Below are 144179 nucleotides of genomic sequence, written 5' to 3'. Positions count from 1 at the left end.
TCTATCTATCTATCTGTCTATTTTTGGTTTTAGATAGATAGATAGATAGATAGATAGATAGATAGATAGATAGATAGATAGATAGATAGATTTACTTTATTGATCACAAGCTGGGAAATTGTTTTGTTGCAGCAGCAAGTTATCAGACATGCGAAAATAAAAAGACTGTACAACATAAAATAGAATAAAAAATCCCAAGAACAAGCCGACTATACAATATACAGATAAAAATGTAATGATAAAATATGTGCTTTGTACATATGAATGTGCATTAATAGTGAATAGTACTAAAACAAGAATTGTGATAAATGAAGATAACTATGCAAAAGTGGCAGTATTGAACGGAAGATAGATAGATAGATAGATAGATAGATAGATAGATAGATAGATAGATAGATAGATAATAAACTCTAACCGTGCAAAGTGACTAATGACAGTAAACAAATAAGCTCTGGTGATGCAAAGCTCTGGTGATGCATAATAACTAGTTTAGCCCACACAGATAAACAAGAACATAATTACTCATTAGGTGAAGCTCGGTTTATATGATAACTAGTAGGATTGCAGAAACTTCACATCCAATTAAATTTGCTGATACAGTCCTAATTGGTTTGTATCTTTTACTACACATCTTTAATATATTTCTACAATTTTAAACTTTGACCAGTAGATGAAGAACGAGTGTTCTGTGCCGAGTTTACCAGAAGCATCGCAGCACAAAAATCATCGTTAAATGGTAGAGTGAGTAGCCCAATGAACGCTCTCTTTCCAAGTTAAAGCAGATCCATGGCCTCACTTTCGTTTATAAATGCCTTGAGCCCTCAAGAATGGCACAGGAATAGTTTTAAGCGTTAACAATAAATCTAATATAGTAATTTTTACGATTAAAGTGATTTATATAGGTAGCGGTCTGAGTGAATGACCTCGACGTCCGTAACGTCACAGCAGTAAGTCTATCGGTCTCATTGCCACTTCCGCTATACTAAAACACAGAGTTGACTGCAACTCCGATCCTCCATTTTTAGCTAATTTATCGCCATGCCACGTAGATGTGTTTTTGGCCGGTGCAGCAATACGACAGAAGGTGGATTTACGTTGCGTTCATGGTCCAAGAATGTTCAAACTGCAAAGATTTGGACGCGTTTTGGAAGAAGTTCACGGGCACATTGGGTGCCTACGAAGTGGTCTCTCCTCTGCTCTGCACATTTTACTGAAGACTCGTACAAGACCTCTGATCTGTTGAGGATCATTGGCTATAAGCCCGTATTGATAGAGGGTGCAGTACCAACAATTAAAGAAAAATAAAACTACAAGAAAAGGACATTTATTTATTTATGTAAAAAAGAAAGTGGGTTCAGTTACACCAGTCCTCCCGGAGTGAGCCGAGGGTTGTTGTTAAAACCTGGAACGGAACAGGACGGGACATATCGCTCGGGCAGTGACCTCCCCGCAGTTGTTGCTAAAACCGGTGACATCCCACTCCTTTCCGGGTTTTAGTAATTGCCTGAGCCTAGCAGTAATGGCGGCTTACACAGTATGAAGAAAAGTGAATGAGTGGAGCAGCACTGGATATTGCTGCCATCTCTCCCTTACATGGAAGAAGTGAATGAACAGAGAACTGAGCAAACAACTGAAAGTCAGATTGTTTCAAAAACAATCGGCTTTCAAGAAGCGAGAGCACAGACGGGTAAGCTCCAACTCTCATTTGGATAAAAAAAAAAACACGTTGTTTACCTGTACAAGATTATTTAATTTGCTTCAGAATGTGATTGTCTCAGTTAATTTGATTATTTAATTAGCCTTTTATGTTTTATCAGTGAAAATGCATGCATGTACATGTATGTTGCATAAGTTATAACACCTACAGTGCTCAGCGTAAATGAGTACACCCCCTTTGAAAAGTAACATTTTAAACAATATCTCAATGAACACAAACAATTTCCAAAATGTTGACAAGACAAAGTTTAATATAACATCTCTTTAACTTATAACGTGAAAGTAAGGTTAATAATATAATCTTAGATGACACATTTTTCAGTCAAATTAGGGTGGTGTAAAAATGAGTACACCCCACAACAAAAACTACTACATCTAGCACTTTGTATGGCCTCCGTGATTTTTAATGACAGCACCAAGTCTTCTAGGCATGGAATGAACAAGTTGGCGACATTTTGCAACATCAATCTTTTTCCATTCTTCAACAATGATCTCTTTTAGTGGCTGGATGGAGAGTGATGCTCAACTTGTCTCTTCAGAATTCCCCAAAGAAAATAATTTCTTTACACCACAAAGTTGAAGGCTACAAGAAGATCAGCAAAGCTTTACTTATCAGTCAGAATACTGTAGCAAAAGTGGTACAAAAATTTAAGAAAGATGGAACTGCAACCATCTCACAGAGACATCCAGGTTGTCCATGGAAGTTAACACCTCGACAGGAGCGTCTTCTGATGAGAAGGGTTGAAGAAAATCGGCATGCAAGTTCACTGCGGTTATCTAAAGAAGTAGAAAGCCAGACTGGAGTGACTATTTCCCGTGACACAATACGGCGTACACTGCAGAAGAATGGCATACATGGATGCCATCCACGAAAGAAGCCTCTCCTAAAACCAAGATAAATGTTTTTGGAACTGATTGCTTCAAAACTGTATGGTGTCGCAAAGGTGAGGAATACAAAGAAAAATGCATGGTGCTTACAGTGAAACGTGGTGGTGGCAGTGTATTTATGTGGGGCTGCATGAGTGCTGCTGGTGTCTGGGAGTTGCATTTCATTGATGGCATCATGAATTCACAGATGTATTGCTCTATACTGAAAGAAAAGATGCTACCATCACTCTGTGCCCTTGGTCGTCGTGCACTTTTCCAACATGACTAAACACACATCTAAGGCCACTGTTGAATTTCTGAAGAACAACAGGGTGAAAGTGATTCAGTGGCCAAGTATGTCACCGATCTGAACCCAGTCGAACACCTATGGGGAATTCTGAAGAGACAAGTTGAACATCACTCTCCATCCAGCATCCAGTCACTAAAAGAGGTCATTGTTGAAGAATGGAAAAAGATTGATGTTGCAAAATGTTGCCAACTTGTTCATTCCATCCCTAGAAGACTTGGTGCTGTCATTAAAAATCATGGAGGCCATACAAAGTACTAGATGTATTAGTTTTTGTTGTGGGATGTACTTATTTTTGCACCACCCTAATTTGAGTAAAACTGAAAAAATGAGTAATCTAAGTTATATTATTAACCTTACTTTCCCGTTATAAGTTAAACAGATGTTATATTAAACTTTGCCTTGTCAACATTTTGGAAATTGTTTGTGTTCATTGAGATATTGTTTAAAATGTTACTTTTCAAAGGGGGTGTACTCATTTTGCTGAGCACTGTATCCTGTTTTAATGAGATCAATGAAGTCAAATCAGTCTTAGTTGAGCAAGTCAGTAATGGTATTTCTTATTTTCACTGTAAATTTTTATTTATATGACTTTGGTCTATAGCTGTAAAAGGCCTCGGCCTTAAAGTGCATATCACGGGTAAATTCAGGAGCAAGATCAATGTAATTCTCCTATTTTATATTAAACTTTGGTCAAATATCTGTCACATTTTGCATTTTGTGCAATTTTTTTTACCTTGCGCAATACCAGAAAAATTCAGTTGAAATCAAGCCATTTGAGGCTTGAAGACTCTCGTCTCTGCGAGCCTACCACACAGATTTAATACTTGTCATTTTTAGGGCATACCTAACAACCTGTGTTTTCTTTCTCTCTCTCTCCCCCCCCCCAATCTGTCCCTCTGAGTTACATGTTGATCCTGGGATTGAGATGCTGGCCTCTTCTGCCCCTCGGACCTGCTTGATCCATCCTGGTGCCCTGTGTCTGGTCGGAGTTTTATCGCACCGCTCCTGTGAAGGACGGCCCTATGAGGACAGTTGAGGGTTATACCTGTTAAAACTGTTAATATTATAGTCAGGCTGTCTGTTGTTGCCCAAATGAGGATGGGTTCCCTTTTGAGTCTGGTTCCTCTCGAGGTTTCTTCCTCATGTCGTCTGAGGGAGTTTTTCCTTGCCACCGTCGCCACAGGCTTGCTCATTGGGGATAGATTAGGGATAAAATTAGCTCATGTTTTAAGTCGTTCAAATTCTGTGAAGCTGCTTTGCGACAATGTTTATTGTTAAAAGCGCTATACAAATAAACTTGATTTGATTTGATTTGAGGCGAAGTCGTCCGCCTCTGAAAAAATTTGGCATTTGGATTTCCCAGCAAACATTGATTTTTGTGATGTCGCATGCGGGACGCCTCCTTCTGAATCCTAGGTCAGTGCTGGTTTGTTTATGAGAAAACGACCTGGTGGTTTTCTGCAAATTTCTTCAACGTTATCACGTAATTATTAAAATGGTTAACAGAAAACGCAACTCAAGAATGACAAGGCTGCTACGAAGGCCGAGATAGCCACGCTCAAAGGTACTGTGGGGGATATCGAGGTGTCTCTTTCCGGCTGCATGGATGATGTTGTTGAGATCAACAGCAAACTTGAGAATTTAGCAGCTCAGGTTTCCAAACTGGAAAGTAAATGTGAAGAATTTGAATCTAGGTCTCGTAGGAATAATATAAGGATCGTTGGCATTGCTGAAGAGATGGTTGTTAACACCACTGTAGTTGCCGCGCTGCTTAAGGAGGCATTTAAGATGGAAAAAGAACCACTACTTGACTGTGCGCACCGAACCACCCAGCCCAAACCGCGACCAGGAGAGAGGCTGCGTCCCATCATCGCCAGTTTCCATTACTACAGCGATTGTGCGGATGTACTGCGGTGCGCCAGAGAGGCTCAACGGATTTCTGTTGGCGACACGAGGCTCTCCGTGTTCCCCGACCATAATGTTAAGGTGGCCAGGGCTTGTGCAGCGTTCAGTGAAGTCCGAAAGCTACTGCGCGGTATGGAGGGGGTCCGTTCTGGGTTGGTCTTTCCAGCTCGACTTCGGATCAGCCATAACAGGGTGGTTAAGGACTTCGTTTCAGCAGAGGATGCTATGACCTACGCCAAGAAGCTGAACACTGCCTGACATTTTTACTCTACACAGTATAGTACAGTCACGCTGGGCCGCAGGCCTTCAGGCCGTTTGTTTACCTGTGAATAGTATTGGCCTGGCGTTATGTGTGTGTGTTATTAATAGGTTTTCTTCTTTGTACAGTATTTATAAATATTTTGTTTACTTAATATTTTGCACTGATAATATCTACAACATACCATAATCTATAATATACACGGAGAGCCTCGTGTCGCCAACAGAAATCCGTTGAGCCTCTCTGGCGCGCCGCAGTACAGCCGCACAATCGCTGTAGTAATGGAACCTGGCGATGATGGGACGCGGCCTCTCTTCTGGTCGCGGTTTGGGCTGGGTGGTTCGGTGCGCACGGTCAAGTAGTGGTTCTTTTTCCATCTTAAATGCCTCCTTAAGCAGCGCGGCAACTACAGTGGTGTTAACAACCATCTCTTCAGCAACGCCAACGATCCTTATATTATTCCTACGAGACCTAGATTCAAATTTTTCACATTTACTATATTAGTATATTATCGTACCGGCGGTGGTGATGATGACTATGCCTCTAACCTTAAAAAGTCAGGACTTACTAAGCTGCAATGTTCTGAATGTTTCTACTGCGTATCATATGCTACCTCATATGGTATACTGGTATGTTCACTTATTGAAATATGGTACTTTAGTATTTGGTGAGTGTTGGCCACTGTTATTTTTATTTGGGCCAGCCTTAAAATTATTCTTGTTGGCAATAACGTGGCCGGGTGGGCTGAAACTTCCCTAAAAAATGTCCGGGTGGATGATTTGGTTGTAAAAAAATAAAAATATAGTGGCCGGGTGGGAAAAAAAATATACAAAAAAAAAAATCACCGGCGGTGATGATGATGACATTAATTATCAACATTCAGCCGGACCATCACGTGCTGATTCTCATGCCAGTTCTATGACAGCAAAAATGCGTTCGAAACTTTGATGATGACATCAAAACAAATATCCACAAACAATAGAAGTGTGAAACAACAAAGACAAATTGCATAACATATTTCTGGAGGATTGGGCACAAGTGATGAAATTTCCAGGTCATATGCAGAATGGTGACATTCAGTACAATGTGCGTTTGCTAACAAATTGTTTGTGGTACCTCGATGGTAGAAGGGCTCTGATACATGAAAAGTGCAAAAGAACAAGTGTAGTTAAACAAGATGTACCTTCGGTGTTTGGTAAGTACGAGGGATTTCAAAAGTGGAAGAAGTGGAAAGCCAAACCTCGACTGGAAAAGTCTGTTCTGGACAGTCATGCCAAAAATTTGGTGGTACTCCTCAGTCAGCCATGGTCAAGATTCTGGGACAAACAACTTCTCAGCGGCATTGAAAATCTGGTTGTTGTGCTTGAACAGGTGGTACAGTATTTACAGGAGCATAATGCAGATCAGCAAGAATGACAGTCTTCACTAAAACCAGCTCGCCAGGTAAAAATACTTGTTGATTTATACAATACAAAAGAGAAACTGATGCGACCATTTTTGGATTACATTTTTTGGATATATATATATATATATATATATATATATATATATATATATATATATATATATATATATATATATATATATATTTTTTTATCTATGAAAAGGTCAGATGTATTGGACTAGAAAAATATTTTTTATATTGCAGATTTCAACAAACGCTTTCACTCAGCACCATCCACCTGCTCCACTTGCTGTTGCTCCAACATACAGGAAGTTGGACAGTGCTTTGAAGACGAGAGAACAGTACAAGCCACTGATGTTTGATGAGCCTGAACATTGTGACAGCAGCCTCACAGCCATGCAAAAGTTGCACTTCTTGGAGAACATTGCATTGTCAGTTCCTGTTGATTCAGTAAGGTATAAAAATTTGTACATTATATTTCGACTGTGATTTTTCAACATGTTCAACTGTGTCCAGTCTGCCAACATATATTGCAGTGTGGGTGTGGGCTCATTCTATGCTGAATTATGCACAAATGCAATCAATAACAAAATATTTTAAAGCAATACTGCCATAATTCTTTTGTTCTTTTCTACATTTCTTTTCCATGTGTTGCATATAATTTTTGCCTGTCTAGCAGTGCACTCATAAATCTTGCTTCATGCTGCTTGTTTCTGATTTCAATCTCTCTTCTCTAATTTCTTCTCGAAGGTATGATCCTGGTGGTGGTAGTCATAGTGTAGTGTTTCTGTGGCACGTTCCAGAGAAACTTTCAGTCAATGAGAATATGATGATGGCTTCAAGAATTCTTGAGGAATTATGACCACAGCTTCCGGAGTATCATACACGGGCCACACGCAATGAATTCAAGCGGGAGATGTCAAGTTTGTGTCATACCAATATACCTGCACACATTCTCTGAGGTGTATATACACACGACTGACCCTGGATGCATCAGCAGACCAGCACCCTGCGTTAGATGAGAGGATAAGAATTGCGTTTGCAACTGAGGATCCACACATGTTGCTGGATCTTCGCCATCTGAACAAAGGCAGACCAGCTGACACTTTCGACTTATTCTTCAGGAAGCTCAACACGATGATTGAAGAGAGGACAGCGGCAGATGGCAGACGTCATTGAAATGCCCTCATGTCACAGTTGCTCTCGGTTCCAGACTTGATAGCACAAGTATCCAAAGACTTGCCAGAAGGTACTGCCATCCCGTTAGAGAGTACTGTCTACTTGTCATTTGCTCCACCCAACATGTGTTCTAAAGCTGCCACAAATTACACTGCAAGAAATGATCTGAAACACAAAGTCCAGTCTCACCAGTTACGTCAGCAGCACCCGGGTTCCCACTATGCTGCAGCACAGTGGAAGTACATGAGGGGAATGGCAGTTCAATATGGTGCTGAGAATTGCCTACTACTTGGCGCAGATGACAAAGCGAAGGTACCAGTGGGAGAGCCTGGCCTTGCAATCTCAACTGGAGTTCGTGGCAAGAAGTGTATTGCACCAGGAAGCATCACATTAGGGGCAGCACGGTAGTGTAGTGGTTAGCGTTGTCGCCTCACAGCAAGAAGGTCCTGGGTTTGAGGGCCGGCGAGGGAGTTTGTGGAGTTTGCATGTTCTCCCCGTGTCTGCGTGGGTTTCCTCCGGGTGCTCCGGTTTCCCCCACAGTCCAAAGACATGCAGGTTAGGTTAACTGGTGACTCTAAATTGACCGTAGGTGTGAGTGTGAATGGGTGTCTGTGTCAGCCCTGTGATGACCTGGCGACTTGTCCAGGGTGTACCCCGCCTTTCGCCCGTAGTCAGCTGGGATAGGCTCCAGCTTGCCTGCGACCCTGTAGAAGGATAAAGCGGCTAGAGATAATGAGATGAGATGAGATGAGCATCACATTAGCAGCCTTGGATCATGATGTTCTACAGAAAGGCAGTATAACACCAAGTGTGTTACTTGACATTGCTATTCCTGAAACAATGGATGAATCATTCTACAGAGGACAAATATATGCAACACTGAAGGATTCAGTATTTGAACCCAGCTCACCAAACCGATTTGCAGCAGAAATCTGCAAATACTGGAACAGCCTTCCTGTTGAGAGAACATCTTCCGTTTCTGCATTGTTGCTCTTCACCGATGGCGGTCCTGAACACTGGACAACATACGAGTCTGCAAAGCTTTCGTTAATCCATGTATTTCGTCACACGAAAGTTGAGCTTCTGGTTGCAGCACGCACAGCTCCAGGTCAGAGTTTTATTAATCCGGTTGAAAGAGTAATGTCCATAATAAACATTGCTCTGTAAAGTGTGGCAGTGGAGAGGTCCAGCTGTTCTGATGAAGTAGAGGCAGCACTCAAGGGATGTGGAACTGTAGACCGTATACGCAAAAAGGAGGCTCTGGTCAAGCAGGAGTGGACCCAGTCTATTGCAACTGTCGCGAGGTTGATTTCGGAGAGGATCGAGCGATGTACACTGAAGGATACACCGTTCCGTGTCCTTCCTGCTGCAACCACTGAAGACATTGACCATGTCTGGACTGCAGCACTTACTATCGACGCTACACTTGAAAGGGATAAGTTGCAACAACAGTTTGTAAAGAAAAAAAACAAGTACCTGGAATTCAGAGTTCAACACTGTAGGGAGAGGCACTACTGCTTCCAGGTTTGAACTAGTAAATGTCATCTCATCTCATTATCTCTAGCCGCTTTATCCTTCTACAGGGTCGCAGGCAAGCTGGAGCCTATCCCAGCTGACTATGGGCGAAAGGCGGGGTACACCCTGGACAAGTCGCCAGGTCATCACAGGGCTGACACATAGACACAGACAACCATTCACACTCACATTCACACCTACGGTCAATTTAGAGTCACCAGTTAACCTAACCTGCATGTCTTTGGACTGTGGGGGAAACCGGAGCACCCGGAGGAAACCCACGCGGACACGGGGAGAACATGCAAACTCCACACAGAAAGGCCCTCGCCGGCCACGGGGCTCGAACCCAGGACCTTCTTGCTGTGAGGCGACAGCGCTAACCACTACACCACCGTGCCGCCCAACTAGTAAATGTATTTGTCAGAATTATTTGTATTTACAAGGCTGCATAAAATGGGATCAAACAATTTGGCATGATTCTTCAAATTTATTAATATCTATAAATTGTCTTATACATTTACTGCATGTCATATCTGTCATTGACTTTGTGTATATTTCAAAACAATAGCAAAAATTACAAACTGCAGGCAATAATATATTTTGACAGATACGCAAGTGTGAGGATCCAGAGTGTTGTGATGGTGGGCCTGAAAGATCATGGCTTCCAGATCCAGTGATAGATGATTCTGGTCACTACAAGAATTTCACAGATGTACTTGGTACAACCACCACTGATCAGAACAGGCTATCAGTTCGCTTTGTCACAGCCACTGTTGTTGCTGAAGAACAAGTGAGTATATATACAAACATATATATATATATATATATATATATATATATATATATATATATATATATATATATATATATATATATATAAATAAATTAAATATCAAGCATTGAAATGTCAGTATTATGTGGAATAAAGTATATCTGGGTCATTTTGTTTCAGGGGTGTCCAGCATCTACACTGACAGGACAGAATGTCAGACACATCACTTCTTGTGCAGAATGCCAGAAACCTCGCTGCATATATGCCACAAAAGAGCTTTCATCAAGACAGACAACAAGCCTGAAGAAACTCCTGAGTTTCCATGAGTACAGTGGTGCTTGAAAGTTTGTGAACCCTTTTGAATTTTCTATATTTCTGCAAAAATATGACCGAAAACATCATCAGATTTTCACACAAGTCCTAAAAGTAGATAAAGAGAACCCACTTAAACAAATGAGACAAAAATATTATACTTGGTAATTTATTTATTGAGGAAAATGATCCAATATTACATATCTGTGAGTGGCGAAAGTATGTGAACCCCTAGGATTAGCAGTTAATTTGAAGGTGAAATTAGAGTCAGGTGTTTTCAGTCAGTGGGATGACAATCAGGTGTGAGTGGGCACCCTGTTTTATTTAAAGAACAGGGATCTATCAACATCTGATCTTCACAACACATGTTTGTGGAAGTGTATCATGCCACGAACAAAGGAGATTTCTGAGGACCTCAGAAAAAGCGTTGTTGATGCTCATCAGGCTGGAAAAAGTTACAAAACCATCTCTAAAGAGTTTGGACTCCACCCATCCACAGTCAGACACATTGTGAACAAATGGAGGAAATTCAAGACCATTGTTACCCTCCCCAGGAGTGGTCGACCAACAAAGATCACTCCAAGAGCAAGGCGTGTAATAGTCGGCGAGGTCACAAAGGACCCCAGGGTAACTTCTATGCAACTGAAGGCCTCTCTCACATTGGCTAATGTTAATGTTCATGAGTCCACCATCAGGAGAACACTGAACAACAATGGTGTGCATGGCAGGGTTGCAAGGAGAAAGTCACTGCTCTCCAAAAAGAACATTGCTGCTCGTCTGTAGTTTGCTAAAGATCACATGGACAAGCCAGAAGGCTATTGAAAATGTTTTGTGGACAGATGAGACCAAAATAGAACTTTTTGGTTTAAATGAGAAGCGTTATGTTTGGAGAAAGGAGAAACACTGCATTCCAGCATAAGAACCTTATCCCATCTGTGAAACATGGTGGTGGTAGTATCATGGTTTGGGCCTGTTTTGCTGCATCTGGGCCAGGACGGCTTGCCATCATTGATGGAACAATGAATTCTGAATTATAGCAGCAAATTCTGAAGGAAAATGTCAGGACATCTGTCCATCTCAAGAGAAGGTGGGTCATGCAGCAAGACAACGACCCTAAGCACACAAGTCGTTCTACCAAAGAATGGTTAAAGAAGAATAAAGTTAATGTTTTGGAATGGCCAAGTCAAAGTCCTGACCTTAATCCAATCAAAATATTGTGGAAGGACCTGAAGCGAGCAGTTCATGTGAGGAAACCCACCAACATCCCAGAGTTGAAGCTGTTCTGTATGGAGGAACGGGCTAAAATTCCTCCAAGCCGGTGTGCAGGACTGATCAACAATTACCGCAAACGTTTAGTTGCAATTATTGCTGCACAAGGGGGTCACACCAGATCCTGAAAGCAAAGGTTCACATACTTTTGCCACTCACAGATATGTAATATTGATCATTTTCCTCAATAAATAAATGACCAAGTATAATATTTTTGTCTCATTTGTTTAAGTGGGTTCTCTTTATCTACTTTTAGGACTTGTGTGAAAATCTGATGATGTTTTTGGTCATATTTATGCAGAAATATAGAAAATTCTAAAGGGTTCACAAACTTTCAAGCACCACTGTACATTTGTGGGAGCATCATAACACCGGAAGGTAAATTTTCACTCTGGTTATTTGTTGATATTGGTTCGGAAAATATACATTATTTTAGTGAAATAAATTAACTGCATTTCATTTCAACACAGTTCTTATTTTATCAGCAGAACATGTGCTTCACAAGGTTGTCTTCTCTCGACTGGGGATTTCTTGTTCAAGCCCAGTGGAGTGGGCTTTTTATGCATCCAAGTTTGGCAGCCCAAGCACTTGTGCATTCTGTTCTTCCAGTACAGGAAATATTCACCAGACACTAAAGAAGCAATTCAAAACTGTTCTTCCTGTATGCCTGGACTGTTTGGCGAAGGGACACAAAGCTCTGACGCGTGGTCCTCTGGCTGGAGCAAAAAGGAAGAAATGAACATTCATTGCAAGAAATGTCTGAAATTCAGTGTATTTTTCATGCTGAAGTTAATAAAATTATTGTTGGTTGCAATGTATGTTTTTATCTTGGCTTTATACAGTAATTCGCAAGTGATTTGCAAATATTGAGGGCCTGAGATGGAAAAAAAAAATCCCCGCAAATCCCTGGTGGCTCTGGGAGGCTAAAAAAAAAATTGCTGCCTGCCTGGTGAATTTTATTTGGTCATGTTACCCCCAACAGGGCGGCACGGTGGTGGAGTGGTTAGCGCTGTCGCCTCACAGCAAGAAGGTCCGGGTTCGAGCCCCGTGGCCGGCGAGGGCCTTTCTGTGTGGAGTTTGCATGTTCTCCCCGTGTCCGCGTGGGTTTCCTCCGGGTTCCCCGTGTCCGTGTGGGTTTCCTCTGGGTCCTTCTGTAGTGCCAGTTAGGGCTGAACGATTTTAAGAAAAAATTGAATTGCGATTTTTCTGGCAGATATTTCGATTTCAACCACGATTTTTTTTCTTTAAATCAAGTTTCAGTGCAAATTAATTAATACAATGAATTCCATAAAGCTAATGCAAGAATGAAAACTGAGGTCAACAGATTTCAAATGTAGGCCTGTTTATTAACATTGAGTGCCTGAGGAACAAGTTATAATAATTCAAAATAAAAATAAAAAGAGAGCCATCTTTCTTAAGTAAACTTTTGCTTCTTTTACTTTTCCCATCTACAACATATCAGACATAAAAAAAAAGGTTGATCAATGGCTCAGCAGCATCAAAATATTGCACTTTTGTAAAAGAATGTACATGAGCATTATAAATTATAACTAGAGCCAACAATTCCCCTGTGGGAAATAAGAGTGATGCAGTGCGCGTAGCAGTCGCTATTGTAGGGCCCCTCCCTCCTGTGTGTGTGTGTGTGTGTGTGTGTGTGTGAGAGAAAGAGAGAGCAGCCCCTCCCCCACCCGCGCGCTCAGAGACAGAGAAAGCGCACTTTTTCCTCACAGCGCTCCCTCCAAACAACGGGGATTTACACGAAAACGGAAGGAGATATTCACAAAATTCTTTCACACTGAGTGCCACAAGGCTTTCCTGAATGTAATTTTTTTTGTCTGTAGTGTAAAAAATGAGGACAATTTATTGACGAAACAAAACATGGGTCAGTTTAGGAGCACTGAGAAAAACCGCGGCTTTGACGATCCCAAAATCGTGTTGTCTGAGATCGCGATTTTCGGTCGAAAACGATAGATCGTTCAGCCCTAGTGCCAGTGTATGGCTTCTCTCTTTCACGTGTGGAATCCACCACCAGAGCGGCAGAATTTCGGTTCCGCCGCTGGTTTAAAGCAGTCGTGACGTATTTGGTATCCTCTGTATCCAATACCGTTACAGGGAGTCAAAAGAATGGGCGGAGATGGAACATGGCGTCGAGTACAGAGATTGGCAGACTGAGGGTAAAAGAAATTTTCATCATTCCAATGCAATATTATGAACATGTATAATACCAGTTACTTTTACCAGTTAGATGTCTCCATCAACTTTAACAGAAGAAAAAATACTTCTAGAAATGTACAAATTGTAGTAGAGAGGTAATATACATTTTGCTTGGACTGATGTGCAGTGCCAGTCATAAATAAAATACCTAAACTGTGGTGGCATGGTGGTGTAGTGGTTAGCGCTGTTGCCTCACAGCAAGAGGGTCCGGGTTCGAGCCCCGTGGCCGGCAAGGGCCTTTCTGTGTGGAGTTTGCATGTTCTCCCCGTGTCCGCGTGGGTTTCCTCCGGGTGCTCCGGTTTCCCCCACAGTCCAAAGACATGCAGGTTAGGTTAACTGGTGATTCTAAATTGACCGTAGGTGTGAATGTGAGTGTGAATGGTTGTCTGTGTCTGTCAGCCCTGTGATGACCTGGCGACTTGTCCAGGGTGTACCCCGCCTTTCGCCCGTAGTCAGCTGGGATAGGCTCCAGCTTGCCTGCGACCCTGTAGAACAGGATAAAGCGGCTAGAGATAATGAGATGAGATGTTACCCCCAACAAAGATTTTTTTTAAGGCTGGCCTTGGCTTTTCATTTTTATTATTAGTTTGCGGGAGGAGGCGGCACGGTGGTGTAGTGGTTAGCGCTGTCGCCTCACAGCAAGAAGGTCCTGGGTTCGAGCCCCAGGGCCGGCGAGGGCCTTTCTGTGTGGAGTTTGCATGTTCTCCCCGTGTCCGCGTGGGTTTCCTCCGGGTGCTCCGGTTTCCCACACAGTCCAAAGACATGCAGGTTAGGTTAACTGGTGACTCTAAATTGACCGTAGGTGTGAATGTGAGTGTGAATGGTTGTCTGTGTCTATGTGTCAGCCCTGTGATGACCTGGCGACTTGTCCAGGGTGTACCCCGCCTTTCGCCCATAGTCAGCTGGGATAGGCTCCAGCTTGCCTGCGACCCTGTAGAACAGGATAAAGCGGCTAGAGATAATGAGATGAGATAATGAGATGAGATGAGTTTGCGGGAGGCCGTTTGAGGTTTAGCTCAGGTTTTCTCCGAGTTGTTGTCATGGTTCTGTGGCAACAATGGTCTTTTCACCTTTTTCACTGTGTTCTCCCTTTTGGGGAGACAATTTTTCATTGTTGTGTGTTTGTGTATATGTGGGGGTGGGATGGGAGTTTAGTTCACTCTGATTCTTTTAAATTGTTTCTGGGGATCCCTTATTTCTTTACACACGTGTTCAGCTAGCTTGAACTCCAGCACTTCTAGCATGGGTAAGCCAATTCGTTTTCTTACTTGGAACGTACATGGTTTGGGCAGTTCTACTAAAAGGTCTATGGTCTTTAGTCAACTTAAATGGCTTAATTTTGACAATTTTTTTGCAGGAGACCCATCTTGGACATAAAGATCATTACAGGCTCCGGTCTCCCTAGATAGGGCAGATATACCACTCTGACTTCAACTCTAAAGCTAGAGGGGTTGCTATTATGTTCAATAAACGTCGTCAGTTTCAGTCTACAGACATTATTGCTGATAAGGATGGCAGATATATTATAGTTGCAGGTACACTAATGCAAAGAAAAGTGGTGATGGTTAATGTTTACGCACCAAATTTTGTTAATTTCTCTAATAGATTACTTAGCAATATACCCCATTTGAACACCCACATGTTGATTCTTGGAGGTGACCTGAATTGCGTGTTTGACCCTGTACTGGATCGTTCTAGTCCCCACTCTATACCCCTTTCGGCCATGGCTAGGTCTTTTTCTGATTTTATGACTCAAAGTGGCTTGGTTGACCCTTGAAGATTCCGCAATCCCCTAGCAAAGACATTTTCTTTCTTTTCCCGAGTACATCAGTTGTATTCGAGAATAGACCACTTTTTTGTAGATAATAGACTTAATTCAAGTGTTTCCTCTGATTACTCAAGTATTCTAATATCTGATCATGCACCTTTGTATGTAGACATCCAGTTCTCCATGCTTAAATCTACTCCTCCCCTCTGGAGGTTTAAAACTCCTATTACTTGCAGATAATTCATTTTGTGAGTTTATTTCCAAATCTATTGATTACTTCCTGTCCTTTTATCAAAATGAATCCACATCTTATTCATTACTTTGGGAGTCTCTAAAAGCCTTTCTTAGGGGGCAGATTACAACCCCGATTCCAAAAAAGTTGGGACAAAGTACAAATTGTAAATAAAAACGGAATGCAATAATTTACAAATCTCAAAAACTGATATTGTATTCACGATAGAACATAGACAACATATCAAATGTCGAAAGTGAGACATTTTGAAATTTCATGCCAAATATTGGCTTATTTGAAATTTCATGACAGCAACACATCTCAGAAAAGTTGGGACAGGGGCAATAAGAGGCTGGAAAAGTTAAAGGTACCAAAAAGGAACAGCTGGAGGACCAAATTGCAACTCATTAGGTCAATTGGCAATAGGTCATTAACATGACTGGGTATAAAAAGAGCATCTTGGAGTGGCAGCAGCTCTCAGAAGTAAAGATGGGAAGAGGATCACCAATCCCCCCAATTCTGCGCCGACAAATAGTGGAGCAATATCAGAAAGGAGTTCGACAGTGTAAAATTGCAAAGAGTTTGAACATATCATCATCTACAGTGCATAAGATTCAGAGAATCTGGAAGAATCTCTGTGCGTAAGGGTCAAGGCTGGAAAACCGTACTGGGTGCCCATGAGCTTCGGGCCCTTAGACGGCACTGCATCACATACAGGCATGCTATTGGAAATCACAAAATGGGCTCAGGAATATTTCCAGGGTATATTATCTGTGAACACAATTCACCGTGCCATCCGCCGTTGCCAGCTAAAACTCTATAGTTCAAAGAAGAAGCCGTATCTAAACATGATCCAGAAGCACAGACGTCTTCTCTGGGCCAAGGCTCATTTAAAATGGACTGTGGCAAAGTGGAAAACTGTTCTGTGGTCAGACGAATCAAAATGTGAAGTTCTTTATGGAAATCAGGGACGCCGTGTCATTCGGACTAAAGAGGAGAAGGACGACCCAAGTTGTTATCAGTGCTCAGTTCAGAAGCCTGCATCTCTGATGGTATGGGGTTGCATTAGTGTGTGTGGCATGGGCAGCTTACACATCTGGAAAGACACCATCAGTGCTGAAAGGTATATCCAGGTTCTAGAGCAACATATGCTCCCATCCAGATGACGTCTCTTTCAGGGAAGACCTTGTATTTTCCAACATGACAATGCCAAACCACATACTACATCAATTACAGCATGATGGCTGCGTAGAAGAAGGGTCCGGGTACTGAACTGGCCAGCCTGCAGTCCAGATCTTTCACCCATAGAAAACATTTGGCGCATCATAAAATGGAAGATACGACAAAAAAGACCTAAGACAGTTGAGCAACTAGAATCCTGCATTAGACAAGAATGGGTTAACATTCCTATCCCTAAACTTGAGCAACTTGTCTCCTCCGTCCCCAGACGTTTACAGACTGTTGTAAGGAGAAAAGGGGACGTCTCACAGTGGTAAACATGGCCTTGTCCCAACTTTTTTGAGATGTGTTGTTGTCATGAAATTTAAAATCACCTAATTTTTCTCTTTAAATGATACATTTTCTCAGTTTAAACATTTGATATGTCATCTATGTTCTATTCTGAATAAAATATGGAATTTTGAAACTTCCACATCATTGCATTCCGTTTTTATTTACAATTTGTACTTTGTCCCAGGGCGGCACGGTGGTGTAGTGGTTAGCGCTGTCGCCTCACAGCAAGAAGGTCCGGGTTTGAGCCCCGTGGCCGGCGAGGGCCTTTCTGTGCGGAGTTTGCATGTTCTCCCCGTGTCCGCGTGGGTTTCCTCCGGGTGCTCCGGTTTCCCCCACAGTCCAAAGACATGCAGGTTAGGGTAACTGATGACTCTAAATTGACCGTAGGTGTGAATGTGAGTGTGAATGGTTGTCTGTGTCTATGTGTCAGCCCTGTGATGACCTGGCGACTTGTCCAGGGTGTACCCTGCCTTTCGCCCGTAGTCAGCTGGGATAGGATCCAGCTCGCCTGCGACCCTGTAGAACAGGATAAAGCGGCTACAGATAATGAGATGAGATGAGACTTTGTCCCAACTTTTTTGGAATCAGGGTTGTAACAACAAAAGCAGCCAAGGAATAATTCAATATAATTGGTGATACAATATATACAAATAAGAATCAGTAGTGTGTATGATAATTAAGGCACTAGTGGTGATCAGAAGTAATAAGCTATAGCCAGTGTTACAGTGCAGGGGCGAGTGGATGTTAAAATGTGATAGGGAAACCACGTGTTTGTGAGAGAGTGTGTGTGGAATGCAAATGGAGTGCAGCCGCGTCCAAAAGGGGGATGGTCAGCACAGTGCCTGAAAATGAACAAAGGGATGTGTGGTTTAAACTAGTCTCGGCTAGGCCTTAAACCCAAACTCCTGCTCAAATCCCAGCGTTAAGGAGTGTAGTACAATGGAGGGAGTTAAAAAGAGAGAGTGCATGCATGATCTAACTAAATACAGATAGTAAACAAAGTAAATGAACAACACATGGTCTAAGACCGACCTTCATGTGAAATCATAAATGAATTCAAATAAACAACACTCTTCACATTAACTAGCTACAAGTAAAACTAACGATTGCCCAGATGCTAGCCTTACTGAGATCGCTCTTGTTAGCAATTGAAAGTGTGCCTTCTGATCCGAAGATAGCACGGAATGCAGATCCAGGAAGAAGACAGTTTTGTTCCTTACAGCTCGTCAGCTGAAGATCCTTGGTGTCCCGTTGGTCGTCTGATGATCTGGAAGGAATCTTATTTATGGTTCATCGACGTTGAGAAAGGGAAAAGGGATTCGGTCGCCTTTTCTCTTTGAAACACTGCGTGGGCTGCAGTCACAAACCGGTTCAGTTATTATTACAACTCTGCGAAGGTCAAGTACATTGAACTTTGGCTAAAGTCCGGTATCAATAGCTCGTTCTTTGTTCTCTGTCCTTCTGTAGTGCCAGTGCATAGCTTCTCTCTTTCACGTGTGGAATCCACCACCAGAGAGGCAGAATTTCAGTTCCGCCGCTGGTTTAAAGCAGTCGTGACGTCACTGTATTTGGTATCCGGTATCCTCTGTATCCAAAACCGTTACAGGGAGTCAGAAGAATGGGCGGAGATAGAACATGGCGTCGAGTACAGAGATTGGCAGACTGAGGGTAAAAGAAATTTTCATCATTCCAATGCAATATTATGAACATGTATAATGCCAGTTACTTTTACCAGTTAGATGTCTCCGTCAACTTTAACAGAAGAAAAAACACTTCTAGAAATGTACAAATTGTAGTAGAGAGGTAATATACATTTTGCTTGGATTGATGTGCAGTGCCAGTCATAAATAAAATACCTAAACTGTGGTGGCATGGCGGTGTAGTGGTTAGCGCTGTCGCCTCACAGCAAGAGGGTGAGAACAAAACAAAATGAGAGAGTCCATCCACCTTGGACAAAAGAATTCTGCCAAACATGCTTTAATCTCTTTGCAACCAAGAATTAAGAATGTTTTTAGTTTTAGCCATTTTCCTGTCAAGTTTAAGTGCTGTCTATCTTGGTTATCTGTCTTCTTCCGCTTATCCGGGACCGGGTCGCGGAGGCAGCAGTCTAAGCATGGAAGCCCAAACTTCCCTTTCCCCAGACACCTCGGCCAGCTCCTCGGGAAGAACACCGAGGCGTTCCCAGGCCAGCCGAGAGACATAGTCCCTCCAGCGTGTCCTGGGTCTTCCCCGGGGCCTCCTCCTGGGGGGACATGCCTGGAACACCTCCCCAGGGAGGCGTCCAGGAGGCATCCGACAAAGATGCCCGAGCCACCTCAGCTGATTCCTCTCGATGTGGAGGAGCAGCGGCTCTACTCCGAGCTCCTCCCAAGTGACTGTGCTTCTCACCCTATCTCTAAGGGAGCGCCCAGCCACCCTGCGAAGGAAACTCATTTCAGCCGCTTGTATCCGCGATCTTGTTCTTTCTGTCATTACCCAAAGCTCATGACCATAGGTGAGAGTCGGAACATAGATCGACCGGTAAATTGAGAGCTTCGCCTTTTGGCTCAGCTCCTTCTTCACCACGACGGACCGGTAAAGCGACCGCATCACTGCGGAGGCTGCACCGATCCGCCTGTCGATCTCACGCTCCATCCTTCCCTCACTCGTGAACAAGATCCCGAGATACTTAAACTCCTCCACTTGAGGCAGGACTTCTCCACCAACCTGGAGAGGGCAAGCCACCCTTTTCCGGTCGAGAACCATGGCCTCGGACTTAGAGGTGCTGATTCTTATCCCAGCCGCTTCACACTCGACTGCAAACCGCCCCAGTGCATGCTGAAGGTCCTGGTTTGAAGAAGCCAACAGGACAACATCATCCGCAAAAAGCAGAGATGAAATCCTGTGGTTCCCAAACAGGATTCCTTCCGGCTCCTGGCTGCGCCTAGAAATTCTGTCCATAAAAATTATGAACAGAACCGGTGACAAAGGGCATCCCTGCCGGAGTCCAACATGCACTGGGAACAGGTCTGACTTACTGCCGGCAATGTGAACCAGACTCCTGCTCCGTTCGTACAGGGACCGGACAGCCCTTAGCAAAGAGCCCCGAACCCTATACTCCCGAAGCACCCCCCACAGAATACCACGGGGGACACGGTCGAATGCCTTCTCCAGATCCACAAAGCACATGTGGACTGGTTGGGCAAACTCCCATGAACCCTCGAGCACCCTATGAAGGGTATAGAGCTGGTCCAGTGTTCCGCGACCAGGACGAAAACCGCATTGTTCCTCCTGGATCCGAGGTTCGACTATTGGTCGAATTCTCCTCTCCAGTACCCTGGAGTAAACTTTCCCTGGGAGGCTGAGAAGTGTGATTCCCCTATAATTGGAGCACACTCTCCGGTTCATAATTTTAGTTCATAATTTTAGTCTTTCTTTTTAAGAAAGGGGACCGGATCTTGGTTATCTGAATTCTTAAATATTTAACTGTGTGTTTTATAGGAATATTGCTTATACTAGTATCATCACACTTGTGTAAGGATAATATCTCACACTTGAAAACGTTGTAATTCAGTTTTGACCAGTAACATTCAAACTAATTTTGCCATTCATTTGTATGGGGTTTCTCATTATACTGTAGATATCTACAGTTCACTTGTGGATATCTGAATTCTTATTGCGGATATCTGGAACTGAATTGTGAACATCTCTAATTCCAGTTTCAGATATCTGCAATTTAATTCTGACTAGTCCTAATACAAGTTCAAGATATCTTTAATTCCACTCAGTTGAAGATATCTACATTGTCCTTTTTGGATAGCTTAAATTAAGTTTCAGATAGTCAGAATGAAGTTGTAGATATCTTTAACTTGAATTAGGACTAGTCAGAATGGCATTGTAGATATCTCAAACTGGAATTATAAACATCTATAATTACATTATGACTATATATTATCAAGTTATTGATATCTTGAAATCAATTTAGATTAGAGATATCTGAAACTGCAGATATCTTTCACACTTAGTCAAAATATAATTAGAGATATCTTGAATTAGAGTTTTGACTAGGCAAAATGACGCCACGGATATCTGTACTTATGTCAGAATCAACGCTACGGCAAGTGGGAGGTGGGAAAACCATACTACCATGTCAGAGCAGGCAGAATCTTGGGTGTTTGACAGGGTTTTTAACGCTGCAGCCCGTGCATGTGATAAGCTCTTTCTATTTCATGGCATTTTCTAACTATTTTCTGGGACTGCGACTGCCATGGCCTCTGCTAAGTCTTCAAATTTGATTCAAAAAAATTGCTTTGCTGGGCCAATATCCAATGGGAAGCTTTGCATGAGCAATGTCATAATGATGTTTGAGATATCTGCAACTATTATTTGGACTAGTCAAAACTGAATTACAGATATCTGCAATTGTTATTTTGGATGTGTGATGAGTTGAGTATCGTTTTGAGGGATGTCACTGCTGATATCTGTAATCTGTAATTGACTGTGACTAGTCAAAACTGAATTACAGATATCTGCAACTGTAGTTTTAACGAGACAGAATGACATTATAGATATCTTCAATTAAAATTCGTACTAGTCATAATGAAATTACAACTAGTCAAAATGACATTTTTGATATCTGTAATGGTAATTCCGGATAGTTAAACTTAGCTATTAAATGTTAAAAGGGTTTGCCATAAACCCCATACACATGAATGGCAAAATTAGTTTGAATCTTATTGGTCAAGACTGAATTACAGATATCTTAAATTAGAGTTTTGACGAGTCAAAATCTAATTACAGATATCCTGAATTAGAGCTTTGACTCAGCAAAATGATGTAGATATCAGTAATGAATATCCAGTCTAACTATTAAATGTTTAAATGGCTTGCCATAGGAAGAACTAAATTACGGATATATATCCAGTCTAGGTATTAAATGTTAAAACGGCTTGCCATAAACTCAGCATTACCACTACGAATGACGTCATTCTGACCTACGTATTACCACTAAATTCCGATTCGCATGTTATCTCAAGGCGGCACGGTGGTGTAGTGGTTAACCTCACAGCAAGAAGGTTCAGGGTTTGAGCTCAGTGACCCCATGGGGGCCTTTCTATGTGGAGTTTTACATGTTCTCCGCGTGTCTGCATGGGTTTCCTCCGGGTGCTAAAGACATGCAGGTTTAGCTAATTGGTGGCTCTCAATTGACCGTGAGTGTCACGCATAACGCACACGCATAATATTATGTAGGCTATGTTAGGCTACGATGCATATCTAACATCTGCATTGCTGAGGTTATTTATTTTTTTATTTGTCTTTTATTTATTTATCTTTTTATTTATCCTGTTTTGTTTTATTAATTTTATAGGCCTAGTTATTCTGATTAATTTATTTTTGTCTACATCCATGTATTTTCTTCATCTGTTATCCTGATTTTTGTAGATTTGTTAGATTGTACCTGTTTTATATACTTCAATTAAAAAAAAGTTAGGCTACGATGCATGGTTGAATGTAACATGAGAAGAGAAAATGGAGAATGGATTGCGTCATTCTTATTTATGAGTTCAGTTTCTGCACTACATTACACACATTCATACTCATGACTCTGATTGGGGCGGCACGGTGGTGTAGTGGTTAGTGCTGTTGCCTCACAGCAAGAAGGTCCGGGTTCGAGCACTGTGGCCGGCGAGGGCCTTTCTGTGCGGAGTTTGCATGTTCTCCCCGTGTCCGCGTGGGTTTCCTCCGGGTGCTCCTGTTTCCCCCACAGTCCAAAGACATGCAGGTTAGGTTAACTGGTGACTCTAAATTGACCGTAGGTGAGAATGTGAGTGTGAATGGTTGTCTGTGTCTCTGTGTCAGCCCTGTGATGACCTGGCGACTTGTCCAGGGTGTACCCCGCCTTTCGCCCGTAGTCAGCTGGGATAGGCTCCAGCTTGCCTGCGACCCTGTAGAACAGGATAAAGCGGCTAGAGATAATGAGATGAGATGAGACTCTGATTGGGTCACAGAAGTGTTTAATATGGATTGGATTGGATGTAGACTAGTAGACGTAGATAGTACATAGAATGTGCTGCATCAAAGTCCTTCTAAGGCTATATAAGTGTCTCTGGCTGCATTCTCACACAGAACGTTGGTGCGAAATATTTCTAAACATCTGATAAAAACCCGCCGAACTAACGTCAAACCCGCCCAATTTTCGTCAACCAGCCCAAGCCATTTTTTGCCCGCAAAGTAGAATTCAAAACCGCCCACAATCTGGCAACACTGTATCTCGAAATGTCAGAAAATGTCGTCATCGGTTCGAGTCGTAAAGCCTTTAAAATGTGGGCGCGGCTAAAATCTGGTAGAAGACGTGAATTGGGTGAGTGTGAATGAAATGATTTCGCACACTATGTAGGGACGAAAGTCGTTTGGTGTTCGGCCATTTTCAAGTGCACTGGAGTAAAATGGCGTCCTCCGTAGGAACTGTCACACGATTTCGCTCGTTTTTTTTCTTCATGTCAACAGTGAAACAATATGTGTGTAATACACCAGGACGGATTTTCAGCTCGTATTCTAACCGTGCCCAGAGCAGGAGTAGCCTTTTCGAGCACATTAAGCAGGGATACAGTGATAAACCTGAGGTGGACATGCGGCGAATCTGTGAACACACCGACCAAGTTATTACTGAGCTGGAGAACAGGAAAGGAGATTTAAGGGCAGTCGATGTCCGAAATATTGTAAGGAAGGATCAGTTTAATATCATGTGCTAAACCTTTACACTGCATAATAACCTCTGATAATTATTCGTTTGATCTCATAACGTTAAATCAATCAAGCTATCAGTTTTTCTCTTGTCTGCTAGATATCAGCATGGAAGCAACTACAAGAGGTAGAGAAAGAGATACACGAGCTGGAGGAACGTAAGAAAATGATCAGTGACCAAGTCCGGACTCTTGTGGTCAGTGTGTACCTTTTGTGGCGTTCTGTAGTTTATTTGAAACCATCATGATTCGAACATGGTGTGACCTTTCAGTGTTTGTGCACCTCATCGGATCATGTTAAGTTGTGCTTTTACTGAAATGGACATGCCAGTGCAGAGAAACACAACAATCAAAGAAGGAACACTTTGAATCAACATGACTTGTATTATACAGGCAATTGTTGTTAAAATTAAGTTGAGAGCATTGAGCTTAATGGGTGCTTACACAAAACCAACCACTGCTAACATTTTGTAGTCTGCTTATTGACAAATAAACGTAGACCTTTTTTTTTTTTTTTTTGGCGGTTGGCAAACCAACTTAAAGGTGCACCGCCACCAACTGGGCTGGAGTGTGGAACAGGAGCGCGGGGGGATTATATTCTTTTAGCTATTTCGGTTTCTTTTAATTACTTCATAAAGTGATATATCTGACTTGATGCTTTAACTAGCAAACCAGGGAATGTAAAATTATGACGATTTACCATTCTTAATGATTTGAAAAAACTGATTTCTCTCATAGGAACATAGACCTACACATGATGGTTACTTAAAAAACAAATAGTTGACTAGCTGTCATAATACAAGTCAAAGTAGTAGGCACAAAAGTTTCCAATTTACTTTGTGTGCCTATAATGGTGCACAGTGTTGAGCACTGAGCACATGTCTAGTTGAATTGGCCATTATGAAATTTTTAAAGACCTAACAACGTCTGGCCAATATTTTTCACCTTTCTGTTTATTAAAAGTCACTTGCACTTCTCTGGTTCTAAACCAGGGGTGTCCAAACTGATCCATAAAGGGCCGTGTGGCTGCAGGTTTTCATTCCAGCCATGCAGCAGCACACCTGACTTGGCTCATTCAATCAACTGAACTGTCTTCACACAGTCAAATACTTGCAGCCACACCCACCCTTGATTTAAAGGGTGGGTGTGTCAGTTGACTGAATATGCCAAATTAGGTGTGCTGCTGCATGGCTGGAATGAAAACCTGCAGCCACACGGCCCTTTATGGATCAGTTTGGACACCCCTGTCTAAACCTTCAATAAAGAAGTCAAATCAAGCCATGCACACCAATTCTAGGTTCACAGTCTACATGCAGAATTTGATGCAAATCTTTTCTTTGTTACAGGAGCAGCATGATGAAAAAATCCTGCCTGGTGTAAGTTCAGTCTTCTACACCATATGCATCGTTAATTGTAATGTGATATCTCACCTCTCAGAGACTGTTTTTTTTTTTTTTTTTAAATTATAACTTGAACTAATGTGTAGTGTATTTGCTAATATAAAAGCAACCTGACCCTGTAGGAATTGCATAGTAAATCTGCCGGGTCATTGTTGAACAGCCCTGTGCAGTTGCTGTCTCATCTCATATCTCATCTCTTTATCTCTAGCCGCTTTATCCTGTTCTACAGGGTCGCAGGCAAGCTGGAGCCTATCCCAGCTGACTACGGGCGAAAGGCGGGGTACACCCTGGACAAGTCGCCAGGTCATCACAGGGCTGACACAGACAACCATTCACACTCACATTCACACCTACGGTCAATTTAGAGTCACCAGTTAACCTAACCTGCATGTCTTTGGACTGTGGGGGAAACCGGAGCACCCGGAGGAAACCCACGCGGACACGGGGAGAACATGCAAACTCCGCACAGAAAGGCCCTCGCCGGCCACGGTGCTCGAACCCGGACCTTCTTGCTGTGAGGCGACAGCGCTAACCACTACACCACCGTGCCGCCCCAATCAGAGTCATGAGTATGAATGTGTGTATGTATATATACATATATACACACATAGAGTGTGTGTGTGTGTATGTGTATATATATATGTATATATATATATATATATATATATATATATATATATATATATATATATATATATTGTGTGTGTATATAATATATATAAACCCACGCGGAGCAGTTGCTGTCTACAAACATAATTTTGGAGTTGAGTTTTAAAAGTAGTGGGAATTTCATTTGTAATTAGTATTGTTAAATTAGTTTGGCTTTTAATTTAAACATAATTTTGGGTTTGGATAGGAGAGTATTATATTTGGGTCTGTTAGTGGTATTAATGTTTAAGGAGAGAGGAAGAGAGTTTGATTTACTAATTCTCTCTGTCTTCTTCCTCCTAGCTTTTGGCATACAAGTCTTTGAGAGAAGAAGGCCGGAAGATCAGAATAAAGTTGATTCAGCTGTACTCAAGACGGAGTGACTTGGAAGAGGAATATTATTGTCAAGCTCTGAGGCTTCCCAACAGAACACATCCAGATGTGGTAGGGATTCAGTCTACTCTAGGTCACTAAAAGAGTTGAAATCATTTGGGGAAAAATGAATCCACAGTATCTGCTTACATATTCACCTTAGATGACATTATAGCTCCATACCAGTATAAATATTGCAATAACATTGGCAGGGAAACTGCTCAAATGTTTTTTTGTTTTGTTTTTTTTAAAGAATCTTGTTCTTGGATTTTAGGAATGTCTCACATTCCTAATGGCTACCCACTGCTCTGGGTATGTGTGCTCACTGCTTCAGATGGGTTAAATGCAGAGAGGAATTTCACAAGTGTACATGTGATAGAAGAAGCACAACAACTTAACACTCAAAATATTTGGGAACTGATAAACTAGTTGTACTTCAGTCAGGACCACTTTTGTCAAAGAATTTTATTTACATTGCAACAAATTAATTTGGTGGTCTGGCTCTGTTCTGGGACCTTCCTGCCCTTCCATGTGCCTACATGGAAAGGCTTAAGGCAGGGAGAGCAGCAGCAAAGACCCTGCCTGGGGTACAGAATGAGCAGACATCAGTGAAAACAGAAATGACATTCAGGTCAGAACAGTAAAAGGAGGCGCTGGGTTGGAGGTGGGTTGCAAAAATGGCTTGCAGAGGAAGCAGGCAGGTTAAAGCAGCTTAAATAAGGCACCTTATGAGAGGAATGCCATATATATATATATATATATATATATATATATATATATATATATATATATATACAAACACACACACAGTGTGTATATTTTTATATATATATATATATATACACACACACACACACACACTGTGTGTATATATATATATATATATATATATACACACTTTATTTACACTGTGTGTGTATGTATGTGTGTGTATATATATATATATATATATATATATATATATACACACATACATACACACACAGTGTGTGTATATTTTTATATATATATATATACTTTATTTACACTGTGTGTATGTATGTATTATATATATATATATATATATATATATATATATATATATATATATAATACATAGATACACACACAGTGTAAATAAAATGTGTATATATTTATATATATATATATATATATATATATATATATATATATATATATATATATATATATATATATATAAATATACACACACTGTGTGTGTGTGTGTGTGTGTGTATATATATATATATATATACACACACACACACACAGTGGATCAGCTGGATAGTACAGTGGTAATGCTCACTGACTACGACGCAGGAGATCGGGGTTCGAATCCCGGTCAGGGCAAAACATCATCCAGTAAGGGTCCTTAGGCAAAACCCCTCATGATATATCAGCCTACCTCAGGAATGAGTGAAAACATAACTGATAGAGTCATACCGGCTCAGACACGGGTCAACAAGGTCTGCGTCAGTTGCTAGGGAACCAGGGCAAACTGATGAGAAATTGGCTACTGGAACAAGACATCGATGGACGAGGACAGAAAATACGGATTTGCTGGAATGCTACTATACAAGCAATCCCAGAGAGAGGGGATACATGCGGAGAATGTGGGACCATTGGATACTTCGAAACCCACAATCAAGGCTAACAAAGAAACAGCTATTAGCCCAGTGTTCCAACATCCATAATCGAAATCTGCTATCACAACTAGAGATTAATGAAATACAACAACGATGCTACGGCAAGGGGGAGCCAGGAAGACAGGTCAGCGGGGAGATGTCATCATCCCCACAACCAGAGATTGGGTACCAAGCCCCAACAGCTAACAGCCTCAACACAAGAGCTGCTGACCTGAGAAGGAAGATCGTGACCCAACTGGAAACCTGGAGCCCCCGACGAATACCGAAGCTGAGTTGCCAAGTACCTTCAGAAGATCTACTAGTAGATGTGAATGCTGCTCTGAAGACAATCTCCACAAGAACCATCACTGAGACCAACAAGCTGATACACAGTACAGCAACAGTAATCATGGAGATGCTTGGACACCAGGTGGGCTCGGGACATAACAAACAGTATCCACCATGGAAGAGACGATTAGAGGCCAAGATAAAGGCAGCAAGGAGAGAAGTTAGCCAGCTAGCTGAACTACAGAAAGGGAACATGGTGAATAAAGGGGCGCCCAGGAAGTACAACTCACTCTCCATACCAGAGGCACTCGAAACTGCCAAACAGCGACAAACAGCTCTGGCCACCCGGTTGAGGAGATACACCAAGGAAGGAGAGGCCAGGAGAATAAACAAGCTGTTCTCCACTGAACCAGCCAAGGTGTACTCTCAATGGCAGGGGAACAACAACCGGTCAGACCCACCAAGAGCTGAGGTGGAAAAATACCATACGTACTGGCTGAAGAAGCTAACTGCACTCCATGAACGCCTAGCAGCACAGATGAACCAGCTGCTGAGGGATGGAACCCACCCAGAATGGCTAACCCAAGGCAGGACAGTCCTAATCATGAAGGACCCCCAGAAGGGACCCATCCCATCCAACTACCGGCCAATTACCTGTCTCTGCACAACATGGAAGGCCCTGTCAGGCATCATTGCGGCAAAAATGAGTAAGCATGTGGCTCAATACATGAGCGAGGCACAGAAAGGAATTGGCAGTAACACCAGAGGAGCCAAGCACCAGCTACTGGCCGATAGAACAGTCGCCCGAGACTGTAAGAAGAGACAGACCAACCTGTGCACTGCCTGGATTGACTACAAGAAAGCCTACGACTCAATGCCACACACATGGATACTGGAATGTCTGGAACTGTATAAGATCAACAGGAACCTAAGGACCTTCATACAGAACTCAATTGAAATGTGGAAGACAACCCTAGAGGCCAACTCAAAACCCATTGCCCAAGTCAACATCAAGTGCGGCATATACCAAGGAGATGCGCTATCACCACTGCTGTTCTGCATAGGCCTGAACCCCCTCAGTCAGATCATCACGAAGAGCGGCTACGGGTACCGATTCCGTAGTGGGGCAACAATCAGCCACCTGCTCTACATGGATGACATCAAGCTGTATGCCAGGAATGAGCGAGAAATAGACTCGCTGATCCACACCACCCGGATCTACAGCGATGACATAGGGATGTCATTCGGATTGGACAAGTGTGGCCGGATGGTCTCAAAGAGAGGCAAGATGATCCGGACTGAAGGGATTGACCTACCAGAGGGCAACATAGGTGATATCCAAGACAACTACAAGTACCTTGGCATCCCACAGGCTAATGGAAACCATGAAGAGGCCACAAGGAAGTCAACCACAGCCAAATACCTCCAGAGAGTAAGGCAGGTCCTGAAAAGTCAGCTGAATGGTAAAAACAAGGTCCGAGCCATCAACATGTACGCACTACCAGTCATCAGATACCCCGCTGGTATCATAAACTGGCCAAAGGAGGAGATAGAAGCCACAGATATCAAGACTAGAAAGCTCCTCACCATGCATGGAGGGTTCCACCCCAAGTCCAGCACCCTGAGACTATACACTAAGCGGAAAGAGGGAGGCCGAGGGCTAGTGAGCGTCAAGACCACGGTCCAGGATGAAACATCGAAAATCCGAGAATACATCAGAAAGATGGCCCCAAAGGATGAACTGCTAAGTGAATGTCTCAGGCAGCAGAACCCTGATGAGAGTGCAGAGGAGGAGGAGGAACAGACAACCTGGAGAGACAAACCCCTACATGGCATGTACCACCGTCAGATAGAGGAAGTGGCTGATATCAAGAAATCCTACCAGTGGCTGGATAATGCAGGACTGACAGACAGCACAGAGGCACTAATCATGGCAGCACAAGAACAGGCCATAAGCACAAGAGCCATAGAGGCCAGGATCTACCAGAGTAGATCAGACCCAAGATGCAGACTGTGCAAAGAAGCCCCTGAAACAGTCCAGCACATAGTAGCAGGGTGTAAGATGCTAGCTGGATCAGCGTACATGGAGAGGCACAATCAAGTGGCTGGGATAGTATACAGGAACATCTGCAACCAGTATGGAATAGAAATGCCCAAGTCCCAATGGGCCATACCACAGAAGGTGGCTGAGAACAACAGGGCCAAGGTTCTGTGGGACTTCAGCTTCCAGACTGACAAACAGATCCTGGCTAACCAACCGGACATAGTGGTGGTGGACAAAGAGCAGAAGAGGGTGGTGGTGATAGATGTGGCGATCCCAGCTGACGCCAACATCAGGAAGAAGGAACATGAGAAACTTGAGAAGTATCAAAGGTTGAAAGAGCAGCTGGAACGGATGTGGAAGGTCAAGGGTTGCGTGGTCCCCGTGGTAGTGGGGGCACTTGGGGCAGTAACCCCCAAACTGGGAGAGTGGCTCCAGCAAATCCCAGGAACAACATCTGAAGCCTCAGTCCAGAAGAGCGCAGTCCTAGGAACATCGAAGATACTGCGCAGAACCCTCAAACTCCCAGGCCTCTGGTAGAGGACCCGAGCTTGAGGATGACATGGATACCACCCCCCCGCCGGGGGTGAGAAGGAGATTTTTATATATATATATATATATATATATATATATATATATATATATATATATATACACAGTGTATAAAATACACAGTGTATTTTTTTTATATATATATATAAAATGTCCAACATCTTAAGAATGTCAATAAAAACAAAACAATTGAACTTTTGAACTTTGTGTGTTTATTAAGACATAAGTTAAATTGTAAGCAAAAAATGGACTTTAGAAAAATATACAATTGTGCAAAATAAGTTGTCTCACAAAACGGTGGTCTGCGCAGGACAGTTTGTAGCCATACGGTCTGTTAGAGCAAGCCTAACAGCTTGAGCACGGAACTTGTGAACATGGAACTGCCAGTGTTGCCAGATTGGGCGGTTTTAAGTGCATTTTGGCGGATTTGAACATGTTTTGGGCTGGAAAACGTCAGCAGTATCTGGCAACACTGCTCATAACTTTGATTATACTCTTGAATAGCTCTTCATGACGACAACTGGAAGTGTACCAACACGATGGGGCGTGTAGCGCCACCTGTGGCTCGGGTGCACAATGTACCTCACACAATAGGTCGATTGCCTTGTGTCCATGTAGGATTGCATTTCTCTGGCACCCCTGCTGGGACTCTTTGCTTGATCACCGACAGCAGCTCGATTTGGATGTGCATGTAAATGTACTGAGTGTTTCCTTTCAGTCAGGGAGGTGCAACAGCTCGTTAAGGTCTGCAAGCACCCTCTTTTTACTGCAGACTAATTTGCAAATGTAGACTTGTTCATGTATTTGTTTTAGAAATGAAGAAACAAATTACAAGGTGATTCCATAATTTTTTTTTTTTCCTCATCATCGAGTGATTTCCATAATTTTTCGTCTAGTTGATCAGGAAAAAAATGCCATTAGTTAAAATAATTTAAATTTACTTGAGGTATGTTTTACAAAGCTGGAATGTTCAGCTGTTAAAATAGTTTTGTCATATGTGTGACTTTTGCCACAAAGTTTAAAAAAAAAAAGTGAACAAATATCCTCCAAGTGTAGTGATTCCATATTTTTGCCTGGGGTTGTCTATCATTCAGTATTAATGGTGCCTTCCCAGATGTATAAGCTGCCCATTTGCACTTGTGCACCCTCATACCATCACAGATGAACAGCTTTTGAATTGTGCACTGATGATAAACTGGTTGGTCCCTCTCCTCTTTAGCCCAGAGGATGCGGCATCCATGGTTTCCAAAAAAGAATTTTGAATTGTGAGACCACAGGATTTCTACTTTACCTCAGTTCATTGTAAATGAGCTCAGGTCCAGAGAAGACAGCAGTGTTTTTGGATATTGTTTATGTATGGTTTTAACTTGCATTTGTGGCTGCAGCGATGAACTGTGTTCCCAGACAGTGGTTTTTGGAAGGGTTCCTGAGCCCATACAGCAATTTCCACTTGAGAATCGTGTCTGCTTTTAATGCATTGTCGCCTGAGGGCCTGAAGATATTGGTTTTCGGCCTTGTCCCTTGCATAGAGATTTCTCCGGATTCTCTGAATCTTTTAATGATATTACGCACCGTAGGTTATTGTCTCCAAATTCTTTGCATTTTTATGTTGAGGAATGTTATTTTTAAATTGTTGCATTGTTTGCCCACACAGTCTTTCACAGAGTGGTGAACCCCTCCCATTTTTATTTTTGAGACACTGCCTCTCTCGGATGCTCTTTTTATATTCAACCATTTTACTGACCTGTTGTCAGTGAACCTGTAATATAACCCCAATTCCAAAAAGTTGGGATGCTGTCTAAAATGTAAATAAAAACAAAATGCAATGATTTGCAAATCTCAAACCCATATTTTTTTTCGCAATAGAACATAGACAACATATCAATTTTAAACTGAGATTTTACCATTTAAAGAAAAATATTAGCTCATTTTGAATGTGATGGCAATAACACGTCTCAAAGTTGGGACAGGGGCAACAGCAGGCTGGAAAAGCAAGTGGTCCAAGAAAGAGCTAAAAGAACATTTTGTAACTAATTAGTTTAATTGACAACAGCTCAGTAGCATGACTGGGTATAAAAAAGAGCATCTTGGAGAGACAGAGTCTCTCAGAAGTAAAAATGGGCAGAGATTCACCAATCTGCAAAAAAGTGCATCTACAAATTGTGGAACAATTTCAGAATAATCAGGCCTAGAAATTCATATTTTTTTTTTCACCAGCCAGCCGGACTAGTTACCTTCCAAAGTAACTACCCAAACAGAAAATCAACTAGCCAAAATTTGTTCATGTATGAATTTTACTTCTGTCAAAAATAACACAAAAGAGAGTAGTTACCATTGTTCATGACTAATGTGCATTTATTTCAAGACCTGAGTATTTTGATACTGTTGTTAAATACATAAATGAGAACAACACAGAGCACCATAATATATCAACAAATAATAATATACAGTATTGGAAAACTTGGCAACTTGGTGTATGAGTATTGAAAACAAATATACTTTATCATGGCTATAGCACCCAAAATATGTCCGACATGCTTTCTGTATTTAACCATTTATGAGAGAGAAAGCATTAGGAGCTTCATATTGACTAGGAATCAACTTGAAAAAAATTAATTATTCCGTAAAAATCGTATCGCAGCCAAGGCCTACCCTGCTCCCACGTTTGCTTACAAGTCCTTTGTCGTTTCTCCTTCTCGTACGCTTTATCGGCGGCCTTTTTCCTCCTCTTCAGACCGAGGTCGCTTTGTCCCCGTCTCTGGCAGTTTCTGTACACCTTTCAGAAAATTCCACATCGCAACGTAGCTTTGGCAGATGTAGATGTAAACAACAAAAACACGTGTTTAAATGGGCGATAATGTGGCCACATCTATTGAATTTGATAACATGACTATCGCGATATTCAACGAGATGCGTTATATGCATGTGCAGTAGTGAAAAAACCGACAGCCTGACTCGTACACGATATGATTCGGAATTCTTCGGTATTTTCCGTCCTGCCGACAAACACATCGATTAACACAGACACAGCACACGCTTAACATGTGGCGGCTTTAGTTAACGGTGTGTCTGAATCTTCGCTATATATATATATATATATATATATATATATATATATATATATATATATATATATATAAATAAATAAAATATTATTTTTTCCCAAATAGCCAGCCATGCTGGCTAGTGACAGGAATTACCTGCCAAATGACAAATTAAGTCGCCTCGGGCGACCGGACCACCACGAATTTCGAGCCGTGATGTTCCTCAGCATAAAATTGTGAAGACTTTTTGAATATCTCATCTAGAGGACATAATCAAAAGATTCTGAGAATCTGGAGAAATCTGTGTGCAAGGGACAAGGCTGAAAATCAATATTGGATGTCTGTGATCTTTGGGCCCTTGGGTGGCACTGCATTAAAGGCAGGCATGATTCTGTAATGGAAATCAGTGCATAGTCTCAGGAACACTTCCAGGAGTCATTGTCTGTGAACACAGTTTGCTGTGCCATGTACAAATGCAGGTTCAAGCCCTATCATGCAAAGAAGCCATATGTGATCATGATCTAGAAATGCCACCATCTTCTCTGGGCCAAAGCTCATTTAAAATGTACTGAGGTGAAGTGGAAAAGTGTTCTGTGATCAGACAAATCAAAATTTGAAATTATTTTTGGAAACCATAGATGCTGCATCCCCTGGACTAAAAAAAGAGGGAGACCATCCGCCTTATCAGCACTCGATTCAAAAGCCTGCATCTCTGTGTGATGCAGAGTACATTACATCTACATTAGTGCCTATGGCATGGGTTAGCTTGCACATCTGGAAAGGCTCCATCAATGCTGAAAGGTATATACAGGTTTTAGAGCAACAGTGTGCCCCCATCCAGATGATATCTTTTTCCAGGAAGGCTTTTCATATTTCAGCAAGACAGCATAACTTCGTAGTAGAAGAGTACGGGTGCTGAACTGGTTTGCCTGCAGTTCAGACCTTTCACCAATTGAAAACATTTGGCACATTATGAAACAAAAAATATGACAAAGACGACCCAGAACTGCTGAGCAGCTAGAATCTTGTACTGTATCAGGGAAGAATGGGACAACATTCCTCTCCCAAAACTCCAGCAACTGGTCTCCTCAGTTTCCAGACATTTGCAGACCCTTGTTAAAAGAAGGGGGAGGCTACACAGTGGTAAACATGGCCCTGCCCCAACTCTTTGGGATGTGTTGCTGACATCAAATTCAAAATTAGTTTTTTTTTTTTTTTTTTTTTCTTACAGTGCTAAATTTTCTCGGTTTAAATATTTGATATGTTGTCTGTGTTCTATTGTCAGAAATATATGGGTTTAGAGATTTGCAATCTAAATTGCATTCTATTTTTATTTACATTTTACAGAGCATCCCAACTTTTGTGGAATTATTATTATTATTATTATTATTATTATTATTATTATTATTATTATTAAGCATTACACAACTTTTTCCAATCTTTTGTTGCTCCTGTCCCGACTTTTTTTTGAAATGTTGCTGCCATTAAATTCAAAATGGGCATAATTTTTTCCCAAAAAACAAGATGTCTCCATCTCAACATTTTATATGTTGTCTTTGCACTATTTTCAATGAAATATATAGGGTGATCCCATGATTTTGCAGATAACATTATTTTTTTTAATTTACAGTTTAGTGTCCCAACTTTTTTTGGAAACGATTGTACAAATGAAACCTTACTATAAAATTGTCATTGATGATTCATTTCTTTAGGAAAAACCCTAAATCGTTATTTTTGAAAGAGAAATGCATTTTTAGCTTGTTAATAAAGAATTATGTATCACTTGCACACTTTAATCATTCATTTGTGAGTTCATGGCCCTGAGTTTATTGCTCAATTTTGTCCCCACAGTGGAATAACATGTATCTCTTTAACAACAAAAAAAAATCTTTCAATAAGTATGGTCCACAGGACAAATGTAATTTAGAATGCAGGTTAGAAATTCATTTGTTGGACCAGATAAGGACATTTATTGGGCCAGACTTGGCCTGCCTGGTGTATTTTATTTAACTTGTATCTCACCAGGTTAGTCTCTTGTCTTTTGCAAGAGAGACTGAGCTAAGAAAGCAGCTGAAATACTCGTTACAGACAATGACTTGCACATATTTGAAACCCCTGGTTTAATTGTACATTATAAATTTAAGGAAATTTAAAATATAACATTTATAGCATCTTGGTACGTTGTCGAGCCTCTTTCATCTTAAAACTAAAGAGCATCATAATTCTAATTGTGACAGATCTCACATTACAAGCTAAGTTTTTACCTTTATTTTAATGAACTTGTTTAATTTGAGAGGCTCACAAATGACCCCAAATGGACATAAATTTCCCCATATCTCAAATGAATAATTTAGGATAGTTGTACCATTTGAACATTATCATATATCAATAAGTGACAATTTGCAATTCCATCAGTACTTCTTGCAGTGACTTACTAGTTTAGTGGGAAGGGTGAGCCTGCATTTCTTGATTTCAGTTCAAATGAAGAGATGTGTTGAAAGGGTACTTCTCATTTCAGTGTTGTTGAACTAGCAGAGGTGAACGAACAGAGAAATTTGTCCGTTTTTATTGCTGAATTGCTATGTATGTCAGGATAAAAAAATAAATAAAATGGCATGTACAGTCCAACATTTTTAAAAGTAATAGCACCAGTAACATTTCAAAATAACAGCGCACAAAACTCATCATTTTAGCTAGATCAATATTTGTAGAATTAATTTGTAAATTAAACAAAATAAAAACATGTGAATCCTAATTGCAACTCCTAATTTGGGAAGCCAAAATGTTACCAACTATTGGAGGATACCAACTATTTATGATTTTTTTTTGTAAAGCTGTCTGATGTACCTTTTTTTTTAATAATGTTTAAGCAGTGAATAATAGAATACTTGCATTACTGCTGAAGTGGTGGATAACTTTTATTTTTCTCCCCCCCCCCCCCCAGCCCATTGGAGATGAGAGCCAGGCGAAAGTGGTTGAAATGGTCGGACATAAAGCTGGTACATGCATTACACCATATATAACAGCAATAGGATCTTGCTTCTTATTTTACCTATTCTTCAAATAGTTCATTTAAGCAGGAATATCACTAAATTTCATGGCACATTTGAGTGTACTTGCCTAATAATAAGAGTAAAATAAGTGTTTTATTGACAGCCTTCCTTGCTTTTAAAGCCTTTCTTGTGGATTTTGTTTTATATCACAGGTGATTTTTGTATCATTTTATTTATGCATTTATTTATTAATCCTTTGCTTGCATATACACTGTTATAAATTGATCTGATATGGCACTGTATCTACCACAGAGTTTGAATTCAAACCCAAAGGCCACCTTGAAATTGGAGAAAATCTTGAGATCATAAGACAACGGTAACGTACTTTGTTTTGTTGTCTTGTGTTCACACTGGAGAATGATGAATCACTTGTGTTGCTTGAGTCAATTGTAGTTTGTCTCTGATGGGTGAACACTAGTGAAGTGTAGTGAACACTAATGGTGTTGCTTGTGAGCATATACTGATTTTATGCAGTATACATAAGTGTGCGCGCGCGCGCAAGTTATTCCACGAAATTGAGTTGTACATGAGCTGATGGCTGACGAGGTGCAGAGCACTGAGTAGGCTATAAGCCATGTACGATGAGATTGAGTGAGTGAAATAACTGTTATATCCACATTTACTGGATTTTAGGAAATGGAGCATTTTTATTTTTTGCAAATTTGATAACTTTTTTTTTTTTACAAAATGTCTGACAATCATTTCCGCTTAGAACGTAAAGAAACCGGTGAAATGACAGTAGCAATTTGTGAAAAATGCTATAATTGTTTTTGAGTAGTTTTATTTCGTCCTTGGTTGGTTCAGCAACACGCTGTGCCATTTTGTTTTTCTCTACTCACGGTGTATGAACTGATAGCCTAGTTGTAGAGTAGCCAATCAGAACCCATGATTGCTCATATCCAGTGAATGTGGCTAGAATAAATTTCTATACGTACGTGTCACCATGAATAAATCAGTGAATTGTTTTGATAAATTTGGGTACTTTTTTGTGACTGTATCTATAATAAAAAGAACATCACGTCTTGAAGATGTGAAATTTATCTTATGTTGAAAAACTTGCATTTTTCATACAAAATTCATTGCAGATCTGAGTGAAATATTTAAATAATATTGACTGGCTTTGAGTGGTAGATCAGATGTATTCCATTCAGCTAGTATGATATTGAACGAGTCGAAGATGAGTAACTGAATGCAATATATCTGATATACCATGAAAAAAGCCAGCCAATATTATTATTATTATTCATATTCGATGGAACAATTATAGATTTTACAAAAAGTTAAGAACAGGGGGGTAACTTACCAATATTGAATGCTGATTCTGATCGAAAGTAATTCAGTGTTCTGTCAATCCAATGTACAAAGTCAAAGTTCTAACAATAAAAATGGTCTCATCTCATTATCTCTAGCCGCTTTATCCTGTTCTACAGGGTTGCAGGCAAGCTGGAGTTTATCCCAGCTGACTACGGGTGAAAGGCAGGGTACACCCTGGACAAGTTGCCAGGTCATCACAGGGCTGACACATAGACACGGACAACCATTCACACTCGCATTCAAACCTATGGTCAATTTAGAGTCACCAGTTAACCTAACCTACAGGTCTTCGGACTGTGGGGGGAAACTGGAGCACCCAGAGGAAACCCATGCGGACACAGGGAGAACATGCAAACTCCGCACAGAAAGGCCCTCGCTGGCCACGGGGCTCGAACCCAGACCTTCTTGCTGTGAGGCGACAGCGCTAACCACTACACCACCGTGCCGCCCTAATAAAAATGGTACAAGTCCAAAAAGCCTGAACAACAACTTGTATACAAGCTATATCCAGGTAGACAGTTCAAGTTCAAAGTTATTTTTGGTAGCAATTAATTGTTACATTGCAGTTGTTCAAAAGAAAAGGGAGGCTGAGTGAAGTCCTCTTGTAAAAGTCTCTGTCACTTTTCCTCACCCCCAAATAGAACTTTATGCTATTGCTCTCTTTTCCAGTTTTTTGATGTCTGATGGAATGTTTTTCTCTTGTAAATGTGTGAAGAATATCCAGTGACGTTTTGGTAGCCTTTCAGGTGTTCAGCATATCTTTCTCTTTCAAAGTATATCTTCCGCTTTTAATGAAGCAAACCCTGCGGCCATGCTTGTGTACAAACTGTCAGTCACTTGCTAGTGTGGAAGTTTTACACCTCTGACGTGTCTCTTTTCCATATTTAATGCGGAAGATTATATGCGTGAAGAATATCCAGTGAAGTTTTGGTAGCCTTTCAGCTGTTCAGCGCGTCTTTTTCAGTTTATTTATTTAGTGCTTAAAGGAACAGTCCACCGTACTTCCATAATGAAATATGCTCTTATCTGAATTGAGACGAGCTGCTCCGTACCTCTCCGAGCTTTGCGCGACCTCCCAGTCAGTCAGACGCAGTCAGACGCGCTGTCACTCCTGTTAGCAATGTAGCTAGGCTCAGTATGGCCAATGGTATTTTTTGGGGCTGTAGTTAGATGCGACCAAACTCTTCCGCGTTTTTTCTGTTTACATAGGTTTATATGACCAGTGATATGAAACAAGTTCAGTTACACAAATTGAAACGTAGCGATTTTCTATGCTATGGAAAGTCTGCACTATAATGACAGGCGTACTAACACCTTCTGCGCGCTTCGGCAGCGCATTGATATCTGAGCTCCGTATCAATGCGCTGCCGAAGCGCGCAGAAGGTGTTAGTACGCCTGTCATTATAGTGCGGACTTTCCATAGCATAGAAAATCGCTACGTTTCAATTTGTGTAACTGAACTTGTTTCATATCACTGGTCATATAAACCTATGTAAACAGGAAAAATGCGGAAGAGTTTGGTCGCATCTAACTACAGCCCCAAAAAATACCATTGGCCATACTGAGCCTAGCTACATTGCTAACAGGAGTGACAGCGCGTCTGACTGCGTCTGACTGACTGGGAGGTCGCGCAAAGCTCGGAGAGGTACGGAGCAGCTCGTCTCAATTCAGATAAGAGCATATTTCATTATGGAAGTACGGTGGACTGTTCCTTTAAACTGAGCACTGAATTAACCCCATCTTCTCTCTCTACCGCCCGAGAAAGAAATGATAGTGCGCATGCGCAGCAGAAAAGTTTTGTCATTGGATCTTTGCATGAGCTCTGATGTGTGACGTCACGTTGTCTTGACAATATGCAATATTAACAATATTGCACGCTCATTTTCCATCGGGGAGAGTGATGTAATACTGTAGAGCTCTCTGAAGTGTGGGTGGAGCACAGAGGACGGCAGGACAAAGCTTCTGGTACTAATAGGCTTTTTATTGTCAGACTTTCCAGTGTAACAGCCTACTTTTATGCTTTAGAGAAAAACACACACACGCGCTGTTCTAGTCCCGGGATGAGCTCTCTCCTCTGCTCTCCCTCTGCCTCCTTAAATAGGGCGCGGTTACTGGGAAGACACACAAACACAGGTTAATTACCGTCAGGTGTAGTGATTCTGCCACTCACCTTCCCTGGCTCCGCCCTCCTGTCACAGACCGGTGCTTGACCACGCCCCCGCTGCCACATACCCCCACCGCCCAACTCAGGTTGGAGTGCCAGATACCAACGGGTGATCCGCGCGTTGGCATCTTTCATGCGGTGGAGCCACTGGAGGGGCGCGTGGTCCGAACAGAGGGTGAAAGGGTGCCCCAGCAGGTAGTAACGGAGGGCGAGGACCACCCACTTGATCGCCAGGCATTCCTTCTCAATAGTGCTGTAGTGCCCCTCACGCACCGACAGCTTCCTACTAATGTAGAGGATGGGGCGGTCCTCCCCCTCCACCTCCTGGGACAACACCGCCCCCAGCCCTCTGTCCGACGCGTCGGTCTGCAACACAAAAGGGAGAGAGAAGTCAGGGGAGTGTAATAGTGGCCCCCCACACAGTGCAGCCTTTACCTCAGAGAAAGCCCGCTGGCACTGCTCCGTCCACTGGACCAGATCTGGCGCCCCCTTTTTAGTGAGGTCAGTCAGCGGGCTGGTGACGTCCGAATAATTAGATATAAACCTACGATAGTAGCCAGCCAGCCCCAGGAACTGTCTCACCCCCTTTTTGGTCTTGGGCCTCGGGCAGGCCGCAATCACTGCTGTCTTATTAATTTGGGGACGCACCTGCCCGTTGCCCAAGTGGAAGCCCAGATACCGTACTTCCACCCGCCCAATTGCACACTTCTTCGGGTTGGCAGTGAGACCCGCCCGCCTCGGCGACCTAAGGACGGCCCTCAGGTGTTGCAGGTGCCGCTGCCAGTCGTTACTATAAATGTCAAGATATGCGGCCGCATAGGTGGTGTGGGGCCGGAGGACCCTGTCCATCAGTACGGTACGGGTACGGTAGGGCGCATGCGTACGCAGCGACCGGCGGCAGTGGGAAGCATTGTTTGTTTGTTTGTTTGTTTGTCAAAGTTTCTTTTAACAAGGCCATTTTCGATAGTTTTTGTTTGAATGTGTATGTAAATCTGCTTATGTGAATCTGTTTAGAATCGGGCCGGCGTCATGGATCTGATTCCGATTCTTTTACTGACGGCGTTTGTGATTGTATTGCAACTGGGGCTGTTGGCAGCATCTAAACCCAGTAGGATTCAATACTCAAGAGACTATTTGCTCAAATTTGAAAAATCTGTGATCAGTGGACCTCCTGCAGACCTGGTCTTACCAGTCCTGAAGGAAATTGGAGATTATGAGAAAAGGGATCACTTCAGATCTCCAAAAAGGAAATTGAGGAAGCGAGGCAGGAGAGGCGGGGTTCGAGAGCGCATGAGACGGCAACACCTGTCCCGCATACCGCTGCCCTCAATTATCCTGTCCAACGCTCGTTCTCTTTGTAATAAAACAGAGGAACTCCAGGCTCTCGTTCGCCACCAACATTCATTCAGAGACGCCTGCATCCTAGCTTTCTCTGAGACTTGGCTCGGAGAAAGGGACGCTGACGTGGAGTTGGCTATAGATGGGTTCGGAGTTCCGTTTCGCTCCGACAGGTTGTTTGTGACCACTGGGAAATCATGCGGTGGCGGGGTATGTGCGTACATAAATGACCGCTGGTGCAAAAATGTTCTAGTGAGAGAGAGACTCTGCACGAAGGATGTGGAGTTGCTCTCTTTGTCTATGCGCCCAATGTACCTGCCTCGAGAATTCCCTCAGATCTTTGTTACGGTCGCCTATGTTCACCCAAAGGCTAACGAAAAAAATGCCTTAGAGCTCATCTCACAGTGCGTGCATAATTTGCAGTCAATATCTCCTGATGCCCTGAACTTTGTGCTCGGAGATTTTAATCATTGCTTATTGGACAAATCCTTAAGGAATTTTTATCAGTATGTTTCTTGCCCCACCAGAAAGGACAAGATTTTGGCTAAGTGTTATGGTTCCATTAAAAACGCATATAAATCAATTCCATTACCCCCCCTTGGTTTAGCGGACCACAACTGTGTGTATCTGGTGCCATCATATAAGACATGTTTGCAGAGGGGCAAGGTGACAACCAGAAACATCAAAGTGTGGTCGGAAGAGGCCACGTTGACTCTCCAGAGCTGTCTAGATAGCACAGTCTGAGAGGAGTTCATTGAATCCTCTTCCGACATCAACGAACTCACTGATGTAGTCGGTTCATGGTTAACTTATTGTGAGGATATTATTATTCCTGTAAAGACTGTTAAATCATACTCAAACAGTAAACCCTGGGTAAATAGTCATCTTAAAGTTCTGATAAACAAAAAGAAGCAGGCTTTTAAACAGGGTAATTCTATGGAGCTTGTGTCTGTTCAAAGGGAAATCAAACGGGAAATAAGGAAAGCTAAATTATCCTATAAGCGAAAACTAGAAAATAAGTTTAGCAATAACAATATGGGTTCAGCATGGGACTGTATTAGGACTATGGTTGGCCTAAATGATAATGCCAAGAAAAGTATCTCATTAGATAGGTTCACCTCTGATACTGTTCTGGCAGAAGAGTTAAACAAATTTTATTCTAGATTCGATGTACATGATTTTAGGAATGATATATTGGAGTTAAGAGATAGAATACAATATTCTATACACACCCCTTTTTTCTTTGATGTTCAGTCTGTTGTTAACACCTTTAAATATTGCAAAAGGAGAACAAGTCCCGGCCCAGATAATATTAGCAGTCAATTATTGTCTAGTTGTGCTGCACAGTTAGGCCCTATTTTTTATTATATTTTTAATTTATCTCTGTCTCAACAGAAGGTGCCTGATGTGTGGAAAATGTCCACAATAGTTCCAGCTGCTAAATCCAAACATCCCAAATGTCTAAATGATTTTAGGCCTATAGCATTGACTTCATTAGTCATGAAGTCATTTGAAAAATTGATTAAAGCTGAATTGTTGAAACGTACAGAACACCTTGATCCACTGCAGTTTGCATATAGGACCAAGAGGGGGGTTGAGGACGCTACCATAACTCTGTTGAATTATATCTATAGACACCTTGAGACTCCTAACAACCATGTTAGATTGTTGTTTGTTGATTTTTCATCTGCCTTCAACACTATTCAGCCTCATTTATTGATACAGCGATTGATGAATAACTTTGGTCTACAAGGCAGTATTGTGGGTTGGATCTTGGATTTTCTAACATGTAGAACTCAGAGTCAGAGTGAATGGTAAATTGTCTGAAATATCTGTAACATCTACGGGATCACCCCAAGGGTGCGTTCTTTCTCCTTTGTTATATATATTATACACAAATGATTATCGTAGTAACTTCGAAAATCGTCATATATTGAAGTTTGCAGACGACACAGTCATAGTTAGCCTGTTAAATAGTACTGAATCCTTGCACGGTCCTGTGGTTGATTATTTTCTAAACTGGTGTAAGGATTCATTTTTAGTTTTGAATGTTCTAAAGTCAAAGGATATGTGTATAGATTTTAGGCGTGTGCAGCCCACTCCAGATGCTATAGTGATGGAAGGTCAGGAAGTTGGTCTTGTTGAATCTTATAAATACTTAGGCATGTGTCTTGATAATAAGCTGACTTTTCAGAATAATACTGACTTAATCTATAAGAAGAGTCAACAGCGTCTGTATTGTCTTAGAAAATTAGCTAAATTTCAAGTGGATCCTGCACTGTTGAGTATGTTTTATCGTTCTTTTATAGAGTCTGTGATTACGTTTTCTTTTATTTGCTGGTTCCAATCCTTGAAGGTGAAAGAGAGAAGCCTATTGAATAAGGTTGTCAGTATTAGTAGTAAAGTAATTGAGTCTGCACAAGAAACCTTACAAGATCTTTACAACAAACAGCTTCTTAGGAAAGCAAATGCTATCTTGTCTGACTACTCACACCCTCTACATGAACAGTTTCAATTTCTACCATCTGGTACATTACTTAGATTTCCCTTGGTCAAAACAAACAGATTTAAACACACTTTTGTTCCTGCTGCCATTTCTCTTCATAATTCTAAGAGGAACAGATAGCTCTCTTTCATTATTCATGATATGGCCTATTTATGTATTTATTTGTTATGTGTCTTTTGTGTTTTTATAGTATGTTTGGTGCTCCCCACTGTTGTGAAACGAATTGTCCCACTGGGGGACAAATAAAGGTTGATTGATCAGCCGCTGAAATGTAGCGGGCGCCCCAAACAGCCCAAAAGGAAGTGTGACAAATTGGTGTAAGCCGAACAGTGTGGAAAAGGCCGTTTTTTCCCGGGATAATGGAGTCAAGGGGATCTGCCAGTATCCCTTCGTCAAATCCAATGTCGAGTAAAAGCGAGCCGTGCCTAGTCGATCGAGCAGCTCGTCAATACGAGGCATTGGGTACGCGTCGAATTTAGACACCGCGTTGACTTCTCTATAGTCCACACAGAACCGGACCGACCCGTCGGCCTTGGGTACCAAGACCACCGGGCTGCTCCAGTCACTGTGGGACTCCTCGACGATGCCCATTTCGAGCATGGCCTGAAGTTCTTCCCGAACCACCTTCTTTTTGTGTTCGGGTAGCCTGTAAGGGCGGCTACGCACTACCACCCCCGGGGGCGTCTCTATGTGGTGTTCTATGAGGTTAGTGCGACCGGGCAGGGGTGAGAACACATCTGAAAACTCGGTCTGCAACTGGGCGACCTCCGTGAGTTGGGTCGGGGAGAGGTGGTCTCCACAGGGGACCGGAGAGGTACGTGATGCCAATGTTCCTTTTTGAACCTCCGGCCCCAGCTCCGCCTTCTCCGGAACTACCAACGCCACGGGGACCTCCTCGTTCCAGAGTTTAAGCAGATTGAGGTGGTAGATCTGTAGCGCCCCCTCCCTGTCCTTACCTCATAGTCAACGTCCCCGACTCGCCGTGTGACCTCAAAGGGTCCTTGCCACTTGGCGATTAATTTGGAGCTCGACGTGGGCAACAGTACGAGTACCTTCTCTCCTGGAGTGAACTCTCTAAGGCGCGTGCCCTTGTTGTACAGGCAGGCTTGCCGTTCCTGGGCCTGCCGCAAATTCTCCTGAGTTAGGTGTGTGAGCGTGTGGAGTTTTGCGCGCAGGTCCATAACGTACTGAATCTCGTTTTTACTTTGTGAAGGTCCCTCCCAATTTTCACGCAGCACATCTAAAATGCCACGTGGCTTACGCCCGTATAACAATTCAAACGGGGAGAACCCCGTGGAGGCTTGGGGGACCTCTCGCACTGCAAATAACAAGGGTTCGAGCCATTTATCCCAGTTACGTGCGTCCTCACTTACGAATTTTTTAATTATATTCTTGAGGGTGCGATTGAACCGTTCGACTAAACCGTCCGTTTGTGGGTGATAAACGCTGGTGCGGATTGGCTTAATACCTAATAGCCCATACAGTTCGCTCAGTGTTCGTGACATAAACGAGGTGCCTTGGTCAGTCAGAATCTCTTTCGGGATTCCAACCCGGGAGATGACGTGGAAGAGGGCCTCCGCAATACTGCGTGCTGAGATATTGCGAAGAGGCACTGCTTCCGGGTATCGCGTTGCATAGTCCACCAGAACCAATATAAAGCGGTACCCTTGTGTTGACCGATCTAATGGCCCGACGAGATCCATCCCAATTCTTTTGAACGGGGTCTTGATTAATGGTAGGGGGCGCAAAGGCGCTTTTGGAATGGCCGCTGGATTTACTAACTGGCATTCGCGGCACGCCGTACACCACTTACGGACATCGCCGCGAATCCCCGGCCAATAGAATCGGGCCATTATCCGGGCTAGTGTCTTATCCTGCCCTAGGTGTCCAGCCATGGGATTAAAGTGAGCCGCCTGAAATACCAATTCCCGGCGGCTCTTTGGAATTAACAGCTGTGCGATGTACTCTTTCGTCTGAGTGTCCTGCGTCACTCGGTATAATCTATCCTTCATAATAGAAAAATAGGGGAAGGATGGGGTGGCGTTCGGCTGGAGCGTTTAACCATCGATTACTCACTTGGTCAAACGCATGTCGCAGAGTCTCGTCTCGTGATTGTTCTAATGGGAAATCCGCGAGGGATTCCCCAACAGAAAGAGGAGGAGCCGGCGGCTCCTCACTCTGTCGCGGAGATGACGTAGACGGCTCTGCGACAGCAGCTCCAGCCAAAGCGACACCGGGACCTCCCCCTGTCAACTGGCAGGACCCACTCTTTACTAGGCGCGTCATTAAACCCCGAAATCCCGGCCAATCAGTCCCCAAAATTAAAGAGTGGGTAAGGCGAGGATTAACCGCCACCTTCACTATAGATTTTTTCCCCTCTGAAATATACTATGTGGACCGACACCAAAGGGTAGCTGTGAACATCCCCGTGCACACACAACACCTTCACCCCCTGTGCTCCCCCCAATGCCTCGTCTTGCACCAGGCTTTGGCGGATCGAGGTCTGATTGCAACCAGAATCCACCAACGCCTGATATGTAGCCCCTTGGACACTCCGGCCCGATACGCTCCGGCCCGATCGAGGGCAGCTTCTGGCGCGTCGGGGATCCGTACCACCGCACCCACCTCCACTGCTGCGCACTGTTGTTGCAGGTGGCCCGGCTCCCCGCAGCGCCAGCAAACCGGCCCGTGCTTTCCCTCTGCACCTGTGCTCTGGGGCTCACTCACCTGAGGGGGGGGGAGAGACAGACACAGAAGGGAGAAACGGGAGGGCACCACTGGTGCGGCGGGCCGGCTGGGGTGGAGCCGGCCCCCGCCTCCGTGGTGGGGGAATGGGGTGAGGACGGGACACAGAAGGGAGGGGAGAAAGAGAGAGAGAAGAGGAGAGAAGAGAAGACGCCGTCAGTTGTCCTGCCGCCGGAACAGCTGCCAAATGATCCTCCGCCAGTCCTACTGCCTGATTCAGCGACGCCGGGCGGTGGCGCTGGACCCACTCTGCGGTTCCGGCTGGTAAGCGCGCGATGAACTGCTCCAGCACCACCTGATCGATGATTGATTGATTGATTGATTGATTCCCTAGGCGTTGCGATCGTCGGCCCTCAGCCACCGCCAGCAGGCGTCCCGGAGCTGCTGGCCGAACGCGAACGGCCAGCCGACTTCCTCCAACTGCAGCGTGCGGAAGTGCTGGCGCTCTTCTTCTGGTGTGCGCCCCACGCGCTGGAGGACGGCCCGGCGAAGGTCCGCGTAGGCCAGCCGGCGGTCGGCGGGGAGCTGTAGTGCGGCCAGCTGCGCCTCTCCTGTCAGGAGGGGGAGGAGGCGTGCCACGCGCTGCTCCATCGGCCACCCCGAGGCTTCGGCGACCTGTTCGAACAAAGTGAGGAACGCCTCGGGGTCATCCTGTGGGCCCATCTTGGTCACGGTGAGGGGAGACGGGCCCGCGGCCGGGGCGCTGGTGGGCCCCGCCGACGCGAGGAGATGCCGGAACGCCTTGCGATCTTCCCGCTGGGCCAGCACCAGGGCTTCGAAGCGCCACTCTTGCTCCTTTTGGAGCGTGAGGAGTGCCTGGTGCTGGCTTTGCTGAGCCGTGGCGAGGGCGTGGACCAGGTCCGCGAACGGGGAGGATTCCATGGGGCTGCGAGGTTGGTGCTCCACCTTTTCCCGGGTTTCGGCACCACTGTAGAGCTCTCGGAAGTGTGGGTGTAGCACAGAGGATGGCAGGACAAAGCTTCTGGTACTAATAGGCTTTTTATTGTCAGACTTTCCAGTGTAACAGCCTACTTTTATGCTTTAGAGAAAAAAAACCACACACACACACACACACACACACACACACACTGTGTTCTAGTCCCGGGATGAGCTCTCTCCTCTGCTCTTCCTCTGCCTCCTTAAATAGGGCGCGGTTACTGGGAAGACACGCAAACACAGGTTAATTACCGTCAGGTGTAGTGATTCTGCCACTCACCTTCCCTGGCTCCGCCCTCCTGTCACAGACCTCCTGGTCACAGCTTGACCACGCCCCCGCTGCCACAAATACATTTAGGATAAGCGATATGATATGGCATACAGTCAATAAACCCACTTGAGGGGAATAGAACATGTTTTTATTCCATGGTAAAAGTGGCCCGTATGTATCATAATTTCCGATATTTCACTGTGATGTCACTCCCAGTGTTTTCCCGCTGACTAGATGCACTGTCAAAATGGCACACTGGTTCAAACTTAAAAATCTTTTGATTAATTTGCATTTTTTTTTTTGTGGATGTGTCTATATAATATAATAACATTACATGATGGCGCAAAGATATGAAGTTTATCTTCATGTATTGAAAAATTGCTTCATTCACTCGTGAATATGTTCAACACTTGAAGATAAACTTTATCTTAAAATATATTTACAACTTCATATTAGTATCTCTTATTGCCCATTCATATGTATTTACATATTGTATATTTTGCGTTTAGAACTCTCACTATGAGTGCTTTATAAGTATTTTTGGTGTGTGTGTGTGTTGCATCTCAAACAGTTAGAATATCCTGAAAAACGTTCATCATTTTCCATCAGTTATTTAAGAAGGTGAAAATTCTAGACTCGGTACATGTTAACAGGATTGTTCTATTCTGATTTTGATAATTTAATGGCCTACAACACAAAAAAAAAAAAATCTCAAAATGAGAATTTTTTTTTTTTCAAGTTTGAGTAAAACAGTATAAATACAATGTACTTCTTGGTCTAGTTCAGCACACACCAACTACAATCATGGGGAAGACTGCTGACTTGACAGTTGTCCAGAAGACGATCATCGACACCCTCCACAAGGAGGGTAAGCCGCAGAAGGTCATTGCTGAAAAGGCTGGCTGGAAAAGGTGCACAAGCAATAGGGATGACTGCAGCCTTGAGAGGATTGTCAACAAAACTTGATTTGAGAACTTGGGAGGGCTTCACAAGGAGTGGACTGAGGCTGGTGTCCGTGCATCAAGAGCCATCCCAAACGGACATCTTCAGGAAAGGGGCTGCAACTGTCCCATTCCTAATATCAAGCCACTCCTGAACTAGAAACATCATCAGAAGCGTCTTATCAGGGCTAAGGAGAGAAAGAACTGGACTGTTGCTCAGTGGTCCAAAGGCCTCTTTTCAGATGAAAGTAAATTCTGCATTTCGCTTGGAAATCAAGGTCCTAGAGTCTGGAGGAAGAGTGGAGAGGCACAAAATTCAAGGTGTCCAGTGTGAAGATTCCACAGTCTGTGATGTGGGGTGCCATGTCATCTGCTGGTGTTGGTCCATTGTGCTTTATTAAGTCCAAAGCCAATGCAGCATCTACCAGGAGATTTTAGACCAGTTAATGCTTAATCTGCTCATAAGCTTTATGGAGATGCTGATTTCTGTTTCCAGCAGGACTTGGCTGTTGATTAGCTGGAGCTTCTCAATGAGGAGAATGGTTGTAACTTCAAAACTTAACATTTAATCGCTGGAACGCTGCAGTAAGTTACAGGAGGAGTGAGAACAGCGGACCTGTTGTACAACATCTTGCAGGGCGCAAACAACGCCACTTCCGTTTTTTTGCTTCAAAATAAAAGCATCTGACTAACTTAAACCAAGGCATTTCAGGATAAAATAAATCTGTGGCAATACGGAATTATTACCATTACTGCAGTTCTTGCGTCACATTCTGTCAACATCACAACTGTAAATATTGTAAATAAAGCATTTTAACTGTAAAATATTTTATGCCTTTTTAATTAAATGTGAATTAACATTTATCTAGTTATTCAACTTTTATTTATCTAATTATTCAAATAAACATTTCTCAACATTCCTGCCCGATGAACGACTGACCTACTCAGTCAATGTTTGGTTTTCAAGTAATTTCCAAAGGATATATCAGCTGAACAGGTCTCCTCAACGAACTGCCTGTGGTGGTACGGACAGTGCAGGAACGTACATGTCCATCTCTCCCTGGAAACAGTTCTGTGATCCTGCCCATTTTCCAGGTCTGCCTGGGCAGGATGACCTCTCCCACCTGAAGCACAGTGGGCACAGGTGTCTCACACTTGTGAGCTGATTTCGAGTCCATCAAGTAGTCCTTCCTCCAGCTGTTCCAAAAGCTGGTTAAGAGTCTCTGCTGGTATTTCCGTCTCCGGCCCACGTCCTCTCTGCTGGTGTTGGTTGCCTGAGATAGTGGAATCATAGTCTTTGGTGGTAGGGAAGTTAGTCTTTTCCCAGCCAGGAAGTGTGAGGGGGTGAGTGGCTGTGGCTCTGATGCTTCACTGTCCACATATGACAGAGGCCTGGAATTCAACACAGCCTCAATCTCTGCAAGCACAGTTGCCAGTTCCTCAAAGCGTAGCAATGCCTTTCCCAGCACCCGTTTTAGACATACCATTACAGATCTCGCGAGTCTCTTTCCCAGAAGCCGCCCCACCGTACAGCGTGTTCGGCAATAAACTTCCAGGTGTTCCTTTGTCGGTGAAGAACTCTGTGAGCTCTGATTGACTTCCACAGATCTTTCATGTCGTCTGCTCTTTTGAAGGTTTGGGTGTTATCTGAGTATATAACCTTACACAGCCCTCACCTAGCAATAAACTTCTTTAAGTCTAGAAGAAACTTTTCTGTAGTTTGATCTGACCCAAGCTCTAAATGCACTGCCCTTGTGACAGCACAAGTGAAAAGTGCAATATATGCCTTGGAATGACCACTAAACTTTCCAGTAGACTTTACATATAATGGGCCTGCGAAATCTACCCCAGTAATCTCAAAGGGTGGGGCTTCAGTAACTCTGTCTCTGGGTAGTGGAGCTGTGACTTGCTGTGCTGGTTTCACCTTTTAATTTTCAACAGATGTAGCAATGTGAGACCACCTTTTTTAAGAGCTGTCTCCCCTTGAAGACCCAGTATGTATTCTCTTATCTGCACTAGAGTATCTCTGACCCTAGAGTGCATGGCACTCCTATGACAGTCCTGTATTAGTAACTCGGAGGATGTTTTTTGTTGGTAGCACCCATGGGCTTAGCTACCTGAAGCTAAGATCTGAGTGCTGTAGCCTGCCTCCTACACAAATAAGGCTGTTTTCATCTAGGAATGGCTTCAAGTCCTTGATTTTTGACCTTCTGTTCGCACCTTGTCCAGCTTTTAACTGGCTGACTTCTTGGTTAAAACCATGCTCTTGAGCCACTTTCACCCAGTACACTTCTGCTGTGAGCTCCTGTACAGTTGGCTCTCCCTGAGTCTTCTGACTAGAACGGGCATTAGCTATGAATCTTTTCACCCATGCTGTTACTCTTAACACCTTTTTCAACCTGCTGTATTTGTCTAGGTTTAACAGTGGCTCTGCTTGTTCAGCACTGGTAAACTGTACTACAGTCTGAAATTTAGACCCAAGTTCACTGTTTTGTCATGTGCAACAGTCCTCATCAACAGTCTCCATCTCACTGGGTGATGACAGTGGAGTCAGTCCGCTCCACCACAGCTGACTCTGAATGAGTGATTCGACGCTCTGGCCTCTGGTCGGCAAATCAGGAGGGTTGGTTTTGCCGCTGCAGTGAGACCATGACTCTGGGTCTATGAGACTTTGAATCTCAGTCACTCTGTTTGCCACAAATGGCTTCCAACTTTGTGCTGTGCTGTGTATCCAGTGGAAGACAATCATTGAATCTGTCCACATGTTAAAGCATATACACAGAGCCATGGCCTCACTTTCGTTTATAAATGCCTTGAGACCTCAAGAATGGCACAGAAATAGTTTTAAGCATTAACAATAAATCTAATATAGTAATTTTTGTGATTAAAGTGATTTTATATAGGTAGCGGTCTGAGTGAATGACATTGACGTCTGTAACGTCACAGCAGGAAGTCTATCTGTCTCCTCACCATTTCCGCTATACTAAAAATCTGACTGCAACTCCAGTCCTCCATTTTGAGCTAATTTATCACCATGCCACGTAGATGTGTTGCTGGCCGGTGCAGCAACATGACGGAAGGTGGATTTATGTTGCATTCATAGCCCAAGAATGTTCAAACTGCAATGATTTGGACGTGTTTTGCAAGAAGTTCACGGGCACATTGGGCACCTATGAAGTGGTCTCTCCTCTGCTCTCACATTTTACTGAAGACTTGTACAAGACCTCTGATCTGTTGAGGAGCATTGGCTTGGTGGAATACACAGTATGAAGAAAACAGTGAATGAGTGGAGCAGCCATCTGATTTTCTAAACTGGATATTGCTGCCATCTCGCCCTTATGTGGAAGAAGCGAATGAACAGAACTGAACGAACAACTGAAAGTCAGATTGTTTCAAAACAGTTGGCCACAAGATCAGCCTTCAAGAAGTGAGAACACAGACGGGTAAGCTCAGACTCTCATTTGGATAAAAAAAAAAAAAAAAACCACGTTGCTGTGCATTTAGATTAATACATGTAACCTGTATTGTGTATTTAAGTTACCAGTATAAGATTATTTCATTTGCTTCAGAATGTGATTGTCTCAGTTCATCTGATTTTATTTAATTTAGCCTTTTATGTTTTATCAGTGAAAAATGCATACATGTATGTTGCACAAGCTATAACACCTGTCCTGTTTTTAATGAGAATGAAACCACAATCAATGAAGTCAAATCAGTCTTAGTTGAGCAAGTCAGTCATGGTATTTCTTACCTTCACCATAAATTTGTATTTATATGACTTTGGTCTATAGCTGTAAAAGGCCTCGGCCTTAAAACCAGTTACTGCAGTGACGTCATGCACTCAAGCATGGTTAGCTCAGACTTTGCGGTTGATTTTAACTCAAGTTTTTTTGTTTTTTGTTTTTTATATTTTTTTATTTTTAATTCCCATTCATGCAGCATACAAGAGTCAAGGATGGAGATACTATCCACTCAGAAATTTATTTAAAAATAAAGGTTCTGCGTATCTCTAAGTTGGCTAATTTCCATGTTCAGTGTTTTTTGTGAAGATTGGGGCAAGATTAAGAAACAATCAGCACACCCATCAGCTCTAAATGTAGTAATGTCATTTTCTTTAATGGGGCCACCTTTGACTTGGATGCTACAAAGCTTGTAACAACTTCTCCTGCCTTGTTTTGTTCTTGCAGATGGGCAAGGGCACTATATGCCTTCTCACTAGCATCACAATAAACATGCAGTTTGATTGTCTCAGAGTTTGGCTGGATATCAATTCTGTACCATCTCGGAATGGCCACCAGGTGGAGCTTTGGGAGCTCTGAACACCACTGATCCCATTTTTCAGTCAAGTCCTGTGGGAGTTGCTCATCCCAACTGATTCCCCTTTCCCACGGTTCTTGAGGGCACTTTACTCTTATGGTGAAGGGAGTCAGGAAACCTACGTGATCAAGGATACAGGCTGATGTCTGCAGCACATTTCTGTGTTTTCTTTGCCTTTCAATATGTCTAAAAGTCCCTTCAGATCGGACACAGTCATCTTTCTCTGGTCTCCATACTAATCCCAACACTTTCAACACATTTCCCATTTTGTCTGTTCCAGTTGGATGTTCCACTCCACTTTCTGTCCACTTGGCTCTGAGCTCTAGTGAGTTTGTCACCCATTTACACACACTCATCCCTGCATGAGACAGAATCTCCTTTGCTGTTGTGGTAACTGAGAAGGCCTCATTCACATCACCTGAGCTGGAAATGAAATCAACGTAAAGAGACTCTCTTAGTGCCTGCACTGTCTTAGGCTGCTCTGTTTCATACTGCTTGATATGTTTCCTTATTGTTGCAGCTGACAGGAATGGGCTGGGTGAGACTCCAAATACTACTCCTACTCATTCTCATGATGCGCAGCTCATTTTCACAGTCTTTGGTTGGAGGACCATGTAGCCACAAGAACCTAACAGCATCTTTTTCTTTCTCTGCTAGAGCTATCTGTCGGAAAACCTTGGTAATATCTGCTGTAAAGGCTATATTGTTGAGTCTGAATTTAATTAGCACATCTAGCAGATTTGGGTTAAGGTTTGGCCTGGTCAGTAAGCTGTCATTCAGGGATGGATGGGCAGCCTTCCTTGTGTGATGATACATCAAATACTACTCTGTTTAGCAGTTGCCTTGTCCTCTCGCAGAACAGTGTGATGCGGCATGTAGTATGTCACAGTCCCCGTTTGCTCTGCCACTGGTGTGCTTGGTGTTGCATCTTCACAGATGCCTTGCTGAAGGTAATCCTCTATGACCTTGTACCTTGTGTATAAGGTTGCATCCATTTTCAGTTTTCTCTTGAGGCTTTCAAATCGTCTTTTTGCAATTCAGAAGTTGTCTGGAAAAGCCAATCTGTCATGTTGCCATGGTAATTTGACTTGATGGCGGCCATTTTTGAATGTTGTAGTCTGTTCAAAGTTCTGAAAAGCCTCAGCTACCTCTGGGCACTGTTTGTTCATTGACGATGCCCAGGGACTCCACTTCCCAAAAGGCGTGCAGCTGTTTTGAGATTTGGGTTTCCTTATCTAGACTAATGGAATCAGGAGCTTTATTGTCATACCAGCTCACATTCACATGTTTATGGTATGAAATTAGGACTCAGGTCCCGGGAGCAGTAAATGGACTATAAAATATAAAGTACGAAGTAAAACTAACAGAAAAGAAAATATAAAACTAGACATTTAAATAAGCTAAACAAACTTAAATAAGAAGCCGGTTTTAACATATAGCAGCCTAAGTATGCATGTGCAAGTGTGTGCAAGTATGAGGTAATCCAAAAAGTAGTCCTTAGTATTGCACTTGTGGGTCCTTACTATAGAGATCTTGCAGTCACGTGACCGGAAAGTACACAGCCGCCATCTTGTCGGTCAACAGCACAGCTGAATACTGCTGCACTCGTGTACAGAATGGATCAATTTCAACCGACGGACTACACGGCTCATTTTTCTAATGAACAGATAACTAGATATATGTCTAAAATAAACGATCTACAGATTATTGACCCTTATGGCTTTCTGGATGGAGTTTTCACGACCGTGTCAGTGGATATGGAACTGCCAGCGGAATACCCGGACGTGTATAATTACCTCATCAACTTTCCCTCGCTGTTCAGTGGTGAAGCACTGCGTGCTTATAAATCTCTGGACAGTTTTCTTTACAGAAATTCAGGATTTGTCAGCGACTCGGATGTGGCATCTTGTAAACAACAAAATGATCCTCACTGGATGGGCAAGTCACTTAAGTATTGAGTATAGCACTGACCAGCCGATTATAGAATAAGGTAATTCCAGCTGTAATTTCAAATCGTCCGTCTTGTTTACCTGGCGTTGGAGAGGGAGCGGCTTAGCAGTGGAGGTTTGAGTGGCTGTTTTCTGAGCTTAGTCAACAGGCCGGCTCTGCCTGCAGCCTCGCTTTTGCTCCCGGTGCCGCCTCCTTAGCTTTGCTTCCAATAACAATCCACGGAGACCCCGCTGGTCTCACTATCTCATCCGGAATGTTTTTGTTTTTCCTCGTCCGGAATGTTGTGCATGCGATGGAAATCGCTACAAACCGTCATTTTCTGCTGGAAACCAATGTCCAGTAAGTCCATAAGGTTGTAGTGGATATTGAAGTCCGGTACAGACGAACAACACGCAAAAATACACACAAACATAAACGTGCACAGGTAGGGAGAGCTTGTAGCCGCAGCCATTGTAGTAGAATTGTATATAGTAGGTTTTTCCAGAAGAAAAGGTAGAAGCAGAAGTAGAAGTAGAAGGCAGAATAATGGCGTTTGACCGACAAGGTGGCGTCTGTCACAATCTGGATCGGCTGTGACGTCACATGCAAGTGCTCCATTGCACTTGAGTCCTTAATATTGCAATTGCACTTATAGGATAGTGTTTGTAGTGCACGGGGGGTCGGACTACAGGGCATGGCTAGAGTTCAGCAGTCTGACAGCTTCGGGGAAGAAGCTGTTCCTGAGCCTGGTGGTCTTGCTCCGGATGCTCCTCAGCCGCCTGCCTGAGGGGAGGGGTTGGAAGAGTCCATGTGCTGGATGGGTGGAGTCCTTCATGATGCAGAGGGTCCTCCCCCTGCATCGTGCTGTGTAGAGGTCTGAGGTGGTGGGGAGGCAGCCCCCCATGGTCCTCTGTGCAGCCTTTACCACCCTCTGCAGAACCTTCCTCTCAGCAGCGGTGCAGCTGCCGTGCCACACAGTAATGCAGGTGCAGAGGACGCTCTCCACTGCGCAGTGGCAGAAACTCCTCAGGACTGAGCTCCCAAGCCCAGCTCGCCGCAGCTTCCTGAGGAAGTAGAGACGCTGGTGGGCCTTCCTGACCAGCCGGGAAGTGTTGGTGTTCCAGGTAAGGTCCTCGGTTAGGTGTACACCAAGGTACCTGTAGTTGGAGACCACTTCCACAGCTACTCCTCCAATGTGCAGGGGAGGGATGGGGCGCCTGTCCTTTCTGAAGTCCACCACCATCTCTTTGGTCTTCGTCACATTGATGCAGAGGTTGTTTTCTCTGCACCACTGCACCAGGTGTTCCACCTCCTCTCTGTATCCCGACTCATCATTATTGTTGATGTGTCCTACCACTGCTGTGTCGTCTGCAAACTTCACTACGTGACAGCTGGGATGCCTCGCCGAGCAGTCGTACGTGAACAGGAGGGGGGCTCAGCACACAGCCCTGGGGGGAGCCAGTGCTGAGGGTGATGGAGGAGGAGAAGTTGTGGATCCTGACAGTCTGAGGTCTATTGGTCAGGAAGTCCAGGACCCAGTTCCCAAGTGTGTGACTCAGACCAAGGGTGGAGAGTTTCTGTACCAGGGTCTGTGAGACGATGGTGTTAAAAGCAGAGGAGAAGTCCAGGAAGAGCAGGCGGACGTAGGAGTTTCTGCTCTCCAGGTGGGTGAGGGCTGTGTGGACCACTGATGAGATGGCGTCATCCATAGAGCGTTTTTTCCTGTAGGCGTACTGGTGGGGGTCCACAGTGACGTCGATAGAGTCTCTGATATGTGCCATGACCAGCCTTTCGAAGCACTTCATGACTACTGGGGTCAGAGCTATGGGTCGGTAGTCATTCAGGCCTGTCACTGTGGAACACTTTGGAACGGGGACAATAGTGGCAGTCTTTAGGCAAGTGGGGACGGACGCCAGGGACAGTGAGGTGTTGATGTCTGTCAGCACCTCAGACAATTGGTGTGCGCAGTCCCCCAGTACACGCCCTGGGATGTTGTCTGGGCCAGCAGCTTTGCGGGGGTTGATACCTTTTGAGGGTCTTCCTCACATCCGCTGTGGACACACAGAGGGGCGTGTCACCGGGTAGTGGTGTAAGTCTAGTGCGGGGGGGGGGTCAGGATCCCCGAAGCGAGCGTAGAACCTGTTGAGTTTGTCCGGCAGGGAGGGGTCCCTTGGGCATTGTGCATCTCTGATGCTATAGTCTGTGATGCACTTTATGCCCATCCACATGCTCCGGGGGTCGTTGGAGGTGAGGTGCCCCTGAATTTTACGAGCGTATGTGGCTTTGGACCTGTTGATGCCTGCCGTCAGTTCTTTTCTCGCCACTCTCAGTGCTGATGCCTCACCTGCCCTGAACGCAGCATCCCTAGCTTTCAGGAGAGCTCTCACCTCAGCATTCAGCCAGGGTTTCTGGTTGGGAAAGCAGGTTACTGTCCTGGTGGTGGTGACATCATCAGCACACTTGGAGATAAAACCGAGGACGGAGGAGGTGTATTCCTCCAGGTCCACCTCTCCCTCATATGTAGCTGCTTCTTTGAAGACCTGCTAGTCTGTGCACTGGAAGCAGTCCTGAAGCACAGAGGCTGCATCACTGGGCCACACAGTGACGGTCTTCTTTGTTGGCCTGATCCGTCTCAGCAAGGGGCAATAAGCTGGCGCCAGCAGGATGGAGATGTGGTCGGAGAGGCCAAGGTGGGGGCGAGGAAGAGCTCTATATGCATCGCGGATGTTGGTGTACACACAGTCCAGAATGTTGTTTCCCTGTGTGGGTACGGTGACATGCTGATAAAACCTGGGTGGCGTGTCCGTCAGTTTCACATGATTAAAATCCCCCGCAACCACGTGAAACGCCTCCGGGTGCCTAGTCTGCAGCGAGCTAATAGTTTCATGTAGCTCCTGTAGCGCTTCATTAGCATTAGCACCCGGTGGGATGTAAACAATGGTGACGAACACCGTGGTGAACTCCCGAGGCAGATAGTGCAGCAGACATTTCACTGTCATAAGTTCTATTGCCTCAGAGCAGTAGGCTTTTATCAGTCCACAATTTGTACACCAACCTTCATTCACGTACACACAGAGCCCTCCTCCTTGTAACTTCCCCGACCGGTGGTCGCGATCCGCCCGGAAGAGCTGCAGGCCGTCAATCTGGAACGCTGAGTCCGGCATGTTGTGATTTAGCCAGGTTTCCGTGAGGCAAAGGATAGCACAGTTTATCATCTCTGTGGAAACACTCGGCCTCAGACGTAACAAGTCCACCTTGTTGTCCAGGGAGTGGACGTTGGCCAGGAAGAGAGTTGGAATTGGTGGCCTGCTAGCTTTCAGCTGGGCAAGCGCGCCTGCCCATTTTCCTCGCTTTTGTTTTCGGGCACATCGTTTCCTCTTGCCGGCCGCTCCCTGTACTCTGCTGCGCCACTCCGTTGTCCTCAGGAGCCTCTGTCTTCCAAGTGCGGATTTCAGCTTCGTTGAGATCGTAGTAACCGAACTATCTCTGATGAGCATAAGTTCGGTTGGGCTGTACTTCACACGCTGAATTAGCTCTAAACTAGCACTAAAAATGGCCTCTGAGTAGCTAAAAAAGGGCTTAGTCCCGGGAGCTCGAGAAGCCGCTGCTCTACTTTGCGCCACCATATTTTAATTATAAACATTATAATTTAATTATAATAATGTGGAGGCAAGTGGTGTCTGTTACACTGGACGATGAGACTGGCCCTTGTAAAGCCCACCCAGAGCTGCTTCCTATGGCTACTAGTGTTTGTTATTATCTCTATCTTGCCTGAGACCAGTTGCCAGTAATAGTCTGATCCTATCCTGACAATTGTCTTGACTGCCCTCTAGAGGAAAGTCAGCAAGCTGCAGGCCCTTCTTAAAGGTCCTAGGCAATGGTCGGAGGTAAAACGTAGAACATCAACTTTATTGTCTAGAAGAACGACCCAAAAAGTGAATTCAATCTTACTAGTGTCTAATTTGCACCCTAAAATTGAATAAAACGGTTAAAATGTACTGTTTTCCCCAATTTCCGAAGGTTTGTTTGCATCTCACTTTTGTGCACTTTCACCACCAGGGGACAGTAGTCATGACATCATTCAAGGCAAACTGACTGGGAGCAGCTCTGTGTTTACTTGTGAACCGAGCACACGTGTACGGACTTTGGTCGTGAGAGGTTGTGTAAAATGTCTGATAGCAATTTTGAAGTAGGAACTCTTCAAATTGAATATCGAGAGGTGAAACCATATATGTATGAACCTATGGCTGTTGCGAAGCAATTGGTGAATGTGGCTCAGTGGTTTGACTGTGCAGCGCCAGAATCTGACAGCGACTTGGCCGACTTTGATCGTGGTGACCTCGACAAGACTCGCGCCCAAATGATTTATCCTGGTAGTTAGGATAAATTCCTGCTTTCATCGTAATACTAAATAAAAGCCCTTTTGAAGAATAATTAAACTGCCCTCCCTAGTGGATATAGGTAACGATTACTTGACAGTGCGCAGGTAGGCCACATTAGCCTGCCATCTGCGGCATTATACTATTTATAGCCTACTCTAAGTGAGGAAATATCCCTTTGTCTCATTTCCACAATGATTGATTGTACAGGATTCCTCAGGATTCTTGACTTGTCAATTGCAAGCAAAAGTAAAAATGTTTACCTCCAATCTTTTTGCTTGAGCATTGCTGGGCCGTTTCTTCTTTGACTGCTTGATTTTGTTTCACGCGCACAATCCACTCTCTCTGCCTCGTCTCCTCTTCTGGAAAAAAACAACCCTCTGGCTTCTCTCACACACACACACACACACACACACACACACACACACACACACACACACACACACACACACACACACACTCCATTCTCTCCACCTCATCTCTTCTGGAAAAAAAACAACCCTTTGGCTTCACGTGTACAATCCACTCTCTCCGCCTCTTCTCCTTTTTCGGAAAAAGCCAACCCACTCGTTCCGCCTCTTCTCTTCCGGAAAAAGCCAATCCATTCTCTCTGCCTCTTCTCCTCTCTCGGAAAAAGGTAAAAACTTCTTCCTGAACCGGTCCCGTTGTTACAGCTCACTGCACAACAATAAGGCATGGTTTTTCTTTGGAAATTCCCGAACGCATGTCTGCACTCAAGCTGAACAGCAATGCAAGTAAACGGAAGTGGACTCAGCTCAAGTGGTTTTTGTTTTGAATGATGTCATGTGCCCAGTGGTCACGAAAATAGCCGAACAGAAATTCGCTGTGATCTGTGCTAACTTATTTTAATTATTACTTATTAACAATACTTCTTGGGCCCAGAAGAAAATTACATAGGGTTTTTTAACATATAAAGTTTCAAATGTGCATAAATTGAAAACCTTTGCCTATGAGCTTTAACTCTCTACCCCTTAAAGCAGTTGCTGCAGCCACCCTTGTATATGTATATACTGTTCACCCTGAGAACATATTTACAAGAAAAAAAGTCTAAAGACAAGGTTTCAGACAAGGCATCATATGTTGTCATTATGGGATATACACGGGTTGTCATATGTCGTCAATAAGGGGTAAAGAGTTAAATTCTTCTTGGATGGCTAACCCAGGGATCTTTTATTTCAACACTGCATAGTTGAGGGGTTTCTACTGCCTCAATCTCAACCTTTGACTATGCGCTCCACACATTCTCAAGTGATACTCATGTGCTGTGCCCTTACAGGCTTAGTAGATCCAGAGGTGTTTAGATGCAGTGTCTCTTGTCTAACTACTGGTAGTCTTAGTGCCTTAACAACAGCTTCATGAATGAAGCTTCTCTGGCTGCCTCCATCTAGTAGACGGTGCACTATTTTTCTACCTGCTGGGCCCTCTATCCCTGCTTTGATTGGAGCAATACTATGTTCTCTACATCGGCTTCCATTTTAAGTGTGCTGGACACGGAGCCTACCAAAGTGCCTGTACTGCTACTGTCTATATTGCCACTGTGTGTAACGTTACTCCTAGTGTCTGGCTTTGATTCAGTTTGATCACAAATTGACTAGTGATGCCTGTGACTACACAAAGCACGTGTAAGATTCTTGACTCTGCAGAATTTGGTTGTGTCTTTTTGACCTCGGCACATGTAACATCTGCCTAATTGTCTCAATTTCTCTTTGCGAGCAGCCACTAAATTGTCTGGACAGTTTTCTGGTTTATGGCTAGCACACCCACAATATACATGTCTGAGGGACAGTACTTGCTGTGTGCAGTGCAGTTGCAGAGGGCACTTTTTTTTTTTTTATAATAAAGGTCTGTTTTTGCTGAAGGATGCTGGCTTGGTGAATGATTTGTTACTTGCTGGGATGTCCTCCTGTGCATTGCCTGGTCTGGGAAGTTGATGTGCTCTTTCTCTGCTTTGCACTTCCCTTTGCAGGAATTCAATAAGCTCTTGTACTTTCCATTCACTGCTGGAGTCTGACCTTGGTGGGTAGTTTAAGGCAATGTCCTCTGGTATGAGCTGCAGTAGTACTGAGCAGACCAGGCAGCCATATGCGTCACTGTCTAGACTGCGGATCTGTATTTCACATTCATCACCTTAGCTATCTCGTTTGCTTCCAACTTCGAAGTTCAACAGTCCAGGTTCCTGGGTTTCAGCACCAAAATGTTGATTTAGCTGGAGCTTCTCGGTAATGAGGAGAACGGTTGTAACTTCAAAATTTAACATTTAATCACTAGAATGCTACGGCAAGTTACAGGAGGAGTGCGAACAGTGGACCAGTCATCCAACATCTTGCAGGGCGTGAACAACGTCACTTTTTTTTTTTTTTTGGCTTCCAAATAAAAGCATCTGATTTAACCTAAACCAGGCATCACCAAATGGCGGACCTCAGTCCGGATCCAGACCCAGTGATGGTTCTGTCCGGACCCGTGACCAATGGTAAATTCACGAGATTAAGTAATTTTCATGAAGCATTATTTTGGAATTTGTGGCTATTGACAGCGGGCGCTGCTACTCCAGTTAATACGACAATAGCTTCACTCAGTTGAGCCAATAAAATCGTTAGTTTACCCAGCACGCCACAGCAGAGCAACAAGCAGAGAGGAAGAGGGTTAAGTTAAGAGACAACCAACCGAGACAACATGGCTTGCTCCAAAAGGCGGCAGAAAGTAGACAAGGAAAATCGTTGTTTTAAAGATGAATGGACTGAGAAATATGTTCATTCTTCTGGCGAGCAGTTCAAAATCAGTGTGCCTCATATGCTCCGAAAATGTGGCATTAATTAAAAGCGGCAACGTGAAGCGCCACTACGAAACAAAGCACAGCTCTTTTGAGCAAAGTTATCCCCTGAAGTCCGAGCTGAGGGCACGCAAAATAACCGAACTGCAAGCACAGTATGACAGGTCTACCCGACTCATCACACATACATTTACAGCCCAGCAACGTGCAAACGATGCTCCTTAAAAGTAGCGTGGATTTTGGGGCAACATAAACACATTGGAGTGTGTTCCCTGGTCTAATCAAAGTAGCACTGCACACCTTGACTATGTTTGGCTGAACTTACAGCTGTGAGTCAGCTTTTTCCACTATGAACATTGTCAAAACCAAGTACCATTCTAGGCTCAACAATGAACACCTACATATCTGCATGAGAATGGCACTCCAACCAAGATTTAAATTACTGCAGGTCAGCCACATGCCCGTTTTTCTCATTAAGAAGAGTAAAAGAAGAATTAAAAGAGAAGTTCAAAGAAAAATGTTGTTTGCATTTCCCCCCAAAAAAGCCACTTGTTTTCTGAAGATGTGACTTTTTTTTTTCTTGAAAAGTAGGCCCTCACTTTTTTAGGCTGGGACCTCCTTATTTTAAGAACAAAGAAGAGAAAATGTCAATGCTCTGTTTGCACTTTTTAGTTAATGTTTTTTGAGTTGACTTTTTTACTTGAAGTGTAGGCCTTCAATTCTTCAGGTTGGGACCTATTTAATTTAAGAGAAAAAGGAGTTATTCCACTCTGTTTGCACTTTCTTTTAAATTTTATTCTGAGGTTTGTTTTCTTTAATCTGAAATAAAGGCCTTGAATTTTTTCTGGGACGACTATTACTTATGGTAAAAGAGAGAGTTGTGCACTCAGTTCATTTCCTGCATTGGAAATGAACAATAAATATTGTTGAAACCATATGAAAATGTGGACATGGGGGAAGACACAAGCTGGACTTCGGTTTGGACCTTCTACTTGGACAAAATTTAATAACTGGACCTCAGTGACTTTTAATTGAATACCCCTGACCTAAACCAAGGCATTTCAGAATAAAATTTGTGGCAATACTGAATTATTACTGCAGTTCTTGTCACATTCTGTCAACATCACAACTATACATATATTTTATGCCTTTGTAATTAAACATGAATTAACATTTATCTATTTGTTCAACTTTATTTATCTAATTATTCAAATAACCCTTCTCAGCATTAGCAGTGTTCTCCACTACCTGAAGTTATAGCTCGGCGGTAGTATTGAGTGGCCGTTGCCGGGGGGTTCGTGAGGGGGGTGTCCCTTGCACCAGAAAACTTTGAAATAAGAAACCCCTCAGATGCCATTTCCTGGCATCTAAGTTGCATGTTAATTATTTCGCAAGTAGCTGCTTTTGTGCAAAATCTTCTGACACTGGGAGCCGACTTTACATTTATTTTGTCACTCCGTTACTGAAATGTTTATTGAATAGAATATCTTTGTTTTTAGTTGAATTCTACACAAAATTACCTTTCATTTGAGGTGCAGTATGTGTCTTCTTTCCACTGTACTCCTCTCGGAGGTCTGAGGCAATCGGAGCCACTTAACTGACACGCAGTCCTCTGTCGCCGCACTACACATGCGTAGTGACAAGTGAGCGAGCAAGCGTTAAGGGTCTCCGATTATCTCAGGATAGAAGAAAGCAGAGCCCGGGGAAGAAGGCAACACTCCCAATATGTTGTTGTTTTTTTCGAAAAATAATGTGTTTGTATTGGTGTGGTTTTTTTTTCTTTTCTTTGAAGTAAACTTTTTTTTTTTTTTTGACTGGGCGGGCAAAAATTAAGGCACCTTTGAGTCGGCAGTAATAGCTCTTCTAGCCGTCATGACTCGGTGGGCCGCCGAGTCATTAACGATAGTGGAGAACACTGATTAGTACCTGCCCACAGTGCCAAATGGTTTCTTGACCATATTACTGTGCTTGATTGGCCAGCCAACTCACCTGACCTCAACCCCACAGAGAATCTCTGGGCTATTGTCAAGAGAAAGATGACACACCCTACCCAAAAATACAAACAAGCTGAAGGCTGCTATTAAAGCAACCTGGGCTTCAATAACACCTCAGCAGTGCCACAGGCTGATCACCTTCATGCCACGCCGCATTGAAGCAGTAATTTGTGGTAAAGGAGCTGCAACCAAATATTGAGTGTATAAATGAACATGCTTTTCAGAAGATTGACATTTCTGTATTGTAAGTCCTTTTTTGACTGCTCTTAGGAAATATTCTAATAATTTGAGATACTGGATTTTTGACTTTCATGAGCTACAAGTTATAAGCATCAAAATTAAAACCAAAAAAACGCTTGAAGTATTTCACTTTGTGAATATTGTGAAAGTTTTTTTTTTTTTGTAATATAATTCAAAAAGGGTAGCACGGTAGTATAGTGGTTGGCACTGTCGCCTCACAGCAAGAAGATTCTGGTTTTGAGCCCAGTGGCTGACAGGGGCCTTGCTGTGTGGAGTTTGCATGTTCTCCCTGTGTCTGCATGGGTTTCCTCTAGGTGCTCTGGTTTCCCCTACACTCCAAAGACATGCAGGCTGGGTTAATTGGCGGCTCTTAATTGACCGTGAGTGTGAAATGGTTGGTTGACTCTGTGTCAGCCCTGCTATGATCTGGTGACTTGTCCAGGGCGTACCCCACCGCTCACCCATAGTCAGCTGGGATAGGCTCCAGCTTGCCCGTGACCCTGCACAGGAGAAGTGGTTATGGATAATGGATGGATAATTCAAAATGGTAAACTTTCATTTGTTTTAATATGAAATTAATAACAATTACATAATGAATATAGAACATATGAAAGTTTACCTTTTTGAATTAAATTATGAAAAATTAACTTTTTCATGATATTCTAATTGTTTGAGATGCACGTACGCGTGCTGCATTTCTTGCTGCCTTTGTTTGTGACCATCAAACAGTAAATAGTAAGTAATAATACAGTAAAACAGTCCTATTCGACAACTGTAGTAATCCATATTATATCAAGAACCACTCAACTAAGACAAGAAAAATGACAGTCCGTTATTTTTTTTTTTTTAAATATGAAGTCTCTTGATTAATAAAAATTAAAGGGAAGAAAACCCATTTTATTAGGTGTGTCCAAACTCTCTCTCTCATCTCCTCCACAAAAATCGGAAATCTACTATCATGATATTATTTATATTAACCTCTATAAAGTGTGAGGTTCTATAGCATCTGTAGACCATTATAAGGCCATGGTCTGTTTAATGTTGCCTCTAATCCTGTGGATTTAAACATTGGCTTTTTATTTATTTTTTGGTGCCTCATTCCTGAGTGTGGAGTAGCACTTTCCTTTGAACCACTCATACTTTTGAATTTTGAATACAGAGGAGTTCAAACACTTCAGAAATGCTTTCAGTGTGAATTCACTTGGTTTATAATTACTAATCACACAAGGTCTGGTCCCCCCTTCTGTTTATTAATCATACATTGAAACATGGAACTTGCTTTCTAGTCTGTTTCATGCAGCAGTGCCAGACACACACTTTACGTGGAAGTATAAATACTTTTTAAACATCAATGTAGTAATTACGGCATAGATTCTGTGCAGAAGTACACTTCTGTCGGTCTTTCTCTTGAGGCTCAGTATGCCACATTGCACTGTCAGCATCAGGATCTGTGTTTTTGTGACATGATGTGCATTTGCGATTTTACTATGGACCAGACAGCAAACATCAAATTTAAACCGAGTAATCGGCAACGGAGGTCCTGGAAGCGCTTCAAACCTACAGCAGTGAAACAATGAGTTGAGCGAAGCATTTTGAGTGGTATTCGTGCGTCAAGAAGAGCAGATGAAGTTCTCCAGCGATGTTCTGTGCTTCTTGAAGCACAAATGCCACTCAAAATGCCTTGCCTGGCTTATTGCTTTATTGCTGTAGGCTTGGTGAAACATTTCAAGGGTCTCTGTACCGATCACAAATGCTTGTGCATATGACAAATGCGCGCACACGAGTTTTCACAAAAGCATATGTTTTATAAATATTTTTGTCTAAATAGATTATCAATTAAATAATGCAATGATCTGTACAAAAATTGGTTGAGTTATAAATTGTACAAGCTACAAAACACTAGAGACACCAATGGTCTCTGCTACTTCCTTCTAAGCTTTGTCTTTGTAATGTCTCTACAAAGTGTGAGAGTGGGGAAATAGTGAAATGTCTTTCCACATATCATTGAAGATCTTTTGAGTCAGGTGCTTTGATATGTTGTTTTACTGCATCATATCTAATTTGCATATACTTGAGAAAATCTCAACTTGCTTCACCTGTTGCATTCGTGCTTGCAAGTGTGAACACGGGTAAATTCTGAATTTTTTTGTTTTTGTACTGTGTCCCCTTTTTTATTTAAAAATTTTTTTTTTTTTCCCAGACGCCTTGCTCATGTGTCGGGTCACAGGTCGTACTATCTGAGGGGAGCAGGAGCCCAGCTGCAGATTGCATTACAGAACTTTGCTCTCGACCTCCTTCAGAAAAGGGTCAGTGTGGCCTGTGGGATAAAGTGAATGCTTAGACTGTTGAGTACTCAGGATCCCAGCATGCAGTATTTTTTTTTTTTTTAAATGGAAAAAACAAAAAACTTGTAGTTTGCATTTGCATAACCTAACTGTGCCTCATGTGTACTTGTGGTCTAATTTATTTGATAGTATGTTAGGGACATTATAGATTTAAAAAATTGAGCTGAGGTGGGGGGAATATTCTAAGAAAAAACTCAGCAGTTCTGAGATTCAAGTTGGACATTTACGAGAAAAAACTCGGATATATTCTGTGACTATAGTCATATATTTGCAAGACAAAATCTGACTTTATGAAGGGGGGGAAAAACTGGACAACACCTATGCTCTTTCTGGACAGTAGTTCAGCCCACTAAGTTAGTAGCAAAACTGGAAGATTTAGGGCTACCCACTCCCACCTGCAATTGGATTCTAGACTTTGATAGAAAGACTGCAGGTGGTTAGGGTGGGGAACAGAGTATCAGCACCACTGAGCATCAGTACTAACACCCCAGGGCTGCTGCCTCAGCCCCAGACGGTTTTTTAAAATTAATTAATTAATTAATTTATTTTTGGTCTGCACACTGACTGTATGTCCACCTGTAAACTCCGCTACATTTTCAAGTTTGCAGATGACGCAACCATCCAAGGAAAACTAATCGCACCATAGGCAAATGGTGGATGCAAAACACGCCTATGGGAAGAAAACCAGTCTTGTCCTCAACACTGCCAAGACCAAGGAGCTAATCCTGGCTTTCAGGAAGAAAGTGCAACCTCTGTGGATAAAAGGCACCCAGGTGGAATGGGTTGACTGCTTCAGGTTTCTTGGCTTGCACATCACTGACGATCTGAGCTGGTGAGAAAACACCTTGGTCATCTTCAAGAAGGCTCTGTTTCAGGTGACTGAAAAAATCTGGCCTGAGTCATCCGCTTCTTACTCAGACCAACAGAGGTCTTGTGGAGCGTGTCCTCACCAGAGGTATCACTATGTGGCATTTCCGTACTTGGGGAGAGGAAGGCCTTTCAGAGGTCTATTAAAACAGCAGAGAGGATCATAGGAACTCCCATCTATGGATACATGTTCACACACCACTGCAGAAACAAATTTCAGGCCATTCCCAAAGACCCACATCACATGTTTAGAATAGACCCCGAAGCCGTTTGTTTTCAGGATAATGGCTGGCTGATGAAATTATTGGCTGGCTAGCTGACTCAGCCAAAACCTTAATGGCTGCTGCAGCCACCAAAATGTTTATGGCTACAAATGGCTGATACTGTTTCTTCACGCCTATGGTCTACGTTCAATTGATTATAAGATGCAGTGTACTGGTTACACAGATACATAGGCTATTTCCACAACACAGTTTGGTTAAAAAACTGATTGTACTACAACAAATGGTGTATTTATGATAGCATTTATTGATTATAAGTTATTTATTTATTACATTTATTTATTATAAGTACTTAGATGTATTATTATTATTATCTCTCTCTCTCACACACACGGGTCATTTAACGTGAAATCATATTTACCACAGGTCCCCTGGTCTCTTACTTCATTGTAAATATAAATCTAGCAAGATTGTAGTTCAATGCTAATAATAAGCTAGTCTGGATTGTTCGAGGAAGGCATCTAGCGATCTACTCTCACTAGCAATGACCAGTGAAGGACTGGCAGCTATCTTACTACGATGAAAGTAGAGTGGTGGAGTACTTTTTTATTTTTATCAAATCTCGAAGTATGTGAAACAAACAAAAAAAAATACCTTTACACTTTCCCTCAGCAGCGGCAAAGAATGCAGCCATCTCGTCGATATCGGAGTCGATTGATGCTCAGGGTGGGTTCCCGGGTTCCCCAGTGTATCGTGGTAACGGTGTGAGGGGCGGGAAGCCAGACAGGTAGTCACAACGGCAAGCTTGTGGTGGCTCTCTGTGCTGTGATATCAGTTCTATATCTCTACAGTGTATACTTCTCTATTGTGTTACTACTAGTGTGTACAGTTGATCATGTTTATGTCACTTTTCTTGTAGCTCATGATGTGGATAAACCCATTATTTGATGTACACAATTCTTAGTGGCTCAGCCAAATTTTATTAGATAGCGGCTCAAATTGGCTTACAAAATTATTGGCTGGCGGCGGCTCAAATTCTAAATGGCGGTTTTAGCGGCGCCTGGCGGCGGCTTCGGGGTCTAGTTTAGAAGCCCCAGACATCAGCTAAGATACTATTGACCAGAGATTATCAGAACAAACAGGAAACCCTTCGGGAACAGTTTCTTCCCAGCAGCTCTCGGACTGCTCGTAACGGATATTCAGGATAGAGTGAAATACCCTGCACCCGACTAAAACCCCTCTAACACTGCGACAATAGACTGACCTCACCTCACCCTCATGCACACAATCGCGTTGTTCATTATTATTGACGTACTTTTTGTATCTACTTTTTTTTCCTCTTGTATTGTCTTTTGATCACTGCTTTTATTTTTTATAACTTGACTGTGAGGTGTGCACAAGAATTCCAATGGTCCTGTGCACCTGTACCTGGGCAAATGGCAAATAAAAATCTTGATTCTTGGAATGTTTTTAAAAACAATGTTCCTCAAAGAAAGATAGGAAGGGATTTGGATGTTTCACCCTCTATGATACATGATGCCATTAAACGATTCAAGGAATCTGGGGGGAATTTCAGTGCGTAAAGAGCAAGGGCACAAGCCTAAGCTGAACACCTGTGATCTCCAGTCCCTCAGATGGTTATGCATCTATAGCTGATAGAACCACATGGGCTCGTGATTACTTTACTTTAGCAAACCTTTGTCAAGCACTACAGTACAGAGTTACATTCACAAGTGCCAATTAAAACTTTACTGTGTAAAAAGGAAGCATTATGTTAACTGTGCCCTTAAGCACTGTCTACTTCTCTGGGCTTGGAGGCATCTGGGATGGACCATCACACAGTGGAAACGTGTATTTGCGTCAGGTGAATCAGTATTCGTGGTCGGACTAATCAAAATTGGACACTGTCAGAATTAGACCAAAAATGAAAAGGACCATCCAGACTCTTACCAACAGTAAGTCCAAAAGTCAGGGTCTGTCATGGTATGGGATTGTCTCAGTGCCCTTGGCAAAGGTAACTTAAACTTCTGTGATGGCAGCATTAGTTCAGAAAAGTACATTGAGATTTTGGAGCAACATGTGCTGCCTTCAAGACGACATCTTTCCCAGGAATATTTCAAGAAGCCAATGCAAAACCACATTATATACACATGACAAAGAATATGGCCATATGGCTGTGGAAGAAGAGTATCTATCCCCAATAGAGAATGTGTGATGAATTTCTAAATGAAAAATGTGACAATGGCCCCCCCTGCTGTTGCACACCTTGGAACCTATTTATAGGAAGAATGGGACAAAGTAACATCTGAAACACTTAATTACTTGGTGTCTTCAGTCCCTGAACATCTTTCTAAGTGCTGATGACACGAACATGACTCTATGCAATTTCTTAAATAAACTATACAACATGGCAAACATGTTAGATTTCTGTTATAATTACGTGAAAAGAAGCTGTTGTTGCGCAAATATCCAACTTTTAATTGCACAGCGCAAGAAAACTGGGTCCGTGGCTCGCGGCCATGTTGTGACGTCAGCGGAAGAACACGGCTGTTCACTGGCTGTTCTATTCTGGTTCTACTCAATGGAAATGGCGCATGAAAACGCCGGTGAACTCTCTAGTGCTAGCTCTTCCTCTTCTGGGAGTCTAGAATTGTGTTGATCTCTTCCGAATAGAATCTATGAAAGCCTACCCTCTTTACCCTTTGCCTCTTGTTGCTAGGCGGCAGTTACATGAAAGCGGCAAGCTTTCACAAGCAAATACATGACTATCACGCTGACTTTATGATTACATTTATGATTATCATGTAGAATCTATAGCTCTACGTACCTTTATCTTATGTCGTTTCATAACACATGTTCTGACAGACAGGAGGACTGTCTTTGGATCCGGCATAGCTACTAGGAGACCCCCTCCGGAATACTGGCAGTGTTGCCAGATTGGGAGGAATCCTGCCCAGTTGAGCGGTTTCAAGTGCATTTTGGTGGGTTTTGAACATATTATAAAACCCACCCACCAAAATGCACTTGAAACCACTCAACTGGGCGGGAAACCTCCCAATCTGTCAACACTGTGTAGGCACTGCTGATGGTAGTAACACACGTTTGTGCTGAACTGAACACCCAAGAGATTCTTTTAAGCTGGGAAGGGTGTCAAAACAATCCAAATCGAAGTGTTCAGAGCACAGGACAGATGTAGATGTTGGTGAGGGCTCCCACTTGTCACGAGTGCGCCTGACTTGCTTCACTCACTTCGCATGCAGAGAGAGAGAGAGAGAGAGAGATAGATATATATATATATATATATATATATATATATATATATATATATATATATATATATATATATATATATATAAAAATGTGTGTAATGATCAGCTGGATAGTACAGTGGTAATGCTCACTGACTACGATGTGGGAGATCGGGGTTCGAATCCCGGTCGGGGCAAAACATCATCCAGTAAGGGCCCTTAGGCAAGACCCCTCATGATATATCAGCCTACCTCAGGAATGAGTGAAGACATAACTGATAGTCATACCGGCTCAGACGTCACCCGGGTCAACAAGGTCTGCGTCAGTTGCTAGGGAACCAGGGCAAACTGATGAGAAATTGGCTACTGGAGCAAGACATCGATGGACGAGGACAGAAAATACGGATTTGCTGGAATGCTACTATACAAGCAATCCCAGAGAGAGGGGATACATGCAGCGAATGTGGGACCATTGGATACTTTGAAACCCACAATCAAGGCTAACAAAGAAGCAGCTATTAGCCCAGTGTTCCGACATCCGTAATCGAAATCTACTATCACAACTAGAGATTAATGAAATACAACAATGCTACGGCAAGGGGGAGCTAGGAAGACAGGTCAGCGGGGAGATGTCCTCATCATCCCCACAACCAGAGATTGGGTACCAGGCCCCAACAGCTAACAGCCTCAACACAAGAGCTGCTGACCTGAGAAGGAAGATCGTGACCCAACTGGAAACCTGGAGCCCCCGACGAATACCGAAGCTGAGTTGCCAAGTACCTTCAGAAGATCTACTAGTAGATGTGAATGCTGCTCTGAAGACAATCTCCACAAGAACCATCACTGAGACCAACAAGCTGATACACAGTACAGCAACAGTAATCATGGAGATGCTTGGACACAAGGACTAAACATAAACAGTATCGACCATGGAAGAGACGATTAGAGGCCAAGATAAAGGCAGCACGGAGAGAAGTTAGCCAGCTAGCTGAACTACAGAAAGGGAACATGGTGAATAAAGGGGCACCCAGGAAGTACAACTCACTCTCCATACCAGAGGCACTCGAAACTGCCAAACAGCGACTAACAGCTCTGGCCACCCGGTTGAAGAGATACACCAAGGAGGGAGAGGCCAGGAGAATAAACAAGCTGTTCTCCACTGAACCAGCCAAGGTGTACTCTCAGTGGCAGGGGAACAACAACCGGTCAGACCCACCAAGAGCTGAGGTGGAAAAATACTGGAAAGACATATGGGAAAGAAAGGCATCACACAACACCAATGCCCAATAGTTAGTGGACCTAAGAGCTGACCACAGCAACCTCCCAGAACAAGAACCAGTAACCATCTCAATGGCAGACGTCCAATGAAGAGCTGGACAGCACCAGGCCCCAATATGATCCATACGTACTGGCTGAAGAAGCTAACTGCACTCCATGAACGCCTAGCAGCACAGATGAACCAGCTGCTGAGGGATGAGACCCACCCAGAATGGCTAACCCAAGGCAGGACAGTCCTAATCATGAAGGACCCCCAGAAGGGACCATCCCATCCAACTACCGGCCAATTACCTGTCTCTGCACAACATGGAAGGCCCTGTCAGGCATCATTGCAGCAAAAATGAGTAAGCATGTGGCTCAATACATGAGCGAAGCACAGAAAGGGATTGGCAGTAACACCAGAGGAGCCAAGCACCAGCTACTGGTCGATAGAACAGTCGCCCGAGACTGTAAGAAGAGACAGACCAACCTGTGCACTGCCTGGATTGACTACAAGAAAGCCTACGACTCAGTGCCACACACATGGATACTGGAATGTCTGGAACTGTACAAGATCAACAGGAACCTAAGGACCTTCATCCAGAACTCAATGGAAATGTGGAAGACAACCCTAGAGGCCAACTCAAAACCCATTGCCCAAGTCAACATCAAGTGCGGCATATACCAAGGAGATGTGCTATCACCACTGCTGTTCTGCATAGGCCTGAACCCCCTCAGTCGAATCATCACGAAGAGCGGCTATGGGTACCAGTTCCGTAGTGGGGCAACAGTCAGCCACCTGCACTACATGGATGACATCAAGCTGTATGCCAGGAACGAGCGAAAAATAGACTCGCTGATCCACACCACCCGAATCTACAGCGATGACATAGGGATGTCATTCGGATTGGACAAGTGTGGCCGGATGGTCTCAAAGAGAGGCAAGATGATCCGGACTGAAGGGATTGACCTACCAGAGGGCAACATAGGTGATATCCAAGACAACTACAAGTACCTTGGCATCCCACAGGCTAATGGAAACCATGAAGAGGCCACAAGGAAGTCAACCACAGCCAAATACCTCCAGAGAGTAAGGCAGGTCCTGAAAAGTCAGCTGAATGGTAAGAACAAGGTCCGAGCCATCAACATGTATGCACTACCAGTCATCAGATGTTCATTCGCTGCATGTATCCCCTCTCTTGTATGCTTGTATAGTAGCATTCCAGCAAATCCGTATTTTCTGTCCTCGTCCATCGATGTCTTGTTCCAGTAGAACAATTTCTCATCAGTTTGCCCTGGTTCCCTAGCAACTGACGCAGACCTTGTTGACCCGGGCGACGTCTGAGCCGGTATGACTATCAGTTATGTCTTCACTCATTCCTGAGGTAGGCTGATATATCATGAGGGGTTTTTGCCTAAGAACCCTTACTGGATGATGTTTTGCCCCGACCGGGATTCGAACCCCCGATCTCCTGCGTCGTAGTCAGTGAGCGTTACCACTGTACTATCCAGCTGATTATATATATGAGTGATTCCATGCTTATGGGTACTGAAATGGGGACATGAACTTTATTTTTAAAAATTCACCTAAAACCATTTCTTTTTTTACCATCAGGTCACAAAACATGTAATCTTTAATGAATGATGTGTTAAAAGATAACTTTAATTTTCTGAGATGTAATAAAAACATTTATATGCCAAAGTCAAGCCTATGAGTTCCAAAATGATGTCTGTTACATTACTTCAAATCAAATCAAGTTTATTTGTACAGCGCTTTTAACAATAAACATTGTCGCAAAGCAGCTTTACAGAATTTGAACGACTTAAAACATGAGCTAATTTTATCCCTAATCTATCCCCAATGAGCAAGCCTGTGGCGACGGTGGCAAGGAAAAACTCCCTCAGACGACATGAGGAAGAAACCTCGAGAGGAACCAGACTCAAAAGGGAACCCATCCTCATTTGGGCAACAACAGACAGCCTGACTATAATATTAACAGTTTTAACAGGTATAACCCTCAACTGTCCTCATGGGGCCGTCCTTCACAGGAGTGGGGCGATAAAACTCCGACCAGACACAGGGCACCAGGATGGATCAAGCAGGTCCGAGGGGCAGAAGAGGCCAGCATCTCAATCCCAGGATCAACATGTAACTCAGAGGGACAGATGGGGGGGGGGAGGGGGGAGAGAGAGAGAGAAAGAAAACACGTTGTTAGGTATGCCCTAAAAATGACAAGTATTAAATCTGTGTGGTAGACATCATTCCAAAATGATGTCTGTTACATTACTTCTGTTACGATTGTCCATCTCGCGTCTGTTACAAATTAATTACAATCGTAACAGAAGTAATGTAACAGACATCATTTTGGAACTCATAGGCTTGACTTTGGCATATAAATGTTTTTATTACATCTCAGAAAATTAAAGTTATCTTTTAACATATCATTCATTAAAGATTACATGTTTTGTGACCTGATGGTAAAAAAAGAAATGGCTTTAGGTGAATAAGTTCATGTCCCCATTTCAGTACCCATAAGCGTGGAATCACTCATATATGTATATGTACAATACTAATAATGACAAACTGAACACCTGTCGCATCAACAACAAACTGGTAAGTTAGGAGGAAAGTTCTTTCGCTGACGTCATATAGCTCCTCCTACTCTTTCATCTCCTGGGTGCTACAGCCCCGTCAAATTTGCCCAAATAGCTGCGTTTTTTTTATCATAACTTGTAAAATAGGCGCTTTCGTGAATTAATATATGGCTCATCGGGAATTACTTTTTGTTATAAAACATCGCCAAAGATGTCAAAAATGTGTCATCAGCACTTTAAGTGTCATGAGAAGGAATTGCAACATTGCAATGTGGTAACGGTTTGGCTATGCCAATTTTTTTTTGTGTGTTACAAGAATCAAAATCTAGGCTTTATTCTGAAAAACAAAATTTATGAGGTAAAACATCAAATATGTGCTGTTTTGAGTGCAGTACAAGTCAAAGATTATAAGCAAATTGTTTTCAGTTTTAAGTTCAACACCTGTGTGTGTGTGTGTGTGTGTGTGTGTGTGTGTGAGAGAGAGGTATTACATACATATTGATTGCTTCATCTTGACAGACGCTAGCCATCTCACTGTTCCTCTTCATCTGCGCTCGCAAAAGATGATTCATGAACTGTCATTTTCATCCCTCTTTCTTCCATATGCTCGAAGATGGCTCTTCAACCCAGCAGATGATCTACAAAGTCTCAAACATGTGGCGTATAAAATCCAATGTCAGGACAGGGTTAACGTCTGTTTGTGTGACTGACTGATTTCCTATGGACTACCATATGTCGTTTCAGACCAGCTGTTGTTCTGCAAGTCCTCCCACACACTCCACATGTTCTTTCATTAGGTCGTGCAGAGAGAGGGTTTATGAATGCACAATCCTTGTGCCCTTTTGTGGGATTTCATGATTGACATAGCCAGCCTTCGAAAGGAGAGTGTGACCACAGGTTTCACATATCCAACTTTTGCTGTCATTCCTAAGTGCTCACACATGTCCTTTTCTTAAGTTGCACTTGAGCTCAGCATGCTTCGCTCTTTTCGTTCTCGAAAGCTTCAGAGCCTGTTCTTATACTTTGCGACCAGTCTGAGCAACTTCTTGTTCTTCCCAATTATCAATAGGTATATTGAATACTTTCAAATTGTTCTTTTATACAGTCTTTATACCGCTTCTTTGGCTTATGCTGTGGATGTTTTCCAGTCATGAGTTCTCCATAGAAGAGTTGCTTCAGGAGCCTGCACACAATGTGGCCCACCCAGTGTAGCTGACTGGTTATGATAAGAGCCTCCACACTTGAACATCCTGAGAACCTCAGTGTCAGAAGTCAGAGATTGCTATTTGATGTTCAGAATGTGCCTCAAACATGTTTGATGGAACCTCTCAATATGTTTTGGATGACTTTGGTGTGTTGTCCAGGTTTCGGATGAGTACAATAGCGCAGTCCGTATGCAGGCCAAGTAGACACTGACCTTTGTCTTGATGGAGATTCCTCGATCTGACCATACTCTCTTTTCAAGTTTGCTGAAAGCTGTGCTTGTCTTTTGAATACGCAGGTGCATCTCTGCATCTAAAGATCCGTTTCTCGACAAGGTACTACCCAGGTATACAAAGGTGTCAACAACATCCAATCGCTTTCCATGTACAAGGATGTTTGGTTGAATGTATGTAGCACCAGGTGCTGGGGTAAACATAACCTTTGTCTTTCTCATCTCATCTCATTATCTCTAGCCGCTTTATCCTTCTACAGGGTCGCAGGCAAGCTGGAGCCTATCCCAGCTGACTACGGGCGAAAGGCGGGGTACACCCTGGACAAGTCGCCAGGTCATCACAGGGCTGACACATAGACACAGACAACCATTCACACTCACATTCACACCTACGGTCAATTTAGAGTCACCAGTTAACCTAACCTGCATGTCTTTGGACTGTGGGGGAAACCGGAGCACCCGGAGGAAACCCACGCGGACACGGGGAGAACATGCAAACTCCACACAGAAAGGCCCTCGCCGGCCCCGGGGCTCGAACCCAGGACCTTCTTGCTGTGAGGCGACAGCGCTAACCACTACACCACCGTGCCGCCCCACCTTTGTCTTTAAGCTTATTTTCAATCCAAACATGTCACATGCAGAGGAAAAAAGATCCATTATGTCCTGCATGGCATCTTCATTGTGGACGTAGCTCTTTGGTGACCAATGCAGTTGTTCTCTCTGGCCTCTTGGATTTCTCTTGGTCTAGGACAGTCCTGACATTCCAACAACAAATGCGGAGTTTCATTCTATCCCGTATAAAAGTTTTGGTAGTTTTCTTATGCTTATCCCTGCTGATTTGAACTGCCGTTAGCTGCAGTAAACTAACCAGCATAAATCTGATAGGCAATTTTTGGTGCACCTTTTCTACCGCCTTCCCATCCTTTGGGTGAGTAGTCAAGTTTATTTGTATAGCGCTTTTAACAATAAACATTGTTGCAAAGCAGCTTTACAGAATTTGAATGACTTAAAATATGAGCTAATTTTTAGGGATGTCCCGATCCGATCACGTGATCGGAAATCGGGCCCGATCACATGGTTTCAGACTCGATCGGAATCAGGCATTGCCTCCCGATCAGGGATCGGCTATATATCTATATAATATATTCTCATTTTTAACACATCAATAGCTATGCGTTGGCACAGAGTGAGACCAGACCTCTTGTCTCAACACAGCAACATCAACGCGTGCGGCATGACATCACTTTGTAGCGGAGACGCTATTGGTTATTGGCTGCCTGTTGCCGGCAAAGTTGAACACGGAAGCAGTTCGAAGCGGAAAGCAAAGCATGAGATCATTTTTTTTTTCGTTGGATGACAAAAGAAACGGGCTCAAACCTGAAAGGGTAGAAATGCTTGTTTTCATCAAGAAAAACGTTCATTTCCTTAATTGAAATTACTGTACACCACTGTGAGATGTGTTCTTAAAAGCAAATTACCGGCACTGTGGCACTTTATTTTTTTTATTTGTTTACATTCCTGCCAGGTATTTTAAGGTTATTTTTTTTAATTTGTTATTTATTGTTCAAACTGCCTCACGTAAGTGCTCTGTTTGCTAACGGAGTTGTTGGATGTTAAAATAAGGTGTTAAATAAAAAATGAGGAACATCCTGGATCCGTTTCTTTCCTTGTCTTTATTTTTTATGGATTATAAGAAGTATCGGGGGCGGCACGGTGGTGTAGTGGTTAGCGCTGTCACCTCACAGCAAGAAGGTCCTGGGTTCGAGCCCCGTGGCCGGCGAGGGCCTTTCTGTGTGGAGTTTGCATGTTCTCCCCGTGTCCGCGTGGGTTTCCTCCGGGTGCTCCGGTTTCCCCCACAGTCCAAAGACATGCAGGTTAGGTTAACTGGTGACTCTAAATTGACCGTAGGTGTGAATGTGAGTGTGAATGGTTGTCTGTGTCTATGTGTCAGCCCTGTGATGACCTGGCGACTTGTCCAGGGTGTACCCCGCCTTTCGCCCGTAGTCAGCTGGGATAGGCTCCAGCTTGCCTGCGACCCTGTAGAAGGATAAAGCGGCTAGAGATAATGAGATGAGATGAGAAGAAGTATCGGATCGGGACTCGGTATCGGCAGATACTCAAAATCAAATGATCGGTATCGGATCGGAGGGCAAAAAAACCTGATCGGGACATCCCTACTAATTTTATCCCCAGTCTATCCCCAACGAGCATGCCTGTGGCAAGGAAAAACTCCCTCAGACGACACGAGGAAGAAACCTCGAGAGGAACCAGACTCAAAAGGGAACCCATCCCCATCTGGGCAACAACAGACAACATGACCGAACATTAACAGTCCTAACAAAGTCAGCTTTGTTGATGCTATAAACCCCCCACCAACGGAAACCCGAGTGCAAAACCGTTCACGACAACCGCAGTCCCAAAGTCAGCAAGTCAACTGCAGTCCCCAGCCACAAAAACACCACTGCAAGAGTCCAGAGCGTCCTCCAGGCGCGACCCCCAACTGTCCACATGGGGCTGCCCTCCACAGGAGCGATGCGATGAGACTCCAACCAGACACAGGGCACCAGGATGGACCGGGCAAGTCCGAGGAGCAGAAGAGGCCAGCATCTCGATCCCAGGACCGACATGTAACTCAGAGGGACAGATTTGGGAGGGGGGGAGAAGAGAGAGAAAACACAGGTGGTTAGGTATGCCCAATGTCACCTGAATAAGTAGGAACAGTATACATATTGCACTGAGAACAAGCAGGGACTCTGGCAACTAACTATGACAGCATAACTAAAAGGGGAGAGCCAGAAGGTGTAACAGGCATGAGGGAGCCCTGGGACATAAAGCAGCCAGCCACTACACCGTCAGCAAACTCGAGTGAGCAAGCAAGTGGGGGATTGATAGCATCCATACTTCCCAGTTTACCAAAACACTCTGTCTGAGGACCCTCCAGATCTACACCTTTATCTCATAAACACGATTAACAAAAGGCTTGACTAAACAGATGTTTTCAGCCTAGACTTAAACGCTGAGACTGTCTGATTCCCGAACACTACTTGGAAGGCTGTTCCATAACTGTGGGGCTTTGTAAGAAAAGGCTCTGCCCCCTGATGTAGCCTTCACTATATGAAGTACCAGCAGATAGCCTGCACCTTTTGATCCAAGTAGGCGTGGCGGGTCATAAAGGACCAGAAGTTCACTCAGGTACTGTGGTGCGAGACCGTTCAGTGCTTTAAAGGTCAATAGTAGTATTTTATCAATACAAAATTTGATTGGGAGCCAATGCAGTGTGGATAAGACAGGGGTGATGTGGTCATATTTTCTACAGGGATGAGAATTTTCCGCCAATCGGCGGATTTCCGACTTTTTCAGACCAAAATGATCGTTTTTGAGATCGATGCAAATCCGTTAAGAAATTTTCGGGGGGGGTATGGTTAACGATCTGTGGTCACCTTATAACGTCTTGGTGGGCTCCGGGTTGACACACTCGAGTCTTTCGACATGTCATAATTAACATTCACTTTTGCGACAATGTTCGACTTACTTGCAGTAGGTTTTTCGGGAAATCCCATCACGTGCAGTGTATAAACAAGTGTGCATGCTCTCTACGCGTGGCTTGCAATCGCCGTTCACCGACCCGTACATACTGTTTGACGATACGCATTGGTAACATCGGAAAGACACGTATTCAGGCGGGATATTTTAGCATATCGACAATGGCAAAAGTCTTGGATAAGAAAGAAGAGGATCGAGCGAGGGAGATTGATAAAGGTGCAGGAATAAAGAACTGTTTTCGATGGGCTTGGTTAGAAAGAACACAATGTCGAGATCGACAAGCAGACTGTCACAACGAAGCTCTGTGATCACATACGGAAACTAGACATCCCAGGAAAAGTACTTTGCTCATTGTGTTCTGATATGATAAACTACGCTAGTTGAGGGGCAAGGACTATCGAACTTCACCAAAAAAACACGAAGGTAGGGCGAAAATTATTTTGCCTGTTCAATGATTCATTATATTTATAATGTATATCGCACGAATCAATGCCGTGTGTGTCTCAAATACATGTCATATATAAGTGTGTATCTTTTTTATAAATGGGGTTAGCTTATCTAATGTAGCATGTTGGGGAGAATCATAGTATCATACCTACTTATTGCTCATTTCATAGGGGGATGGGGGGATTGCTGGCATGTGCTGCACGGGAGCGTCTGCCCAAATTTTTTAGGCCGAGATGAACTTGTTTTTGATTTGTAAAAAAATTTCCAATATGTAATGCCAATTGTACATGCCTGTTCTTTAATTCAAAATCACCATCTTGATCTTCAAATTGACCATATGGTACATGTATTACATTACACAACATCCTGTCCAGATAAAACCTAGTTAGTACACACAACAGTTGAAAGGGAAGTGACAAGTGATGTTAAATGTTGCCTGCTTAATATGCAAGACCTCCTGCTACCATGATAACATCAGAAGAAAGCTTAAGAGAATTATATGATAGAACTTTTTTCTGGTTTGCACTTCATTTTAAAGGATTAGAGTATTCAAAGACATGAATAGCAAAAATGCAGAAATATAATACTGTAGAGCTCGTTTATATTAAAAGGTGCATTGATTTTTTTTGAAATCATCAAATGTGAATTGATTAAAAACAAGTCTCTTGTTTTAATCATTTTCACCTGGTAGTCCACCAAGAAGGGGAATTTATTTCCAAATACATTGCAACATTTTTTGTAAACATGTATTTATTGAGTTTTAACAATTTGCAAACATACATTCAACAAAGCATATTACAGTCAAACTGTAAAAATAATCCACTCCCCCCACCCCAAAGGGAACGAAAAAAAAACCCCACACACTGACATGGGAAATGACATTACATAATCATACATGCATACATGCGCAGTTTAACATCACATGGTTTAGGTGATGGCAGTTAGGGACATAACACCTTCAAGTTTTCAGAGTTTCTTCAACTTCACAGTTTCCTAAGAATGCAAGAAAGGGGTTCCAGATCTCTTTGAATTTGACCGGTTTCTTTTGAATCGTGTACAACCCCGATTCCAAAAAAAGTTGGGACAAAGTACAAATTGTAAATAAAAACAGAATGCAATAATTTACAAATCTCAAAAACTGATATTGTATTCACAATAGAACATAGACAACATATCAAATGTCGAAAGTGAGACATTTTGAAATTTCATGCCAAATATTGGCTCATTTGAAATTTCATGACAGCAACACATCTCAAAAAAGTCGGGACAGGGGCAATAAGAGGCTGGAAAAGTTAAAGGTACAAAAAAGGAACAGCTGGAGGACCAAATTGCAACTCATTAGGTCAATTGGCAATAAGTCATTAACATGACTGGGTATAAAAAGAGCATCTTGGAGTGGCAGCGGCTCTCAGAAGTAAAGATGGGAAGAGGATCACCAATCCCCCTAATTCTGTGCCGACAAATAGTGGAGCAATATCAGAAAGGAGTTCGACAGTGTAAAATTGCAAAGGGTTTGAACATATCTACAGTGCATAAGATCATCAAAAGATTCAGAGAATCTGGAAGAATCTCTGTGCGTAAGGGTCAAGGCCGGAAAACCATACTGGGTGCCCGTGATCTTCGGGCCCTTAGATGGCACTGCATCACATACAGGCATGCTTCTGTATTGGAAATCACAAAATGGGCTCAGGAATATTTCCAGAGAACATTATCTGTGAACATAATTCACCGTGCCATCTGCCGTTGCCAGCTAAAACTCTATAGTTCAAAGAAGAAGCCGTATCTAAACGTGATCCAGAAGCGCAGATGTCTTCTCTGGGCTAAGGCTGATTTAAAATGGACTGTGGCAAAGTGGAAAACTGTTCTGTGGTCAGACGAATCAAAATTTGATGTTCTTTATGGAAATCAGGGACGCCGTGTCATTCGGACTAAAGGGGGGAAGGACGACCCAAGTTGTTATCAGCGCTCAGTTCAGAAGCCTGCATCTCTGATGGTATGGGGTTGCATTAGTGCATGTGGCATGGGCAGCTTACACATCTGGAAAGACACCATCAATGCTGAACGGTATATCCAGGTTCTAGAGCAACATATGCTCCCATCCAGACGACGTCTCTTTCAGGGAAGACCTTACATTTTCCAACATGACAATGCCAAACCACATACTGCATCAATTACAGCATCATGGCTGCGTAGAAGGGGGGTCCGGGTACTGAACTGGCCAGCCTGCAGTCCAGATCTTTCACCCATAGAAAACATTTCGCGCATCATAAAATGGAAGATATGACAAAGACCTAAGATAGTTGAGCAACTAGAATCCTACATTAGACAAGAATGGGTTAACATTCCTATCCCTAAACTTGAGCAACTTGTCTCCTCAGTCCCCAGACATTTACAGACTGTTGTAAAGAGAAAAGGGGATGTCTCACAGTGGTAAACATGGCCTTGTCCCAACTTTTTTGAGATGTGTTGTTGTCATGAAATTTAAATCCACCTAATTTTTCTCTTTAAATGATACATTTTCTCAGTTTAAACATTTGATGTGTCATCTATGTTCTATTCTGAATAAAATATGGAATTTTGAAACTTCCACATCATTTGCATTCCGTTTTTATTTACAATTTGTACTTTGTCCCAACTTTTTTGGAATCGGGGTTGTAAGTCAGCTTTTCGAGGACAAGGCAGGCTGATGGTTCTTTCAGCCAACGACCAACAGACGGCCTCTTGATATCTTTCCAACAGAGAGAGATCAAACGTCTAGCTTGTAATAGACATAGATCAGTCAATTTCCTCTCTTTGCTGTTTAACTTGCAGTCCACTGGGTATAGGTTAAGGATACAAAGTGTCGGGCAGTTGGGTACAGGATTCAAGGTCATCTGAGAAATGCATTCTATAACTTCATTCCAGAATTGTTGTATCTCAGGACAGTCCCACAGACAGTGAAATAAGGTGCCCTTTTCAGCATTACATTTAACACAGGTATCAGGGATATTTGGATTCATCTTATTCAGTCTATCTGGTGTAATATAAATTCTCATGATCCAATTATATTGAATTAATCTGAGATGGGTGTTTACTGTTAGATGGACTGTTGAGCACACGTCTCTCCAATCCGCTTCTGAGATCTTCTTGCAAGTCAGTTGCCCATCGAGCTTTCCTATGTTCAGTAGAGTCTTTATGATTTTTCACCAGTATATCATAGATTAAGGCTGCATCCACACAACGGCAACAAGATTTTTTTTTTTTTTTTAAATATCGTGTCCACATGGGCAACGGATCAGTAAAATATCAGGTTCATATGGCAACGCTTGCTGAAAATGATGCAATACACATGCCACATCTCTACGTGCACTGTAAGATGGTCCCATCGGAGACACCAGAACAATAGAAGTAGACGCATGCGCATAAACCCCTTCTTCTGTAGCATCAGCCACATAAAGTTTTGATTATTAGTCAGTAGCGTAAAATAGTATCTATTGTCTAAGACATTTATATTTCATATTAAAACGTCTATGTAAATTAATACATAGAAAACCTGGCCAGGCGCTGAACGTTCTTCTGCCTTCACTTTAAGAGAAATTCAGGGTGAGCATGAGCCTAGGTTCTTCCCTGTCACTGTCACACGCGCACACCTTCTCACTCCCTGTCCTATGGCTATAGTCCCTTTTAAATCACGTGCTCGTTTTTTGAATGGAGATGCAGAAAGAGGAATGAACGGGGGTAGATGGGGAGAGAGAGAGAGGAATGAACGGGGGTAGATGGAAGCCGGTACGCCAACATTGAGATCCTCCAGAGTTCTTTAATGGTCCGGAATAAATTGAATGCTACATGGATTACTTTGTTGTTCTACGCCCTTTTTGAGGAATGTATTGTCGGACTTAAACCAACATCTGAAGAGGTGAGATCGCTCCTTTTTTTTTTTTTTCCCCTATTTTTGCTGGTGGGATTGTCATGTGGTTGTGACATCATCGTAAACAAATCCGTTCTACTCATCCAGACGACTTCGCAACGGCACCGTTGCCAGACTTTTCCACTCTGGAACCCTTTCTCAAAAGATTTCATTTTGGGGCACCCAAAACGCCGGTGCCATGTGGACGCCAGGCCGAAACGATAATTTTATCAGATTCACCTGAATCCGTTGCTGTGTGGACAGGGCCTAAGGATATCTGACCCTTACCAGTACAATTATTCACTGCAAGATTTTCCAATATGGACAGAGGGGGTTGTATACAAGAGTGAGTCTGTGCATAAACAAAACTTCTTAACTGTAAATATTTAAATAAGTGTGTCCGGGGAATGTCATATTCATTTCTGAGTTCTTCAAATGAAGCTAGTTTGCCTTCCTTATACAAATCCATAACTTTACAAATGCCTTTTGTACCCCACATTTTAAAACCTTGGTCTTTTCTGCCAGGAGAGAAGTTATCATTTCCCCATATTGGTGAAAAGCCTGAAAACAAAGTAGATTCTCCAAGAAATGACTGTCCATGGTGCCAGACATTAATAGTATTCCTCACAAAAGGGTTAACAGTAAGCCGCTTCAGTTTTTTGACAGATGCAGAGTATAAATAAGTGTCTAGTCGCAGGCCTCCAGTGCAAACTTTCGATTTGTACCCATGGTAAGCACGGTTCAGGTGAAAACCAGTACATTGCAGCTCTAATTTGAGCCGCCCAGAAATACCACTGTACGTGGGGAAACTGTAACCCTCCCCTTTCATATGGCAGGTAAAGAAGTGATGGTCTCAACCTTGACCTTCTATTATTCCAAATAAACTTTGTAAATAGTTTCTTCATTTTTGAGAAAAACTGTGGTGGCGGGGGTAAAGGGATCGATTGAAATAGATATAAAAACTTTGGTAGTACATTCATCTTGATTATATTTATACGTCCTAGTAGAGAGATTGGTATTGATGACCAACTATTCATGGATTCAGTTACTTTAGAAATCACAGGATCATGGTTGCGAGGTGTTAAATCCTTAATGTTTGGGGTAATGGTGATACCAAGATATTTAAATCCATTTAGTGCATTATTAAAGGGGTGGTTTATAACTGGATATATTTGTTCCTGCTCATTCAAAAAGATGATAGAGGATTTTGTTTCGTTATTTTAAAGCCTGAAAACTTTCCAAATTTGTCAATTAAGTTAATCAAATTAAGAATGGAGTTACTTAGATCTGTTACAAGTAAAAGGGTGTCATCAGTGTACATTACAATTCGGTGTTCAGTGTCCGATATTTTTGTACCTGAAATCGAGGGGTGTGACCTCACTGCTATCGCAAATGGTTCCATTGACAAGACAAATAGCATTGGTGAGAGAGGGCACCCCTGACGGGTTCCTCTTGTGAGTTTGAAAGGGGATGATATTAAATGGTTGGTGGAGACTTCTGCCATTGGATCAGTATAAAGTGTCTCAATCCATTTTCGAAGGTAATTACTAAGGCCAAAACGAGAGAGCACCTCAAATAAATAGCTCCATTCCACTCTGTCAAATGCTTTCTCAGCATCTAAAGACAGAATAGCGGTGTCAGGGGCGCCCTCCCTCACATGTATCAAATTCAACACTCTTCTGACATTGTGGAAGGCTTGACGGTCTTTCACAAAACCATTCTGGTCCAGGTTAATCACAGTTGGGAGCACCGGTTCCAGTCTTCTTGCAATTACTTTAGCGATAATCTTAGCATCTGTGTTGAGCAGAGAAATGGGTCTATATGAAGTACAGTTGGTGGGGGATTTATTGGGTTTCAAAATGAGTGTTATCAGCACGCTCCTCAGGGAGTCTGGGAGACGACCCTGTTGAAAAGACTCGTCATACATAGCTAAAAGAGGTTCAATTAATTTATCTTTAAATTTCTTATAAATATCAACTGGGAGACCATCAGGGCCTGCGGCCTTACCTCCTCTCATATTGGTGATAGCATCAGCGATTTCTGAAGCATCTAGTTTCTTATCCATATCTTTTTTTAAAAATCATCTGGTATGGAGGGAATATAAAGACCGTCCAGGAATTCGGATTGGACTTGCAATTTTTCTGAGGATTTGGATGAATATAATATTTTATAGTAAGTGTAAAAGGTATCATTAATTTCCTGAGGGTTTGTTGTTATTGCTCCATTCGGAGTTTGAATTGCAGTAACTGCCCTGTCTGCGTCCAGTTTCTTTATTCGCCAGGCCAGTAATCTCCCGGGTTTCTCACCTTGATCGTAATAGCTCTGTTTTAGCCTGATTAAACTGTTTTCTGCTTTCAATGTGGACAATTCCTCATATTGGGCTTCAAGTAACGTCAAGTCTTGTTTAATTTTTAGGGAGTTATCCAAAAATGACTCCCTTTCCAACCTTCTAATTTTTTGGTCAAGCTCATTTCATTTTTAATTTGGATTTGTTTATTTTTGAACTGGTGTAAGATATGATCATGCCCCGGATGTACGCCTTAAAGGCTTCCCATCTGACAACAGCAGAGGTCTCATCTGTATTTGTAATAAAGAAAAAATCAATTTGTGCCTCTAAAAATTGCAGGAAGTTTGAATCGGAAAGCCATCTGGGGTGGAATCTCCATCTAGGAGTGCTTTCAACTGCTCCTTGAGTTCTATATACAAGTGAAGTAGGGGAGTGGTCTGACAGTAGTATGCTGTTATAGTTACATTCTATCACAGAGGGAAACATGGAATTAGAGATCAGGAAGTAATCTATACGCAAGTATGTCTTAAATCGAGGAGAGTAAAAGGAGAATTCCAGTTTATCTGAGTTTAATCTCCTCCAGGGGTCACACAAGTTCAAATCCTTTATATACTGTAACAGCTTCTTTCTACTTTGTATATGAGAGGAGTCCACCCCAGATGATCGATCCAATTTAGGATCTAAAGTACAGTTGAAATCACCTGCAATAAGCGCCTTCCCTAGAAGAGAAGAAATTAGTAAAAATAAATTTTCAAAGAATTTAGGGTTGTCGTCGTTAGGGGCATATATATTAATCATGTTTATCTTTTCATTTATCAATGTGCCCTGGACAATCAGGTACCTACCCCCCACATCCTGAATAACATTGTCTACTTTAAAGGGTACCGATTTTATAAATCAATATAATCACCCCGCAAGTGTGTGAAAGGTGGGAGGCAGAAATTACCTGCCCTGACCATCTCCTTTTTATTTTAATCACCTCATCTGATAGTAAGTGGGGTTTCTTGAAGATATACTACTGATGATTTCATTTGTTTAATCCTACTAAGTACCTGCTTCATTTTAGCCAATTTCACCATACCTCTAACATTCCTGGACGTAAACTTCAAATTTAGATTAGAAGGCATCTAAAATCTAATATACCATAAACATTTTCAACCATACCATATATGAATAGGAAGGAATGGTGTAAACTGAAAACTCGTTTTTGTATTTTGTTCTTTCAAAACAATTAGATTGTATGTCATTGTGCCACGCCTCAAAATAAAAACGTACATTAGTAACCCCTAAAATAGTCCCAATGTTGTCTCCCCAAACGAGACGACGTATCCCCCCTATTAACATGAGCTAACTAAACGCCCAACTGATCCACTAACAACGAGGAGCAGTTATAAACTGATGAATCGCACAGTAAACAAGCCCTCGCCCACAATCGGCTTAGTAGGCTACGATAAGCGAACATATAGTCTATGTACACTTGCATATCTGTCTGGGGTGTGGGATTAAAACCACTTAAGTGCATGGTATCAATCGGGTACAACTTAAAGCATTATAAAACAGACCGTACCTTTCCTTAGGAGGCTAGATGAAAAACAAAGTTCAAAGTTCAAATTGAATGTTCACACCAGTTGCTGTTGCTGCCGTGGAGAAGTTCAGTCACTAATAGTGGTCATCGCAGTGTAATCTCTCTAGTCCTGGGAAGGCTGCTCTAATTCTTTGATGAACGACTCCACACTTGCCGGATCAGCAAACGCGCGAGGTTTCCCTTTGTAGAACACCCTGAGTTTAGCGGGGTAAATGATGCCGTAATCTATCTTCAGGACTCGCAGTTGCTGTTTCACACCATCAAAGCGCTTTCTTTTCTTGTGCAGCTCTGTGGAGATGTCTTGAAAAAACATGACATGGCGGCCTTCATACATGATCTTGCCCTTTTCTCTAGCCGCTTGCATGACTCGGACCTTGTCGCGGAAGTTCAAGAACTTCATAATCATGACTGGTGGAGCAGAGGACCGCGGAGCACTTGGTAGTCTATGCGCTCTTTCGATAACCAGCGGGACAGGGAAGGTCTCCAGTCCCAGGATGTCGGGTAGCCACTTTTCCAGAAAAGCAGCCGCGTTGCCTTTTTCAACTTTTTCTGGGAGGTTCACCAACCTGAGATTTGAGCGGCGGCTCCTGTTTTCTAAATCGTCCACCTTAGAGGTGAGTTCAGATACCTGCTTCTCCATCACTGCCAGTTTGGTTTTCTCACTGGCAACCTGATCCTCTACGTCACCAATACGATTCTCCGCTTGTTGCAATCTTCCCGAAAAGTCTTTAATATCCGACTTGATCCCGTTAATTGCAGTCAGGACTCCGTCAAACTTCGAGCCAAACTCGTCTTTCAGGGCTATAATTGCTTCCAAGATCCCAGCTGCTCCAGGGGTCTGCTCATCGCTAGTTAGCCTTCTAGCATCTTCCCTTGTTTCCTCGAATCGGTCGGATTCCTGAGTCTTTTTCTAGTGGCCCGCGGTGGTTATAGGTTGTTTGTTCGACATGTCATCGAGTCCAGATACACTTAGCTTTAGTTTTGGTAAAGGAGTGTGTTCGCTTCTAACTCAGGATACTTTAATTAGCCAATTGCTGTGGAGAGCTCGAAAAATGCGACCGCTCAGCTCCGCGCCATAGCCACTCCCCCCACATTGCAACTTTTTACTGATAAAATTAATGGTTTTGGGGTAAAAAAAAAAAAGCCAAAAATCATTAGCTCCTGCCCCCTGGGCCCCCACCAGGGCTCTGCCCCTGGGCCCTGCTGGGTGCCTGCGGCCCCCAAACCCCCGGCTTTTTTCAGACTTTTTAAAATATTTTTCATTCTCATCCCTGACTCTAGGACCTTGATTTTCAAATGAAATGCAAAATTTACTTTCATCTGAAAAGAGGACTTTGGACCACTGAGCAACAGTCCAGTTTTTTCTTCCCTTAGCCCAGGTAAGACGCTCAGGAGTGGCTTGATATTAGGAATGCGACAGTTGTAGCCCCTTTCTGAAGATGTCTGTGTTGTGGCTCTTGATGCACTGACGCCAGCCTCAGTCCACTCCTTGTGAAAGCTCTCCAAAGTTCTTGAATCCACTTTTGACAATCCTCTCAAGGCTGTGGTCATTCCTGTTGCTTGTGCACCTTTTCCAGCCAGCCTTTTCAGCAATGACCTTTTGTGGCTTACCCTCCTTGTGGAGGGTGTCGATCGTCTTCTGAATAACTGTCAAGTCAGCAGTCTTCCCCATGATTTTGGTTGCATGTACTGAACTAGACTGAAAGATGCACAGTATTTATACTGTTTTACCCAAACTCGAAATGAAATGTTCATATTTTGAGGGGGGGGTTTTTTGGGTGTGTTTTGCATTGTAGGCTATAATTATCAAAATAGAAAAAGGTTTGAGACATTTTAGTTTACATGTAATGAATCTAGAATATAATTTTTCACTTTCTTAAATAACTAATGGAAAATATTGAACTTTTTCACGATATTCTAATTGTTTGCACTAGTACATCTCTAGGACACATGATGGGTGAGTACTGTAGTTGAATTTATGTTCTGTGGTTCAGTTTGGTCCTTTGCCAGTTACCTTCCAATACCCCACCGTCATAAAACAGCTGCCACATGGGATGGGTGAGGGCTGGTACATTACATTATCATGTATCAATGGGAGTTGCTTGCAATTTTTCAACAATTAATTATTTTACACCTCAGTAATCCCATATGCAGCAGAGTTACTAGACACAACAATGTTACATCTACCAAGGGTAAGAACTGAGCTGGCCAAGAAATCCTTTTATCATGGATGTATTGTTTTTAATAGATTTGAGTTTATATTTTGTTTTTTATACACTGTATTTTATTTGTGTAGTTATTTTTATTTGTAACTAATCTGAATATATCGGATATACTAGATATATTGTGAATATTGTAATATAAATTGACTTTCTTTTTTAGATTTTATTTATTTTATGTTGTGTGAAGCAGGGCTCCTTTTAATAGCAGAGGTGTGTAGCCACTGATTGGCCTGCCCTGTTGCTTTATTTAAATAAAGGTATCTAACTATCAAACATCTGAGTGAAGAATATGGTTTGGCCTCCCAAATAACGCATTCTAAAATTAGGAAGTTTAAATTCTGTATGATCATTAGTCCAGAACGAATTTATCTAAGCTAACCATAGGAGTTTTACCATGCCAGATGAAGCATCTCATCAAACTGTTGAGAAAGGAGAAAAAAGACTGTGGCAACAGTATAACAAATAACTGCAACAAATAGAGGAAATTGGCTGATTGCATTAATTTTTAGAAGTGTGGTAGGGCCATACTTTGTTTGGTACCCTCACCAATAGACTAGTGTTGTTTTGTGGTGATTCTTTTGATCATCTATCTATTGATTGATTGTAGAGCCAGCTGTTAAGCACTTGAAAGGAAACGTGACCAGTATTCAACGTGACACAGAATATTCACATACAATTAGCAGGGATTTACCCGGAAATCCGGATATTTGACACAACTCTTGAAAATCTCCGGTTTTCCAAATGGAGAAATTTATTTTTTGGATTTTTCGCGTTCCTAGATGCGGCGTAGTACTTTGCATCGTCCTTGCATGGGCACAGTCCTTAAATAGCCCAAACATAGTTCACTGATTAAAGACAGGTGTTCTTTGTTAACGGCACACGTGCCGGAGCTCGTTAGGCGCGCACGCTTGCCCAAGGCGCGCCTTCAGGTGCACGTGCTAAGGTGTGCAGGACTGACACCGTTCTGTGCAAGCGCAACACAATCACATGAGAGAGCATGTTCAAGCTGTCAGTGTAGCTGCACTCGTTTTAGTTGCAAATTACAAGTATTTCCTCGTGTTAATAATTCGCCATGTCAAAACAAGCAAAACTTTCCTCCTTTCGACGTGAAGAGAGGTAAGCAATTTATTTTTTATATATATATATATATATATATATATATATATATATATATATATATATATATAAAATAATTTTTTTTTCCATCAAAGTTGCATTTTGTGGTTTCGAAGCTAAGTTTTAGTGCCGTTTCTAGAACACATCAAGAAAACGTGGAAGAAACAGCAATAATGGAAGAGCCGGTTTCTAAGCTACCTAATGTACTCAGGATGCCAGTGTGTGACACCTCCCCCCTTGAAAAATCCTAGCTACGCCCCTGATTTACATGAGAAATTTGGTATTCATTGGTGTTTAAATTTACAGACAATACGAACTAATGTAAACAATTGGCTTCAACTTGCATAAATATGAATTGGAAATTTTTAGTTCACTTTGGCTTATGCAAACGCACAGCTCTACTAAAAGATTGATAAACGAGGCTCAATGTCCCCAACATTTGAAACCTGAAAGCTTTAGAAACTCTAACAGGCCTTTACTTTTTAACAGTACTGTTTTGGGATTTTGCTGACTTTACGTTCAACTGTCTGATTATTTTTTTTCAAAGTAATGAACTGTGTAGCCAGGAAAATCACCGTGTTTTCTAAATGCACTCCTGAAAATTCCTCTTTAACTAGGGGAATTAAATTTGATATTTTTGACATGTTAATCATTAATGTACATGAAATAAAAAGACTTAAAAGTTAGAACTTATTTTAGTGAAAATAAGTACTAGAATGCAGGGTTTTGCGTGTTATGTTACTAAAATATTTTTGGGGGATGTTGCCCCCCCCCCAAAATCTTAGTTTGACTTTCAAAAGTTCAGGTTTTTTTTTTTCTTTGCTGCACTTTCATCTCTAAATTGGTGGGTTTGTTTTTTTTTTAAATTGCTTAAAGCATAACTAGTGTAATATGCTTTAAGTATTTATGCTGAACCATAACTGAAAGAATTTTTGTACCTTTCAGGGGTTTATCCCAATGGTTGTTCCAGACATGCTAAAAGGAGTTGTGTTTGTAAGTAGCTTTTCATCTCTTTCATAAGTACCAGAGCATTTAATTCTATTTTTCTATTTAATTTAGTGAGGTTTTTTTTAATTGTTTTTATTTCATTTATTTTTTTTTTTTGGTTCAAGCAGTGTGTATTGGGTATCATGTCTGAACAAATGCCATGGAATAGTGCTTTAAGATAACAGCTTAAGACAGAACATGGGGAAAAAAATCTCTTTCCTCAAGAAATCTAACACATGATTTTCTTAAAGTTTCATCTGTATGACCCACTTTGAAGAACAATTTTAAACTTGTGTGATTTTAACAATTTAATTGTCTCTACATGATTTTACACTACTGTGATGTCCAGTGACATTTACCAGACCTGTAAATCTTATATGAATTTTGTGTGGGAAGATCACAATTTAACATTGCCAAAAGAGCAGTCTTGGACATGTTTAAACATTTTAAGCTGTAGGCAAGCAGTGGAAAAATGTTGACCACATAGACAATAGGTTTATTTATTCACTTGTTTATTGTAAAAGGATTTTAAAAATGCACTGTTTTGGCGGAAATGCTAAATTTCTTGTCTCTTTTAGCCTATTAGTTTTAGACAGTTTAGCATGATCTTTGAAATGGTAAATTGTGAGCAGGGAAATAATCAATTCTGTACAAGCCTAGCTTTTTGCCCTAGCTGACTGTAGAATCTGCCCGGATGTGGGTGGAGTACAGAAGTACGGCAGGCTGTTTATTAGCTTCAAATTGGCTTTTCAGAACAAATCTCTATCACAGACATTGTGAGACACACACACACACACACACACACACACAGCGTCATGTTCTGGTCTCCCTTCCTCTATTCCTCTCGCTCCTTTTATGGGGCGCCGTCACTACAAGAGACATACACACACACACACACACACGTGCTAATTGACAACAGGTGTAGCGATTCGACCACTCACCTTCCCTGATTCCGCCCTCCATTCACAGACCGCCGCTCGGCCACGTCCCCGCTGCCACATACCCCCTCTGTCCGACTCAGGCCGGGGAGCCGTCCGGCCTGCAGTGGACTCCTCCCCCCCCGGACGGGACAGGAAGTCCGCCACCACCATCTGCGCCCCTGGCCTGTGGACCACCTTGAATTTGAATGGCTGGAAGGCAAGATACCAACGGGTGATCTTCGCGTTGGCATCCTTCATGCGGTGGAGCCACTGGAGGGGCGCGTGGTCTGAACAGAGAGTGAAAGGGCGTCCCAGTAGGTAGTACCAGAGGGCAAGGACCGCCCACTTGATCGTTAGGCACTCTTTCTCTATCGTGCTGTACCTGGCTTCATGCATTGACAGCTTCCAGCTAATGTACAGCACCGGACGTTCCTCCTCCTCCACCCTCTGGGACAGAACGGCCCCCAGCCCTCTGTCCAATGCGTCAGTCTGCAAAATAAAGGGTAGAGAGAAGTCAGGGGAGTGCAAAAGTGGCCCCCCACACAGTGCAGCCTTTACCCTAGAGAAAGCCTGTTGGCATTGCTCCGTCCACTGGACCGGATCTGGTGCTCCCTTTTTAGTGAGATCGGTCAGTGGGCTGGTGACATCCGAATAACTAGGTATGAACCTCCGATAGTAGCCAGCCAGCCCCAGGATCTGTCTCGCCCCCTTTTTGGTCTTGGGCCTTTTGGCAGGCCGCAATTGCTGCAGTCTTGTTAATTTGGGGACACACCTGCCCATGACCCAAGTAGAAACCCAGATATCGTACTTCCACCTGCCCAATTGCACACTTTTTTTGGGTTAGCTGTGAGACCCACACACCTCAGCAACTTTAGGATGGCCCTAAGGTGCTTGAGGTGCCACGGCCAGTCATTGCTATAGATGATATCATCGAGATGCATGGGGGCGGAGAACCCTGTCCATGAGCTGCTGGAACGTCGCGGGAGACCCAAACAGTGTGGAAAAGGCCGTTTTCTCTCTGGATAGAGGAGTCAAGGGGATCTGCCAATATCCCTGCGTTAAATCCAGTGTCGAATAAAAATGAGCAGTGCCTAATTGATCGAGCAGCTCATCAGTGCGAGGCATTGGGTATGTGTCGAATTTAGACACCGCGTTGACCTTTCTATAGTCCACACAGAACCGGACCGACCCATCGGTCTTGGGGACCAGGAGCACTGGGCTGCTCCAGTCACTGTGGGACTCCTCGACTATGCCCATTTCGGGCATGGCCTTGTTCATCCTGGGCCACCTTTTTTTTTTTTTTTTTTTTGGTGTGTGTGTGTTTTGGGCAGGTGGTAAGGGCGGCTGCACACTACCACCCCCGGGGACGTCTCAATGTGGTGTTCTATGAGGTGGGTGCAGCTGGGCAGGGGTGAAAACACATCAGAAAATTCTTTCTGCAACTGGGCTACCTCCGTGAGTTGGGCTGGGGAGAGGTGGTCTCCACAAGGGACTGGAGTGGTTGGTGATGTCAATTTTTTAATTTATTTTTTGAACCTCCAGTCCCAGCTCCGCCTTCTTCGAGATTACTGACTCCAATGCCACGGGGACCTCCTCATTCCAGTGTTTTAACAGATTGAGGTGGTAAATTTTCAATGCCCCACCCCTGTCCATTCGCCTCACCCCACAGTCAACGTCCCCGACTCGCTGTGTAACCTTAAATGACCCTTGCCACCTGGCGATCAATTTGGAGCTCGACGTGGGCAGTAATACGAGCACTTTTGTCGCCTGGTGTGAATTCTCTAAGGCGCGTGCCCCTGTCATACAGTCAGATTTGACGTTCTTGTGCCTGCCACAAATTCTCCTGGGTTAAGTGTGAGAGTGTGTGGAGTTTGGCACGCAGGTTGAGAACGTATTAAATTTCGTTCTAATTAGGTGAAGGTCCCGCCTCCCAGTTTTCACATAGCATGTCCAAAATGTCATGCGGCTTACGCCCATATAATAATTCAAATGGTGAAAAACTTGCGGAGGCTTGCAGGACCTCTCATACTGCAAATAACAGGGGCTTGAGCCATTTATCCCAATTAGATTAGAGATTAGATTAGATAAAGCTTTATTGATCCCTTTGGGAGGGTTCCCTCAGGGAAATTAAGAGCATAATTATGTACATCTTCACTTACGAACTTCTGAATTTTGTTTTTGAGGGTTCGATTAAATTGCTCTACTAAGCCATCAGTTTGTGGGTGATGGACACTGGTGCGGATAGGCTTAATCCCCAGTAACCCATACAGTTCGCGCAGTGTGTGTGACATGAATGTTGTGCCTTGGTCTGTCAGGATTTCTTTCAGGATCCCGACCTGTGAGATAAAGCGGAAGAGCACTTCCACAATACTGCGTGCGGAGATATTGCGGAGAGGCACTGCTTCCGGATATCGCATTGCATAGTCCAACAGAACTAAAATAAAGCGATATCCCTGTGCTGACCAATCTAATGGCCAGACGAGATCATCCTAATTCTTTCAAAAGGGGTCTCAATCAAAGGGAGAGGGTGCAAAGGCGCTTTTGGAGTGGTCGCGGGATTTACTAATTGGCATTCGCGGCACACCACCAACGGACATCCTCGCGAATTCCTGGCCAATAGACCTGGGCCATTATTCGGGCTAGTGTTTTTGTCCTGCCCCAAGTGTCCGGCCATGAGATTAAAGTGAGCCGCTTGGAATACGAGTTCCTGGCGGCTCTTTGGGATTAATAACAGTTATCTTTTCACCAGTTTGAGTGTCCTGCGTCACTTGGTATAACCTATCCTTGATGATAGAAAAGCATCGCATTTGGCTGGAGAATTTGACCACCGGTTACTCTCACTTGGTCAAAGGCATGCCGCAGAGTCTCATCTCGTGAGTGCTCTAACGGGAAATCCCCAAGGGAATCCCCTAGAGAGGGAGGAGGGGCAGGGTGCTCCTCACTCCTCGTATCGCCCTGACGCGGTGCTGATGTAGACGGTTCTGTGACCGCTTCTCCCGCCAATGCTAGTCCGGGGTCTTCCCCAGACAGATTACTGCAGGACCCACTTCTTACTGTGTGTGTCATTAACTCCTTAAATCCTGGCCAATCAGTCCCCAAAATCAGCAAGTGGGTGAGATGAGGGTTAACTGCCGCCTTTACACTATGCTTTTCTCCCCGAAATAGAATGTGGACGGACACTAAAGGGTAGTTGTGAACATCCCCGTGCGCGCACACCTTCACCACCACCTGTGCTTTCCCCAATGCCTCACCTTGCACCAAGCTTTGGTGGATTGAGGTCTGGTTACAGCTGGAATCCACCAAGGCCTGGTACGTATCCCCTTGGCCACTTACTAGTATATAATATGCTCCGGCTCGATTGAGGGCGGTTTCTGGCGCGTCTGGGACCCGGACCACCGCACCCACCTCCATCGCGGAGCACTGATTTTGGAGATGTCCCAGCTCCCCGCAGCGCCAGCACACTGGCTCAGGCTCTCCCTCTGCACTGGTGTTATGGACATCACTCACTTGGGGGGGCAGAAGACACAAGGAAAAGGAAAATGGGAGGACACCACGGGTGCGTCGGGCTGGCTGGGGGGGAACGGGCCCCTGCCTCCACGGTGGGGGAACGGGGTGAGGACGGGAAGCAGAGGGAGAGAGAGGAAAGAGAAGAAGCAGCACATCTTCCTGCCGTTGGAACTGCTGCCATGTGGTCCTCTGCCAGCTTGATAGCTTGATCCAGCGACGCCAGGCGATGACACTGGACCCACTCTATGGTTCCTTCCGGAAGTTGCGCGATGAATTGTTCCAGTGTCACCAGGTCGATAATTCCCTCGGCGTCGTGGTCGTCTGCCCTCATCCACTGCCGGCAGGCGTTCCGGAGTTGTTAGCTGAACGCGAACGGCCGGCCGACCTCCTCCAAGCGCAGCGAGCGGAAGTGCTGCCGCTGTTGCTCCAGGGAGCAGCCGACACGCTGGAGGATGGCTCTTCTGAGGTCCGCATATACGAGCCGGCTGCGTGCTGCTCGACCGGCCAACCCCACACCTCTGCTGCTTGCTCAAAGGGCGCGAGGAAGGCTTCTGGATCGTTGTGCAGACCCATCTTTGTTAAGGTGAGGTGGCGAGGGTCCGCACCGGTGGCGGTCGTGGACCCCACCGACGCGAGCAGGTGCTGGAACCCCTGGCGGTCTTCTTGTTGGGCCCAGCATCAAGGCTTCGAACCGTTGTTCCTGCTCCTTTCAGAGGGCAATCAGCGCTTGATGTTGGTTCTGCTGTGCTGTGGCGAGGGCATGGATGAGATCTTTAAACGATGAGGACTCCATGGGGTTGTTCCCTTCTGCACTCCCAGGTTTCGGCACCACTGTATAATCTGCCCGGATGTGGGTGGAGCACAGAAGTACGACAGGCTGTTATTGGCTTTTCAGCACAAATCTTTATCATGGACACACACACACACAGCGTCGTGTTCTGGTCCAAAAATCTCCCTTCCTCTATTCCTCTCACTCCTTTTATGGGGTGCCGTCATTACAAGAGACACAAACACACCTTAATTGACAGCAGGTGTAGCGATTCGACCACTCACCTTCCCTGACTCCTCCCTCCATTCACAGACCGATGCTTGGCCACGCCCCCGCTGCCACACTGACAATTTGCATTCATCTGAATTTAGCCACTTTACAGGCTTGGTGTTCTGGCTACCACAAACTTGTAAAGCCACTGTAACTTTCTTGGTTCATGTCTCTTTTCTCAGGAGGGTTGTGGGATGCAACCTTATGCTCACCGCTCGCAGGTTTACTCTCTGGACCCAAGCCGCTTCCCCAACCTTAATCTTGCTGGGACAAGTGAAGTCGGAATTGCAGGTATAAAGCTACAGCACAGTTTATTAATAAATATTGGATGGATGATCATTTTTGGGGCGGCACGGTGGTGTAGTGGTTAGCGCTGTCGCTTCACAGCAAGAAGGTCCTGGGTTCGAGCCCCGGGGCCGGCGAGGGCCTTTCTGTGTGGAGTTTGCATGTTCTCCCCGTGTCCGCGTGGGTTTCCTCCGGGTGCTCCGGTTTCCCCCACAGTCCAAAGACATGCAGGTTAGGTTAACTGGTGACTCTAAATTGACCGTAGGTGTGAATGTGAGTGTGAATGGTTGTGTGTCTGTGTCAGCCCTGTGATGACCTGGCGACTTGTCCAGGGTGTACCCCGCCTTTCGCCCGTAGTCAGCTGGGATAGGCTCCAGCTTGCCTGCGACCCTGTAGAAGGACAAAGCGGCTAGAGATAATGAGATGAGATGATCATTTTTGCCGTGTTGACCTCTGTAGACATCAGCAGACCTGTGAAAAATAGATATTGGATATAATTAAACACAGTAATTTATAGTTTTTCTGGTGCAACTTTTCAAGGTTACTTTATGGACCATGCTGTGAATTTGAAAGATCTGCCAGTAAGGTAAGAAAAATATTGCTGTATGCCGTGATATTCACAACATGGTGCTCTGTAAAATGTAGTTCAAATTTGTTAAATGATACATATTTGGTTAAAATGGTTTTCTGTGCATGTGGTGCTGTTTTAATTTTAAAGGACAGTGTGCAGTAGCACATGTTACCGTGCAGAAACTGATACAGGCAGAGAAGCCTGGGGCCTCTACAGGGTTCATCATTTTAACAAGGTAATATATAGGGTTCAGTGATGAGTTATATTAAAAAAATAATAAATGAATGTAAAAGAGGAGAAAAAAAATGCATGCCCATCAGAGCTGATTAATGTATATTTGACTATGCTGTTATGCGTGTTTTATTTGTTTCTAACATTTCTGTTTAATGTCTGTGAAAACTTAGAAAATAGTCAACTCATTTCACTTTTCAGGTGGAGATGTTTGGTGTGACAGCAGATGAAACTGGTCAGGAGAGTTCTCAGTTGTTAGATGAGTTTGTGTTGTTGCAGAAGGAGATTTTTTCTTCACTCAAGCTCCATTTCAGGTTGTCAAGTAACTTTAGTATGCATAGTCACTGTACATTTTGATGAACTTCATGTTGCAACATATATTGATCAAATTTATTTTGACTGTTTATTGTAATTTCCTTTCAAGAATTAATGTTTATCTGAATTCCACCATGACATTCATTTTAAACATGTCCTGTGAAATATGGTACAATAGGGTTTCTATAATGGTACTGTTGTGGCAACTGTCTGGATTTCTTTGTCTATACTGATTAGTGAAATGGGAGTAAAACGTATACGTTCTGAAATGATAGTTTTAAAATGGTCAGTGGTATGAGTGGTACTGGTGTACAGTGATGTGTTGCAAAAATGTATAAACTTTGAAAAATTAATTGGATTCAGTAGTCAGTCATACAAGGTTCAACACTTCATGATTCTGAACATTCTGGATAGCTGGAATATAAGCTTTAATTTTGCTTGAACATAAGCACACAATTTTTATACATGCTCACCATCCACTTTATTGGGAACACCTGTACATTTATTCAGTTTTCCAAATAGTCAATTATGTGACAGCACCACAATGCATAAAATTATACAGATACAGGTCAAGTGCTTCAGTTAATCTTCACATCATGGGGAAAACATGTGATCTCTGAGACTTGAAGTGTGGCATGGTTGTTGGTACTGGATGGGCTTGTTTGAGCATATCAGAAATTGCTGATCGCCTGGGAATTTCACACAGTCTCTAGAGTTTATAAACTCAAGTGATATAAGTGATGAGCAGTTTCTGAAATACTCAAATGAGCATGATTTGACTGATGATCAAATCACATGATTGACAGAATGATGTGAGAAACAAACAAACAAAAATCCTGTGAGCAGAGGGTCTGCAGGCTGAAACACCTTGTTGATGAGAGATCAGAAGAGAATGACCAGACTGGTTTGAACTGACGGGAAGCCTATAGTAACTCAAATGATCACTCTTTACAACTGTGGTGAGCAGAAAAGCATCTCAGAATATACAACACATCAAGCCTTGAGGGGAATGTTACTACAGTTACAACAGTAGATGATCACATCAGGTTCCCCTCCTGTCAGCCAAGAACAAGAATCTGAGGCTATCGTGAGCACATGGTCACTCGCCAAGATTGGAAAAAAGACAAGGTTGGTTATTTACACATTCATTCATTCAGACTAATCTTCAACTGTCCAATTTGGGTGAGTCTGTGCCCATAATAACTTCAGATTCCTGTTCTTGGCTGACAGGAGTGGTCAATTAGGAGTGGCTGACAGAACCTGATGTGGTCATCTGCTGTTGTAGCCCATCTACTTCAAGTTACTATATCCTTCCTGGCAGCTCAAATTACTCTGGCCATTTTCCGCCAACCTCTCTTATCAACATGACATTTCCACCCATGCATCTGTTGCTCAATATTTTATATTTCTTTTTTCCTGTGTAAACTCTAGAGACGGTTTCTGAAATACTCAAACCAGCCCATCTGGTACCAACATCCATGTCTCAGAGATCACCCTTTTTCTTTCCTTCTAATGTTTGATGGGAACATTACCTGAAGCTCTGGACTGGTATTTGTGTGATTTTTGTATTGTGCTGCTGCCATATGATTGGCTGATTAGAGATCTACACAAGTGTTCCAATTAAAGTGGCTGGTGAGTGCATATAAGCACAATTTGAGCAACAGAGTGAGGATTAATGGTATAACTCTGTACACAAGCCCCTACATTTTTAAAGAAGAAATAAACCAGGACAAAATGAAATAGAAAATTTTTTTGATGAACTACTGAAGGCTTAGTTCTTGTACATACTTGCACTGCTATTGTGTTTTTTTTGTTTGTTTGTTTGTTTGTTTGTTTGTTTGTTTGTTTGTTTGTTTTATCTGACCAACTTCTAAAAGGCAAGCTATGAGCAGATACTGCTGTCCTGGAAACTGTGATATTTTGTAGTTATTTAGCAGTTATTCCTTCATACCATTTGATTCCTAATTTGATCATTTGTCTTAAATAAAGCGCTCTCTTATTTCCTTCGAAGAGTTTTGGACATGCCCACTCAGGAGCTGGGGGCACCGGCCTTTAGGAAGTACGACATTGAAGCGTGGATGCCAGGCCGTGAAACTTATGGTGAGGTAAGAACAATAGTAGCAGTCCTAAATTATGCTAAATTTAAATTAATCAGCTCTGGATTTCATTTGGATTTGCAGTTAAAAATATTAGTCATAGTTAATCCAAATGTGATTAATATATCTCTCTCATTCAGTATATTGTGAGTTCCAGAAATTACACATTAGAACACAACCATAAATACAAGCATGAATACAGTGTCACTGCATGTTTTTACTGATATTTTGAAGTATTTATGGTTGTTTTACTGTGCATTTAGAACATTACATGGTAATTATATTTAATTACCAGTGATTGGTAATTAAATATAATTTAAAAGTGCTTGATGCAAACATTATCATAAACTCTATGGGGTGGAGGCACACTAAGGAATATATAAATGTCTTTTGTCTTAATATTTTCCCAGATCATGAATTGTTTCAAATTGTGTTTCTTACCCCTTCAATTAGATCTCCAGTGCATCTAACTGCACTGACTACCAGAGCCGGCGACTGAACATTCTCTATGAAAGAAATGATGGTAGTTATAAGTATGCACACACAGTAAGTGAAATCTGTTTGCTGTATCAGCTTAGATTGTAACATGGAAACTAAAGTGATGCATTTTCTGTGGTGCCACTGCATTGTTAAAAATGCTTTACAGTATATTTATAAAGTGTACAGTCATGGCCAAAAGCTGAGACTGACAAACATTTTGGTTTTCACAAAGTTTGCTGCTTCATTTTTTTTTATGGTGGCAATTTGCATTGACACTAGATTATGAAGAGTGATCAGATTAATTGTGAAGTCCTTCCTTGCCATGAAAATTAAGTTAATCTCAAAACCCATTTCCACTGCATTTTAGCCCTGCCACAAAATGACCTACTAACATCATTTCAGTGGTGATCTCGTTAGCTCAGGAGCAGGTGTTAAGGAGGACAAGGCTTGCTCATTGGGGATAGATTAGGGATAAAATTAGCTTATGTTTTAAGTCGTTCAAATTCTGTAAAGCTGCTTTGTGACAATGTTTATTGTTAAAAGCGCTATACAAATAAACTTGACTTGATTATCACCCTGTCATGCTGATTGAATTAGAAGAGCAGACTGGTTGCTTTAAAAAGGGGGGTGGTGCTTGAAATCATTTGTCTTCTGTTAACCATGGCTACCTCCAAGGAAACGCATGCAGTCATCATTGCTTTGCATCATAAGGGCTTCACAGGCAAGGAGATTGCTGCTAGTAAGATTGCACCTAAATCAACCATTTATCGGATCAAGAACTTCAAGGAGAGAGGTTAAATTGCTGTGAAGGCGGCTTCAGGGCACCCAAGAAAGTCCAGCAAGTGCCAGGACCATCTTCTAAAGAGGATTCAGCTACGGGATTGGGTCTCCACCAGTGCAGAGCTTGCTCAGGAATAGTAGCAGGCAGGTCTGAGTGCATCTGCACACAGTGAGGCAAAGACTTTTGGAGGATGGCCTGGTGTCATGAAGGGCAGCAAACGCAGCTGAGTTGGGCTGAGCCGTGCCGTGCTGAGTCGAGCTGAGTGGGGCTGTTGGAGTTGCATTTCGACTACAACCGTGCTGAACCGTGCTGGGTGGAAGTGGGTGGACACATTGGGTGGAGTTAGCGAAAGTGGGTGGATGTCAGGTGATGTCGTTAGGCGGTGCAAACAGTGACATCAGTGATCTTTTAAGCGGTAGTCTCACAACCCGGATAGTAAAAATAAACATGGAGTCGTTAGTGTTGCTGGTCTTGGTGCTGTGGCTTGTTGTCACCGACAACGCCAACAGATACTGGCAAGAGCGTATAGATGAGGCGAGGCGCATAAGGCTTCAGAAATTCTCGTAATTCGTAATTCTCCTTCTTCCGGGTTTACGGTGTTTACAGATCCCAGCGTGCTCGCGGGGCGTGTGGGCATGTGAGGACACTCCTCCTCACCAATCAGTGCACAGGGGAGTGTCTCCTCACGCCCCTAGCCCCACTCGGCTCGGTTTGGCTCGCTTCAGCCCCACTCCAAAACCGTGCGAGTTTTGGGTGCTAAGCAGGGCTGAAGCGAGCTGAGTCGTGCTGTTCTTCGGTAGCCGAAACGCGAGCCGTGTCGGGCTGAAGTGAGCTGAAAAAGGGTAGTGGAAAAGGGCCAAAAGAAGCCACTTCTCTCCAAGAAAAACATCAAGGACAGCGTGCTATATTGCAGGAAGTATAGGGATTGGACTGCAGAGGACTGGGGTAAAGTTATTTTTCTCTGATGCAGCCCCCTTCAGACTGTTTGGGAGATCTAGAAAAATTATTGTCCGGAGAAGAAAAGGTGAGCACTACCACGAGTCCTGTGTCATGCCAACAGTAAAGCATCCTGAGATTCTTCATGTGTGGGATTGCTTCTCATCCAAGGGAGTGGGCTCACTCACAATTTTGCCTAAGAACACTGCCATGAATAAAGAATGGTATCAAAACATCCTCCAAGAGCAACTTCTCCCAATGATCCAGGAGTAATTTGGTGATGAACAGTGCTTTTTCCAGCATGATGGAGCACCATGTCACAAGGCAAAAGTGAAAACTAAGTGGCTTGGGGAACAAAACATTGAAATTTTGGGTTCATGGTCAGGAAACTCCCCATTTCTTAATCCTATCGAAAACCTGTGGTCAATCCTCAAAAAGCAGGTGGACAGACAAAAACCCAAAAATTGTGATAAATTCCAAGCACAAATTATGCAAGAATGAGTTTCCCTCAGTCAGGATTTGGCCCAGAAGCTGATATCCAGCATGCCAGGGTGAATTGCAGGACTCTTGAAAAAGGGTCAACGCTGTAAATATTGACTCTTTGCATAAACTTGATGTATTTGTCAATAAAAGCCTTTGAAGCTTATAATTGTACTTCAGTATACCATAGAAACATCAGACAAAAGGATCTAAAAACACCGAAGCAGCAAACTTTGTGTAAACCAAAATTTGTCTCAGTCTTAAAACTTTTGGCCATGACTGTAGTTAGCAAGCTATACAGTCCCCTCCCGAAGCACTGGAATAGCAAGGCCAATTCTTTAGTATTTGCTATACACTGAAGACATTTGGGCAACGTTCACATTACCAGGCTCAAGTGAAACATTTGCCTTAAGGTGAGACAGATCTGATGTTTTCATACCTGTGTGGGCACACAAATCAGATTTGAGTCACTTTCATATGTGGGCCTAAATCGGATATGTATCCAATTCATGGCCATGTGACATGAATGAGAACGATCAGACTGGAATTCCTGCGGCTTTTTGCCTCTACACACGTGTATTAGCAAAAAGCTGTATGAATTCCAGTCTGATCGTTCTCATTTATGTCGCATTTATACACTCAATACTTGGTTGTGGCTCCTTTACCACGAATTACTGCATCAATGCGATGTGGCATGGAGGCGATCAGCCTGTGGCACTGCTGAGGTGTTATTGAAGCCCAGGTTGCTTTGATGGCAGTCTTCAGCCCGTCTGTATTTTTGGGATGGGTACTAGTGCATCTCAAACAATTAGAATATCATGAAAAAGTTACTTTTTTTTCGTAATTTAATTCAAAAAGGTAAACTTGCATATATTCTGTATTCATTTCACAGAGTGAAATATTTCAAACCTTTTATTTGTTTCAATTTTGATGATTATGGCTTATAGCTCATGAAAATCAGAAATCCAGGAGGTCGTCCCATGGCTTGGGCTTGCATGGCTACTTCTGGAACAGCCTCAATTATCTTTTATTGATGTAATTCAAGATGGTAGCAATATAATGAATTCAGAACTTTACAATTCTGTCTGCCAATTTACAAGGAAATGCATCGAATTTAATTGGGGGGGAGCTTGATGTCAGCGAGACAATGACTTGATGCAGTTTTTGCATACAAAGGGTATGCAAACAAATATTCAGTGTGAATTACTTTAAGACTGTCTGTTATACTTTTGCTCAGCTAAAAATCTGGTAGTCTCATGAACATATGATGGATCAGTATATGTGAGGAAATGAAAGCTGAAATTCTGATCCATCATATCAAATGTTCATCTTTTGATCTCAAACTCAAATGTCTTCAGTGTAAAGCAAAAATGAAAGGATTGGCATTGATGTTCCAATACTTTTGGAGGGGATTGTGAAAGGTGCCTCACTGAAATGGAAGGAAATACATTCACTGTCACAGAGAACCCCAGGAATAATAACCAGCAGTATATCTATTTGATTCTAGGTGAATGCTACAGCTTGTGCTATTCCACGCACCATTATTGCACTTTTGGAAACACATCAAACAAAAGTGAGGTTACATGCTAATATATCTCTCTCTCTCACACACACACACACACACACACACACACACACACACAAGAAGTGTGTTAATATGGATGTGTGCGCGCACGAATTTACTGAGTGTGAATTAATGTGATTACCAGATATTATTTTGAGTGTCTAGTAAATAGTATATAAAATTTAATACATTTACATACATATACATTAAAAAAACTAATTTAAGCTTTGTTTTTGTCAGCATTAGTTCACCAATACGTTTTCTGTAAAACTGGTTAAGCTGGTTATAGTTAACTGTAAAGACTAAATTGAGAGTTTTTAAAAAAAAAAATTTAAAGTTATGTTTTTTCTGTTTTAGGAAGGAACTGTACATGTTCCAGAAATTTTGCAGCCTTACCTTGGCTTCGAGGTGATTGAAAAGCCTTCATACACTCCCTTGAAATACATCGGACCAAATCAGCCGAACCGTACATCATTACATTTCCAGAAACTCCATCCATCATTAATTTTACAATAATGTTCATATGCAGCTTTTTTTTTTTCTGAATCTTTAAAAAGCCACAACGAATGAGTTTTAATCCAGGATGGTGTGTGTGTTTTTTGTTTTTTTGTTTCCTGATAAACAAGCAAACAAAAAAATGGAATTGTGAGCTCAAACCAATCTGGGTCGATTCTGCAAAAGGTTTCTGCTTTTGAGTTTACACTGACCACGTAATCATTTTAAGGGCCTTTAGAGGCTTTTACATGTTGTTAATATGGAAAGATTGTTGCACTGCAGTTGTTTGTAACAGGTATTCTTATCAGTGTGGCCTAGGCTTGTATGATTGTGGAAAATGAGCATTCCATCATTTCCAGTTTAAAGAGTAGGCAAGGTTGTAAAATATTACCTGCTGTATAGCTGAGAACTGGCAATTGCAAAAACTTGGTTAATAATAACAGTGCACAATGTTCATAGTCATCACTTGGTCACAGGTTTTACTGTATTTTGACCATTTTCTATATTATAGAACAATACAGAAGATATTAAAACTATAATTCCATGTGTTATTTTATGTGGTAAGCAAAAAAGTATTTAAATCCCAAAATGTTTCATATTTTAGATTCTTCAAAGTAGCCACTATTTACCTTGATGCAAGCTTTGCACACTTCACATTATCTTAACTGGCTTCATGATGTCATCAGCTGGAATGCTTTTCAATTAACAGGTGTGCCTTGTCAAAATTTAATTAGTGGAATTTCTTGCTGCCTTAACGTGTTTTAAGATCAAACCAGTAAATAATAAAAATACAGAAAATGACCCTATTCCACAACTGTAGTAATCCATATTATGTCAAGAACCACTCATCTAAGTAAAGAGAAATGACCATCATTTACTTTGACATGAACTGTCTTTTATTAATAAATATAAAGAAAAAACATTGAAATATGAGGTGTCTAAACTTTTAAATGGTACTTGTGTAGTGTTATCAAACACTGATTTTTACTTCACATGAATGAACTCAAATTGTTCTCCATTTACCTTGGTAGAAAGTGTTTGACCTGCAAGGGTCAAGAGTGCATGAGATTGGGGAGGGGGTACAAATCATTACACATGTCAATTGCCTCATCTCCCATTTTATGCAGAGAAAAATACTGCTCTTTTGGCATATGTTTGAATAATAGCTTTTACTAGTGTTACCTTTCCAGATGTCTGCCTCCAGACTGTGGTCAGGAGGCAGAAATTCTTGGCGAGTTCCAGAGTCCACTAAACTTTCTGCCATTCTTGGGTAGTTTCCATATTTTGGGGGCTTTTCCTGTCGGTCATGAGTCAGAAGAGTGTGCTGCTAAATGAGTGGCATTTTCCCGTCATTTTACTGAGAGCTATTGGACTAAAGTCAAAGTCCACAAAGACCCAAAGTCAACCCCCAACCCAAACTACAGTACAATAACCATAATGCAATGCACCTAAACATTAAATCTTTCCCCTGATAACAAATGCAGTGTTTTTAAGGAGTTCCTATGCAAAATATGTAATGGTTTGGTAATATAATGGACATAAAGGATATTGTGGCAATGTAATATGTATAGATGATATATTGCACAAGCCTAGTGGGGCCTTTATTTCACATGAACCTTAGATCATTACTGACGCACAGTTTCACCTAGTTTGAAAAGGTATAGATTCCTACAGTGCTCTAATTCAAAGCTGGGATATTTATTTTACCTGGAAGTTAGCCAAATTGTGTAATGTGGTGTCATATAACAAATTGCTTAACAAGTGTTGTAGTAATTATAATTAATACAAATTTAAATTTGTATTAATTAACAATTACAACAATTGTTAAGCAATTTGTTATATAAAAGTACTTTACACATCTTTCAATGAATTTATTTTATCATGATTTATTTAATATGCATGTATTTATCAAAAGTGAGGTGATGTTGGGTGCAGGAGGTTTTTGCATGACCCAATAAAAATAATATAAAATAAATAAAATTTTATTTTGAGTTTGCGTAAAACAGTATAAATACCATGTACTACTTAGTCTAGTTCAGTACACACCACTACAATCATGGGGAAGACTGCTGACTTGACAGTTGTCCAGAAGACGATCATCGACACCCTCCACAAGGGTGAGGGTAAGCCACAGAAGGTCATTGCTGAAAAGGCTGGTGGGACAAGATGCACAAGCAACAGAAATGAGCGCAGCCTTGAGAGGACTGTCAAGAAAACTTTGAGAACTTGGGAGAGCTTCACAAGGCGTGGACTGAGGCTGATGTCAGTGCATCAAAAGCCACCACACACACACCTTCATGAAAGGGGCTACACCTGTCACATTCCGAATATCAAGCCACTCCTGAACTAGAGACAATGTCAGAAGCATCTTACCTGGGCTAAGGAGAGAAAGAACTGGACTGTTGCTCAGTGGTCCAAAGTCCTCTTTTCAGATAAAAGTAAATTTTTGCATTTCGCTTGGAAATCAAGGTCCTAGAGTCTGGAGGAAGAGTGGAAAGGCACAGAATCCAAGGTGTTTGAACTCCAGCATGAAGTTTCCACAGTCTGGGATGATGTAGGGTGCCATGTTATCTACTGGTGTTGGTTCACTGTGTTTTATCAAGTCCAAAGTCAACACATCTGTCTACCAGGAGATTTTAGAGCACTTCATGCTTCTATCTGCAGACCAGCTTTATAGAGATGCTGATTTCTGTTTCCAGCAGGACTTGGCATCTGCCCACAGTGCCAAAATCTACTACCAAATGGTTTGCTGATCATGAAATTATTGTGCTTGATTGGCCAGCCAACTTACCTGACCGGAAACCCACAGAGAATCTCTGGGCTATTGTTAAGAGGAAGATGAGAAACACCCAACCCAAAAATACAGACAAGCTGAAGGCTGCTATCAAAGCAACCTGGGCTTCAATAACACTTCAGCAGTGCCACAGGCTGATCACCTCCATGCCACGCCACATTGATGCAGTAATTTGAGGTAAAGGAGCCCCAACCAAGCATTCAGTGTATAAATGAACATGCTTTTCAGAAGATTGACGTTTCTGTATTATAAATCCTTTTTTGATTGATCATAGGAAATATTCTAATAATTTGAGATACTGTATTTCTGATTTTCATGAGCTATAAGTCATCTCATCTCATCTCATTATCTCTAGCCGCTTTATCCTTCTACAGGGTCGCAGGCAAGCTGGAGCCTATCCCAGCTGACTACGGGCGAAAGGCGGGGTACACCCTGGACAAGTCGCCAGGTCATCACAGGGCTGACACATAGACACAGACAACCATTCACACTCACATTCACACCTACGGTCAATTTAGAGTCACCAGTTAACCTAACCTGCATGTCTTTGGACTGTGGGGGAAACCGGAGCACCCGGAGGAAACCCACGCGGACACGGGGAGAACATGCAAACTCCACACAGAAAGGCCCTCGCCGGCCCCGGGGCTCGAACCCAGGACCTTCTTGCTGTGAGGCGACAGCGCTAACCACTACACCACCGTGCCGCCCCGCTATAAGTCATAAGCATCAAAATTAAAACCAAGAAAGGTCTTGAAATATCAGTTTACATGTAATGAATACGGAATATATGAAAGTTTACTTTTTTGAAATAAATTATGAAAAAAAACTTTTTAAAATGATATTCTGTGTTTGAGATGCACTAGTAGTTTGCATGTACAGAACACTATTAGCCATTTAGTGAGTACTCAAGCTGCTGAATAGCACTGTAGCCCCCATAGCCTTAAGAGGATTGCTTCATTTGTTAGAAATGATGGGAAGAAATGCTTGCAAACAAGAGGTCATGTGGCAATTCAGCCAAATCATCATTGAAAGGTTTATCACATCCGTCAACATGTTGTTTATGGAGTCTCCACTTACAACTAATCATCCACCCATTTCACATGATCTGTACAAAGTAGGGGTAGCACTGTGGCTCAGTGGTTGGCACTGTCTCTTCACAGCAAGAAGGTTCTAGCTTCAAACTTTGTGACCGACTGGGGCCTTTCTGTGTAGAGTTGCCTGCATCGAGTTTCCTCCCACAGTTCAAAGACATGGATTAGATTAACTGGCTACTCTAAATTACCCATAGATGTGAATGAGGTGTGTGAACGGTTGTTCATCTCTGTATTAGCCCTGCACTAGACTGGTGACCTGGCCAAGGTATAGAGGATGTGCAGTCACGTGATCCGTCCGTGTTTACTCCACCATATTGGACGGCTTCAGGATTGTTTACCTTGCGCGAGCGTAATGGATCCAGGGAGTAATCCCCAAGAAAATTCGGAAAATACCCCATCTACATCGCGCGATAACTTGTCTAAGTTTGTTCAGCATCTTGAAGGTGACGTGAGGCAGCGTTATATGGAAAAGTGTTCCAGGTTGGGGATTGCAGATCCGTACAACTTGCCGCAATCCTTGTTCAGGGAAATTTGGAGCTGCGGTGCCGGCGATTTGCCCGATCTGGCCTACCACGACATTTACAATTTTCTTGTTAATCGTGAATCGTGTTACACTGGCAAAGCCCTCAAAGCTTACAAGAGCCTGGAAGCTTATAAATATTTTGTTGCAGGATGGGTATCCCAACTATACCTCTGGAAGGTTCCGAAGAAGAATGTCTACTTGATAACCTCACGGGTAAGTGGCATTAAGACGTTTATCATAGAGACTATGCAGGACGTTTTATCGTAAGAATGTTCGAAATCTAAACTCAGTTCCAGATAATGACAGGGTTGTAAATACCGTATGTATGTTTTTGTCTGAAAAAAATATCACAAATCACTGACTATGCAGTTATCATTCAATCCGAAAATCAACTTAACAGATGTACTAGGAGTATTGAATTAGAAGATTACACCTACCTGATATGAAGTGTTCACTACAAATTCGGCTGGTAGAACTGGGGTACCAGTTTTCTCTTCGCACAGCGGACACCCATTTTGCGCATCTATCCTCGTCTGTGGGGAATCTACAAAATGACAGGCCCTCCTTTTGGCCCTGTCTATTGGTACAACCAAATGCTGAACAAGATATAACCATTCTCGAAAGATCTACTCCCACACACTTGATAATTAGAACGGGTTCGTCTAAGTTCTATGCGTGGCCATGCCGTCCAAGATGGCAGATAAACAAATATCACGTGACCTTGTGATGTCATGTGCACGCTCTCTATAGATAGTTTTCACTGATGTCACGGCATTCCAGGGAATGCCCTCCAGCCGCCATCTTGTGGGTCAAACAAAACGGACCATCGCCATAACCAACTACGTTATCTCGGACGAATTTATGAAGTTATATAGTCAGTTTTCTAAAATAAAGATCAATGTCGGCAAAATCAAGCAAACAGAAGTATATAGATACATTAGACAACATCTCACGACAACGGTATGCAGCCAAACTGGCCTTGATTGGGGGAATTGACCCCTACGAAGTGGACAAAGATGCATTTTCAAGTGACTATGCAGGGCTGCCAAAGCCTGAAACTGCCAAAGCCTGCTCCAAAGCCTGAAACTGACTTCATCAAACTTTAAAGGCTGTCTGATATATACAACTTTAATATATTCTAGCATTAAATAGACTGTTGAATGTTATGCATTGGGATGCAAACAGCGCGCCTTTTGGCGGATGCCGCCTTTTTCACGGCTGCACAGATCTGATTTTTTTTTTTAGGGGGGCATTGGAGTGTCTGATTATAATTTCAAAGTAAGTTCTGTATTAAAATTACTAAATAAGCAAATCCGTTACAGTCTGATATATACAACTTTCTATTTAATGCTAGAATATATTAAAGTTGTATATATCAGACTGTAACGGATTTGCTTATTTAGTAATTTTAATACAGAACTTACTTTGAAATTATAATCAGACACTCCAACGCCCCCCTAAAAAAAAAAAATCAGATCTGTGCAGCCGTGAAAAAGGCAGCATCCGGCAAAAGGCACGCTGTTTGCATCCCAATGCATAACATTCAACAGTCTATTTAATGCTAGAATATATTACTGTTGAATGTTATGCATTGGGATGCAAACAGCGCGCCTTTTGCCGGATGCCGCCTTTTTCACGGCTGCACAGATCTGATTTTTTTTTTTTTTTTAGGGGGGCGTTGGGGTGTCTGATTATAATTTCAAAGTAAGTTCTGTATTAAAATTACTAAATAAGCAAATCCGTTACAGTCCATGAAACATAGCAAGTATAAGGATGAGAAAAAAAAAACAGTTTAAATCGGATTTAAACTGTTTTTTTCCCCTCATCCTTATGCTTACTATGTTTCATGGACTGTAACGGATTTGCTTATTTAGTAATTTTAATACAGAACTTACTTTGAAATTATAATCAGACACTCCAACGCCCCCCCTAAAAAAAAAAAATCGGATCTGCGCAATTCAGCCGTGAAAAAGGCGGCATCCGCCAAAAGGCGCGCTGTTTGCATCCCATAGACCTAAAATGTTTTTCAAAAATGACCCTTGCGTGAGTGAAATGACAAGTGTCAAATAGAAACGTGACAAACGAGCAATATTAAGTGTACATTACAATGTAAACATACACTCAGCGGTTCCAGTTAGGCATTCTCCAGAGATTGTTTACATGATGTTTTGGTTTCCAAAAACAAACTTAAATGATCGGAGCAGACTTTGCTGTGTTTGGAAGGCTGATAATCCTTGCGGTTGATAGATTTCTAAAGAGAAATCTATGCAAGCCATAGATTTCTCTTTTGTATGCCGAGTTTCTTTGTTTGCTCACCTTCGTGCTCCCGTACAGTGCGAATTCCATAAAAGCTCCACTTGACGTCATCATCTGACCTATTATGACAGCCGTGAATACAACAGGTGTGCAGCATTGCTAGCTTTAAATAGCCTGCTTGGGTTCTTTTGAAGACTTTGTACTCGCGTGTTACAATGTGTGCTCAGTGACCCGTACGCTTGACCCACAAGATGACTGCCACTAGGGAATCCCCGACTCTGTGACGTCATGTGAAAACTATCTATACCCTCTGTCTTGCTGGAAGTCAGCTGGGATTCAGGCTCCAACAGCTTCCCCCATGACCCAGATGGATAAGTGGTATAGATCTTGTGGAGGATGGCCCCATATGGACAGTCGAAAGTCGCACTTAAAAGTTGGCCCTGGACACTTGCTTTGATGGCTGAGGACTACAATTGTGACATGATAACTTTAGGGCTGCAGTTGTCATGAACAGTTTTGCAGTCAAGTCTCCAGCATCAAGGAACAGTTGATAACTTCATCAAAACAGACATCATGCTAAAACTAGAATGATTTTCCTGGTTACACAGTTGTACTTTTTGACCATATAGGACAGTTATAGAAGCAAGTTATTTATAATCATGCTATCTGTTATAATTTAAATGAGGATGAGTTCCCTTTTGTGTCTGGTTCCTCTTAAGGTTTCTTCCTTGTGTCATCTGAGGAAGTTTTTCCTTGCCACCATCACCACAGGCTTGCTCATTAAGGACAAATTAGGGATAACATTATCTCATGTTTAAGGCCTTTCATTTTCTGTAAAGCTGCTTTGCGACAATGTCTGTTGTTAAACGTGCTATACAAATAAACTTGAATTGACTTGATATTGGATGGATGTAAAGTAGTTTGCACATCACTGTTAATACATTATTTTTTCTATATTAGCAGCACTTAGCCACACTACCACACAGGGACTTGTATAGCAAGTAAAGTAAAAGTAAGTAAAACTTATTTGTATGGCGCTTTTCACAGACAAACAGTCACACTCCATATAGCAGACACTCCATATAAGCTAAGGTTAATAAGAAATGGCTTTAACTAATTGAACAGAAGAGTTTATGCTTCTTGGTTTCTCAGTGACCTGAGCAGCAGTTGGACTTTCTTGGTTGAGTTCCCCCCCTTATTATTTGCACACAGAGCTCACTCTTTTTAATTCATTCTGATGTTTGAACATTACCTAAAGCTTTTGACCTGTATCTGCCACATGATTGGCTTATTAGAGAACTGCAGGAATGTTCAGATGTACATGTGTTTTTAATAAAGTAGTGAGTGCAAGTTTTAGTAAATTTATCATCTTTTGTTAAGCGACATTTCACTGCACAATAGTCCAGTAGGTGGTACTGTTGACTTCTTGTGTACCAGTAAGCTTAACAAGAAGAAGAGAAAGAATGTTTGAACATTATATTTTGATGTTTGAACATTACCTAAAGCTTTTGACCTGTATCTGCCACATGATTGGCTTATTAGAGAACTGCAGGAATGTTCAGATGTACATGTGTTTTTAATAAAGTAGATAGTGAGTGCAAGTTTTAGTAAATTTATCATCTTTTGTTAAGCGATGTTTCACTGCACAATAGTCCAGTAGGTGGTACTGTTGGCTTATTGTGTACCAGCAAGCTTAACAAGAAGAAGAAGAGGAGGAACAACAATCAGGGGAGGAAGAAGAAAAGTTCTTTAATGTCTATATAGAGGCTCCACTCGCTTTTTACAGTAATGTCCCAGCAGCAACAGCCTCCGACAGCAAACCCGCAAGCAGTGCTTCAGCAACCTCCACAACAGCAGCAACAGCAGGATTTCGACCCGGTTCAGAGGTTTAAAATGCTAATTCCGCAATTAAAAGAGAGTTTACAGGTTTGCTTCTCGCTTTGTTCGTTATACAAACGGCAGGCTTTACCTTAACGTTGGCGTGCATTTTCATAATCACTTTCGATTGATTTTTCCTTTTTGCGCATTTGTTTCAGAACGTAATGGCCATCGCTTCACAAAATTTTGCACACAATACTGCGATTGATAACGGAATGTAAGTATACACCTTTTTAGCTTAAATAATGTATATTTAATACATATTGATAACGAAGTCGAGTACTTGTACTTCAGGTTTTAGTCGCATACCTGCTGGAAGACCTAATAAAAAAAAATACCCAAGTTATTTGTAGTTTGATCTGGTTCAATCTACTTTTGTTTCTGATGTTTATGTTCACAGTGGTTATATGGTTCCTAAAGCTTTCAGCCTTCTGTACAGTTAGGTCCATAAATATTTGGACAGGGACAACATTTTTCTAATTTTGGTTCTGTACACACAATGAATTTTGAACAAAACAATTCAGATGCAGTTGAAGTTCAGACTTTCAGCTTTAATTCAGTGGGTTGAACAAAATGATTGCATAAAAATGTGAGGAACTAAAAGCATTTTTTAAACACAATCCCTTCATTTCAGGGGCTTAAAAGTAATTGGACAAATTAAATATTTGTAAATAAAATGTTAATTTCTAATACTTGGTTGAAAACCCTTTGTTGGCCATGACTGCCTGAAGTCTTGAACTCATGGACATCATCAGACGCTGTGTTTCCTCCTTTTTAATGCTCTGCCAGGCCTTTACTGCAGCGGTTTTCAGTTGCTGTTTGTTTGTGGGCCTTTCTGTCTGAAGTTTAGTCTTTAACAAGTGAAATGCATGCTCAATTGGGTTGAGCTCAGGTGACTGACTTGGCCATTCAAGAATATTCCACTTCTTTGCTTTAGTAAACTCCTGGGTTGCTTTGGCTTTATGTTTTGGATCATTGTCCATCTGTATTATGAAATGCCGACCAATCAGTTTGGCTGCATTTGGCTGGATTTGAGCACACAGTATGTCTCTGAATACCTCAGAATTCATCCAGCTGCTTCTGTCCTGTGTCACATCATCAATAAACACTAGTGACCCAGTGCCACTGGCAGCCATGCATGCCCAAGCCATCACACTGCCTCCGCCGTGTTTTACAGATGATGTGGTATGCTTTGGATCATGAGCTGTACCACGCCTTCGCCATACTTTATTGTTTCCATAATTCTGGTAGAGGTTGGTCTTGGTTTCATCTGTCCAAAGAATGTTCTTCCAGAACTGTGCTGGCTTTTTTAGATGTTTTTTAGCAAAGTCCAATCTAGCCTTTTTATTCTTGAGGCTTATGAGTGCCTTGCACCGTGCAGTGAACCCTCTGTATTTACTTTCATGCAGTCTTCTCTTTATGGTAGATTTGGATATTGATGCACCTACCTCCCGGAGAGTGTTGTTCACTTGGTTGGCTGTTGTGAAGGGGTTTCTTTTCACCATGGAAATTATTCTGCGATCGTCCATCACTGTTGTCGTCTGTGGGCGTCCAGGTCTTTTTGCATTGATGAGTTCACCAGTGCTTTCTTTCTTTCTCAGGATGTACCAAACTGTAGATTTTGCCACTCCTAATATTGTAGCAATTTCTCGGATGGTTTTTTTCTGTTTTCGCAGCTTAAGGATGGCTTGTTTCACCTGCATGGAGAGCTCCTTTGACTGCATGTTTTCTTCACAGCAAAATCTTCCAAATGCAAGCACCACACCTCAAATCAACTCCACGCCTTTTATCTGCTTAATTGAGAATGACAGAAGGGGTGTTCACATGGCAACTTTTACTCCGGTGTAGCACCGTGGCTGCCCTGGTAGAGCGTTCACACGGTACAAAGTTATACCGGTGTAGCCCCTGAAAGCTGCTTAAACCGGTGCAAATCTAACCCTGCTCGGGAGGTGGTTTAAGAAATTTACTCCGGAGTAAATGCTAGTTTGCGGGGCAGCACCGATATAAAATGGGATGTCTGAACGCTACAGGGGTAGACTCGCTACGCGTGAGGAGAGTTGATTACATACGGGCATTGCATAATTTGCATCCTGGTATTTTGCGCTTCCAAAATGGCGAATATCAACAACAACAGAACCGCGTGTCTTCATCCACGTTGTTTTCCCCGTGCTTGGTGATGCCATGACAACCGGGAAAAGGAAGCACATTTTCATGCATGTGCATATTTCATTTCTGCATTATTACTATCGTATAGCACGGTCGCAACCGGTGCTAACACGCTTCTCTCTAGTAAGCAGGTTTGTGACGTGTGAACGCTCCACAAAATTTACATCGGTGTAAGATATATTGCAACAAAATACATCGGTGCAGCATCGATGCAAATATGTGCCGTGTGAACACCCCTAGAATGAAGGAACTGCCCACACCTACCCATGAAATAGCCTTTGAGTCAATTGTCCAATTACTTTTGGTCCCTTTAAAAACAGGGTGGCACATGTTAAGGAGCTGAAACTCCTAAACCCTTCATCCAGTTTTAATGTGGATGAAAGCTGAAAGTATGGACTTTGTCCATTATATAACTATAACTTGAATATGTTTCAGTAAACAGGTAAAAAAACAATTTGTGTCAGTGTCCAAATATATATGGACCTAACTGTATGTGTACCCATTTAAAAATACAATGGAAATTATTCTATCCACGCTCACTGGATATGAGCAATCGTGCTCTGATTGACTACTCTGTTACTAGGCTATTAGCTCATATACCGTGAATAGAGAGAACCAAAACAGGGGAGTGTGTTGCTGAACCAACCAAGGACAAAATAAAAACTGTACTCGAAAACAAAACCCCCAAAAATACAAAAAAGCAACAAAATATGGAGTAAAAGTATTTGATGGTAAGAACGCCCCCCCCCCCCCCCAAATTATTATAGCATTTTTCACAAATTGCTACGGTCATCTTACTGATTTGTTTGTTCTAAATAGAAATAATTTTGCTGGATTTTTTTGTATAAAGTTTTTATGTCGAATTTTGCAAAAAAAATCAAAAAGGCTGTGTTTCGCAAAATTCAGTGAACATGGATAGAATAAAACGGTTATTCCACTCCGTTTCAACGTACATGACTTGTAGTCGCTATCAGCGCATATATGACTCAATTTCATGGAATAACTGTTAAATATCTTTTTCTTTATTGATGACAAATATAAGTGCTAGGAATTTGCTGTCAGAATATGAAAATAGCTAAAGAGGCTGGAGGTTGATGTCTCAAGGTTTGAGTGAAATGCATGCCAGTTCTAGTCTTAAGCTGTTCTGAACATGAAGTCTGTCTGTACTTCGTTTTAGTGCAGTGAGGGCAGAAAAGCCACTCTCACCAAGGTAAGTAGTTGAGGACAGTGAACTTGTGGAGCTGTCTAAAAGTCCATCAGTGATTGTTGTGTTGATGATCATTTTTTTTTCAGCTCTTCATTTGTGACAGTTTGTTAACTTCTAATGACACAAGTGAAACCCAGCTCATCATATTTCGTCTTTGTCATTGCTTGTTATTGTGATGTTTTCCTCAGCCACAGAAGATGGGCTTCACTTCACATTAGACTTTGTTCACCCATCCTTAGTTTTTCTATTTTTTTTTTAAGCTGAACCAAAGTAGCTTCTGATTTTCTATATTTAATATGGCTAAGACTGATCTATATCTCCTAATGAAGTGCCACATTTGAAAATGTTATTAGCTTTATTATATTTTCTGTTTTCATGAATGAAAAGGCATGGTGTCACAGTGTGCCACATTGCCACCTCACATCTCAAAGTTCCTGAGACTAGGTTACTGCTTGTGCAGGTTAAACTTTTTTTTTTTTATCCATGTCTGCAGTTAGTGAAGATGCTTACTGAAGATGAATGAATGCATTAGAATGCAGTAAATCTTACATAACAATTCCCCCCCCGATTTTCCGAGCCTTCTAAATAGCCTTCTAAGCAGTGACACAGTTGTCTCTGCTTTGTCAGTGTTACCAGTAACCCATTAATAAAGTGCTTGGTTAAGATTGTTGTTTGAAACCAATTTCCATCCTAAAATTAAAAATTCTGCTGGTTCTCATACATGCCTTAATGAGTTTTCCCCTTTATGCATTAACATGACATCTTTATGAAAGCCTAGTTTTAGTTACTTAGTAATTGCCAATTTTCCATTTTAGAAAGAGTAATGATTCCACAGTTCAGCGATTTGACAAGAGTTTAGAAGAGTTTTACGCCCTCTGTGATCAACTGGAGCTCTGTCTGGTAAAGATCATCGATCAAAATGCATCTTTAATAAATTACAGAATATTAAGGAGGAATATTATATATAGCATCTTTATAAACAGCTATTTTACTGCAATGTACAGAAAATTGCAATAATGTGAATTCCATGCAATGTAAAGGCCATTCTGTAGTGATCAGACTACAGTGATACTGCATATCAGAATTTTAAAAAATGATCCGATTATTGTAAATATGAGTGACACCATGTTAAACTTGAGTCCAACAGACTAATCCTTTGTGTCTTTTAGCGCCTGGCTCATGAGTGTCTCTCTCAGAGCATCGACAGTGCCAAGCACTCTCCAAACCTGGTGCCTACAGCAACCAAACCTGATACAGTGCAAACAGAGTCTCTGTCATACTCTCAGTATCTCAGCATGATCAAATCTCAGATATCCTGTGCTAAAGACATCCATAATGCTCTGCTGGAATGCTCCAAGAAAATAGCAGGAAAGAGTCAGCAGCAAGGCATCCTTTAATGGTTAATTAGTTTCAGGTGCTGAGAGTTTGCTTCAATTCCATGTCCTTAGATTGTCCTGAGAAGGAAAGTGTTTTTAGATGGGGTTTGTAAATAAAAAGAACACAAAATAAAATTGTTTGCAAAAGTGTAAAGTTGGAGAAGGTTGGTGGAATAAATATGCACATTGGTTGCTTAATTAAATTGTGAGCCTGTGTGCAATGACCAAGAACCTGACATGAGTTTTTATTTCTGACCTTAGACATTATGCCATTTTTTACGACATATTTTGACAGGTCTATTTTTATAAGTAAGGCATGCATTAAAAAAAACTAAATTGAGAGCAATATATTAAATCCTGGTCATTTTTGCACTGAACAACAGTTACAGTAAGTAGCAGTCAGCATGAAATGTATTCTTCCTTTGCTACATTATTTAATACATTTGGGATAAGTGAACAGGTGCATTAAAAGGAGAAAAATGTTTCCCTTTATTAATGTAATGAGGAGGGTAAGCCACAGCAGGTCACTGCTGAAAAGGCTGGCTCGAAAAGGTGCACAAGCAACAGAAATGAGCGCAGCCTTGAGAGGACTGTCAAAAGTTGATTCAGGAACTTGGGACAGCTTCACAAGGAGTGACCTGAGGCTGGTGTCAGTGCATCAACAGCCACCATGCACAGATGCCTTCAGGAAAGGGGCTACAACTGTCACATTCTGAATATCAAGCCACTCCTGAACCAGAGACTCCATCAAAAGCATCTTACCTGGGCTAAGGAGAGAAAGAACTGGGCTGTTACTCATACCCCTTTTCCACCAAATCAGTTCCAGGGCTGGTTCGGGGCTGGTGCTGGTTCACAACTCGTTCAACTTGCGAACCAGTTTGCTTTTCCATAGCTTGCAGTGCTAAGCGGAGCCATGTCATTACGTCGCTGTATACGTCAGTTACGGCGCTACGTTTACATAAACCTTGGCGCGAATATCAAAGCAAAAACAACCCGGAAGAAGCAGCAACAAGAACAAGAATAATAATGGATGACTTCGTGTTTGTACAGCTGCTGCTTCTCGTCGTTTAAAAATGGCGATCTTTCGCGGTCTTGTTATTGTTGTTGGTCTTAACAACTCCGCCCCCCCGCTGACTTAAGTGGTTCTTTCCTCTGGCCCAGCAGAGAGTTGGTGCTAGCCTGGAACCGTTTTTTCTGGCCCCAGAGCCAGTTCTTTGTCAGTGGAAACAGAAAACCGGGTTCCAAGCTAAGCACTGGCCCCGAACCAGCCCTGGAACTGCTTTGGTGGAAAAGGGGCATCAGTGGTCCAAAGTCCTCTTTTCAGATTAAAGTAAATTTTTGCATTTCACTTAGAAATCAAGGTCCTAGAGTCTAGAGGAAGAGTGGAGAGGCACAGAATCCAAGGTGTTTGAAGACCAGTGTGAAGTTTCTGCAGTCTGTGATGTGGGGTGCCATGTCATCTGCTGGTGTTGGTCCACTGTTTTATCAAGTCTGAAGTCAACGCAGCTGTCTACCAGGAGATTTTAGAGCATTTCATGCTTCCCTCTGCTGACAAGCTTTATGGAGGTGCCGATTTCCTTGTCCTGCTCACAGTGCCAAAAACTACTACCAAATGGTTTGCTGATCATGAAATTACTGTGCTTGATTGGCCAGCCAACTCATCTGACCGGAAACCCACAGAGAATCTCTGGGCTATTGTCAAGAGGAAGATGAGAAACACCCAGCCTAAAAATACAGATGAGCTGAAGGCTGCTATCAAAGCAACCTAGGCTTCGATAAACATCTCAGCAGTACTACAGATCACCTCCATGCCATGCAGCATTGATGCAGTAATTCAGGGGTGTCAAACCTGATCCATAAAGGGCCGTGTGGCTGCAGGTTTTCATTCCAGCCATGCAGCAGCACCCTGATTTGGCTCATTCAATCAACTGACACACCCACCCTTTAATCAAGGGTGGGTGTGGCTGCAAGTATTTGACTGTGTGAAGACAGTTCAGTTGATTGAATGAGCTAAGTCAGGTGTGCTGCTGCATGGCTGGAATGAAAACCTGCAGCCACACGGCCCTTTATGGATCAGGTTTGACACCCCTGCAGTAATTTATGGTAAAGGAGCCCCAACCAAGTATTGAGTGTATAAATGAACATACTTTTCAGAAGATGGATTTTTCTGTATTCTAAGTCCTTTCTTGATTGCCCTTGGGAAATATTCTAGTAATTTGAGATAGTGGATTTCTGATTTTCATGAGCTATAAGCATCAAAATTAAAACAAAGGCTTGAAATATTTCACTTCACATGTAATGAATATATGAAAGTTTACTTTTTTTGAATTAAATTTCAAAAAAAGAACATTTTCACAATATTCTAAATTTTTGAGGTGTGTGTGTCTGTCCTCTTCTTGTGTTGCGTTTTTGTTTGTCATGTATTTTATTTATTTAAAATTAGATCTGTACATTTTTATTACACACTAAAGACTTTGGACTGCTCTCTGCATTATATATTTATATAGCTGATATTGTTTATTTTACTCTGTAATTTGCAATGTATATGGTCATATACAAATGCAAACCCTGCAATACAAATTTTAGCATAAGGCAATGTAACACTTTTTTAATCAAAAAAGCATAATGTTAAACTGTCTTATTGTGAATAGTTAAGTATAATTTTCTCCATTTTGCATATAGCTTTACAATTTTCAGCTCGCTCCTAGCTGAAATATTCCAGTTTTTGATTCAATTAGGAGGTCGCCATTTTGTAAAATTATGCCATTTTTATTCAGACTTTTTTAAAAGTTAGATAAAGATGATTCCAGTTCCTATAAGAGTACCTTACAAAGTTAATACTTTATTTTGAAATGCCTCAAAATGTGGGGTCATGTCGTGAAATGACCATAGATCGGATAGAGTCGTAAAGCATCAAAAATAATTGGGTAAACATAACGGTATCGTCCACTAAATTGAGCTATGCGCTTTACCCATTGGTCTTTACGTAAAATATTTTTTTACGTACAACACTGAGTTCTGTATAAAATCTGGAGAACTCATAGCCTATTCCCCGCTGTAGAGACGATTGAAACCATCCGGCTGCCATCTTACTACTCACATCGCGTGTATTTGGCTGATGTGTTAAACCATCGTATTCGATCAAATTTGCCCCAAGAAAAGTATCTTCTGACTTTTTTTTTTTTTGCTCTTTCATTACCTCCTCTTATTTTCTCAACTTTACTTCCATTCCTTACATATCTTTTATAGCGCTCCCCTTTACGGTTATTGTTTTCCCCCTTTTCCAGTCCAGTCTGATCATTTTTCCCCCAAAGGCTCTTTCACTGCTATAATTATTTCAGTGGAGATTATTTCAGTTTTCTCTCAAGTGTATCGTTCTCTTTCATATATTTCATCTATCTATCTATCTATCTATCTATCTATCTATCTATCTATCTATCTACACAAAGGCTGTACAATACTTCATTTCTATTTAAGATAGTTGTTTAAATAGGATTATTTTCTCATGTTATTTGCCATTTTCACTTCATTCTCACAGTCATGTCTTAACAGTATTTATTGGTCACATTGGTTGCAAGCTGCATGAATACTGTGACCGTGAACTATGTGGTGGTATAATAATAATTAGATAGAAAGGAAGGAAGAGTTATACGAAAGAGAAAAACTGAAATAATCTCCCTAAAAAGAATTATAGTAGTTAAAAAAAGCTGCTCAAAAATAATCAGAGAGTAGACTAAGGAATGTGGGTCAAGTTGAGAAAATAAGAGGAAGTAATTGGGGGGGGGAGTCAGGAGATACTTTTATTGGGGCAAGTTTTATCGGATACGATGGTTTAACAAACAAGGCAAAGACACTTGATGCGAGTGGTAGGATGGCAGCCAGATGGCTTCACTCTGATGAGCCTACGAGCTCTCCAGATTTTATCTGGCACTCAGTGCTTTACCCGAAGAATATAACCCCTAACCCGGATGTAAACAGTCCCCACGTGTTGTGGCTCTGTAAACGGAGGCTGAACGCTGATATAATTAATATTACAAGAGAATAATTAACAGGAAAATTAGTTTTATTTTGGCTAAATATCAGCTTGAATTGTACTCAGGATTTTCACCGCGAATAGTTTTCGATCAGAAAGTAGGTGAGTTGATAATGTATGTAAATGTAGCCGTTTACCTCCGTCAAGGATCATTAGCTATGTTAGCTAGCTACAAATGTACAGTGGTGAATTACTGCTGTAATTCACTCACTAAGTCGCTGAATTCCTGTATTTATGCCCAGGGTGTCGTCGCTAACATGTTTGCGGAGGAGGAATGGACAGATAACATGCCAATTAATGAACAGGCCCACTCTGCAGCGAAGACTGAGCTTCTTGTTGGGAAGGTAGATTTCTAGCACGTTAAACGTAATATCTTAAGTGTTTTTATTAATATTATTATTAGCTGATGCTCTTTAGGCTTTTTTCCATAAGGCCATGTGCCATCACTCGAAATATGATTGGTTATGTTGTGCTTTTGCTTGACTATGATGTGTTTTAGCGTTATTGTTTCTTAAAAATATCTGGTAATTATTTGTCTTCAATCCCACCCCCCACCATAGCACAAGGCAATCAGCAGGCACTGCCTTAAGCGAACTCTCCAGACCTTAGGATCAGCCCCAAACTGGGGATGTCTACAAACATTTGTAGATGGTGATGAAGAATCAGAAGAAGCTCCTGAACATCTTTTCAAGATGAAGAAGCAAAAGTGCAAAAAACAGAGGAAAACCTCTGGTACAGGAACTGAAGGAGACATGGGCAGGGAAACGGATATGCTGCAGAACCCTGTGAAGAAGCGAAAAGCAAAGCTTAAAATGGACACAGCCAACACTGAAAGTAGTAGAATCCGAGCAGATTAGACATTGTCCATTTTGTCTTGTTATCCTTTAATTACAATTATCTCATGTTTTGCAGGTTCTAAAAAATTGTATAAAGCAGAAGATTCTACTGATAAAAGACTAAGCCGACAACAGTGGAAGAATAAAATGAAGAACAAGAGACGGTGCAAGAATAAATTCCTTCTGGGTTCAGCTGGAGTTGCAGATCTTAAATTGGAGGAAAAATTGAGGCAGATGCAGGGCCTCTCAGTAGCAGGGAAAATGCAGAATAACGATTTGTCACTTTGGAGAATGGCATCAGTGGAGAAGAATGATAATATACCTTTGAGTATAGACACGTGTGAAAAACCCCAGGGTATTAGAAAAAAAGGAAACAAAGACCCAGCTCAATTAACAGCTATAAAACCAGTCTGTAATGGGATGAAAACAAATGCACCTAATCAGTGTGAAAAACAAAGTCCTCTTAAAGTGGATAAAAACGCTTGGCTTCAGGCTAAGAAATTGCGGAGGTTTTTGAACATCCATGCCACTGAAAATGATGAGAAACTAAGTGATATAAGTCTTGTACAGGAAAAAGAAGATTTTAAAAACATCAGTGAAAGTCAAAAGGATCGCTCCAGTGCCTTAAGGTCCCGGATGGAGAAGCGGTTACAATCAGCCCGGTTCCGTCACATAAATGAGCTACTTTACACATCAACAAGTGGTGAAGCCAAACGTCTATTTCAGCAGGACCCTGATGCCATCAGGATTTACCATAAAGGCTACACTGAGCAAGTGAAACACTGGCCCACAAACCCAGTGGATCCCATCATCTCCTATATTCAGCAAAAGTGAGAGAAGCTGCTTCTTTTTGATTCTGTCTCTTAAATCAGTGTTTCTTTGGGGTCTGTGGCTTTATTATTTCATTGTAGTGGTGAAAATCACCACCACCTACCATTTACACAGTTATAATGTTTATTATTGAGTTTTTAGTTATTAGCTTATTTGGCTGGTCACTTGAATGGTTTTCAGTTGATATTCATTCAAAATTAGGGCTTATAAATGTCAGTTTGTCTCTAATGACAATAAAAACAAATGTTCCCTGTTGTGGGAAGTTTAAGGGGAAAAATTACATGGCTCCAGTAAATTGGCAAAAAATTATTGTACACGTTTTAAATAATGAGCAGAATATTTGCTTTATGTTACTACTTTTAACTCTTAGGCAGCTGGGCCATAGAAGGTGCACGCTGCATGCTGCACGCTACACGTGTGTAAAGAAAAGTGGACAAACGTAGCATGACTTGCTCTGGGCCATAGAACGGCGTTCACGTTGCACGCTGCACACTTCACGCGTGAAGCGAGAAATGAACATGCACACTTTTTTTTTTCTAGGCGTGAAGATGGAAATTCCAGTCAATGCATGCGGTCACCGCCGCGCCAGCCAATCAGAACGGGTCTAGGGAGATAACTCTATGCTTTCAGGGGAAAACTTCAGAAAAAATATAATTGAATGGTATAATTGAAAAATAGTTCTTCATCGGGATTGTCAAGCAGATTATAGAATGTTCGGTGAAATTCACCACGGGTTTCTCTCAGAAGGAAGTGTTCTCGGCTCCAAATTCTGTTCCTTTTTCTCTTCCTCTGTCTCAGTAAAAGCAGAATGAGGCAATCGTCGTCATCCGAAGAGTCCATATTGTTGGTTACTCGGTCAAAGTAGAACAGACGCAACACGTGAACATCCAAGCATGAAGTTTAATGGCCCAGGGTCCGGTTCTTCACGTGAACGTGTAGCGTGTAGCATGCAGCGTGCAGCGTGAACCTTCTATGGCCCAGCTGCCTTAGCCTTCTGAGCAGAATGGTTAAATGCCTTTTAACAGTGGGTGTTTGTTTTAATTGTCAGATCGTCATCTTTGGTAATAGCAGACTTTGGCTGTGGAGATTGCAAGATTGCACGAAGTGTGAAGAACAAAGTGCACTGCTTTGATTTGGCTCCTGTTTGTGACCTTGTCACTGCCTGTGATATGGCCAATGTAAGGTGGTTGTTTGTTTGTTTGTTTCTCCTCTCCCCAATCAGACATTCTTGTATTATATATCAAGCTTTCAGATGATGAAGTTCCTTCCATTTTCCCCATAGAGAAGTGTGTCTCATCATTTTTGGTTCCATTTGTCAACGTCTTAGCATGTCCCTTGTTTTATATAATTGATTCATAACAAAGCTATGGATTGATCACTACTTTCTATAAAACCATACCAGTGATGAGGGGTTGCAGAGACTAGTTGACTGATGCTTTCACTTGTTGCTGCAGTGGTGAGCTGTTGGGATGGTAGAAAATAGTAATGAAGCATAGAGTAAAGAAAGCAAGTTAAATATGCTTTGTTAGTCTGAACTATTTTAGATTACCTGAAGCCTATTTTCTGGTAAACTGCATCGTGTAGGATGTCCCAGTTTTTGTTCCCTATGCTGGGGACAATAATTTTTAATTGTTAAACTTTTGGTTTAATGAAATGCTATCACTTTCATATTATTTTGTATGAAGTGAGGAGGTGTACACAGCACATACCTAATGTTTTTTTAACCCACTTCCACCTGCTCCCAAAGGAACTGTGACTAATGCTGCTGGCTCCAAAATTTATTTTTGTTGATAAATGTAAATAAATGTTTAAAAAGCTGCAATTGCTGCATATTGGGTTAGAATGCTATAGCTGGTAAGCACAAAATCCCTATACAACGTAACATAAATCATACCCTGGCAAACCTCAGCATCAAAGTAAACTGCTTGTTTTCGCTACCGACAGGCTCATAATGTTATAAGTGTCTGACAACATTAAAAGGATCCCTACACAGTTGCACCTGTGTCTGCATACCTAGGGTACGGTTCCGGTGTACTTTCCTGAAGACTGGATGTTTCCCAACAGTCCTTGATTAATAATCAAGTAGGCATGAAAGTTGTTGTGCGCATCTTCTGTTTTATCTGGTCTCGCAAAATAATCAGTTAATTTACAGTGTTTTCCCCAGAAAAAAATTAAAGCCCTAAATTCTGGCATAATGATACACAGAAAATTGAGCAGGCGCCAAAGGCGCTAAGCAAAACTAAGGGGGGAAATTTTTTGAAAATGGATGCTCTCAGGTGCATTTTCAGGGTCTCTGAGAGGTTTTAGATACATGATTATAGGATAGATTTTACCAATATTTCAATGATTTCTGACCTAAATAGTATTAATGTATACACATTTGAAATTTCACCTTAAAGTTCAACATTCAAGTTAAACTGTTTTGTTATAGATTACTTAGGTGTATGATAGATTGAAAATCTACGGGGATCCCTTAATTATCTATGATCAAGTAGTGTTGTAACAAAAATGTGCATGAAAATATGAACAGTGGTTTGCTCCATCTTATGCAATCCAATGAACAGAATCGATCTTCGTGACCTCCTGTTGATCACAAAGGTATCTGAACCTAAGAACTGCCACCTTAAAATAAGTTGCTGTATTACTATAACTGTAATGATTTAGAATGTTTCAATTACCATAATGTATGTATAACTAAGATGCGCTGAAAAGTAAGGGAACTGCATATTATAAAGTTTAAATTTTGGCACTTTATTAAATGGACTAGATTAAGATTAAAACATATTTAAAGGAAAAGAAAACTTAATTCATACATTTAAGTTTGCAGAAAGATTATGTACTTATTAACAAATTTTCTTCATGAATGTGTTTATAAGTGTCAAATGTAGCATAATTTCAAATAATAATGATAAGCATATTTGGCAATGTGATGTCACTGTGACCCTTTAACAAAAGAATAATCCGGAGCCTTCTTTTGTTAAATGGATCCCAGTGACATCACACTGCCAAAAATGCTTAAGATTATTTGAAATTGTGCTATATTTGACACATTTGGACAACTTCACTTGTGTTTCATCTCATCTCATTATCTCTAACTGCTTTATCCTGTTCTACAGGGTCGCAGGCAAGCTGGAGCCTATCCCAGCTGACTACAGGCGAAAGGCAGGGTCATCACAGGGCTGACACATACACAGACAACCATTCACACCTACGGTCAATTTGGAGTCACCAGTTAACCTAACCTGCATGTCTTTGGACTATGGGGGGAAACCGGAGCACCCGGAGGAAACCCACGCGGACACGGGGAGAACATGCAAACTCCGCACAGAAAGGCCCTCGCCGGCCACGGGGCTCGAACCCGGAACTTCTTGCTGTGAGGTGACAGCGCTAACCACTACACCACCATGCCACCCCCATGAGAGTGTTTATAAATACATAATCTTTCTGCAAACCCAAATTAATGAATTAAGTTTTCTACTCCTTTAAAGCAGATTAATTCTCCTTGGCTTTTGCTTGGCCCAATGTTGGGCAACCCTCTCATAGTCCATTTCACTGTCATCCATGCTAATGTGGATCAAATTGTCCAGCGAGTGCTTTTTTTTTTTTTTTTTTAGCCAGTCGCTGTGATCAAAATTGACGACGTTTTCGTTGTCATGACAGTTGTCTGGTTTTGTCTGCCATCACTCACATGGGTTTGTTAACGTTTAGTCAACCAATCTTTGATCGAAGCCGTAATGATAATAGACTAGGTCAAACGTTTGTGATTAAAATCAGTCGGCTTTGTCTGTCTGGTGGGGGACAACATCGGCAGCCAATGAGATTGCTTATAATCTCATCTCATTATCTCTAGCCGCTTTATCCTTCTACAGGGTCGCAGGCAAGCTGGAGCCTATCCCAGCTGACTACGGGCGAAAGGCGGGGTACACCCTGGACAAGTCGCCAGGTCATCACAGGGCTGACACATAGACACAGGCAACCATTCACACTCACATTCACACCTACGGTCAATTTAGAGTCACCAGTTAACCTAACCTGCATGTCTTTGGACTGTGGGGGAAACCGGAGCACCCGGAGGAAACCCACGCGGACACGGGGAGAACATGCAAACTCCGCACAGAAAGGCCCTCGCCGGCCACAGGGCTCGAACCCAGGACCTTCTTGCTGTGAGGCGACAGCGCTAACCACTACACCACCGTGCCGCCCCGAGATTGCTTATAATGAATCGGAAAATTCCGGGATGTCTGACGTTTTCTTTCGATATTTTTATTGGATGGTTTGAACACGTGATCTTGACCTAGCCAACAGATTACAGTTTGTTTACGTCATACCACGCGAACATATTACTTTGACAGAATCAACACAAACATTGGGAAAAAAAAAGACTGCTTGTTTAACACAAATATCAATCAGTATGTAAATGGATCTGTTATTTGCTCTCCTATGTGTCTAGTTACTTGTGGGTAGGAAATTTAACGTAACAGTATAAATCTAAGCGTATTGGAATTTAACTAAAGCGACCAAGCGTATCGGGCCCGATACACCGATACGCTTTGGGGAAAACCATGAATTTACCTGATGACCTCTCTCCTTTAGCTGCAGTTTTGTGTTTGTGGAACTTAAGTGAGCTTCTAGATCGCAAGCACCTTTATTTGACACTGATGCATACGTGCCAGCTTTGCAGATCATGCATTCTGCTTCCCATGGATCCCGACTGAGATGAAAACATGGGAATTTTTCCTGTAAGTCGTCTGTGAATTTACATTTGTATTTGGGCAATTTGTAAAGCTGTTTATATGCTCTTTGCTTTATTTTTTTTCTTGTCTTGTGCCACTGTCAGCAGCAAGCTGCTGCTCTGTCTCTTGGTTGTTGCTGTGTTGCTGAGAGTAATGATTGAAGTGCAGTTTAACCTGTGAAGGGTGTGTACATGATCAACCAGTGGCGATGTGCAAAAAGGCAGGACCTAAAGTCAAAGGTTAAAGAATAGAGACTATAGAAAGCAAAAGCCGATCCCAGACATTTTTGATGATTTAGAGATCCCAGCCGGACAGATTTTTTTAGGCCCCAAGAAGAGAACGTGTCTGGAAAAGGAGGACGTACGGTCACCCTCATGCCAAAATTGTAAATTGATCTAATCATTACTTATTTATCATCTGATAAATAAGTAAAAGGATATTATTTCTAAGAGCAGAAAAGACCCTGTTAAACATCTTGCTATATTTCAAACCTTACTTGTTTTTATAAATACTTTAGAGTTGTGTGTTCCAAATTAACTTTCTGTTTGAGCATTTCATAATATGTCTCAAGGCCAGGGGCTGTATTTCTGCCTTTAATCCTCTGAGGTCTGAGGGTATTTTCTGGCACTCTAATGATTTTGGCATATTCTGATTTTGTTGTCAATTTCAACAAATCTAAGCAGTATTTTCAAAGTCATATGACTTTTGTATTCAGCACAAGTTCAACTACAATAGTATTATAGCTGCTACTATTTTAATATAATAGTAGTATGTCATGATTGTCAACAGGTAGCCTAAACTATGGCTGACAGATTTTATCCTGTTTACGGTGGGCGTTCCCACCATAAAAGAGAAACCAATCAAAACCGAAAAAGTGAAAGTGATTATTATGCTGTTACCATGTGAATAGTCTTTTATGAATGCGTAAGTGGTTGCTCAGCGCTCCGACTCCAGTGTGACTGAGTAAGGTGACAAGTTTTATGTTTCATCTACTTTAGGTAATTAAAAAATATATAATACAACCCCTGGCAAAAAGTATGGAATCACCAGTCTTGGATGAGCACTCATTCAGACGTTTTATTCTGTAGAACAAACTGAGATCACAAACATGGTACAATAATAGTCATTCCAAAGTGCACCTTCTTGGCCTTCAGAAACACTAAAATAAACGAAGAAAATACATTGTGATAGTCAGCAAATGTTACTTTTATAGACCAAGCACAGGGAAAAAATATGGAATCACTCAATTCTGAGGAAAAAAATATGGAATCACTCAATTTTCAGGTAGAAAATAAGGACTCACCCAGTCAATTTCCTTCCCTAAATTGACACCTGCCTCAGATTAGATCTGCTCGTTAGTCTGCAGTTAGAAACAGCGCAGTTATCACACCTTGGAGGGCTGCTGGACCAAGTGGATTGGCAAGAATCATGGCTCCAACAAGAGAGATGTCTCTTGAAACAAAAGAGAGGATTGTCAAACTTCTTAAAGAAGGTAACTCTTCACGCATGGTTGCCAAAGATGTGGGCTGTTCACAGTCAGCTGTATCTAAGATATGGACCAAGTACAAACAGCATGGGAAGGTTTTTAAAGCCAAGCGTACTGGTAGACCAAGGAAGACATCAAAGCGTCAAGACAAAAAACTTAAGGCCATACGTCTTGAAAACCGAAAAAGTACAACAAAACAAATGAAGCATAAATGGGAGGAAGCTGGAGTCAATGTACAAGTATGTGACCGAACCGTGAGAAATCGCCTAAAGGAAATGGGATTTTCATATAGGAAAGCTAAAAGAAAACCATCACTGACACCAAACAGAAAAGAACAAGACTACAGTGGGCTAAGGAGAAGCAATCATGGACTGTGGATGACTGGATGAAAGTTATCTTCAGTGATGAATCACGAATCTTCATTGGACAAGGTGATGATGCTGGAACTTTTGTTTGGTGCCGTTCCAGTGAGATTTATGAAGAGGACTGCCTGAAGAAAACATCCAAATTTCCACAATCCTTGATGATATGGGGCTGCATGTCAGGCAAAGGCACTGGGGAGATGGCTGTGGTTACTTCTTCAATAAATGCACAGGTTTACATTGACATTTTGGGCAGTTTTCTTATCCCTTCAATTGAAAAGATGTTTGGGGATGATGAAATAATTTTCCAAGATGACAATGCATCGTGCCATAGAGCAAAAACTGTGAAAGCATTCCTTGGTGAAAGACACATCCAGTCAATGTCATGGCCTGCAAATAGTCCAGATCTCAACCCAATAGAAAACTTGTGGTGGAAATTGAAAAAAATGGTCCACGACAAGGCTCCGGCCTGCAAAGCTGATCTGGCAACTGCAATCAAAGAGAGTTGGCACCAGATTGATGAAGAATACTGTTTGTCACTCATCAAGTCCATGCCTAAGAGACTGCAAGCCGTTATAAAAGCCAGAGGTGGTGCAACTAAGTACTAGTGATGTGTTTTGAATGTTCTTTTGTTTGTCTGTTTTTCATGATTCTATATTTTTTTTTCCTCAGAATTGAGTGATTCCATATTTTTTTTCCCTGTGCTTGGTCTATAAAAGTAACATTTACTGACTTCCACAATGCTTTTTCTTCATTTCTTTTAGTGTTTCTGAAGGCCAAGAAGGTGCACTTTGGAATGACTTTATTATTGTATCATGTTTGTGATCTGAGTTTGTTCTACAGAATAAAACGTGTGAATGAGTGCTCATTCAAGACTGGTGATTCCATACTTTTTGCCAGGGGTTGTATTATTTGGCAGTGGGCACATAGGAAAGTGTAAAGTATAAACTTTGTTAGTATGTTTATCATGCTGGTTTAGAGTGAGTAGGTCATGTATTTAACCCCAGAGGGTTAACTATGCCCTGCTTAAGTTCCTCCACAAACAAGTACAACCCCGATTCCAAAAAAGTTGGGACAAAGTAAAAATTGTAAATAAAAACGGAATGCAATAATTTACAAATCTCAAAAACTGATATTGTATTCACAATAGAACATAGACAACATATCAAATGTCGAAAGTGAGACATTTTGAAATTTCATGACGGCAACACATCTCAAAAAAGTTGGGACAGGGGCAATAAGAGGCTGGAAAAGTTAAAGGTACAAAAAAGGAACAGCTGGAGGACCAAATTGCAACTCATTAGGTCAATTGGCAATAGGTCATTTAACATGACTGGGTATAAAAAAGAGCATCTTGGAGTGGCAGCGGCTCTCAGAAGTAAAGATGGGAAGAGGATCACCAATCCCCCTAATTTTGCGCCGACAAATAGTGGAGCAATATCAGAAAGGAGTTTGACAGTGTAAAATTGCAAAGAGTTTGAACATATCATCATCTACAGTGCATATTATCATCAAAAGATTCAGAGAATCTGGAAGAATCTCTGTGCGTAAGGGCCAAGGCCGGAAAACCATACTGGGTGCCCGTGATCTTCGGGCCCTTAGATGGCACTGCATCACATACAGGCATGCTTCTGTATTGGAAATCACAAAATGGGCTCAGGAATATTTCCAGAGAACATTATCTGTGAACACAATTCACCATGCCATCTGCCATTGGCAGCTAAAACTCTATAGTTCAAAGAAGAAGCCGTATCTAAACATGATCCAGAACCGCAGACGTCTTCTCTTGGCCAAGGCTCATTTAAAATGGACTGTGGCAAAGTGGAAAACTGTTCTGTGGTCAGACGAATCAAAATTTGAAGTTCTTTATGGAAATCAGGGACGCCGTGTCATTCGGATTAAAGAGGAGAAGGACGACCCAAGTTATCAGTGCTCAGTTCAGAAGCCTGCATCTCTGATGGTACGGGGTTGCATTAGTGCCTGTGGCATGGGCAGCTTACACATCTGGAAAGACACCATCAATGCTGAATTCAGGTTCTAGAGCAACATATGCTCCCATCCAGACGACGTCTTTTTCAGGGAAGACCTTGCATTTTCCAACATGACAATGCCAAACCACATACTGCATCAGTTACAGCATCATGGCTGCGTAGAAGAAGGGTCCGGGTACTGAACTGGCCAGCCTGCAGTCCAGATTTCACCCATAGAAAACATTTGGCGCATCATAAAACGGAAGATACGACAAAAAAGACCTAAGACAGTTGAGCAACTAGAATCCTACATTAGACAAGAATGGGTTAACATTCCTATCCCTAAACTTGAGCAACTTGTCTCCTCAGTCCCCAGACGTTTACAGACTGTTGTAAAGAGAAAAGGGGATGTCTCACAGTGGTAAACATGGCCTTGTCCCAACTTTTTTGAGATGTGTTGTTGTCCATGAAATTTAAAATCACCTAATTTTTCTCTTTAAATGATACATTTTCTCAGTTTAAACATTTGATGTGTCATCTATGTTCTATTCTGAATAAAATATGGAATTTTGAAACTTCCACATCATTTGCATTCCGTTTTTATTTACAATTTGTACTTTGTCCCAACTTTTTTGGAATCAGGGTTGTAGATGTTATTAGTTACAGGTAGTGTCTCGTGGGAATAGGTGACCTTTTAAAGTCTTATTTCTTATTTCCAAGCATCTTTCATCCATGTTATTGGAACTATGTACTTTTTTAAAGGTAATTAACAAGCAGGTTGGCGTTTTCAAGAGATGAAACTGACATCTCCTCCTAAAAGAGGAATGTTATTTCCTTCCTATGCCATTCATTCATTTAACAACTGACCAGACTTTGGCATCTCGCTTGACAATTTAAAACAGTAGGTCCTCCAACTGTTGTTCTTTGTTGTCTTGATTTTATTTCCTTGGTAATGTCCCAAGATATTTAAACTGTGTAAGGTTGTCTGTTGTAGGATATCATCTTAATAATCTAAAAGCTTTACTTGTACTTCTAACAGCTTTTCACATTCTTTAGTCCACCAGGTGTCTGTTTTCCTCTCCCGACCTATACCTTGTTTCGGAATAGCTACTGTGGTTGCAGCAGATATGAGGGATGTCAGCAATTTATTCTGGTCATCTATTATTAATGATCATTGACTCCTGATAACAAGTCATTACATGAACTTTCAAACTTTTCCCAATCAGATTTCAAAAAGTTAAACCTTCCCACTAAACCATGAACCTCAGTCTTTTAACTTCCATCCAAATGTACCTGAAGTTGGAACCCAAGGTATCTCTACCCAAGTTATTTGAATCTAGTATTTCCCATTCAGTCTTACCTGCTAATTCCCTAAACACTATAATTAAATGGAAGCCCAAATGAGCCTAGTCAGTTTGTGTTCTACTTGTGTTCTGGACCCGTTGACACAATCCCTCAAACTAATTCTTTGAGGGATTGTGTCTGCATTGAACGTTAACACAGTTTGGCTATTGACTTTTTCTCCATTTCTCGTCAGCTGGAAGCGTTTAGCATCTATGACCTTTCCTCCTTTGATTTTCTGCAGAATTTCTTAATACTTAATGTCAGTAGAGACTCCATAATTCACACCTTTAGCCCTGTTGTTTCTTCCTGGCACATAAACTTCCACAGCACGTTTATCCGGGGATTTAAGAGACTCCTCTTTGCTGCCTGTACTTGATTTATTCTTCTCCTTCCAATTTCTATTGAATTTAGTTTTAACTAACTGAAATCCTTCTCCTCCACTCCCCTCCAGACTGTGCGTGTACCCCCATCCCACCAAACGGCATGCTACAAGAAAAAAATAATATATAGTAGTAGTCACCTGATACCAGTTTGGTGGTGTTACTCTTCTCCCTCTCAAAATGTCCACCTATGATCTAAAATGGCTCACGGTGGCTTGAATAAGTGTGACAAGTTAGTTAGAGCATCTATCTCAGCATGGCAGAGTCAACTCCAACTTTTCTGATGTTTACAAAAGATCCATTCCATGTTGTCATAATCAGCTAAATATTCTGGCATTACATTCAAGAAATACCGAGAGTTGGCCTAGTGATTAGCGTGTCTGCCTTTCAACAGGGAGAAGGTGAGTTCTACTCATGGTCAGGTCATACCAAAGACCATCATAAAAATGGTACCTACTGTCGTCAATACAGATGTGAGTGGGGAGTCAAACTCTCGCGGTTACCAGAGGACTAGCCCCCCACTGTAACCCTAGCTATGTAATAGGCGAGAGGCCGAGGGCTATGGAAACGGAGATCGGCGCCACATGGCGTGGGAAGGACTTTGTTTTGATTTGACGTTCAAGAAATAAACTTCAAAAATTCTGTGTGATGACATTTTTTTAAACACCACAAAACAGCCCCCGTGTGATTATTAGCGTGTTGTGTCAGAGATTGGAAGAAGAGAAAGGTAAAACAATGCGTGTAGAAACAGTAATTTTCTACAGTTTCATTAGTTACTGAGGTAAACAGACACGTGTATCTCTGTCGGGATCCTTGCCATGTTGTCAGACACTTTTATAATAACACTATGAGCCTGTCGGTCAGTGCGTTTACATGCACATCCAAATCGAGCTACTGTCGGTAATCGAGCTAAGGGTCCCAGCAGGGGTGCCAGAGAAATCCAATCCTACATGCAGACAAGGAAATCGAGCTATTGTGTGAGGTACATTGTGCACCCGAGCCACAGGTGGCGCTACACGCCCCATCGTGTTGGTACACTTCCGGTTGTCATCATGAAGAAGAGCTATTCAAGAGTATAAACAAAGTTATCAGTTCCATGTTCACAAGAAGAACGACGACGAGGACAGCAACATCGAGAGAGAGAAGATGGACAACAACGAAGCAGCTCAGCACTTGCTGAACATTCTGTACACCATCGCCATCGAGGCTGTTGTGTTTCCCGCTTGTGGTCTCGTCACTCGTCACTTCCGGAAGGGGCAGTGCTGAAGAAGTAGCTCGACTACGTAGCTCGATAGGGTTTACATGCACTAAGTAGCTCGGCTACAATCGCATAATCTAGGTCGTGTAGCCCGATTACGAGAAATCCAGTTCGGTTCGATTTCAGCCGTGCTAAGGTGTTTCCATGGCATTTAGAACTTCGATTTCAGTCGAGCTACGGCAGAAATTCGATTTTCTCTATGTGCATGTAAACGCACTGACTGATGAAAGCAAGCGGTTTACTTTGATGCAAATGCTTGCCAGGTATAGCCGTTTTGCGGTTGCCAGTAGTGGTGGTTCTAACTTGTATGGTGCCCTGGGTGAACCCTATTTTCAGATGTGCGAGCTACCGATGCCATGCGTACTAATGCACCCTCATACCATCACAGATGCTGGGTTTTGAACTTTGTGCTGATAAAAACCCAGATGGTCCCTCTCCTCTTTAGCCTGGAGGATGCGGTGTCCATGATTTCCAAAAAAGAATTTCACATTTCAATTCCTCAGATGACAGGGCAGTTCTCCACTTTGCTTCATGTTATCGTATATGAGCTTGAGCCCAGAGAAGGTGGTGGTATTTCTGGATGGTTTTTTTTTTTTAATGTAGTTTTAACTTGCATTTATGGATGCAGTGATGAACTGTATTTCCAGACATTGGCTTTCTGAAGTGTTCCTGAACCTGTGCAGCAATTTCCATGACAGGATCAAGTCTGTTTTCACTGCAGTGCCACCTGAGGCCCTGAAGGTCACAGGCATCCAGTGTTGGTTTTTCGGCCTTGTCCCTTGCATAGAGACTTCTCCGGATTCTCTGAATCTTATGTTATATACCATAAATGATGTGATCCCCAAATTCTTTGCAGTTTTAATTTGAGAAACGTTATTCTTAAATTGTTGCACTGCTTGCCCTTTCACAGAGTAGTGAACCCCTCCCCATCTTTACTTCTGAGAGACTCCCCCTCTTCGGGATGCTCTTTTCATATTCAGTCATGTTACTGACCTGTTGCCAATTATCCTACTTAGTTTTTTTTTTAACATTGTACATTATTTTGTACATTGTCTTGTGGTATTCTAATTAAGGGGGTTCCAGAGAATGGTTTCATTTATATGATGTGCTTTTGTTTATTGGTTTGCATCTGTACAGGTGCCACTTGATGACTCCACAGTGGATATTGCAGTCTTTTGTCTCTCACTCATGGGGACTAACCTTGCAGACTTTTTGGCAGAAGCAAACAGAGTTCTGGTGATGGGGTAATTTGTGCTTTGATGCCTTTTTAAAAGTAGTACAACTTCCCTGGCTTCCATTTCATTAATGTTGATACTGGCACATCACTTAGAATCATCCAGTTACAACTACAATATGTAAGAAGATATAAGACTCAAGATATAAGATAATTAAAAAAAAAAAAATATATATATATATATATATAGAGAGAGAGAGAGATTTTGGCTTGTGTCTGATAGTCATGTGCTGGTTGCCCAGTGCCCTTTACAGTACTTTCCCTGATTTCTTTTTAAACAAAGAAAACACTCACATGCGTTTTATTTATATATAAACAAACTTTAATCTTTAATTTGTTGCAGGGGTGTCCTCAAAATTGTAGAAGTTGCCAGCAGGTTTGATCATGTACGCCAGTTCATTGGAGCCTTATCTCATCTGGGCTTTAAGTTGGTCCGTAAGGTAGGATGATTTTAGGATGTTAAACCTTCACATTTATTTTTTTGTTGGAGTTTTCAAAATATGTACATAATAATATACAGTATGTTCAACCAGATGTTACTTCCCTAATGGTGATAGTTCCTCTAATTTCTGTAAGTTGAGCTTTTACAAATATACATAATTTGTGTGTATTCAAAATGCTGTTATTGTTTAGTTAGCAAGCAGATCAGGAGTTCGCCATTTGTGCAGTCTGGTCTTCTTTAATACTTTAAGTATACCCTGGAGGTAGGGTTGGCCACAGTTGCATGGTTAATAACTTAATCCATCATAACTAATTTAGTATTAGTGATATGGCAGTTAAGTCCTAAATTTAAAAAAAAAAAAAAAGTAGTGTTTGTGCTCACAAGTTTACATACCCTGGCAGAATCTATGATTCTTTGACCATTTTTCAGAGAATATGAATGATAACACAAAAACATCTTTTCCACTCATGCTTAGTGGTTGGGTGAAACCATTTATTGTCAAACGACTGTGTTTTCTCTTTTTAAATCATAATGACAACAGAAACTACCCAAATGACCCTGATCAAAAGTTCACATACCCTGGTGATTTTGGCTTGATAACATGCACAGAAGTTGACACAAATGGGTTTCAATGGCTACTAAAGGTAACATCCTCACCTGCGATCTGTTTGCTTGTAAACAGTGTGTGTGCATAAAAGCTGAGTGAGTTTCTGGGATCCAGACAGACTCTTGCATCTTTCATCCAGCCACTGACGTTTCTGGATTCTGAGTCATGGGGAAAGCAAAAGAATTGTCAACGGATCTACGAGAAAAGGTAGTTGAACTGTATAAAACAGGAAAGGGATACAAAAAGATATCCATGGAATTGATAATGCCAGTCAGCAGTGTTCAGGGGCCCTGTTAAAATCAAACCACGGTCAGGTAGACCAACAAAAATTTCGGCCACAACTGCCAGGAAAATTGTTCGGGATGCAAAGAAAAACCCACAAATAACATCAGCTGAAATAGAGGACTCTCTGAAAACTAGCGTTGTGGCTGTTTCAAGATGCACAATAAGGAGGCACTTGAAGAAAAATGGGCTGCATGGTCGAGTCGCCAGAAGAAAGCTTAAATTACTGCGCAAATGCCACAAAGTATCTCGCCTACAATACGCCAAACAGCACAGAGACGAGCCTCAAAACTTCTGGAACAAGGTAATTTGGAGTGATGAGACCAAAATTGAACTTTTTGGCCACAACCATAAACGTTACATTTGGAGAGATGTCAACAAGGCCTATGATGAAAGGAACACCATTCCTACTGTAAAGCACGGAGGTGGATCGCTGATGTTTTGGAGATGTGTGAGCTACAAAGGCACAGGAAACTTGGTCAAAGTTGAAGGAAAGATGAATGCAGCACGTTATCAGCAAATTTGCACTCATCAGCCCGGAAGCTGCGCATGGGACGTACTTGGACGTTCCAACATGACAACGATCCAAAACACAAAGCCAAATTGACCTGTCATTGGCTACAGCAGAACAAAGTGAAGGTTCTGGAGTGGCCATCTCAGTCTCCTGACCTCAATATCATTGAGCCACTCTGGGGAGATCTCAAGCGTGCAGTTCATGCAAGACAGCCCAGGAATTTACAGGAACTGGAGGCTTTTTGCCAAGAAAAATGGGCAGCTTTACCATCTGAGAAAATAGAGTCTCATCCACAACTACCACAAAAGACTTCAGGCTGTCATTGATGTTAGAGGGGGCAATACATGGTATTAAGAACTGGGGTATGTAAACTTTTGATCAGGGTCATTTGGATGTTTTTTGTTGTCATTATGATTTAAAAATAGAAAACACAGTTGTTTATCAATAAATGGCTTCACCCAACCACTAGCCATGAGTGGGGGGAAAAAGTTTTTGTGTTATCATTCATATTCTCTGAAAAAAGGCCAAGAAAGCAAAAATTCTGCCAGGGTATGTAAACTTATGAGCACAACTGTGTGTGTGTGTGTGTGTGTGTGTAATAAAATGCATCAAATTTAAATAGAATCATGTAAAGATAAAAGTGCATAAGCAAATGTTTTAAAAATACAACAAACTGTAGTGTGTGGCTAATGGAGCACGAGTTTAGTGACATTTATGGAGTATGAAGTGTAGGTTAATTACACTGCAGCCCTGCTATAACCAACTCTTTCACTACAAACATTTGCATACACCGAACTAAATTCGTGTCCCCCACGTTTAGTGAAAAATGAGTCAATCTTCAAAAAAAAAAAATGATTACTGAGCCATGTGCTCCTCTTCCTACTAGAGACAAAAAGTAATCAAGTCTGCAGTCAAGTTAACAATGTTTTAATGCTGTAAAACAAAGGCTTAAGGAGCCTTGCATAGGTGTTGATCACTAACCGTTATCAAGAATGGTGAGAATGTGCCTAAAATGAAAGCAGTCCAGGATTTCAAGTTTCTTAGGCTACATCCACACGACAACGGCAACGAGATTTAAAAAAATATATATATATCGCGTCCACATGGGCAACGGATCAGTAAAATATCAGGTACATATGGCAACGCAACGCTTGCTGAAAACGATGCAATACACATGCCACACCTCTAGTCTCTGATGCGGTCCCATCAGAGACACAGAACAATAGAAGAAGTAAGGACGCATGCGCATAAACTATTATGTGCGAGACTTCATATTAGCCACAAAGTCAGAAAAATCTGTTCGTAAAATTACGTTATAATGATCAAATACAATGAAAAGTATTTTTCCAGTCTCACCTGTGAAAGGTAATCCCATGTGATCTCGTTTGGATGGCAAACCTGTTGGTACAGTTAAACGCAGCACATGAATGAGGCATCTTTATTCTCCGCTTTGCCCCATCCAATATGGCGGCGAGGATGACGCATGATTCTACGCGGAAGACGGCGTCTTTAATGGTCCGGAATAAATTGAATGCTACATGTTGATGGATTAATTTGTTCTTCTACGCCCTTTTTGAGGAATGTATTGTAGGACTTAAACCAACATCTGAAGAGGTGAGATCACTCCTTTTTTTCCCTATTTTTGCTGGTGGGATTGACTCTGCCCTAAAGGCTGTTCTCTCTCTCTCTCTCTCTGCACCATTACACAATAAATATTCACAGTGAAAATATTTTGTAAGCGCGTTTCATGAACCAAGTTATAGGATTTGTTGACAACTCGCATTGAGTTCGTTACACTTCTACCCGGCGTGAAGCACATGTGGTTGTGACGTCATCGTAAACAAATCTGTTCTACTCATCCAGACGACTTCGCAGCGGCGCCGTTGCCAGATCTTTCCACTCTGGAACCCGTTCTCAAAAGATTTCGTTTTGGGGCACCCAAAACGCCAGTGCCGTGTGGACGCCAGGCCGAAACGATAAACAATTTTATCAGATTCACCTGAATCCGTTGCCATGTGGACAGGGCCTTTGGCAAGTAAAACTGATGGGACATTAGTATTGAACTGTAACAGCTTGTATGTTGGGGCAGTGAGGCACAACAGGTCAAGGTGTGTTTTATTATTTATTTCTACTTTCACTTTTCGGTGACTTTTTAGGTTTTGCATGTGCTTTGGGGAACTCTTGTTACTGGTCAGCTGAAAGACACCCAGAGACACATTAATAGACAGCCAACATTATTAGACACAGGTGTAAGTCCTCATGTTACCTGCTGGTTCAATCTGACTCCTTGCCGTTCTCAGCTGACACTCGACTATGCCCTCGCTGCCACATGTGCATTTTACTAACTGAAAGTTTATAATATCTGCATTATTTTTATGACATTGGAATTGATGACTTATTTCCTTTACTTTGTAAATATGTAAGTGAATTAAACATAAATATAAATTATACACAGTTGGTTTTGTTTTATATAAAAGTGAGTGTTTTGGCATGACGAGTGGGTCCTTTTTCAGTACTACAGACTTTTCGGTATAACAAACTATTTGGACGTCCCCCAAAGAGTTCGTTACAGTGAGTTCGCAGTGTATTTGTATATCTAAAATCCATGTTGGCTTGCACTGTGCAATCTGAAATTGCACAATCAGTGCACTTCTATGACAGTTTTTTTTCTGAATTTTAATGCATCTTTGCTAATTATTTCTGTTTTTTACATTCTGTCTCTAGGACATAGACAACAGCTACTTCTACTCCTTTGAGTTTCTGAAGACACACATCGTTCCAAATGATGTAAAGAAAATAGGGCTTGAACTTAAGCCTTGTTTGTACAAGAAACGGTAGATTCATTGATAATAGGAATGCAGTCAGAGCAGGGAGTTAAAAAACAAAAGGCAACAGTCTAGAGTAATAACACACACGTGCCAGTATGTAAAAAGGAATTGTATTACATGCTCCCTGAATATGGTAAAGTTGAGAGTTTGAAGAACCAAAACTACAGTGTCTGCATACCATTATCATGGTATTGGTGAATTTTGTAAATTAGTTTAGTGCAAAAATTTACATGCATTTACCATTATAGATATAATGGTAAAGAAGAACTATTTAAATTTTGTTTAATAATTTTTAGTTATAATTATAACAGTAGTATACAGTTATAATTAAGATGTCATTCATAATCATTAAACCTTTTGATTAAAAATGCAAAGTTGGTGTGCAGTCTTTTAAATGTATCTCAGTATTTTATAATCATTATCTAAATTTATTTTCTTTGAGTGCACTGACTAATCTTACTTGTCTCATCTTGCAAAGTACTGGATCTAATCTTGTCATAAGCAGAACATGAGTGACAATGTTGTCCACTGAGAGGCTCCAGACTCCATCCTTACTCTAACTGTCCAGATATAGGACCGTTGTAGAGGGACATAGCATAGGAATTGTAAGGTGAACTGTGAGATGAGCAGCTTTGGTTGGAGTTCCTTACTTGAGCTGTGACCCAGAGAAGAGGAAAAGGACAAGGATTAGGTGACTGACCGGGTATCCTGCAAAGCTCCAAGTCGAGTATCTCACAGCGCTCCATGTAGCTCCAATCCGGAAATATTGATCCCGTTTGAGGACTTAAATGTTGGAGATTCCGCAGCACCTAGGACCTGAGGAAGTAGACAAGTTCTATGATGGATGTACTATGTAATGTTTGATCTGTTTTTATACTAAAATGAAACATAGTTGTCAAAAACATGGATTCACTTCAATTTTTTCTAACATTGTCCTAAAAAAAATTTAGATAAATGAGCAAATGATTTAATCATGTGATTTAAGTAGTGTTTGTTGTGGAAGTCTGTGAATTTACTTGTGATAAATCTGATAAAATATCTATCGCTTTGAAAAACACCTTATTGGTTTCGTCTTGGTTGGTACTATTTTAATATACCTGAAAATTCAACATAATGTGAACATAATTCAAACTTGTTCTGTAAAGCCTGCAGTCTTTCT

At 42.2% G+C, this 144179-nt stretch overlaps 3 protein-coding genes across 6 annotated transcripts; all 3 read left to right on the top strand.

Annotated features, from left to right (window-relative positions):
- The first annotated feature begins 23601 nt into the window (after positions 1-23601).
- On the top strand, positions 23602-107514 carry sars2 (seryl-tRNA synthetase 2, mitochondrial). Of its 2 annotated transcripts, XM_060943724.1 has the most exons (16): positions 23605-23933; positions 24059-24154; positions 25304-25333; positions 26309-26449; positions 36872-36926; positions 37233-37296; positions 67046-67151; positions 92845-92892; positions 98535-98643; positions 99178-99223; positions 99356-99443; positions 99641-99753; positions 101766-101859; positions 102304-102396; positions 106035-106100; positions 106449-107514. In XM_060943724.1, exons 1-16 carry the CDS (start codon positions 23661-23663, stop codon positions 106605-106607), a joined length of 1581 nt encoding a protein of 526 aa, XP_060799707.1. In that variant the 5' UTR covers positions 23605-23660; the 3' UTR covers positions 106608-107514. The 2 variants fall into 2 exon arrangements, with proteins under 2 accessions (XP_060799708.1, XP_060799707.1); XM_060943725.1 differs by lacking the exons at positions 106035-106100; positions 106449-107514 and having other exon boundaries at positions 23602-23933; positions 101766-101854.
- A 7417-nt stretch (positions 107515-114931) lies between these two features.
- med29 (mediator complex subunit 29) lies at positions 114932-120111 on the top strand. Of its 2 annotated transcripts, XM_060943722.1 has the most exons (5): positions 114932-115179; positions 115290-115348; positions 118475-118507; positions 119320-119404; positions 119674-120111. In XM_060943722.1, exons 1-5 carry the CDS (start codon positions 115042-115044, stop codon positions 119899-119901), a joined length of 543 nt encoding a protein of 180 aa, XP_060799705.1. In that variant the 5' UTR covers positions 114932-115041; the 3' UTR covers positions 119902-120111. The 2 variants fall into 2 exon arrangements, with proteins under 2 accessions (XP_060799705.1, XP_060799706.1); XM_060943723.1 differs by lacking the exon at positions 118475-118507 and having other exon boundaries at positions 114933-115179.
- A 3721-nt stretch (positions 120112-123832) lies between these two features.
- rrp8 (ribosomal RNA processing 8) lies at positions 123833-143922 on the top strand. 2 transcript variants are annotated; one of them, XM_060943721.1, is made up of 8 exons: positions 123833-124011; positions 124156-124257; positions 124474-124747; positions 124826-125579; positions 126629-126758; positions 138251-138357; positions 138691-138787; positions 142917-143922. In XM_060943721.1, exons 2-8 carry the CDS (start codon positions 124171-124173, stop codon positions 143028-143030), a joined length of 1563 nt encoding a protein of 520 aa, XP_060799704.1. In that variant the 5' UTR covers positions 123833-124011; positions 124156-124170; the 3' UTR covers positions 143031-143922. The 2 variants fall into 2 exon arrangements, with proteins under 2 accessions (XP_060799704.1, XP_060799703.1); XM_060943720.1 differs by having other exon boundaries at positions 123833-124015.
- The last annotated feature ends 257 nt before the right edge of the window (positions 143923-144179 follow it).

Source organism: Neoarius graeffei, chromosome 17 (assembly GCF_027579695.1).
Source record: "Neoarius graeffei isolate fNeoGra1 chromosome 17, fNeoGra1.pri, whole genome shotgun sequence".
In the NCBI taxonomy this organism is placed as follows: Eukaryota; Metazoa; Chordata; class Actinopteri; order Siluriformes; family Ariidae; genus Neoarius; species Neoarius graeffei.
This window is presented reverse-complemented; position numbering and strand designations above follow the sequence as displayed.

Excerpts from the sequence above, each read along its gene's own strand:
- med29 (XM_060943722.1), top strand. The coding sequence starts at position 115,042 with ATGTCCCAGCAGCAACAGCCTCCGACAGCAAACCCGCAAGCAGTGCTT. Across the intron at positions 115,349-118,474 it reads ACTGCGATTGATAACGGAAT|TGCAGTGAGGGCAGAAAAGC; the intron begins GTAAGTATACAC and ends ACTTCGTTTTAG. Across the intron at positions 119,405-119,673 it reads ATCAACTGGAGCTCTGTCTG|CGCCTGGCTCATGAGTGTCT; the intron begins GTAAAGATCATC and ends TGTGTCTTTTAG.
- sars2 (XM_060943724.1), top strand. The coding sequence starts at position 23,661 with ATGGCGTCCTCCGTAGGAACTGTCACACGATTTCGCTCGTTTTTTTTC. Across the intron at positions 37,297-67,045 it reads CTTGAGATCATAAGACAACG|ACGCCTTGCTCATGTGTCGG; the intron begins GTAACGTACTTT and ends TTTTTTTCCCAG. Across the intron at positions 102,397-106,034 it reads GTTATAAGTATGCACACACA|GTGAATGCTACAGCTTGTGC; the intron begins GTAAGTGAAATC and ends ATTTGATTCTAG.
- rrp8 (XM_060943721.1), top strand. The coding sequence starts at position 124,171 with ATGTTTGCGGAGGAGGAATGGACAGATAACATGCCAATTAATGAACAG. Across the intron at positions 124,258-124,473 it reads CTGAGCTTCTTGTTGGGAAG|CACAAGGCAATCAGCAGGCA; the intron begins GTAGATTTCTAG and ends CCCCCACCATAG. Across the intron at positions 124,748-124,825 it reads GGACACAGCCAACACTGAAA|GTTCTAAAAAATTGTATAAA; the intron begins GTAGTAGAATCC and ends CATGTTTTGCAG.